At 38.4% G+C, this 137,329-nt stretch overlaps 1 protein-coding gene across 1 annotated transcript; it reads left to right on the top strand.

Annotated features, from left to right (window-relative positions):
- The first annotated feature begins 21,233 nt into the window (after positions 1 to 21,233).
- On the top strand, positions 21,234 to 135,611 carry f5 (coagulation factor V). The gene is made up of 25 exons (XM_028799742.2): positions 21,234 to 21,406; positions 40,703 to 40,785; positions 50,951 to 51,073; positions 57,315 to 57,527; positions 59,078 to 59,242; positions 62,322 to 62,543; positions 69,948 to 70,113; positions 76,914 to 77,088; positions 79,747 to 79,849; positions 83,757 to 83,962; positions 86,126 to 86,276; positions 90,486 to 90,698; positions 95,303 to 97,643; positions 98,107 to 98,275; positions 105,592 to 105,828; positions 107,715 to 107,928; positions 111,637 to 111,816; positions 120,079 to 120,195; positions 120,491 to 120,562; positions 123,967 to 124,061; positions 126,911 to 127,066; positions 127,265 to 127,409; positions 132,037 to 132,188; positions 134,692 to 134,874; positions 135,341 to 135,611. Exons 1-25 carry the CDS (start codon positions 21,273 to 21,275, stop codon positions 135,485 to 135,487), a joined length of 6,162 nt encoding a protein of 2,053 aa, XP_028655575.1. The 5' UTR covers positions 21,234 to 21,272; the 3' UTR covers positions 135,488 to 135,611.
- The last annotated feature ends 1,718 nt before the right edge of the window (positions 135,612 to 137,329 follow it).

Below are 137,329 nucleotides of genomic sequence, written 5' to 3'. Positions count from 1 at the left end.
CTAACGTTGCGGTCAGCAAGTCGGCTAACATCCGCCATGTACCGTCTTTCAGTTGCGAGAAGCAGATCATAGAATGGTTGAAACTGTTGCCCCTAACGTTGCGCCACGGCGTGTGGTTCGTTTATACCTCGTGTCTTCTCATTAAACTTTTATCTCGCGAATATGTTATTGCAATCCGCAGTGGGAGCGTTTCTATAAACTTAATTTAAACTTACGTTTTACACCGTGCTTTGTTTCCCTTATGAACATGCTTGTATGCTTCACTCGCTCCCTTCTCAATTGTTTAATGAATTTTTTGCTCTTCGCTGTTTGCGGCTCTTCCGTCATTTCCCCCTACTTCGTTCTTTTATCTCGCGAATATGTTATTGCAATCCTTAACGGGAGCGTTTCAATAAACTGATTGAAAATAGTTTTGCATTTACCTTTTTAGTAAAAGGCGAGCTTTTAAGCCTGAGAAATCACCCCGTAAATGCACATGTTTAATTGCACATGTGTTAATATGTATGGTTACACAGTATTAAAAGACAGTGAACAACGTCAGTTACCTTTGTTCCCGCGTTTGATAAAAGGCGAGCTTTTAAGCCTGAGAAATCACCCCGTAAATGCACACGTTTAATTGCACGTGTTAATATGTATGCTTACACAGTATTAAAAGACAGTCAAAAATTAACGTCATTTACCTTCGTTCCCGCGTTTGACTCGTGCTGTAAATCTCTTCCTTGTTTTTAGTTCACGTGATTACGTAGGAGGCGTGATGACGCGATACGTGACTCCGCCTCCTCCATTACAGTATATGGACAAAAAATATATTCCAGTTATGACCATTACGCGTAGAATTTCGAAATGAAACCTGCCTAACTTTTGTAAGTAAGCTGTAAGGAATGAGCCTGCCAAATTTCAGCCTTCCACCTACACGGGAAGTTCGAGAATTAGTGATGAGTGAGTGAGTCAGTCAGTCAGTCAGTCAGTCAGTGAGTCAGTGAGTCAGTGAGGGCTTTGCCTTTTATTAATATGTATAGATTATTGTATATAACTTATCCCCACCTTCCCTTCTATATCTATTACCTTAGGCAATTAGATGTAGTAAAAAGACAAGCAGAAGTTAAGTTACAGTTTAAATAATGTATTATTGATAATATTCAGAAATAATAACAAAATGCAAAGTATATTTGAATATTGGCAACCATACAACCTGATGAAATGATAATATGTAGTTCAGGTGGCACACAGACTTATAGTTACTTAAATGTCTCTAGTTAAGGCATCATTGGTGCTCAGCTTTCAGCCACATGTCTGTTCAAAATGGTTGCTGAGCTGTGCTCTTCATCACAGGATAGCAAGAGAGATGCTTCTTTCAGATGTTGGTTAGTAAGAGAGAGATTGTGAGGTTAAACACATACTGTACATTTATAGATGTTCTGTCCAATCCCTACAGCCAATAGGACATCATGGTACTTAAAGGCCTCTGAGACAAGCCAATTCCAAACAGCCATACTTTAGACTAATGGGGGAAATAGAACATCTTAACACCTGCCCCCAAACCATATGTTAAAGTGCACCTTAGCCCATTTGCGGGGGCAGAAATGACTTTAGCAAAGAAACACTTGCCAAACTGGTTTAAAACACACATCCCCCAAATCCTGTCATAAAATTCAAACAGACCCATTTCTAATTGGGGGGTAAACACTAAATTACATTCCTTTGCTTAAATTAGAAATAAAGACATGCAAAACATTTATCAAGTTATATGTAAAATCTCACATCACAACACCAATAGAACCAAAGTTATTTTTGCACCTAGTGGTTGTGGTAGAAATTAACATCCTCTATTAGGACAAGTTTGATAAAATCTCTTCGAGTCAGAAACCAGGCAGGAGAAAACTTGTCCATTGTGTTTTCAATTATCTCTCAAGCAAATGCCTGAAGAAGGAGCATTCATCACAGCAGTCTGTTACAATAATAAGGGCAGAGGTCTATTTTATAAACATCTGAATTTACATAACAGTTCTGATATTGGCACTGATTTTACTGCACTCTTGCTCTTCTCATATCTTTTGAATTCGGAACTTATTCTGTTATTAAAACTGTAAATGTGCCAACTAGCAAGTTTTACTAGGTGCATGAAAGAACATCAGCCAGTTTCTTGAACCATTCTCCAGTAACATCCATCCATCCATTTTCCAACCCGCTGAATCCGAACACAGGGTCACGGGGGTCTGCTGGAGCCAATCCCAGCCAACACAGGGCACAAGGCACAAGGCAGGGAACCAATCCTGGGCAGGGTGCCAACCCACCGCAGGACACACACAAACACACCCACACACCAAGCACACACTAGGGCCAATTTAGAATCGCCAATCCACCTAACCTGCATGTCTTTGGACTGTGGGAGGAAACCGGAGCGCCCGGAGGAAACCCACGCAGACACGGGGAGAACATGCAAACTCCACGCAGGGAGGACCTGGGAAGCGAACCCAGGTCCCCAGGTCTCCCAACTGCGAGGCAGCAGCGCTACCCACTGCGCCACCATGCCGCCCATCTCCAGTAACATTCAACTTATTTACTTGACCATTTCAGCAGTCTTTTTAAGACATTTCTAAAACAAATGCTTATATATTTCAGTGTGCACTGCAACCCAAAATATTTAATTATTGTTACCTCCAAATTATTTTCCCACAGTGTGGTACACTCTGGCCCCAAACAGATTGCCGTATTGAACACAGAAAAGTTTCTGATCCTAGCCAGTTAAGGAAAGGTATCTGTTCTGATAAGCATGTGGGATAATGTCTTGAGTGAGCGAAGTGCAGACACAAACAAAGGAGAGACTGGCTTGTATTTGAATATAACTGAGCTATACAAAGTGAAACGCCTTGAAGTTAATTTTTTTAAACGTATAATTCCTTTCGATCTTCTGTGATCATCAAATTACAAACTGATTGATGCCATAACAGGAACATCACAATCCTCTGCTGGATGAGGGTAGCTGTACAAAATTGATGTCTAGCTATACTAAATCATTTAGTGCATATTACGGAAATGATTAATAATAATGCTTACAGTAGTAGAGTGTTAATTTAGGGGTATAATAATTATCTTTACCATCCTGGTTTTCATTCATCTATATGAGACAAGAAAATGATAAAATGCTATGAAATTAGAAGCCCAAAAAAATCAGCCAAAAACCTTTTGTAGAAACTATGTGATTATTATCAATGTTACAATGATCTACAAATTAGAAAACAATAAAAGTTGCACAACTGTTAGAACAGCGAGTGGCCAGTTTGCCAGGTATAATGCTCTTTGTCCATTACTTACTGCTCAGGCAATGCCATTGGAATTTATAGCAAGGTGCCAGCAAATCCTTTGTATGAGCAATTTAAAGAATGAATGCACAAGACTAAACATTCAAATGACTTTAAACTTGGCATGCTAGTGAGAGTTTTGAGGGCCACCGATATATAAAGAAGTAGCTGCTAGCCAAAACACGGCTGGCCATTGGCACCCCCACTGGAATGTCAGTCAGTAAGAGAGGCTGCCACAGCTTTCACAGAATAACAGACAGACTACATCACTGATGCCATACGAGCTATAGAAAAGTGCAGGATTTCCATATGGCAAGTGATGACCCAACAAAATCTGCTAAGTAACAGCAACATAGAAGAAGATAAAAAATAGAAAAGATAATGGCGGTTGTGCAATGATTTCAGGTATAGTTTTGTGGTACACAATGAACTCCTTTATGTGACTGGAGTGAACTTTGAATGCAACGGAATAAATGAACATTATTACCAATCAGTGTACTCCATGCCATACTATACCATTTCCAGCTTCCGCTTCATCCTGAGTAGAGTCGCTTGAATAGGAAAAGTGCTAGATTGGTTCTGGGAGCATGATGTATTAGTGGAACAAAAGCATATTTATAGCTTGTTACTTTCACAAAATATTGCCAATTTCTTTTAGCACCTCTGACCAGCAATAAAGTTTGTGCAGTGAAGCATTGGAGCTAACCAACCGATCGAAAGCTTATTAATTACACTTTTACTCAACAAGGCCAATGGAAAAATGTGTGATCAGGTCACTTTAAAAAGGTTCAGATCTGACATTGTGGTTAGCAACACAGGAGCGCCGCAGGGGACTGTACTTTCTCCGGTCCTGTTCAGCCTATATACATCGGACTTCCAATACAACTCGGAGTCCTGCCACATTCAAAAGTTCGCTGACGACACTGCTATCGTGGGCTGCATCAGGAGTGGGCAGGAGGAGGAGTATAGGAACCTCATCAAGGACTTTGTTAAATGGTGCGACTCAAACCACCTACACCTGAACACCAGCAAAACCAAGGAGCTAGTGCTGGATTTTAGGAGGCCCAGGCCCTTCCTGGAACCCGTGATCATTAGAGATGACTGTGTGCAGAGGGTACAGACCTATAAATACCTGGGAGTGCAGCTGGATGATAAATTGGACTGGACTGCCAATACTGATTCTCTGTGCAAGAGAGGACAGAGCCGGCATTACTTCCTTAGAAGACTGGCGTCCTTCAACATCTGCTAGTGCCCTCTTCTACGCGGTGGTGTGCTGGGGAGGCAGCATTAAGAAGAAGGACACCTCACACCTGGATAAACTGGTGAGGAAGGCAGGCTCTATTGTAGGCATGGAGCTGGACAGTTTGACATCCGTGGCAGAGCGACGGCCGCTGAGAAGGCTCCTATTAATTATGGAGAATCCACTGCATCCACTAAACAGTATCATCTCCAGACAGAGGAGCAGCTTCAGCGACAGACTGCTGTCACTGTCCTGCTCCACTGAGAGACTGAGGAGATTGTTCCTCCTCCAAACTATGCGACTCTTCAATTCCACCCGGGGGGTTAAATGTTAACATTATTGTCTGTTTTTACCTACATTTTTATTACTCTTTAATTTAATATTGTTTTTTATCAGTATGCTGCTGCTGGAGTATGTGAATTTCCCCTTGGGATTAATAAAGTATCTATCTATCTATCTATCTATCTATCTATCTATCTATCTATCTATCTATCTATCTATCTATCTATCTATCTATCTATCTATCTATCTATCTATCTATCTATCTATCTATCTATCTATCTATCTATCTATCTATCTATCCAAATTTTAGGTCACTGCAAGACAAAAACCACACTTCCTCTGTTTTCTGTGTGTTCTGTATTGCTTTGGATGTCAACAGAATCACATGAGAGGGACATTGGCATGCTGCAAACAGGTATGCGATGAGTCAGTTTTGACAGACATTATGAATAAACCTCTTCACGGTGGAAACATTTCAACAGACTATCAGGATAGATGACTTTATAGTTCTGGTCTCTTCGAGTGATCACACAATTTAACTAACAAATTAGACTGGTCCATCACAGAGATTGTTTCTGATCTGCCACCAGCACTGAAGCTTCAAGCAGACACATTGCCCACATCAGTGGCAGGACATTGAAGGTTAGTCTCTATGTTATTGGTTTTAGAGCAAAGTGACCTGTCAGAGTCCATCTGCTCAAATCTTCCAGAGGACTGTCTCTACACCAGGTCAATGTCAGCCTACACGCAGCTGCTCCAGTCACAACTGTCCTAAGCAGTGCTGCTGTGCAGGTACTGCCTTATCTTGCCTTCTGACTTGACCTTAATCCTATAGAGCACTTTAGAATCACAAAACTTAACAGCATGACCCTCTGTCTGCTAATGGCTATTAACTTTGTCAAAACTTCTACAAGAATAGGATAACATCTGATAGCTTTACATTCAAAGGCTCATTGACTCTATGTGCCACAGGTGTCAAGCACTGGTGGCTGCAAGAGGTGAGAACACTAGATACCAAGGACAGCCAGGAGATTCTCATTAATGTTCACAGTGTCATCCTTATGCAGGGAAGGCTACTAAGCTTAATGGGATGACCAAGACAGGAAAAGTAAATGAGCAGAAAGTCAAAATCAAAGGTCAGTCCTAGTGCACATCAATATCCAGATCTAAACCAAAACATCATAGTTAGATCAATCAAAGCAAAACTTGGAATTGGGAAATCTTAATAGCAACCCTTATACGCACAAAAAGGTTTTCTTTGACGTCCATAAATTGGGATAGTGACATATCAGATGCACCAGTTCTTGTAGAAGCACATTAATCACATTAACTATATCATTTCTGGGTCTAGATACTATAGCAGCACAACAAGGTGGTGCCCAGGCAAAAACAGAATGGCAACAAAAACACAGGAGAACATTTTCTAATGAATAATAACAATTTCTGTAATAAAAATAAATTAAAAAATCAGATTACCTGAAAAACATCTGTACTGGAGAATAACTATTACTAGAGAAGGCTTAAACAAATATACAAAAATATGCACAGGTACAGAATCATAACACACTGCCGGTATTGTTTTCCTGTCATAGTATTGTTACATTTTCCTACCATTGTCATTTGTTTATTAGTATTTCAGCAATAAAGGTTGGAGGGTGAATTTCTAGTCCAGCAATGAAAATCCATGCATCCATCCATTTTCCAACCCGCTGAATCCGAACACAGGGGTCTGCTGGAGCCAATCCCAGCCAACACAGGGCACAAGGCAGGAACCAATCCTGGGCAGGGTGCCAACCCACCGCAGGACACACACAAACACACCCACACACCAAGGCCAATTTAGAATCGCCAATCCACCTAACCTGCATGTCTTTGGACTGTGGGAGGAAACTCACGCAGACACGAGGAGAACATGCAAACTCCACACAGGGAGGACCCGGTAAGCAAACCCAGGTCCCCAGGTCTCCCAACTGCGAAGGCAGCAGCGCTACCCACTGCGCCACCATGCCGCCGCAATGAATACTGAATTTTGAATTTTTGAATATTGAATTTTGTTTTTCCATTAGGCATATGTTTAACATTAACTCATAAATCAAGAGAGTTATGATGATTTGCACTAACACAATAAAACTAATGAGTTGTAAAACATTTTCAAATGTGAGACCATTCCTAAGGGTTAAACTTTCTTTAAATAATAGTGGCTCAATTAATAGCTCTAACTGAAACATAAGAAAACAGTCATCCAGCTATTCAAATGAAACAGAAACATAATGAATACAATATGACAAAAGTAGTAGAAGACCCAAATTTAAATTACATGGTGATTTAGTAGACTTTTCTAAAAGAGCAGTGATGCAAAATATTTAGAAATAACACTGATATGAGTATGTGTGTGTGTGTTTTAAACCTAAATTGAAATATGCATGGCTCAGCACAGCAGTAGAATTTGACGACCCTGTCTCTGGTTTTGGTGTTATTTTTTAAACATGTGCCAGACTGATTGGATATTTAATCGATATTAGTATGTGCTGCTCTCCTACCTTCGTCTTTGCCCATTTCTTGATCTGCTTACTTTATCCTACCAATATGTTCAGTTCATTCTTTCTTGTATTTTTGTATTAAACAAACAGTTCATCTTTCTTTGACACTCTGTAATCAAAATATAACAAAAGACTGATATGTTTTTTACGTCATAAAACATACTGCATGAAACTGATGTGCTGCTGTGTTGTCTTTTTTTAGTATCCATTTCTGAGTTGTAGAAATGCAATCAGATTTAAAGGGTTGATCTGGTATGCAATCAGACATAGCAAGTGTCAAAACACGGAAGCAAAAAACAGAATAAAAGTGTAAATAAGTGCAGATTTCAACATCCCTAAAATGCTTTCACAAGAAAGCCTCTGGGCTACTCCTCAGTAGAGTGGCCTTGCCATTTATTATAAGAAGACAAATAAAAAAAATAGTGTATACATTTAAACATGTCTATAGCAAAATACCTGTAAATGTCTCACAAAATAAATACCCAGTGACCCATTAACACAGGAGAAATGCAAATGTTTTCCTAAATTAAAGGGCAACTGACTAAGGAAAGCATTGCAAAGCTATAGTTTCCACATATAACAATATCAGAGGTGTTCATTACTTTATTTTATTTAAGTACATTTTTCAGCTATGTGTACACTGAAAAAAGTATAACATCCATTCAACTTAAAATAATTAAGGTAATGATTCACACTTAATATTTTCAATCTGAACCAATATAATTCTTTTTTATCTTTTTGAAACCACAATTTTTAAGTTGAGGCAAATCATTTAGAGTGATTGGGTGTAATTCATTTGTTTTACACTGAAGTAAATCTATTTTTATAATTGTTACAATTTAAAATGGTTTATTGGTCGTAATCTGTTTTTATACTATTGGAAATATTATAAAGATAACACATTCCAATTCTGTACTTTTTACATTTATTTAAAAATCTAGTGCAAATACACAAGCATTTTGCAGTGTAAATCTTAAATATACAACAAAAAATGATTAAACGTTTCTACAGCTTTCTTGAAAGTATGTTTTATTACGAGTCCTTACTTAAAATTAACAGGTGAGAAACAGGGTTGCTTACCATAAATCCTCCGTTATAAACGTCTGCTGCTGAAAATGACCAGACCTGTATAGCCACATCCACTCCACTCTGGAAAGTCTTCTTCTTTTTCTTTTTTGGCAGTTAGAAAGCCAGCAAGCTGGAAGTTTGACCGGAAGAAAATACAAACAGCCCCTCGCACACAGATATTAGGTTAACTGAAATAGGATTTTTATGTTTATTCCCTCCATCATAACATAATTTGGTACAAACATTTTTTTTTACTTTGATTGAGATCTGAAACCAAATATTTCAAGCTACAACACTAAATGAATAATCTTAAGTTGCTTGAAAGAGAAAATTTACGTTGAATGAACAACATCAATGCTATACTTTTTTCATCCATCCATCCATTTTCCAACCCGCTGAATCCGAACACAGGGTCACGGGGGTCTGCTGGAGCCAATCCCAGCCAACACAGGGTACAAGGCAGGAAACAAACCTGGGCAGGGTGCCAACCCACCGCAGGGTTTTATCCCACTTACTTTTTAATTCATTACATTTTCCAAAAATTCCTTGTTACTCGTTACACAGACCAAAGTATTATAAATTCACAAAAGAGACCTATCAGGCATGTTGTCAATTTAGGTTATAGTTCATTGTTGCTCAGACAGAGCCAACAGAATGATGAATATCTTTCAAAAATAAAAGCACAATGGTGCCTCCCACTGCTCATTTGGTAGGTTGTTCCCATGCATCCTGCTTACTATTGAGACGTGAAAACTGAATGTGCGTATTCCTCTTGGTAATATTTGAAAACAACACCTAAAGAAATCTCTGCTTTCAAGAATATAGAGAAGCATGTTGAAGTAAATGGCCATCCCCCACCACCCCCAAGGTACTTATAAGGAAGTCTCAAAAAGCAGTGTGCTTATAATCCTGTGCAAATAAAATTGTATGAGCGCAAGTAATATCTTGAGGCCACAAGTTGTATAGTGTGTAAACAATATCTGTATCTTGTATGCAAAGAATATTGCGGATTCTTACAAACCTAACTGTGGAAATGCTAGGATGAGCCCAACTGTGACAGCTAATTAAAGAGGTGTCATCTTTCATTCAAACAGAGAGCAAGTATTTTTGTTGCTACCTTATGGAATTTGAGCTCAGGGAAAGCTAATAGAATGCTGCCCTAACCACCAGCATCAACCAGAGGCTACAATGACCAAGGCAAACACTATAGACTATAGTCTATAGAAGTGCATTAAAAATATCAATAAATATTATGAGACAATCAACTGGTATGCATCTGGCTATGCTGGTGAGTTAATAAAATTCCTTGAGTTTAATTGTGGTTAATTTTATAGTTTACATGAGTGCTCCAGCAGGGTAATTTAAAGATAAAATTTGATACCAAATTGAACAACGGAAATCACAGCTTTCTTAAAAAAATTCTTAAAGACAAACAACAATTCTGCAATTTTTGTATTACTATTTGATGAAATAATCTCCCTTCTATAATCCATTTTTACTTCAGTGAAGTATAACTAGCTATAATCTATTGATTTTCACTCAGTTTTTTTATTTTGTGTATCTATTCAAGTGACAAGGTTGTGAGTTATTCACTTAATCTTAAATAAGATTTTTAGACTGGCAAGAGGCCCATTGTTTAATATTGAATTTACTAGAGAGTTGAGATACAAGGGTATTGTTGGTAACATATTTGCAAGTGACACAGCGCCTAGTGGGGAACTTTACTCTCCTTTGTGAAGTGAGCTATGCACAAGAAGTTTGCATAAGTTAGGAGGTCAACTGAAGAAGGTGAAGGGAGGGTTAGGAACAAAGGCTCCTATGGAATATCAGTGTACAAAATGGAGACATTTTGTTCAATGACCTGTGTAGTCAACAGCAGGATGCTGGTTAGATGTGGGCGTGGATTTCCACTCAGAGTAGATGTTAATAAGGTTTACTTTTGGCTTGATTGAGAGCCCAGTCAATAACATAAGAACAGTAACCAATGTCAACTCCTTCATTACAGAAGCCAACCTAATCACTGCAGAGGTGGAGGAGTCCAAGGAATTATGAAAGAGGTAGAAATTTTTAGTATGCCATGGATGAAAGAAGCTGTAGAGAAGATAACCATATAAGTCATGTGGCTTACAGAGCTGTAGACTACTCTTCATCTGACTATCCATTCTTCTGCCTTCAGTTTCAGTTCAGGGTCATATGGGCAGAATAGAGCACCAGTAATTATATTATATTATTATATTATATTATATTATATTATATTATATTATATTATATTATATTATATTATATTATATTATATTATATTATATTATATTATATTATATTATATTATATTATATTATATTATATATTCTACATGGTGTTCCACAAGGATTTATGCTGGGTCCACTGCTCTTTTCAATCTACATGCTATGCTGATGACACACAACTGTATTTATCAATAGCGCCTGATGACCCCAATTCTCTTGGTTCACTGACCCAATGTCTTACTTGTGTTTCTCAGTGGATGAGTAGTAATTTTCTCAAACTAACTAAGGAGAAAACAGAAACCTTAGTTAATGGCAAAAATTGCTATAATGAGGATATTACAAATAAACTTTATCCATTAGGCTTAAAAGTCTAGACAAAGGTAAAGAATTTAGGGATAATTATTGACTCTGACCTCAGTTTTAAATTGCATATTATTGCATATTATTCAGATTACCAGAACAGTATTTTTTCACTCAATATAGCAAAAGTTAGATCTCTTTAGTTCACCCTTTTGTTTTTAGTTGGCTAGATGACTGTAATGCACTCCTTTCAAGACTACCCAAAAAAAGACAATCAATTTCATTACATTTGTTACCTGTGCTATTTAGAATTGACTTTAAAATACTGCTTATGGTTTACAAAGCCTTAAATAATCTCGCTCCATCTTATATTTCAGAATGTCTTACACCTTACACTCCAAATTGTAACCTTAGATCTTCAAATGAGTGTCTGCTTATAATTCCAAGAGCTAAACTTAAAATAAGTGGTGAGGCAGCCTTCTGCTGTTATGCACCTAAAATCTGGAATAGCTTAGCGATAGAAATTCACCAGGCTAATACAGTGGAGAACTTTAAAAACTTCTAAAAACCTATTATTTTAATATGGCTTTCTCATAGTTATATTTTAGTTTAACTCTGATATTCTGTATATGAATGTAATTACATTTTTATCAAGGCTTCACAATCCATACTATACCCTACTTTCTCTGCTGTTCTTTTTTCCAGTTTTTCTGTGGTGGTGATCTGCCATACAGTCCCTACATTGATGGATTGAAGGCCAGAGGTCCACCTGACCATCATTGTCTAATTCTACCACGTGAAGTCTGACAACCATAAGGACTGATTTTGATCATTTATGTTAGGCAGAATGCCCAGTAGAGGTTGGGCGGTCTTTAACATGGCTTCTCAAAGCTTCATTTTAGTGTACCTCTGATATTCTGTATATGTATTGAATTATCTTTTTTTTTCATGTCTCCAAAATCCATACTAACCCCTACTGCACCACCACCACCACCACCGTGCTGTCCTTACATTGATGGATTGAAGGCCAGAGGTCCACATGACCATCATCATCAAGTTCTTCCATGTGAAGCCTGAAAACCATGAGGACTGATTAATATAATTTATGTTAGGTAGAATGCACAGTAGGGGCTGGGTGGTTTCATGGCCTTGGAACCCCTGCAGATTTTTTTTTTTTTTCTCCAGCCCTCTGGATTTTTTTTTGTTTGTTTTTTCTGTCCTCCTGGCCATCAGACCTTACTTTATTCTTTGTTATTTAGTATTGCCTAATCTTATTTTTATTTTTATATTTTTATTTTTATAAACATTTCTTTCTTCATCTTGTAAAAACTTTGAGCTACATCATTTGTATGAAAATGTGCTATATAAATAAATGTTGATGTTGTTGTTGTTATATTATATTATATTATATTATATTATATTATATTATATTATATTATATTATATTATATTATATTATGAGTGGCAGATTGGCATAGTGGTTAGTGTCATGAGTTCACATCCCTGGTCAGGTCACTACCTGGCATTCTCATTTACACATCCAGACTTATCAGTACATTGCCTGTTTAGAGTGTGTGAAAGAAACATAACTTCACACTCATGCACACATACAAATACACATGCAATACAGAGGGAACAATTCCCAATTTTAATTTTAGCAGTAGTCAGCAGGGTGTGGGGTAATCATTTACAAACAATAACCTGAATTATTATGTACTGTTCCAGCAACAGCCATAAGCAGGTCCAATCGCATCTTTCATAAACACTAAAGGAGCCAGGAAAGAACAGGAACATGACAGACTCTTCCACCCTTTTGTTCCACATGTGTGTTTAGTTCTTTACAGGCAAACTCTGTTACTAGACTGCCTCTCCTTGAAAAGGAAACAAGTTTACAATACAATTTCAAATATGCAAATTTAATCAATCTAATATACTTTATCAATAACTAAGGAACTGATTATTGACTTATTGGCTTATTGAGCTTCTATGTCTGGTCACTATTCAAGGAATGGATGTAGAAGTGGTCCACTTCTATAAGTAATTGTGGGTTCACATCAATGACAGGTTGGATTGGACTTGGAACACAGAGAAACTATAAAAGAAATGGCAGAGCAGGCTTTTCTTTCCTTAGGAGACTGAATTCCTTTAATATGGGAAATTACATCCTTCACATCTTCTATATCTCTGTTATGACCAGTGCAATTTTCTATGCTGTGGTGTGCTGGGCTGGAAACATGACTTCAAGAAAGGCTCACCGAATCAACAGGCTATTTAAAAAGACAGACACACTCTGGACACCCTGGAGGTCGTAGCAAAGGAAAGAATGAAAACAAAACTGAGTGTCTGTATGGACAATGCTGCACATCCTCTCTCTGACACACTAACACTGAGGACTTTCAAACAGTGAATTATTCATGAAATCTCTGTCAAGAAACATTACTGGGGCTCCTTTATACCAAACACAATATGCCCGCATAATGCTTTACTGTGATGGTGAGTGCCAAGTCAGAAGTTTTTCTTCCTTTTTATATTTTATTCCTTTTTAGCCATTCTAGTATGAGTTCAGACTATCTATCTATCTATCTATCTATCTATCTATCTATCTATCTATCTATCTATCTATCTATCTATCTATCTATCTATCTATCTATCTATCTATCTATCTATCTATCTATCTATCTATCTATCTATCTATCTATCTATCTTAATTTCATTCCAAACCTATACTCAGGAGAATAAAATACAATAGCATCAAATATAAATAGAAACAAAAATGACAATGTTGATAGGTACCTAGGGGGCGGAGTGGTGGCTCTGAGGCTAGGGATTTGCACTGGCAATCGGAAGGTTCGAATCCCATAAATGACAAAAGTGACTCTACTTCATTGGGCCCTTGAGTAAGACCCTTAACCTGTAATTGCTCCGTCTTGGGTATGACATTAATCTGCATCCATCCCTGCATGTAGGCCCTCCAACCTGCAGGGAAAAACCTGAGGGTTGGTGGCAGAATTGGCACTCCAACCACCATAAAAAACCTCACACGATTCCATTCCATCTGAACTAGTGTGGTGCTGAGGTGTCACCCATTCCATGGCTGCACTCGGGTCCTAATCTGGGATCTTGCGATCTGGGAGTTGGTTTGTCATGTGGTGGGTGCAGCAATGTCCTGTATCAGTACGTGCTCCTAATCTCTCTCATGTGCAATTAAAATATTTAGCAGACCATTTGCAACAGTAAAAAAAAGTACAGTTAAAATTCATTTTAAGAAGAATGAGTAGGACAAGTGAGATAAATTGCCACTAAAGGATGAATTCATATATTTTGGGTAGTGTTTTGAAGCTATAGTTAAAGTAAACTAAACGTTATAGTCTGGTTTGGTTTTATTGAGTGTGTGATATGCAGGTTTGTTCCTGTCTTGCACCCCATGCAGCCTGAATATGTGTTGGCTTCTGAAAAACTTGTAATGGAGAAAGCTGTTTCATGAAATAAATGGACAGAAAAATAAGCAGAATTTGATACTGAAGAAGACAAACAACCTAAGCTGTCTTGCAGCATGTCCTCTTTAGTACGAGTTTGCTGAGTTATAATGTAAGGGCATGTTTCATCTTGTGAACTTACTAATCGGGTAACCCTGTCTGTTTTTCTATGTATGAGCTGATGCAACAATTAAGAGTTACGCCTACTGACCTAATTTTATTATGCCCTTTATGTAAAACGTTTTCCGTTTCAAAATCATGCTCGATTTGAGTTTGCCATGCCCCCTGTCTTGCTTGTCGAAACAAGAAATGTAAAGTGAATGGACAACTGCAGTCTGCCTTGCACCAGATGTTGCTTGGAATGGATCGCATAAATAAAACAGATGGAATGATAACCTTTGCAAAAAAAATAATGTCAATGTTGGCAAACACACTTTGGTGTCACCTTCTAGTTTATTTACAATGAACTGTCAGAAGCCTGTTTACAGATAATAAATAGCCTCAATGTTTATACTTACAGTAAGAGTACAGGAGCTAAGCATCACATTAAACTGCATCAAGTTATTCTATCACAGACTCAAAAAGCTAAAAAGTTGTATTTTTCATCCCAAAGAGGTTGAGCAATACAGAGAATCAAAAGCCTCCTCAGCCTCCCTTATGAAAAGGAAATATACTGTAATATACCCAAAAATATGTGGACATATCTTTCAGTATACATTTCACCACACAACCCTGGCTTTAATGACAGTATGTCCAGTAGGTAAAAGTAGATGCTTGTCTGTCACTACTGGTTCACTGCATTTATCAGCTTATGATTCAAAATTTACTTTGTCAATTATCTGTATTTATTAAGCTCCAATAACATAATCATCTTGCTTTGATGAATGAGTATTTGTACATGTGATCTTCTAACATTCCTTTTCTTGTGCCTCTTCCTACTCACCCACATACAGAATGATATCATGTTGACCTTGGTCAATGTTCCACAGCACACAGAGAGTGACTAGTGCCAGCTCAGTGCCAAATGTGTGCTTCTGCATATCTGCGGTGTAACATCAACAAAGCAGAATGTCCTCCTAGACCACAAATACACTGCAACCAGGATTTCAGTATTGATTCAGACATTTCTGGTAAGCTGCTTTCTCTAAACTTTTTGGTACACCAGCACCATATGTTCTTCCATTTATTTAGTTTGCACACTCTTCCCAGCTTACAAGGGTTTGCCAAGTGGAAAGTGGCAGGCATATGCCCAGAGAAGGGTGCAGCAAAGGCAAAGGAGAAAGAGAAAAATACACATTTCAGATTGTAGAGGAAAGGTACTGATGGAGCATTAAATCATGAATATTTACTAAATACTCCAGAGTAATGTATCTGAGATCACTGGAGTGGAAATGAAGTCACACAGGCCTTTGGATACACACAAGAGGGCCTCCTTGCTGTTAGGGGGCAGCATATGTTTTGTAGATAATTAAACTATGTTGCCCTTTAATGGGTGAACACAGGAGGCCAACCAGTTATCTCTAGTCCCTAAGTGTTGCCCAGTTAATGTGGGCATGCGAAAAGCTGTCTAAGTGGATATTCAGACTTTAGTGGGTGCCTGTAATATTTCAGCATCCACATAATGGGAATCTACAGCTCATGGGTAAAATTAATTATATCGTATGGCTCCAGATCATTCCACGGCTGAACAGAAAAGGAAATTTAAAAAATCTTTTGACAAATACGTGCTATTTATGGTTTCTGAACTTCGCAACAAAATTAAAGATGGGTAAAAAAGCAAAAATGTACATTTCAGCACATTTTCTCATAACATAGGATGCCTGCTCCTTGCCATTCTCCAGCAACTGTGTTTTTCTGTCTCTTACAGATCAGGTGGAGCACATGCGTACTCTTCCGTTTAGGAAGATCTAGTGCTGGGTATGAATCCAAGACTTTAATATGGCAAAAAATAACTGGGAAATAATGGGAGAAAATGTAATAATAATGTAGGCAAGTGTCAGAGAAATTATTAAAGATAACAGCAAACATCAAAACCCAAAATGCAGACTAACTGATAATTAAAATATACAAAGGAAAAGTTATTAATCTTTCTTGTTTTCTTTACCCTTAACTAACTAGTGAATTTTATTTGTTTTGATAAAGAATAGGCACTGTTTGAGCAGGTGTCATTAGATTTTGTTGTAATACTGTATTCCAGATGGACCCAGAGCTTCCTTCACACGGTAGAACTTGATATTGAATCATGTCTGTTTGGATGAGTTACTGTATCTGTGACACTCTTCCTTTGTAACCCATTTACAAGAGATTTCTGTCAATACTTATGTCATGATTGGGAACATACACCTTTTACATATTTTTGATAATCACCTGATACACATCCCACAGTCTGCACACTTCATTGATTGGATTCATCATTGTCATTGTTATTATTATAATGCAGGTATTTCATGAGTGAAAATTGACACTCACTCGTAACTTGGCTGAAAATGAATGTCTACAACAACTGGTATGGGACCAGTGCCATCTCTGGACTGGTTTACTGCTATGCCGTTGCAGTATCAAGAGACTGAAAAACAACCACATGTCATCTGCAGTAACCAGCTACCAGTGAACGTGACAAGCAAATGGATTACTGTGACTTTTCTGACACTGATCATCATAGCAGTTCATTTTAACAACTATTTTCTCCACCAAACTCTCATTGACAAATCATAAATAGTCCAGATAATCATGACTAATAGACACCAAGGAGATGCAGAATTGTCTAGCAGTAGTATGAAGCTGATGCCAAACATGAACATCACTGAATCCTGTCAGGGAGGAATCTACCAAACACGTATCAGTTTCACTATTCATGTCAACACCTGATGACCGATTCACATCGCCTCCTCTATCACTCAATTCAAGCAATGGTTCAGTTTCAGTCTATTCGAAAATTGGCTTCATGTCTTTTCATTTGCCTTTGTGTGTTTGTTTGAAGGCTCCAACCCACTCATGGATATTGATGAGTTACCATAAAGTGGCACAATGCAAAACAGAGCGTAAGTGCAGCATGTAATATCTATAACATGAGTCTTGTAATATCCACAACTTCAGTAATGAAACGCCCATCCATAGAGTCTAGCTGAAGACCTCCAGAGGTCTGCTCCATTGAGGAGGTTGGTGATGTTTACCGGTATGCCAGAACATAGTATGATTAAGATTAGGGAAGTCGGAGAGATATCTGACTCAAATAACGATGGCTATCAAGTAAAGCTAATGACATAAACATGTTGTTGAGACTGATATCAGATGGTGCTTCATGACTGATGTTGTGGGAGTTCTGTGATATTCTGGTCATTATGTGACTGATATCATATGTACTGCAGGCTGCAGTTAGACCCATCTCAGAATTTAAAGAAATAGTCATGTTTTTTACAGCTTTCACTAGATTGCAGCAAAATAATGTCCCTAGAGTTACCTGGGCTTAACACTGTAAAGCATATCATTACGCATCTCTCCAAGTTTGACTAAGGCTTAACTGTATTTGCATAGAACTCTAAGCCTGAGAAGGTTTATAGATGTGGTGAGAAAGGACATGCAGGTGATGGGTGAGCAAGATGCAGAGGACAGGAAGATATGGAAAAAGATTATCCACTCTGGCAACCCCTAACAGGAGCAGTCAAAAGAAGATGACATCATGGTCAGGTTTAACACCAATGAGTTTTAAAATCATAGGCCTTGCTCAAAATACTTTAAAAATACCAAAAAATGACACAAATAGAATCCCCAAGGTTCTAAAGCATTAATTAATCATAGTACTATGTGCTATGAGCCTATGATGCTGAGACTAGGGTTCTCCCAAGTGTCCTCTCCTTGAATGAACAAGCAAGGTAGTGGACATTTAATAAACTACCAATGGAAAATGAATTTATGCATTTAGGTGTATATTCTTAATTAATGTATATACCCACACATGATCAAAATTGTATCTACCATAATTGCCATCATAAAACAAAGTACCTACACTTACACAAGGACCCCTAACACCTCAACTGAGTAAAAAGTCTGAATGTTCCACAAATAATTGGCAGATGCATGCTATATAGCATATAAAAGCACATAATCTTATGTACCTTCACACTTGTTAAAAATGTGTGTCAATGAATGAAATCATTAAATCAAACAAATCTAGCTTTGAAAGTAGCTCCTTTCAGGAATACATACTGTTTAGGGGTGCAAAAACACATGGAAGCACTAGGGGGTGCTCATACATCATGTCCACTTTACCAAAGCAGTCCTCACTCTGACCCCCAGATAGATAGATAGATAGATAGATAGATAGATAGATAGATAGATAGATAGATAGATAGATAGATAGATAGATAGATAGATAGATAGATAGATAGATAGATAGATAGAACATTTTTTGTTCTCAGGGCAAATTTGGCTTTTTACAGAAGCTCTTTAAATAAACAAATATGCACACATACTCTGTGGCCTAAGCACACGCCTGAATGACTACAAAGGGAGAAATTAGACTTGGCTGTCACATTCACAGTGAGGCATTATGCAGATGTATTGCTGTTGGTATTAAGGATCCCCAGTAGGTTTCTTGGCACACTTCTGCTTTATAATTCATTGACTGAAAGTCCTCAGTGTTAGTGTGTCAGAGAGAAGATGTGCAGCATTGTTCATAATGACACTCAGTTTTGTTTTAATTCTCTCCTTTGCTACTACATTCAGGGGGCCCAGAGTGTGTCCTATAAATGAGCTTTCCCTTTTACTTACCTTGTTGATTCAGTGGGACTCTCTTGAAGTGATATTACCAGCCCAGTACACCACAGCATAGAAAATCACACTGGCCATTGCAGAATTATAGAAGAGTTGAAGGATGTCACTCAATGAAGGAACAGAGTCTCCTAAGAAAAAAGAACCAGTCTAACCTGTCATTAATGCGGACCTCCAAGTGCTTGTTGGAGTGGACCACCTCTACATTCAATCCTTGAATAGTTACTGGACATACAGGCTCTTTGGTGTGTCTAAAGTCAATAACCAGTTCCTTGGTTTTCCTGATGTTAAGTTACAGACAGTTCTCTTTGCACCAAGAAACATTCTTTTCCACCTGACTCCTATACTCCATCTCATCTCCTTTATCAATATGCCCTTTAAGTGCAGAGTCATCTGAGAATTTCTGCAAGTGACATAGCCTGGTGTTATTATTTGTAGTTGGAGGTGTACAGAATGAAGAGAAAAGGAGACAGGGCTGTTCCTTGTGCTGCTCCAGTGTTGCTCACATCTGTATCTTAAACACAGACCTTGAATCTCACAAACTGTGGTCTGCCTGACAGATAGTCCATTATCCAGGACACCATAGGCACATCCATCTGCAAATCTCTGAACTTACCTCTTAACAACGATGGATGAATGGTATTGAAAAGACACCAGAGAAATCAGAAAACCTAAAGGAGGAGGTTGAAAAGTGAGTCAGGCTGGGATGTGATGAATGCACAGGTGGAAGAAGAGTTGTGGTGAAGAAGATGACACAGGAGAGAGCTTTGGTGCTTTACTTTTGACGAGAGTAAGAAGTCAGACATCCCAGCAGACAGTCAGTCCTCCACACTGTGAAGGCAGGTTTATAGCAGCAGCAGTGTTTTCTGTGTTCTGTTTCATTAGTACATTCTGTTCTCCTTAAATTTCTGCTTGCCTTGTATGTTGAGTCACCTTGGTGTTATCCTGAAATGTCAGGAGGGTACACTTTTACATTTACAATGATTACAGCTAAAAGCGTCAGTCCTTTTCCAGTTTATACATTCTTTTTATTTTGAATTAAATTTTGAAAAGGTTATGTATAGAGGAAAAATAACAGGAATGTGCACCTAACACTTGTAGCATCGACTTTATTGCAATAACAATGCTTTTTTATTACTAGAAAAAAATGTATACAGTATATTAATATCGTATCTGAAGTTGGTTTCAGGCTTTTTGCCTTTATTGCTTAATATCATCCAACACTATAATCCTATACAGGAAAAGAAGGAAGTGAGTGGTAAGTGGAGACTTAACATATAGTAAAAAGCTTTTAAAAATAGCACTTATTTGGTTAAACATTTGCTCCATAAACAAAAGACAAAAAGTGAACAAAGTGTTTCAATCCTGATAGTAATCCACTGTGAAGCTGGCAGTTACTTTATAAAATGATTACTTATTACTGTTGTTTTTGTATCAGTAAACTGAGTATCCTGGCTGCTAATGTGAAGGGTTTGTAATTGGATTAAGAAAGTTTAGACAGGGAATGGATGGACAGAAAACAGTCAGATGCACCTATCAAAAATGTCAAGAGTATTCAGGGTATCAGAACTGAAATCACTCCAAAGCAGTGAACTTCTACACACCAAATCTCAAAAGCTCCCGTAAACAACAGTCCTATTCCAGCATTCCTAATTCCCAGCTGCTTTATTTGCTAGCTATTCAGCAGCCAGACTGTTGGACTCTTATCAAATCACGACACCCGTGTTCTCAGTCGAGCTGCCATACCTTTCAAATCCTTACATTGAGGAGTTGACACAGTACCACAACTGTCCCAGAAAAACAGCTTTAAAGAGAGAATGATATGGTTTTATTTGACAAAAAGTTAAAAAAACAACAACAACAATAGCTTGGAGAACTCTGTTTTCTCAGGGCGAACATTTGAACTTTGCAACGATTTGCAGGCTTATGAATTTAGACAAAGCCTTAGTGGCTCCGGAAGGTCAGCTGTACCTCACTGGAGATAAAGATGAGTCAGCTCAAGCTCTACGTCTGTCTGCCTGCCAGTGCCTTCAGTGTCGAGTTGAGGGATGGCAGCTTACAAGTGCTGCTCCAGTATTCTGCTTTTTTCTTTCTTTTTCCAGAACTCCTATGCTTTGGAAAGGCATTATTATGTGGCAGCCGTTGTAGTCAACTGGGACTACGACATTCCAAGAAATCAAAGGTAATTCCGCTATTTTTTTTATTTGATTTTATTGTACTGTTCTCTGTGGGGTTTGGGTTTCATAACATGACATTTCAAAGGGTTATGTTTTCTTTGCTAATATGAGGGGCAGCATGAGGAACATGCTGTTTTAAAATTTTACAGCTGACCATTTTTATCTGTTTTTTTTAGTGATAGTAGCAATAATTTTTAATTGGAATTCTGGTCATTCCAATCTTATATCCACCTTTCACCTATCTCATGGTGGAGTTTATCTTCACGTATCTGTGTACATGATAATTGGGAAATGCATAAAAATGTAAATCAATTGTTTTCTTAAAGACAAATGCAAAATTGACTTAAAACTTGTAAATTGAAGAGGAAAGAAAAATGGCATAACATAAATGACATTTAATGTTTATGGAGAAATGTAAGAAGATATTTACTCCACATGCTCAAGTTCTAAGCAGTTTTCTATCATCATACCCTTCTGGTTTGTTAGGTCTCAATTGGATTTCTATATTTTTGTGAGGCTTAGCTTATGTTTCAATTTTTGTAAGGATATGAAAGCCTTTACACTTTATTTACACAGTCCAGTCTTGAAGATGAAGATATGCATTCTGTAACCACAATGAGCACATCATCAACAGGAGCTACTCATCAGCTAATGCCAATTTTCTGATTTACTACTACAATTTACTTTAGTTTATGTTAAGTTGCTTGGTGATCCAGTCAGTGGCTTAGGGTTCCCCAAGATGTATTGGTATCCCATCCAGGGTTTGTTTGCACCTTACTTTTGTTTCTACCATAAAACATTCCATTAAACAATGAATTAAATAATGTATCTCATTATATCTAAGACCTGTTAACAAATAGGGCCATTTAAAGTACCATTTTGCTATGGACCCTGACTTTAGATACTTAACATGAAGTTGCTATTAGCTATGTACTGAATGTTTTACCCATCAACAACAACAGCAACAACATAGATTTATTTCTTGCATGGCCCAAAATTACACAAGGAATGCCTAAATGGGCTTTAATTTGCCCATTTTTTTTGACAGCCCCCCACCCCTGACTGCCTAAGAAGACAAGAACAAAACTCTACAAATAAAACGGAAGAAATCTTGGGATATCTGCAGCAGGTTTTAAAGACAATGCATGTTAGATCTTAAATAAGAATTATCTTTAAAGACTGATAAGAATTATGTTTAATGACTCGGATAAGAAATGCATTTAATGACCCCAGGTAAGCCTATAGTCTTTACCATGACAAGATAAAGCACTGTTGCTCCACAGAGTTGAGGGTCAGAAAAAGGATGAACATGAAGTGCTACTTAATTTGCATGCAGTATTGTGATACACTGATCCAGGCCTAAACTCATTGAAAAACCTCTGTGCTAACATAATTGCTCAAGAATCTAGCTGCAACTATCCATCCATCCATTATCCAACCTGCTATATCCTAACTACAGGGTCACGGGGGTCTGCTGGAGCCAACACAGGGCACAAGGCAGGAAACAAACCCCGGGCAGGGCGCTAGCCCACTTCAGGGCACACACACACACCAAGCACAATTTAGGATCGCCAATACACCTAACCTGTATGTTTTTGGACTATGGGAGGAAACCGGAGCACCCGGAGGAAACCCATGCAGACACGAGGAGAACATGCAAACTCCACGCAGGGAGGACCCGGGTAGCAAACCTAGGTCTCCTAACTGCGAGGCAGCAGCGCTACCACTGCGCCACCCCTAGCTACAACTAGAATTATTAAAATTATTAATAAAATAATATTTTCAATCCCACTTAATTCAATCCAGGGTTGCAGGGGGTCAGACCATATCCTGGCAGCACGGGGTGGAAGGTAGAAAATGGGGAGGGTCAACTCTCACACATTCACCCACACTAGCTCAATTTCGAATTACCAATTAACCTAACTTGCATCTCTTTGGGGAAGATTTTAAATTTAAATGGCTTTTTAGTCAGGTTCCTTTCTAGATCATTTAAACTGTATGCTTTAAAAAGAGAGAAGTGGCCCCTGCTCTGATGCACTGTGTGATATCACTTTTAAATATTGTCTACAGTGCCTATAAAAAGTATTCACCCCCTTAGAAGTTTTCACATTTTATTATTATTACAAGATTGAATCACAGTGGATTTAATTGGGCTTCTGTGACAGTGATCAACAGAAAAGGGCTCTTTTAATTTCAAAATAAATACAGATCTGTGTAAAGTGGTCTAAATTATTTACAAATATAAAACATAAAAAAATTAATCACATAAGTATTCTTCCTCTTTAATGTGACAGACCTACAGTAGATCAACACTTGAACAACCAATTGGTTTTTGAAGTCACATAATTAGTTCAATGTAGATCACCTGTCTACCGCGCCAATTGATCGCTGTATAAATGTACCTTATCTGGGATGTCCTACATGTGGTGATCTAATCTACACAATGAAGACAAAAAGAACACTCCAAGCAACTCCATGAAAAGGTGATTGAAAAGTACAAGTCAGGGCATGGAGAAATTCATTGAATATCCTTTGAAGTCCAATTAAATCAAACATTACAAAATGAAAAGTGTATGGTACAGTTGTAAATTTACAATGGAATGCCCTCCATAAAAAACTAAGCAGTCATACAAGAAGAAGACTATTAAGGGAGACCACCAAGAGACCTATGAGAACTCTGCAGCTACAAGCTACAGAGGCTTAGATTGGAGAGACTGTGCAGACAAATGTTGTGCTCTACCCTTTGCTGCTTGATGGAACAGTGGCAACGAAAAGGCAACTGTAAAAAAATAAACCACATATGACATTTTGACAGGGATTTGCTAGAAGATACACAGGAGATTCATAAAGTCAGCTGGAAGAAAGTTCTATGATCTGATGAGACCAAAAGTGAGCTTTTTGGATATCAGACTGAATAGCATGTGTAGATTTGTTTGCTGGACTTGAAAAAGGTTCTCTGCTTGAAATTCTGGACTATGCAATGATCAATAGAGAAGGGCGAATTATAGTATTGATTTCTGTGCAAGCCGTGATCATGAAACATCACTGATTTCGAGGTTTGATTGACATTTTTGCCTGGGTGGGGGCAAGGGGGACTAAATTGGATGCAATACCTACTGCTTTCACTCAGCCTATCTCTTCTGCTGGTGGTCCTGGCAGTAGAGCAACAATTTTAACTGTGTAACACATCTGTTTTTGAACTGTAGTGCAAGTGTTATCAGGGGGCAGGTTTAGTCCTGAGGACAAGCATTCTTTACAACTACCACGTCTCCTGATGTGTTCCACAATTAGTTCTGCCTCTTTGTTTTCGTAGTACGGTGCAGGTTTTTCCCTATTGCTCTTGAGGGTGTACCATCATTAGCAATGGCATTTGCCCAATTTCAGCTGTCCTGCACAATATCACTAGCAAATATACATGACAGAGCCAAGTACACTGCATCAGAGACAACCCAAGCTCATCCCCATATTACCAGCATCCAGTACTTGTATAGCTTCATCTCATGCAGCTTGTTCATGTTCATGATTTATATTCTGTGTTTTTCAATAAAAACACGAGATGTGGTAAACTGATGGTGACCATAATAAGCCTTACTAATTGTTTCTATGGCAAGCAACTCCCATAAAAGGGGAGCTCCCATGGCTCATTTATGAGCATCAAGTGTAACGGCATCCCTGACCAGTTTCTATCTGTAGGAAATTATAGTATTTTGTCATTACTTTCATGTTGTTTGTTTGTACCTTTTTAGTAAATTGTCAGTGATATCATGAATTCTGTAATTTTGTCTGATGGTTGCCGTTAGGGTTAGGTTTAGGATTAGGATTAGGGGTTAGGGTTTAGATAGATAGATAGATAGATAGATAGATAGATAGATAGATAGATAGATAGATAGATAGATAGATAGATAGATAGATAGATAGATAGATAGATAGATAGATAGATAGATAGATAGATAGATAGATCTTTTTTGTCATTGTCACTTTTACAAAGGAACAACGAAATTGAAGGTGCAATCGACTCAGTGTGAGGAATAAGAGTTAAAAAGACAAAAAGAACAAAAAGACAAGAAGAGAGAAAATAATAACAAACCGAATAGTAATAAATATACAAATTGCACTTGTTGACTTAAGGTCTATATTGCACATTGGAAGAATAATATGGAGCAGTTTTATTCTGAGTTCAGGGCCATGATTGCTTTCGGATAAAAGCTATTTTTAAGGCGGTTTGTCCTAGTTTTCATAGCTCTGTATCTCTTGCCCGATGGCAAAAGCTGGAAGAGGCAATGACCGGGATGTGATGAGTCCTGTGAAATGTCTATTGCTTTTTTGCGGCTTCGGGAGGAGTGCATAAATGAACTGGCTGATATGCTACAACTGGTGGCTAATCTCTCATTTGAGGCTCTTCAAGAACTCTTGGTTGATGTTCATGCTACAAAGACTGTGATTATAGCCTTGGATATGCTCTAGGCAGTTCAGGGAGGCACCTCCAAACTGATAGGACAAAAATGCTGGGATTCTAGCACCATATAATGTTTTTGGTTGTTTCTCATTTTTGCCCTTAAAACTTTGGCAATTCATCATGTTTTGTATGTCCCAAACATATTTTAAATGATTGTGTTTTTAATGATATTGAAAATGAAATGCACTTTCCCAGTGTTGTGTTGTTTTATCATGGGCACCGCCATATTGAGACCTTTTTTGTTAACGGTTGCAATGCAAGATGAGCAGGAGTGTGCAGCACATAATGTCATTAATGCAACAGCATAGAGATCAGTTTAGTACACTTCCTGGTTGTCTGAGGTTGCAGATTCTTTTTATAAAAAACTTTAGTGTTTATTTTTCTTAGTGTATTCTGGTTTTGAAATGTCTTTCTGTTTTCTTATGTTACAATTAACATTGTCAATTTGGCTCTGGTTACATGTTTCATATTTGGATATAATTTGCCTGCACTGCTTCCCAACTACAATTCTTGGTTCACATGCTGTGCCCGATTTACTTTATTCACATCTTAAAACCCTATGCTTCTTATTTTAATTCTCTTAGCATTCTAAAATGTGGTCACCAAGTCCAGTCAGTATAGCTATGAGGTTTTACGAATCAGGTGTGGGATGAAGATTGCCTAGAACAAGGAGGGGGTCATAGTTTACCAATTCAAGCAGCAATGTGTAATAAACAACAACATGCTTATTTCAGTTCTCATGATATGGTTGAGTATTTCTCCAAAATCCAAAGTTTATAAATGCAACAGGCAGCAGGCAAAATCATTGGGATGAAATCTAAATGTTAAAGAGGTTCTAGGCCTTTACCTGAACTGGAAGGAAACTGAGTTAAGTGTTATTTCTGTCTAGAGTTCAAATTGAAGTTTACTGTCAAGCGTCCCTAGTACAATGAGATCCTATATCAGACCATGAATAGCACATTATACAATATGTAGCTGCATTTATCCATAGTTACCAAAGTTCTTCAGCTTTTAGTCTGCTTTATAGCACAATGTGACATGTGTTCAAATAACTCCACAGACCAAATATCTTCGCTGTAAACGATTTCGTTTAATTTCAAAGCAAAACAGTTCACAGAAAAATATAGAAGTAGTTGATATTAAAGAAAAGTTCTTGTTTAAGAAAAGTTTTGTTTAAAGCATATATATCTGTACGTTTGGTTATACAGTCATACTGGAGGCACGCTAGCACATAAACACGTTAAATACGGTGAGAATACTGTATGCCATCTCCTATTTACAAACATATCTAACAGTCCATGCTAGCAGTCAGACTGTTCCCTAACTGGCTTGATTAACATTCTGTTCTACAGATATAGCTAAGAAAGTTCAATCTCATGTTGACTTACAGGGGGTGAAAGGATATACCATATTCTAGGTAGCTATAAGAAACTGATATTCTATAGAAATTAAGCAAACAATTACATAAATTTAACATCAAATATTAACTTTCTATGACTGGCTCTTATACAATATATACAGTGAATTCAGAACACACTCAGATCTCTTCACTTTTTCCACATTTTCCTATGTTGCAGCCTTGTGCTAAAATAATTTAAATTCATTTTCTTACCTTGAGCAAGACTCAGTACCACAGAACGGTAAAGCTAAAACAGGATTTTAGACATTTTTACAGGTTTATTAAAAATAAAAAACAAAAACATCACATTGACACAAATATTCAGACCCTTTACAACGCCACTTATTAGGTTTCGGTGTATCTCATTCTATTGATCATCATTGAAATGTTTCTACTTCTTGTTTGTAGTTTGTCTGTGATCAATTCAATTGATTGGACATGATCAGTAAAAACATACAACAGTCTTTGAAAAGTCCCACAGATGACAATGTGTATCAGATGAAAAACCAAGCCATGTGGTCAATGGAATTGCCTGCAGAACTTGGAGACAGAATTGTGTTCAGATCTGGGGGAAGCTTGAAACAAATTCCCTCAGCATTTGAAGGTTCCCATTTACATGTCTACCTTCTTTGTAAATAATAGACGTTTTCAGCTAGCTACCCAGCCAAACTCAACAGGATAGATGAAGGGCCACATTTAAGGGATGTAACCAAGAAACTGATGGTCACTCTGGATGAACTCCAATGTGTGTAGATGGGAGAAACTTGCAGAAGGACAACCACCATTACAACACTTCTCTGATCTATGCTTTATGGCTGAGTGGTTGGACAGAAGCTTCTGATCATTAAAAGACACATGGAATCTGCAAAAAGGCCCCTAAAGTATTCAAAGACTATGAGAAACAAGATTCTCTGGTCTAATGAAACCAAGATTAGCATCATGTGCATTTACATTTATATTTTTTATTTTATTATAATTATTTGACTGACATCTTTATCCAAGGCAACTTACAAAAATTATGTTACAATTAATTACATTACTTTTGGTCTGGAGGAAATCAGGTACTGCTTATAACCCATACAATACCAGTGAACAGCAAAGCATGGTAGTGGTAACATCATGCTATGGGGCTGTTTTTCAGTGGCAAGGACTGAGAGACTAGGCAGGGTTGAATGAAAGCTGAACAGAGCAAAGTACAGTGATATCCTTAATGAAAACCTACTCCAGAATGTTCTGGACCTCAAACTGGGTCTGAGGTTCACCTTCCAACAAGACAATGACCCTAAGCACAAAGCAAATACAGAGAATCATTGATTTTCATGCTTTAAAACAACTTAATCCGAAAGCAAAGTCATGGGAACTGAAGCCCACATTGGTAGTAGGCACAAAACTGAGTAGAATCCAACCATGAACTGGATGCCAGTGAGCCGTGTTCACTGAATGGCGCATGTAGCACCAGCGACTGAAGGATTCTCTTTTTTTTTCTTTTTGTTTTGTTTTTCTTCTATTTACATGCTAGCATATGTAACATTATAAGCATGCTGTTAGCCTAGAGAGAAAGTTTAAATGTATAGTCTAGTGTATAGCAAATTAATTAAGAGGAGCAGCTCTTACCTTGGAATGTCTACACAAATGTGTCACTGGTTTCCCATTGGCAGAGAGCTGGCACCATCAAAACAAATTTGTGTGTCAGGACTGGAGAGGTATTTAAACATGGCGCTTTAGCCCGGTGCATGCGCATTCTGACGGCAGCAGCCAAAAGGTGCTGTGAGGGTGGCCACTGTGGTTTAGGTTTGTTTTCATTTTCATTTGATGTGCCTTTATGGGTAGTAGCAGAGAAAACAGGAGAGAACTGAGTAAACGGCAGCTGAAGAGTGTTTGGGTGGCTCAGAGTCCAACTGAATCATAGGAGCTTTTTAAAACTCATATCTTGTTGGTGCAAGTTCTTGATGTTTGAGTTGTCAGAGGAGCTTTGTTTGGTTGTAGCTGTCACAGAGCCACCTTTTTTGTGATTATTTTTTTTTGGCTGTTGCCTACCCTTGGACTGAGCATTTTTTAAATTTGGGTAAGAGATAATTTTATTTTTTTAAGGATTTTTTCCCCCTCTTTTTTATGTAAACAGTTTTTGTGGACTTGCTTTTTGATATTATTATTGTTTTGCAACCTTCACCACTGTACATATTAACAGTAGAACTGTTTTTTTAAGGATTGTTGTAAATAAACATCTTCCTCATTATAACAAACACCAGCATAAAGAATCTGTTTTTGGTCACCTTTGGTCCCAGTTAGTCCCGACTACTAGCAGAACACCTGTCGGTGGGTTATGACAGTCAGTTCATTCTTATTGGGCCAGCTTAGGGTCACCAATTAAACTACCATACGCATCTTTGTGATTTGAGAGGACAACCAGTGTACCCATCGAAAAATGCAGATATGTGAAGGGTGGAACATGCAAGCAGGATAGACAAACATGCTGATCATTACATTGGCATGGTGTCTCAATATACTCAGTGGTTTAATGCTGCTTTGCACTCAATGTCACATTGGTCTGCCCATGTTGTGACATCTAATCTGTTCAGACTTTCCTAGGTTATCTCTCTCTTACAGCTGCTCATGTGGTGTCATGGTTATCCAGTGTTGTTGAGTTATAAAGCAGCACTTTATCAGAATGCAATCAACACTTCCCATTTCACTGTATAGTACATGTAGACCTTACTTTTTACATCAAAAGTAAAATTAATGAGAGGGAGGTCAGTGGAATGCAAGGAGTAGAATTGACGAAGGTGGATGAGTTTAAATACTTGGGATCAACAATACAGAGTAATGGGGATTGTGGAAGAGAGGTGAAAAAGAAAGTCCAGGCAGGGTGGAATGGGTGGAGAAGAGTGTCAGGAGTAATTTGTGACAGATGGATATCAGCAAGAGTGAAAGGGAAGGTCTACAGGACGGTAGTGAGACCAGCTATGTTATATGGGTTTTAGATGGTGGCATTGACCAGAAAGCAGGAGACAGAGCTGGAGGTAGCAGAGTTAAAGATGCTAAGATTTGCACTGGGTGTGATGAGAATGGATAGGATTAGAAATTAGTACATGAGAGGGTCAGCTCACATTGGACGGTTGGGAGACAAAGTCAGAGAGGCGAGATTGCGTTGGTTTGGACATGTGCAGAGGAGAGATGCTGAGTATATTGGGAGAAGGATACTAAGGATAGAGCTGCCAGGGAACAGGAAAAGAGGAAGGCCTAAGAGGAGGTTTATGAATGTGGTGAGAGAGGACATGCAAGTGATGGGTGTAACACAACAAGATGCAAAGGACAGAAAGATATGGAAGAAGATGATCCACTGTGGCAACCCCTAATGGTAACAGCCGAAAGAAGAAGAATGAAATCCACTTGATCCAGTTCAGGGTTTTGGGGAGCCTGAAGCCATCCTAGGAGTATCAGGAGCAAGGCAGGGACCGTCCCTGGATGAAGTGCCAGTGCATCATGCACAGTCACCATTTGGAATTGTCACAAAATCCAACATGTGTCATGGGATATAAACTGGAGAATGTGGGGAATAACTCATATAGAAGATTCCACGAAGACAATAACCAGGCACAGCATTCCAATCCAGGGCGATGACAGTGTAATGCAGAAACGCTAACCACTGGACCACCCATCTTCTACTTCAGGGCTTTTGAAGTTCAGTGCTGAGGCTCCCCTGTGTCTGCAGGTTTTTGTCCCAACCAATTCTCTCTTTTGATTGGACTCCTGTACTAAGTAAGCTGATATTTGTTTTTTTAGTGTCATTTCAGAAGTTATAAAAATGGTTATGCTAAATCATTACTGGATGCAGCAGGCACTTATTTGTGGTGAATAGGGATGCTTTCATTGTTTTAATCTTGCTGTCATATTTTACTCTAAATTGAATTTTCAGGTTATTTGAAGATTTATTTAGATTATATCAGATAAATGTTATTAATCCCATGGGAAAATTCAGATGCATACAACAGCAGAAACATGAAAAACAAAGATACAGACAGATAATAGAGCCAATCAATTAATCAAACTTGATAATAAATGAATTAATTAAATTAAAAAGTAAATGTATATTGTGAAAAGGCGGCACGGTGGCGCAGTGGGTAGCGCTGCTGCCTCGCAGTTGGGAGATCTGGGGACCTGGGTTCGCTTCCCGGGTCCTCCCTGCGTGGAGTTTGCATGTTCTCCCCGTGTCTGCGTGGGTTTCCTCCGGGCGCTCCGGTTTCCTCCCTCAGTCCAAAGACATGCAGGTTAGGTGGATTGGCGATTCTAAATTGTCCCTAGTGTGTGCTTGGTGTGTGGGTGTGTTTGTGTGTGTCCTGCGGTAGGTTGGCACCCTGCCCAGGATTGTTTCCTGCCTTGTGCCCTGTGTTGGCTGGGATTGGCTCCAGCAGACCCCCGTGACCCTGTGTTCGGATTCAGCGGGTTGGAAAATGGATGGATGGATGGATATTGTGAAAATATTTCAAAATTAACTCAGGAGAAAGCATTGGATTGCCTGATAGAAGCCCCCAGAAGCACCTCTTAGCACAACCGTGGTGGAAAGAGCCTGTGGCTTAAAGTGCTCCAAGAAAGTGCCTCCTGGAGGGCATGGAGCAGATTTTTCATGATGGCATCCAATTTTGCTACCATCCTCTTTTCCACAACAGCTTCCAGTGTGTCCAGGGTTTGCCCTGTGATGGTTCAGACTTTCCTGATAGCTTTGTTCAGACATTGTGCTTCTTTTTGAGGTTGCATCCCCAGGAGACTGCAGCATAGACCACCACACTGGCTACTATGGACTGATAGAGCATAATAATAAGTAAAAGCTAATACGAAATAAACAAGTGAATAACACTGAAGTAGCTGCTTGCTGCCCTTTAGCGTTCAATGTCATTTACATCTACAGTATGTCCACTCCACTGATCATTAATTGTCAGATACAATTAAAAGGCAAACTCACCATAAAAAAAAATTGAATTAAAAAAAAATAACACAAGAGAGCTAAGTGGCGGATACCTTTCATATAACGCTGATCGTGTGTATGATGGAGGCTACTGTGCAAGGATGCTGGGTACATGAAAGAGAAAATGGCAAACAGGATGCCGCTGAGAGTCTGTGTCTCTTCATTAAAGTTGTAAAGTGCACACAGCATTGTGGAAAACACCACAGTAAGCATTTAAAGCTAAGGCAAAAAAAAAAACAAATCTTAATTTCTAATAAATGTAAATCTCCCACTACTGCACTTTTCTGAATATGATAAAAGAAAAGCAAATTAAATAATGAGATCAATTACAATTAATGATAATCGTGAAGTTGGAGAAGACCAAAACCTGCATCCAGGACTGAATTTGAAGACTCTTGTTCTACATATATTTTTGGAATAAAATATCCATCCATCCATTTTCCAACCCGCTGAATCCGAACACAGGGTCACAGGGATCTGCTGGAGCCAATCCCAGCCAACACAGGGCACAAGGCAGGAACCAATCCTGGGCAGGGTGCCAGCCCACCGCAGGGAATAAAATATTTGGTCCTGAAATACCCTCTTTGCTTGTGATCTAGCAGTAAAGAACTTAAAATCTGAAACAGGACTAAATGTCACTGCTTATACAATGCAGAGTTCTGTGCAGATCTATGAAAGGAGAGTTGTCCTGACTGATAATAGACCCCTCCTGCATCATGTCCAGCTTTGGGCCTTCATGCTAAGTTGTTACAACCACTTCAGTGGTCAATGTTACTGTAAATGTGGGGAGCTGGCAAGAGAGTAATAGTCTGTTTTTATGTAACCGGTGGCCATTAAATGAATATGCTTCAGAAAGTGAACATCAATAGTGAAACATATGTAGGCACGTAGATATTTAGCTTTATTAATCCAGTCTTTCGCGAGAAGACATGATCTGTTTTAGTTGGGGGCTGGCGACTATCTCACTGGCATTAGGTAAAAAGCAGGATCAAACTCTACACAGAATGGTAGTCCATGAAAAAACCCACTCACTTACAGTACATACAGGGACAATTTAAAGTTGCCAATTAGCCTACCTTCACATCTTCTCAAGATGCCAGGAAAGTCCATGAGGAGAATATGTAAACATGCTTACAGACATCGACCGACCTGGCTTAAATTGAAACCATCAAGCTGTGAAGTAGAAGTGCCACACACCATCACAACTTAATTAAGTAACTTAGAAAATATGTTGTGTTTAAAACAAAAAGTAGATAATTTGAACAGTTTAGTTAAGTCTCCTACAGGCCCTCCTGGTGCATTGTTTAAATATTTTTATGTTTTCCTGGAATCATTTGCAGCCATGGCATTCTGCAGACTAAGCAACTGATAAAATGTTAAGCCTGCCAATGGCCAAGCTTCAGTGGAATGCACCATTTGAAGAAATGTAATAGTGTATGGCAAGATACCAAAAAAGAAATGTTCACTTCACTGCCTTTAAAGCTGCTAACGCTCATAGAAACTTTAATTTTAAAGAATTTAAAAATGAATACAAGCATGCACCCTTCTGAATATATTAAAATAGCATATACTGTAGCCATACTAGTTATTTAAAGCCTACACTCAATTCTTCACCTGTCTTATGTATAAAATGGAGTGCAGGCCTGGTAATTCTTTGGGTCTTATGATATGTCATCTTTTAACCCATCCAACCAGCACTGTCCTATTGAGTCATTTACACATGTATCATAGGCTGCGTGGTGATGTTAATGAAGAGTTTAAAAGTGAACTTCTAAAACTGAAGTTCATATGCCAAGGTATGAACACAGGAACTTGCATTGTGACCTTAGCATTGCCCCAAGTTGTGTTCTTATTTGTCACTATCTTTTGTGCATTTCTTCCAGTGTTTTAATCAAAACATTAAAAAATCTATAGTTCAGACATTTGTTTTCTTCTCGTGTGACACATGCAGTCACTCATGCAGTGAGTGCCTAATGCACTCATGTTTGGGATGTGGAAGAAAATGAGACTACATAGACATGAAGAGCACCTGCAAAATCCACACAGACAGACACAGGCACTCAGAAGCTGATTGATCCCACCAATTTCTTTCCATAATCCAATACATGTTTGCAGAGAGCTGGGGCCTATTCACACGATCATCAAGTACAGGCAGGAATTAATGTTTCTCTGGACAAGGTGACAGTCCATTTCAGGTCACATTCACTCATAAACTGAATTTCATTAATATCGGGCCAGTTTACAAATGCCAGTTTACCTAATAAACACACCTTTAGGATGTAGAAGAAAGCTAAAGTACTTACAGCAAATCGTCCAGAGGTAGGTAAGCTCCACATAGGCAATTTCCAGGCGAGGAAATTAAGCAAATCCCTTAGGGCACCGTGCCCCCCAATTTGAAACATAGCATAGCTTATAAAATTCACAAATTTACTTAATCTTATTCGATTCATGGGAAGGCTGGAATCTATCCTAGCTGTATAGGGCACCAGTATGTTACAGGGCCCACCAGACATAGCCACACTCAGACTCACACTGGAGTCAGTTTAGAATCACCAATTCACCCAAACCAGAACAACTCTGAGGATGTCGGAGGAAATCCCAGGAGGACAGATAAAGATCTTGCAAAGCCCACAAGGACAACAAAGGAGTGCTGCCCGTGTGAAGCAGCAGTGCTACCATGCTGCCCCAATCCTAAACATTCAAATGTATTACCATATAAATAAAGCCCTTCATTTTAATTTTAAGGTGAGCACAGTCCGGATAAAACATTTGAACAATGTAACTTGTAAAGCACAAAGTTGGATTCCTGTTTATCTTCTCTGTACACTGCTTTCTGACAACAGTAGAAAAGTAAAAGAGTTAGCAAGCAAATTGTCAAGAAGATATTGTTACACTTCAGATAAAAATGAGTTCTTTTACTGTCCTTCACTCCTTCAGCATTTTCAGTAATTTCGGAATTTTTTTAGACACTTCAGATTTATGAGATGAGAATATTGTCAGAATAAAAAGCTCTGTGTCAGAGATCCTTTAATCAGTTTATACAGAAATGTGGGATTTTCAATTTACAGGATGGATTTTTGCAGCTCCTTTGAACCCACCATATTAAATTGCCACCAGAATTTTCACACTTTTCTGTATTATCAATGTAAGTGCCAATTAGCTGGCACCCTGGCCAGGATGAGTATGAGACCCTTACCCAGATGGGAATACAACATATGGGAATAGTGGGGGAAGCTCCGAAAATTGGATATTTTCATCTCCATCTGCTAGAATGCAGCATCCTAGGACCATGGTAGCTATGGGGAACCCAGTGGGGCATGATGGGAATTGTAGTGCCGAGAGTCAGCCCTGATGGGCCCCCGTGTGCTAAAAGGTGCTGCAGGGATTGTAGGTCACTACTTTTCGGAACTTCCAAGTGCTTCCTTCTCATTATGCCCTGGTAGCATAAGTACTTTTGGATCCGACATAAAAAGAAGCCTTCCAGCCTCCTCCAGTGAGTCAGAGCTCGGAGGAAGTAAGGCAACACTCGTTGGGGGGAAGTGGACGGATGGAGAGAAGATGGAAGGAGAAAGAATAAGACTATACTGTGTATTTGTGCTTGTGTGACCAAGAAGAAACTTGTTGTGAGGTAACAAACGCCTCTGTTTTTGAACCAGTGTCTGTCTGTGTGTTAGTTGTTTCCGTGATTTGGGGCCCAGTAGTGCCCCCTATATGTCACATCAGATATTCATCACTCATGTAAAAAGGAGAGGATCAGATTCCAAGAACTATTAAGATGAAACAGTAGTGCAATAGCAGAGATGGAAAATAAGAAGATGGATACCCCATAATTAGTCCAGGGACTAAGTTCTAGGTAACATCTCTTTAGCATTTGTCCCTAAGACTTTTAAAAGAATTGCGTCATAACCAATAAGATGTGTCCTGATGCTCAAAACATTATGAAAGATGGAAGAGAGCAAAGGCAAAATAAAAAGAGAAATGAGAAAATATGACACCATGAGAATTTTGTCAGTCAAATTACCCAGGGTAGTCTGTTGGACTGCAGCACAGCCGACCCTCAATTGTTTGCTGGTAAGAGGGAATGTTGTCACCCGCAGGGCAGGATAGTTGGTGGTGGGATGCACATTTAATAGAGAAACTGTAGTGATTATTGACAATGAAAATTCTTTACCCAAGCAAGTCAGTCCTATATGCAGGTCTTGGCCTAGTCAGACCTATAAATGATCAACTGGCTTTAAAAGTTAAAAAAACGCAATAAAGTCTCAAATTTCGCAAAGGAGAGAATCTATAAAAGTCTTGATTGTAATCAAAAGGGGAACATAATATTTTATAAATGAGTAGTTTATTTAACAAGAAGAGAAACCGGAAAAATGTTTAAAAGAGCAAAAAAACAATTTGCCTAAAAGATAATCCTAGCAACCAAGTTCCAATGCACAAATTCCAAAGGCAAGTCCAATAAACAGGCAATAAATTTAGAAGACAGCAATATAACAAATAGTGATACTCAAAAAAGAAAAAAGACCCCGCTACTAACTTAATGAACCACTACCGAGTCTCACTTCTGATCAAGAATATAAAGCCATAAGGAGGACCCAGCAGCCGTGACATCAGGGTGGCCCTGCCTCCTGGGGCTGCACCCACAAAGCACATACAATGGTAGCAGATTTAAAGAGCTAAAACACAAACAACAAATGATAAGTTAATGTGACAAAAATAACATGCAAAATAATAGCACAAAATTAACAAAAGCAAGAATAAAACAGCAAATAAACACAAGCCAGCTGAAGAAACCCTGACTGTAACACCACACAAAAAAAAAATGATTCCCAACCAGTAATATTTTCTGTAAAAGTATCAACGACAAGCAAAACAATATCCCAAACCAGAAATCTATTACTGAATGAAACTTCGTCTCTTTTGTTTGCTCAAGCTCTTCCACTAATTTCTTTTCTTATTCTAAACCTCTCAACACTTCTTGATGCACACTAACTTCTTTTGTGGAGACAGGAGTGGGCAGGAGGAGGAGTATAGAAACCTAATCAAGGACTTTGTTAAATGGTGCGACTCAAACCACCTACAACTGAACACCAGCAAAACCAAGTTGCTGGTGGTGGATTTTAGGAGGACCAGGCCCCTCATGGACCCCGTGATCATCAGAGGTGACTGTGTGCAGAGGGTGAAGACCTATAAATACCTGGGAGTGCAGCTGGATGATAAACTGGACTGGACTGACAATACTGATGCTCTGTGCAAGAGAGGACAGAGCTGACTATACTTCATTAGAAGGCTGGCGTCATTCAACATCTGCAATAAGATGCTGCAGATGTTCTATCAGACAGTTGTGGCGAGCGCCCTCTTCTACGCAGTGGTGTGCTGGGGAGGCAGCATAAAGAAGAGAGACGCCTCACACCTGGACAAACTGGTGAGGAAGGCAGGCTCTATTGTAGGCATGGAGCTGGACAATTTGACATCTGTGGCAGAGTGACAGGCACTGAGCAGGCTCCTGTCAATCATGGAGAATCCACTGCATCCACTAAACAGTATCATCTCAAAACAGAGGAGCAGCTTCAGCCACAGACTGCTGTCACTGTCCTGCTCCACTGACAGACTGAGGAGATCGTTCCTCCCCCACACTATGCGACTCTTCAATTCCACCCGGGGGGGTAAACATTAACATTATACAAAGATATTGTCTGTTATACCTGCATTTTTAGCACTCTTTAATTTAATATTGTTTTTTTATCAGTATGCTGATGTTGGAGTATGTGAATTTCCCTTTGGGATTAATAAAAGATCTATCTATCTATCTATCTATCTATCTATCTATCTATCTATCTATCTATCTATCTATCTATCTATCTATCTATCTATCTATCTATCTATCTATCTATCTATCTATCTATCTATCTATCTATCTATCTATCTATCTATCTATCTATCTATCTATCTATCTATCTATCTATCTATCTATCTACCATACTCACATCAAACATCTCACACTTGCCACTAAATGCAGACGCCCACAGCAATGTCATAAATATAACTCCTCACCATATTCCTGACCCAGGGCAAAATTTTAGAGACAAATGGGAAGCCAGCTCTTGATTTGGTTTGATTCTCACTTAAATTCCTCCCTACTTCTGGTAAAGAACCGATAACAACTTCTTCAGACCTACAGTGTAGTTTTGCATATTTTTTTTTCGGTGAACTTAGCATGCTTTTCCCATTTGTACTTAAAATTCCAAAAATAAACATTTTGCGGCTGTTTTTGAAATCTAATTCCTTTTCTTTTCTCTGTGAACTAAAATCCATAGGACATTCTTGTTCTTGGTTTTGCTTAATTTCATGTCGTTCAAATGTCTGCCTTTCCACTGTATTTGTGTTTTCGTGTTTTATTGTTTTGTATTGTTTGTATCTGAAGGCAAGTTGAGCTGTCCAAAAATAAGATTACTTTTATGTAGGGTGTGACAACCTGTCTAAATTATACACCTGCATATTGGGAAAGGATACACACAGGAAAAACAAGTTCTCACAGACTTACCACAATGCATTGGTGGCCCTATTTTATATAAACACTAATCATCTTAATGCGACTTTAATTGCTTATTTAGGATTACCACATTGCCCAACTTGTAGTTTTATTTATGTTCACGTGGGCTACATGTACAGTAGGTGGCCCAACAGAAATTACTGGAAAAGAGATTAGTGCCCCTTGAACCCACGGCTTATGGCAATTCATGGCTTACATTAACTGACTTCATTAACTGACTACTTTGGCTATTTGCCTGCTCTGTGTTGTTGAGAAATTAGAATGCCTTTCCTGGATGAAAGATTTCAGGAAAACCACAGCTCTTTCAAACAGCTTGAGGTTCTTAGAAAAATAGAATTATTTTGGAACTTGAATGTGTGATGCATTTATGCACTTATTAACGTTAAAAACAGAACATATTGTGGATTCAGAAAGTATTGAGGCCCCTTCACTTTCTGCACACTTTATTGTGTTGTAGATTTAATTTTAAATGGAGAAATTTGCATTTTTATACCATCAATCTTCACTCAATTACCCATAATGACAAAGAGAAAACATGTTTTCAGAAAAGTTTGCAAATTTATTAAAAATCAAGAACTGAAATCTCTCATTGTTATAAGTATTCAGACCTTTTGCTGTGGCACTCCAAATTGTGGACCGGTGTGTCCTGTTTGCTTTAATTCTCCTTGAGATGTGTCTTCAACTTCACTGCACTCCACCTATGGCAGACTGAATTGATTGGACAGCGTTTAGAAAGGCACACACCTGTATATGTGTATGTAAGGACCCACAATTCAAACTGCATGTCCTGTCCAAAGAACTCTCTGTAGACCTCTTTGATCAAATTGCAGCGAGGCAGAGGTCAGGGCAAGGATATAAAACCTTTCGATGTTCCCATGAGCACAGTGGCCTCTATAAGTCTCTTCGTAGAGTTGGCCATCTAGTCAAACTGGTGAAAAAAGGCTTTGGTCACAGAGCTGACCAAGAAACCAATGGTCACTCTGACAGACCTTTAGAAGTTCTCTGCTTATGTAGGAAATCTTGTTGGAAGGATGTCCATCTCAGTGCCCACCAGCAATCAGGTGAGTCAGATAGAATGGCTAGATGGAAGCTACTCTTGAGTAAAGTGCATATGATAGCCCACATGGAGAATGCCAAATGGTATTTGATGAACTCTGAGAGCATGAGGAAAAACATTCAAATCTTTGGGCAGAGTCCAAACAGTAATACCATCTCTACAGTGAAGTATGGTTGGTGGCAGCATCATACTATGGAGGTCCTTTTAGTGACATGGACTGGGAGACTGGTGAGGAAAAAATGAATACATCCAAATACAGAGACATCCTTGGAGAAAACCTGCTCCAGAGTGCACTAGGGTGATGGTTCACCGTTCAGTCTGACAATGACCTGAAGAATACAGCCAAAACAAAACTGGGGTAGCTTCAGTAAAAGTCCCTGATTGTCCCAGAGAGGCCTGGCCAATGCCCACACTTAAAACCCCACAGTACATCTGTGTAGAAACCTGAAGATAGCAGTTTGCAGAAGCTGACCCAGTCTAAAGCAGCTGGAGAAGATCTGCCAGGAAGGATAAGATAAACTGCCCAAATTCAGGTGTGGAAAGCTTGTAGATGACTCAATACTGTAATTGCCACCAAAGGAGCTTCTACACAGTACTGAATTAAGGTTGTGAATACTTACAAGAATGAAAGATTTCAGAGTTTGATTTATAATAAATCTGCAAAGCTTTCTGAAAAATTGTGGGTTATTGAGTGTAGATTGGTGGGCAAAAACGGCAAATTTATTCATTTAAAGTTTAACCTACAACACAATAAAGTATGCAGAGAAAGTGAAGGGGTCTGGATGCTTTCTGAATCTACAGTACCTTATGGGAATGAATTATTGTGGGAATGAAATTAATTATTGTTCATGCATTCTATTTCTTTGATATTTTTAGTACTGATTCAAGTTACAAGAAGGTGGTATTCAGAGAATACACGGCTGGATTTAAGCTACCCAAGAGCACCCCACCATGGAAAGGTAGACTTAAACAGTGTTATACTTGTAAATGAGGTTATTTTTTTGTTTAATTTTTCAATTTTGTTATATTTAGTTTTATGCATGTTTATCATTCTTTCTGTCTAGTTATAATTTTTAAACACGAGGAATCTGATTATTTCAATTTTAACTGATTAGAATTAATTTTAAAGGTCTCAAAATATTTCTTGTATTGGCATGGTGTTTTGTTTTCTTGTAGGCACTGCCATTTTTGGGAGATTTGTGTATTGGTCACTAACCCAACAGGCCCAACTAGCACAGTTTAATGGCCAAAAGTTGCAAAAGATGTCACCATAAAGGTCGGCATCATGCACTTCCTGTTTGTCTGAGATTTTGTGGTGTGAGTTTGTGATTTCATTTTGGTCTTTTGTGTGTTTTCTCACTATGAGTATTTGTTAACATCTTGGTTTTAGATGACAGATTTTTCCTTCTTTAAAAAAGGTTTAAAGGCTTTGATTTTTTCTCTGATCCATTTCCCAGTCTGCTTTCTTCAATCCCTTTGTTTCTACTTCTACCTTGATAAAAAATAGAGCTCTTTTTTGTCTTTTTACCATAAAGGCTTTAAAGACTGGTGGACCATAAAAGTGATGTTAAATTGCTGCCAATGATTTCTGAAACTCATTCAGAGTTTTAAAGTTTAGTTTCCCTAAAAAAGTGTTCTAGAAACTACATATAGGTGAACAGCCAGATGATAGATGTGTGAAGTTTTTCTCATTATTCCATTTCTGCACACTGGATAGCCTTTGAAATGGCGTATATCCTTCCTTCTTCTTCTGTACTACAAGATCTCTGTTTGTTTAGCCGACTGTTTTGTCTTCATTTGGAACATTCATTTGAAAGTCTGCCACGTCTGTTAAAACATCACAGACAGAGAGAGTGTTTATCCTTCAGCATTCATTTTAACCTAGTGACTCCCACACAGATGGAATTTATCCAAGAATTGTGGGACTTTATAACATAATATGTCATATCAACAGTAATTTAAACTTGCAGTTACAAAGTGGTTGTAGTTTCATTAATCTGATTTTTGTTTTTCGTTGTGCGTAAGTGATTTATAGCTTATGGTTGAAATTGATCTAATCTGAGATAAGATAAAAAAAAAATTATTATAACTGATATTTTTTCAAGACATTGTAAATGAATATGCCACTTACTTGCTCAAATACCCGTACTAATGCTATAAAGTGAAATTAAGAATAACCTAGATGTTCTGAATTTCAAATATATGTAAAAAATATTCCAATGCATTAGAGTAAGTTATTAAACTTTTACACCATCGCAATTACTGGAAACGTTATGTTAGGCTGGGTAGAATTAACAATAGGAATATTTAGAAATAAGCTCATTTTTTTATTTTTTATGCGCAGCAGAGGGCTGGCACGGTGGTAGCACTGCTGCCTTGCTTTAAGGAGACCCAGGTTCAAGTTCAGGGTCATCCCTGCAGGGAGTTTGCATGTTCTCTCTGAGTCTGTGTGGGTTTCCTCCCACTGTCCAAATGCATACAGGTTAGGTGAACTTGCTGTGCTAAATTGTCCCGTGTGTGTGTGTGTGTGTGTGTGTGTGTTCGCCCTGTGATGGACAGGCTTTGTTCCTGTCTTGTAACCAATGCTACCTGGGATAGGCTCCAACCCCTTCCTCTTGTGAGTCTGGTCTGGCTAGACAATGACATGACATTGCAGAAGAAGTGTAAACACTGCAGAAAGCTATGAAGGGAAAACAATTTAAGGTGAACATTAAAAATAAAAGGAAGAAAGATAAAATAAGACCATAAAGTTGCACAACAGAGAATTTAAAAGCCATTCTACTTCAAATGTGACATAAGCAAAATCTTCGTGAAGGACATTTGTACTAAAATAACCTAGACGATTCAAATTTGGAATGTGTTATTCTGATATAATCAGTGACTGATTTTTACGTGTACTAAAGTGCCAAAAAATGGGCCGCCCAATTCATTTGATATCCTGGCGTAACCTGTAAATAACTCCGAACACACTTAATATTGAAAGAGATTTACACATTTTACAAAGTGCAGATTTCAAAAAACCTCCATCTGAGTAATTAGGAAATATTGTTTAAAGAAAAACTGGAAATAAGATTGTAGATGTTGTAATAGCTGTGCAAACTCAAATGAATACTTGCTAAAGAACAAGATAATTTTATGCAAAAAATTTCAAGCAGCAGAATAACCAAAATGCTAAAACGAACACTGGCTAATCACCAATAGAGGTTTAATGATCAGAGCAAACATACAGACGTAACCTTCTGTGAAGTCCTATCCACTGTTAGGAGAGAAGTTACAAACATCAAAATGTAACTGAAGAGCAATATATCTAATGAAAGAAATCCAATGGATGTTTTCAGTGTATTGCAGTTCTTGATAGCTTCTTATCCTGTCTCAAGGAATCCTATCACAATCTTTGGCAAATTCTCATTTTGGCTGCTTCTATACATAATCTCATTCATTCAGTTACACTATATTGCTTATGACCTTTAAGTATACATGACAATATTGATTAATATGGTAACTGAAATATATATATATATATATATATATATATATATATATATATATATATATATACTATATATATAGTATATATATATATATATATATATATATATATATATTTACATTTTTTAGTATAAAAACCACATTTGCTTCTCAACCCTCTCATCAATTTATATAGGTGTGAGTGTGAGGTATCTTACACTGTGGGTGTCCCAGCGTGAAGAATCCTTTAGTAGTCATTTCTGAAAGACCTACATGCTTCCTGCAACATCCAAGTTCTTCCCGGTTATGTAAGGTCTTAGTTGAAGAATCTGTAAATAATGAACGTATGCTATGTACTGCTACTTATAGGTTAACTGCAACTGCCCTCCAGCTCCCCAAACACCCAAAACAAACAGGCATAGACACAAGGTCAACGCACAAAGAATTTTGCCATGTGGGAAACTCTTTGTATCAAGTGTTTCCCACCACCATAGACACAAGTACAGTATATACAATAAGCACAATAAAGCACACTCTTTGCCTTCTTTCCCTCTTGGCCACTGCCACCTCAGCTCCTCCTCAGAAGTGTTGTCCACCATCCTCCTGACTCTGGCTCGTCCGCCTGAGGCAAGCAGCTCCTTTAATCTTCCACCTGGCAGTACTTCTGGTCTTTCACACATGTGGTCAAAAGCACTTCTAGGTGAGACGGAAACCCAATAAAATAGGGCTCCCCAGTCCCTGCAGCACCCCCTGGTGGCACCCATGGAACCCAACAGGGCTGAATTGAAGAACTCCATGTCCCATGCTGCCCTAGGGGGCTGCAATCTAGCGCTCTGGTGGAGATAATACCCAGTACACTCTCTCTTTCTCTCCCCTGGTCCTTCCATCTAATGGGCATTCCAGCTGGGTAAGGTTGACGGCCATCCCTTTCAGTTTTTATTTTAATTTTTTTTGCGTTCACTTGTGTGTTGATACTGGCACACTGAGTAGCAGTGCTGCCTCAATGATCCAGTATTCCATTTTCAGATCCAAGGTCTGGTAGTTGTCAATGTGTGGAGTTTATTTCTCCCACAACCACAGAGATACTGTATAATGGATAGGTTAATTGGTGACCCTGTCCCAGTGTGTGTGTTTGCAGAAGTAAGTTCTGCCATGGGCTGGTGTCTTGTCAAGGGCTGTTTGTGCCCAGTGTTGCAGGAATAAACTATTACATCTAGAGTAGTGATCCTGAATTGGCATTAGCAGTTTCTTTGGTGAATTCTTGCAATGGTTTGTGACTGATTGACAAATAAGCTGTTTCTTTTTCTCTTTGTTGGTCAGTGTGTTATTGTACTTTTTAATGAGACATATTCCTCTTTCTGCTGTGTTGTTCGCTGCCCGTCATACGTGCGGACTGTTCACAAAATTTGCGGAGAATTGGATCGGCTGTCCACTGTTCTGGCAGTTTTATGAGAAATGACTGAGACCTTTCTTTGTCTTTTCCCATAAGGACATTAAAGAAGGATGTTGTTCTTCCAATTATCAGATCCTCCAATTTGAGATGTTCAAATTTCATTTATTTATGTTGGCTGACACCTTCATCCAAAGTGACTCAACAATATTTATGATAAAATTGGTTACATTTCTGGGGGACTGGGCGGTCTCATGGCCTGGAACCCCTACAGATTTTATTTTTTTTCTCCAGCCATCTGGAGTTTTTTTTTTTGTTTTTTCTGTCCACCCTGGCCATCGGACCTTACTCCTTTCTATGTTAACTAATGCTGTCTTATTTTAAATTTGTCTTTTATTTTTCTTTTCTTCATTATGTAAAGCACTTTGAGCTACGTTTTGTATGAAAATGTGCTATATAAATAAATGTTGTTGTTGTTCTTTTGGTTTTCCAACTGGGAACTTGCTCATGGTCACACAATGTCAGTAGCAAGATTCGAACCTGCAGCCTCAGAGGTCCAAAGCCTTACAACAACAACAACAACATTTATTTATATAGCACATTTTCATACAAAAAGTAGCTCAAAGTGCTTTACATAATGAAGAAAAAAAGAATAAAAGACAAAAAAGAAATTAAAATAAGACAACCTTAGTTAACATAATAAGGAGTAAGGTCCGATGGCCAGGGTGGACAGAAAAAACAAAAAAAAAACTCCAGAAAGCTGGAGAAAAAAATAAAATCTGTAGGGGTTCCAGGCCACGAGACCGCCCAGTCCCCTTTGGGCATTCTACCTAACATAAATGAAATAGTCCTCTTTGTAGTTAGGGTTCTCACGGAGTCACTTGATGCTGATGGTTATACAGACTTCTGGCTTTTAATCCATCCATCATTGTTGGAACATCATGGTGCTTTGGGTAGATGGTGGTGGCACAAGCCACCACCAATAGGACACCGGGAAAGGAAACAGAAGAGAGAGTAGGGGTTAGTACAAATTTTGAATGAATAGTTATTATAATGAATTGGATATACAGGGTGTCAGGATTAAATTACAGTGAAGTTATGAGAAGGCCATGTTAAAGTAATGTGTTTTCAGTAGTTTTTTAAAGTGCTCCACTGTATTAGCCTGGCGAATTCCTTAGCCACTCTACCACACTGCGTGTTCATGTGTCACCTTAGCAAATTATTTTGATGGACTAAATAGTCTCCTCTTGTTTGTCAAATTTTTATGTTCTTTGTTTATTTCACTATTCTTTGTTGACTAATTTTGGATTTTGTTCAGTGGTAATGTTTTAGTTGAATTCTTCTATTTGGTATTTTTCCTTCAATGCATTTTTTTTCAAATTGCAGGTTACTGTATTTCAGTTTGGTTTGTTATGTACCTTGTCTTTTATATGTTAAACCTAAGGGGAGCCTTCACCCTTCTGTTGTAGGAACTATCCTTGACCTATATAAGGGTTGAGATGCTCTTGCTTGTATCGTAGTTTAGATTTTAGGGTTTTGAAAATGTTTCTTTTGGACTCTTTACTATTGTTTAAGGTTTGTTTTTCTTTGAGTTGCCAAATTTTACTCTTTTTGTTAAAACCCTTTGTTAGTAAACTTTTCAATTATTAAGAAACTCTATTTTTGTTCTTTCTGCCAGGGGTTTCCATGGTTAAACTCTCTATTTTGTAGTAAGTAATTGGCCAGGCCTTTTTTGATTATGAAGTTATTTGGAGTTTCAGCGCCAGCTATGCGTAATGTTTTGAAGCCTTTCTGAGTTTCATGAGCCAGATACCAAAACCGTGAATATCATTTTTGCAAACAGTTTTTGAATATCTCCTATGCCACTATATGCAAGACAGAAAGCAGATTTTAACTACAGTGCACTGGGGACCAGGGAAAGCTTATAAATAAGAACATTAAAGGGTCATCTTTTTGCAGGCTATTCCTATCCATCCATCCATCCATTTTCCATCCATCCATCCATCCATTTTCTAACCCGCTGAATCCGAACACAGGGTCACGGGGGTCTGCTGGAGCCAATCCCAGCCAACACAGGGCACAAGGCAGGAACCAATCCCGGGCAGGGTGCCAACCCACTGCAGGCTATTCCTAGAGTATTATCTTAAATTAACATTGGACTTATTTCAAAATGTATATTATATAATGTATTTTAAGAAGGCAAATTAATATACATTTTCAACTTAATTCTCCACAACATTATTGCATTTTTTTACTAATATGAGAACAAATTCTCTGGTTGAGTCTTCAACCATTTTTCCACCGTGCGAATGACTCTAAGCAAACTGTTGTCTAGGAATCCACCTGTTGACGCAGTGACTGCACACAGTGAAATTCTTTTACCTATCATTAATGCCACATGGGCGAACTTCATGACCAACTTTAAAATGATAGAAAATGGTTAACTGTTTGAAAACTCATTTCTGTGTGCATAATGGAGTGTGTTTTACAGGACCACATGCTCTGGGAAAACTATTTTCTAAATCTCTAGAATACTACTACCTCATCAACAAAATGCACAGCAGACACAAAATGCTCAAAAACTATTACTTACCTTAGCTTTTATTGCTGATTTAAGCAGTTTTAGAGACTTGGAGCATATCATTATCACAACAGGTGTTTCAATAGTGACAGGAATGTGAATAAATTTCTAGTCAGCCGCAGAATTTCCACTCTGATCTCTGCCTGTGGTCAGGTGGCTTGGTTTAGGAAAGGTCCCCAGACTGGGTGGCTTGATGACTTCCAATGATGTTTCCAAAGATGTTTAAGGCACAACAGATATAATAATAATAATAATAATAATAATAATACATTTTATTTATGTAGCGCCTTTCCCATGCTCAAGGCACTTACAGAATATAATAAAGAACGGCAGAGTATACAGTATATAGCATTGTACAAACCAGATAAATAAATAAAGAAGATTGTGTGACTGGCGCTGAGCTGGATCTGCTCTTGCCAAGACTAATAAACTCTTGCCTATCAGTCAGATAGGACTTGAACCACTGGAGGGCAGTGCCAGAGATACCCAGCATGTTCTCCATTCTGGACAGTAGGATGTCATGTCTGACAGTGTCAAATGCTGCACTGAGGTCTAACAGAATTAATATGCTGGTTTGTCCAGAGTCTGCTGCCATAAGCAACAAGAATCAACAAGAATGTCTAGTATCTTCCATTTTATAACCTTTAAATTAAATAGAATTGTCAACATGTTAACAATAAATGAGGCAACTCCATATACACACCTTCTTCCCACTTTAATAAGAACTTGTGGAAATTTTTACATCTTCAGCTGTAATCTTATTTTCTTGTATCTTTATGGATGTCAATATTTCAAAGGAAGCTTGTCTTACAACTCACGTACTGTTACATATTCTTAGCTCTACCTATTTATACATTGTGGAAAATCAGCCCCAGGCACACACACATGCCTTTTATTTTCCTTTTGCACACAATACCCTCAGTTATGGCTCAGATCTTTCTTTCTTTCTTTCTTTCTTTCTTTCTTTCTTTCTTTCTTTCTTTCTTTCTTTCTTTCTTTCTTTCTTTCTTTCTTTCTTTCTTTCTTTCTTTCTTTCTTTCTTTCTTTCTTTCTTTCTTTCTTTCTTTCTTTCTTTCTTTCTTTCTTTCTTTCTTTCTTCTTCTGTTATTACTGCCTTCACTCTTCCACACAAGCTCTATCTCCTCCACCTCCCGAATCTGGCACTCAGAATGGAGTGAGGCAGCCTCTTTTATAGTGCAACCGGATGTGCTCCAGGTGCTCCCTGATGCTCTTCCTGCAGCACTTCCTGGTGTGTCAGAAGTGCTGCAGTCCAGGGCTCCAGAATCTTCTAGGTGCCCCCTGGCAGTAGCCATGGGCCCCAACAGGTTTGAGCTTCTAAGCTCCCAGCCCGTGGCCCCCATGAAAACCACCTCTTGTGCCCCAGGGCAGGTACTGTCTCTCTCCTGGTCCTTTCATCCTCCAGGCATCCCAACTGGGCAAGAGACCCAGCTGTCCACCACAACATATATAATCCAGCCAAAGTTTGGCATAAAATGTGGATGTATGCATTAATGACAGTAATGTATCAATTGCTGACTATATTTTCTGCATAATATGTGGAGCATGATGAACAGTAATTTTCAAAAAAGTGTTATCACCCTGTTGTGCAAGAAATGTTTAACATCTGTTTCCTTTTCAGTTAATTTTGTAGCTTAAATAAGAATGATAGAAATTCATTCACATGATCATCACTTCTTCTTTCTGTTTATTTCTTCAACCATTTGTTTTCTGTTGTAGTGGCACAGGGGAACAGAAATTAGTGCTTTTGCCTAATAGATTCTGCATCCTCATTTGAAACGTCATGTTTAGTCTGTGTATAGTCTTCACATTCTTCTTGTGTCTGTATAGACTTTTCTCTTTTTTTCACAGTTAGGTTAATTGATGAATCTAAATTGGAACATTGCGAGTGTGTGTATATGTCTATGAATGGGCAAAATACTGGTCTGCCTCACTGTCCAAGACTATCTCCTACTGTACGACCAGTGCTACGGGTATAGGCTGTGGCCCCTCATGACCCTATACTGGATTCATTTGGTTTGCGAATATTATGTTTGTGTTTATGTTACTGGTTTTTTCAGCCATTGTAATTACTGTTTGGAGCATTGGGCTCTTAAATAGAATTATCCTTAGTATGAGTGAAGTGAACTGGATTGAACGTAATGGACCTGAGCTATCATTCAGTGGATGAAGAGATGCCTTTACAAGAGCAAAGCTTAGAGTTTCATCAGTACCTATATTGCATTGTTAAAGACCTGACTGCATGGTGCCATAACAACAACCTCTCCCTGAATGTTAACAAAACTCAGGAGAACATTGATAACATCAGAAAGAACGAAGGCAGCCACACTCCAATCCACATCAATGGCTCCCCTATCCATACAGTTAGCAGTTTCAGGTTCCTGGGTGGTCAGATCACTGACTTCCTTTCATGGTCAGTCAACACCATACTGTAAGTATATTCAAAAAGGCTCAGCAAAGGCTGTCTTTCCTGAGCAGTCAAAAGAGCTTTGGGGTTGGAACCACTGCACTAATGAAGGTATTCTGACTAGATGTATCACCGTGCAGTTTGGTAGACTGACTTGCCAGGATTGCAAACTCCTCCTAAGGATTGTCCACGCAGCTTCTAAAATCATTGGAGCTGTCATTCCACAGCTTCCTACTATTTCCTCAACCAGATGCCTGAGGAGAGAGAGAGAGAGAGAGAGGTTAGGAACATTGCCGCATCCACCACATGGCAAACCAACTCAGGATCCAGATTAGGACCCGAGTGCAGCCATGCAACGGGTGACACCTCAGCACCACACTAGTTCAGATGGAATGGAACAGTGTGAGGTTTTTTATGGTGGCTGGAGTGCCAATTCTGCCACCAACCCCTATGTTTTTCCCTGTAGGTTGGAGGGCCTACATGCAGGGATGGATGCAGAGGAAAAGCTACAGTAAATCCATCATCTCTGATGACAGCCAGTACTGGTGCTAGGTTATTTTGTGCCCTAGGCTAAGGTTATCAGTGCGCCAACTGACTGTTCAATAGCTAACCCATGTGGATAAGTTTCCCCCCCTTATGTTCTGCGCCGAGGATGAATGCCTAATTCTCCAAATGGTGGTGCCAGTCCTGATGACAGCCATTAAGTTCATTCCTTGTTTTCACATCTGATTTCACAAAAGAACTACCAGAGCCTCATCACCCACTCCACTCACTTCAGGAACAACTTCTTCCCACAGGCAATAGGGTCACTAAATGCTCACTAATCTGATGCTACTGTGAAATGTGCAATTTACCCACCTGCTGGTGTAGGTGCAATTGTACTGCATGTTACATTTTTTAAACTCTTACTGCATTTAGTTATTCATTTGTCTTGTGCTACTGTTATTACTTACTGTATTTATTTATACATCACCACAACTGTGGCTCAAGAATTTCACTATGCAGTGTATGTGACAATAGAAAACCCTAATCTCTAATCTCTAAATAATAGCACCTTAAGCAGGTTATTTAACTCCACTTATGCATTGTTCTAATGTAAATGTTCAGAGGGGCATTCTGAAGTAAAGGTTGAGAAGTATTCTAGTTTGAAGTCATTTGTCAATACAAGAAATTGTTTTTTTTAAAGTTTATTGCATTTCTGAATTTCGTTTGTATTAATTCACCTTTTATTTAGCACTTCAATATCTGATCTTTTTTAAGGTTTGCTTGGACCAACACTGCGGGGCGAAGTTGGTGATGTCATAAAGGTGACCTTCAGAAATATGGCAGATCGCTATTACAGCTTACACTCTCATGGGATTGCTTATGGCAAACAATCTGAAGGTAAAATCATATTTACTTTGTTCCAAAAGACTTTTTAATTGACAGCAAATCTGCAAGCATTTCAACTACTGATTGTCAGGTATAGTCTCTAAGGCATCCAGAGAGGTGACAATGTTCACAGAGGCTCTGGTTTGTCCAGAGAAAAAGCCAAGTTGCAAGACAGTGTAACGTGAATCAAAGCAGTGTGATGTTTTTGTTGGTGTGAAGATTAGGATATGTCAGCTTCAAAAGACAATCATTGTTTAGTAGAAAGTTCATCATAGGGAAATAGAAAATAGATGATGAAGAGTCACTATTATTTTCACAAAAAACAAAATATCTGGTGGATCTAAAGATACTGTGTGTAGATTTTTCGCGTCACAAAATCAGGTAGTTAGTTTTTGCTTCTACTCATTCTGTGACCTTGACACTATATTCATTATTCAAAGCGTATCTCCTGTGAGAGTGATTACTATTAAAATCTCCAGCATAAATCATGAGGTGGGAAAAGGTTGGAAGATCTTCAGAGATGGGGCGGCACGATGGCGCAGTGGTGGCGCTGCTGCCTCACAGTAAGGAGACCTGGGTTCGCTTCCCGGGTCCTCCCTGTGTGGAGTTTGCATGTTCTTCCCGTGTCTGCATGGGTTTCCTCCCACAATCTAAAGACATGCAGGTTAGGTGGATTGGCGATTCTAAATTGGCCCTAGTGTGTGCTTGGTGTGTAGGTTGGTGTGTCCTGTGGTGGGTTGGCGCCCTGCCTGGGATTGTTTCCTACCTTGCGCCCTGTGTTGGCTGGGATTGGCTCTGGCAGACCCCCATGACCCTGTAATTAGGATATAGTGGGTTGGAAAATGGATGGATCTTCAGAGTTTTAGATGGTTTCTTAATATTGACCACAGTTCATCCTTTCGGGCATGACATCTTATTACTAGTACATATATGCAGCCATTTTTGTAAAGCTCAGGTATGTTTGCGGCCATTGGAACCGGTCATGCTAGTATTAGTGCAGACTAGAGAGAGGTGGCAGTTGCTTTGGGTGCCACCTGGTGGCATATATTCCACAAAACACGAAGTGAAAATGGATGCTTCTGCGCACCACATAGTAAGTAGCTCTACTTTCAATTTTATTTCCTCAAGAAGATGGCAGCTATTGCATAATAATAGTGATCATTTTTGAGCTTCCTAGACACCCCAAGGGTAGAATATCTGACAAAATAATTTTTCCCATAAAAACAGAAAATCCACGGCTGAAAGGGTTAAGTTCCAACAGTAACTACCATGCAGTGGATGTTATTATCCAAGCTGGGTGATGTTAGAGCCACGCTTTTTAATTCAGCTTTGGTTTAGGTCACATCGGAACAAGTGTTTAGATGTCATTTTAGAAAGCAGGCCTCTGTGAATCATGGGGTTACTAAGGCACATGTAAATGCATTCGGTGTGGATAATTAATTTAAGAATTGAACTTCAAATGCATGGTGACAATGTTTGACACGAGGTACAAAATTATTTACCTCAGCTAATTAGCTAATTATTTCACTTTGTTTCACTGTGTGTTTATTCGATGACAGGATTGCGTGTGTGTGCGTGTGTGTGCGTGTGTGTGTGCGTGTGTGTGTGTGTAAGGGCCTGGGGTTTTGCCCAGGGTAGGAGAAGGATCAAGATGGTTACCTTAAAATGAGTTCAAGAATAAGGGGACACAGTTGGAATCTTATTTAGGGGTAAATTTCACATAAACATTAGGAAGTTTTTCTTTACTCAGAGAACCACAGCCACTTGGAATGCATTACCAAGCAGCGTTGGAGTCAGAAGAACTTTAGAGACCTTCAAAACTGGCCTTGATGTTATTTTAAAAGAATTAAGCAGATAGAATTGGCGAGCTTTGTTAGGCTGTATGGCCTGTTCTCTTCTATATTGTTCTAAAGTTTGTGACATTAGACATACACGCACAAATCTATTCTCAGCTACAGTTTGGTCGCGGTTACCACCCAGTGATTCATAGGAGCCAGAAAGGACAATTTATTGCATAAGATTTGAGAGTCCTAGGTAATGTATGGCTGTCCTCAACTACACAATAAATAGAAAAATTATAAATGGCCTATAGGGTTCTAGGTTACATAGAGTACAGAAGTATTGTGTATTTGGAGTCCAACTCAATTATGTTAAATACTGTAGCAGCCTATGAATATTTACTATCATACAGTCACTTTTGTTGAGCAAAATCTCATTAGGTGTTTCATTTTTCCAGCTAAGTTTTGCCAAAGGCCAAAATATGCAAATGTATAATTATATAATAAATTACAAATCAGTTTGTTGATTGTGCCAAATATCGTGGAAGAAAAATTAGACTTAGGGTTCACATAGTCATGTAGGATAAAGTGTCTTGATATGCTTTCCATATTAAAATATAGCATTTAACTTAAAGAAACAGCATAATAATAATAATAATAATAATAATAATAATAATAATAATAGTAATAATAATAATAATAATGCATTTTATTTATAGGGCACTTTACATTAACAGTAAATCTCAAAGTGCAACATAAAAAGTTTAAACAAAGGGAAAGCAAGATAAAAACAGAGATAAAACAACAATAATTATAGCATTCTTGTTAATAAGCATTCCTAAATAGAAAAGTCTTTAGCTGTTTTTTAAAACAGCCCACAATCTGCTGTATTCTCAGGATCACTGGTAGGGCATTCCAGAGCTGTGGAGCAGCAGCTGCAAAGGCTCGGTCACCCATTGTATGAAGTTTGGTCACAGGGGAGCAAAGGTGGTAGGTATTTGCAAAATGGAGGTTTCTTGTAGTGGATTGTAGTATAAGGAGTTCCTTAAGATATTGTGGAGCATTTCCATAGATACACTGGTGAGTAAACAGAGTTTGTATTCAATACGGAGATGGATAGGGAGCCAATGAAGTGATCGAAGGATTTGTAAAATGTGTTCATATTTCTGCACCCTCATCAGGATTCTTGCAGCACTATTTTGAATTTGTTGTAGCTTTTGAAGGCTCTTGTTGGGTATCCCGATGAGGAGAGCATTACAATAGTCCAGTCTGGATGAGACAAAGGCATGAACCAGCTTTTCAGCATCACAGAGAGAGAGGTAGGGACGGAGTTTGGCTATGTTTCGGAGATGAAGGAATGCAATTTTACAAAGGTGATGGACACATAGTCAGCCCTATCTGTAAGTTAGGACTCGAACCACTCCAAACCAATGCCAGGAAGTCCAATTGTATAGTGAAGATGATGAAGGAGAATATTATGATCTACCATATCAAATGCAGCTGTGAGGTCCAGGAGGATAAGGAGTGATGGAGAGGCCTGGTCAGCAGCCATCAGGAGGTCATTGGTGACTCTGACCAGGGCTGTCTCTGTACTGTGAGAAGTTCGGAAACCAGATTGAAATTTTTCAAACAGATTGAATTTTTTGAGGTGATCCTGAAGCTGAACCAAAACAACCTTTTCCCAAACCTTAGACAAAAATGGAAGGTTGGAGATCGGACGATAGTTTGCTATCACTTCAGGATCCAAAGAGGATTTTTTTAAATGAGGTCTAATTTGTTCGGTTTTCAAGGCCAGTGGGACTAAGCCGCTCTGGAGAGAGTGATTAATGATATCAGTAATAAGAGGGCTTACTGTATATCTGATACATTAGCTTTTACCACAGGAGTAGGAAAAGGGTCCAATGAACACGTTGAAGGCCTCATCCTCTGTATGATGCCCTCAACTTCTTTAACTGTGGTACAGAGGAACTGGGAAAGGCAGCCCATTGGCTTTGATGTAGAAGCATCCAGCGATGGAGGGCTGGAAGCAGACAATGAGGCGCGGATGATGTCCACTTTAGCGATGAAATATTCAATAAAATAATTGCACTGCTCCTCTGTTGAATTATTACAGGTGTAGGTGTGAGGATTGAGTAAATGATTTATCAGCATAAAGGGTTAATAAATGTCAGAAACCAGTTCAGGCAGATCAGGAAATCAGATAATGTTCAAGTGAACAACAAAGACAAAGATGTAATACACAACGTTTACTGAAAGGTGACTAAGAGATGACCAAGAAATCAGCAGATGTCCTGTAAACCACCAGAATGGACAGTTGTCACATACACAGAAATTTCAAGGGTGGTGGCTCAACCCAAAGGTTATAAGAAGAACTGGAATATAATAAAAATTGACTTTTTTATATCAGTCATTTGGATTTAAACCAACAAACCAATAAGAGTAAAATGTATGAATTGATTGTCACTGTATATAAATTCAATAGTTTATAAAACAAACCTCTATTCCTCGTTTCTCTGATAATTCTGACCATTTTGCAACAGACTACTGTGGAAGATACTCCCCTAAGGCGTTTGCTGAGGAGCAATTAAATGGTGCAACGAACAGCTTTTCTTCTACCTAATGTACTGAATCAAAAAGGTTTACCAGACTTTTCCTAGTAAAATATAAGTTTCTTTCTTAATATATTTTATTTCTACCACAATACTTTTGGGATACCCTCATAACAGGAGCAGTGCTAAAATATTTTCTCTGATATGGTTTAAGTGTGGCTACACCAGACCTTTTTAATTCAATATGGTTGTGGTGGAGAGGTTTGGATTTTAACAGTACTTTATCTAGAGTATGGCTTTATTGCATACTTAAATGCAGAAATTAATATTAAAATCACATATACATTTCTTTAAAAATTAATAGGAAATATTCATCACTGAACATTTTATGTTAGAAGGATTCTACTTTTCGTATAGTGTCCATCATTTTCTAGCTTGGACTGGAGTGGACTTTTCATTTGCTTTTCATGACTTCACATTCTGATTTCTGGTAAAATTTCCATTAACGTCAAGTTTGTCATCAACAATATGGTGCTCACTCATATCAGAACTGATGTTTTCCATTTCAGCTAACACAGATGACAATTAACTCTGAGGAATATTTTCATTTTCTTCATCTTTAATTTGTTTGAATTTATGACTCAATCCATTGTAGCTGTTCTTGCATGTAGGTTTATCACTAATGTGGCTTCATGGGATACACAGACAGGAAAGTACATGATTAAAAAAAATGTAGTAAAAGATTGAAGCAATCATTATATAATCAGGGGCTATAACTAAAGAGGCTTTCAAGCTAAACTTTTTTATTTATTCACATCGTTGATTAATTTTTTTCCTCATGTAATGCTTGCTTTTGTTTCTCAAGCATTTCCATGATGTGGCTGGGGTGTGGCTATGGGTTTGTAAGCAAAACTTTACTGCTATTGATTCTCGTAACCATAAAAAGGGATTAAAATGGAAGGATCAAAAATGTAACAATGAGAGAAAAGAAATTTAATGGATCTGACTCAGTCTAAAAGTGTATGTCTAGAACAGTTTGCGTCTCTTCAATGTTTTAAAACAACTGCTGTCATACAAATCTGTGACTTTTGCACTGCAGACTCATTGCTCCACTGCCTATCTCCTGTACACAAGATAAGAACAGCAAACATGGACTCCAGTTACAATTTAACAAAAAAGGAAAATTACAAATAAATGAATAGTGTATGGTTCTGCTCACAACACAATGATTAAAATTTACTTAATGAAGCTGTGTGCAGGAAAAGTGGATTTTCAAGTAAAGATTAGTTTTCTGGTTTTTATTCTGCTATAGTCTGTATTATAATGATAAGCAATGAGTGCTTTACACTTACCAGTGTTCAACAGTTGCCACATTGTGTATATTACTCAAAGAGCCCATCAGAAGCAGTCCCTAAAGGGGGAATGACAACATAATTAATGTGATGTCACTGCACAATGTGGCAGTAACACACTTGTATGAATAAATGAAAAAATGAATGGAACCATAAAAAAATGACATTTAAAGTAAAAATTACAGCATACTGAAAAATAAAAGGGCAATTTTTGAAATGTTTCTAAATGTCTCCAGGATGTGCCTTTCTAAAAGCTTCCATCCATGCATTTTTCAAATTCACCTTCACTGTAATGCGGTCACATGGAGTCACACAGAGTAGGAGTCTATCCCACCTGACTTGTATACAAGGCAGACAACAAACCCTTTCATCGCAGGGCATTCTAGTGCACAAATCCACCTTTACTCATGCTAGTGCGTACATGTGGGATGTGGGGGATCATAGGAGTACTCGAAGGATCCATTAGCATTGCTCATTAGACTGCACACACATGTCTCTCCTACTGAAGATACATATAGATGACTTTTTCATTAAAAAATGTTTTTCTTTTTTACTATACACTTTGCTGTTTTAGGGTCCTTGTATTTTGACAACACATCATCGTTTGAGAAAAAGGATGATGCTGTCCCTCCAGGAGGAGAACATGAGTATATCTGGGAAATCACAGAAGATATTGGACCTACGAAAGAAGATCCATCATGCCTCACCTACACATACTACTCACATATGGACACAGTGAAAGACTTCAATTCTGGATTGATTGGAGCTTTATTAATTTGCAAACCAGGTAGCCCATCTATTTCTTTCCTTGTTTATGAAGTTCAGTTTTCTTTATTTTGCACACAGAGTTCTGGAAGAGAGGACTAAAATCTAAAATAGATAATGCTTTAATTAAGGAACACATTATCTTCAAAAAAGAGCACAAAATCTTGCGTCTATGCTTTAATAAATCTCTAGACGTGTAGTTAGGGCATGGGTGCCCTAAGAGCTGATAAAGAATGTCTAATCATAGATAGATAGATAGATAGATAGATAGATAGATAGATAGATAGATAGATAGATAGATAGATAGATAGATAGATAGATAGATAGATAGATAGATAGATAGATAGATAGATAGATAGATAGATAGATAGATAGATAGATAGATAATGTCTAATCATAGATAGATAAATACTGCAATGTTTCCAGAATGGAATCAATGTGGATGCAGCAATATAGAAGTAAAATTCCTAGTGCAAAACAGTAAAAAAACAAATTGCAAATTCTTACATTAAATGCAGCAACAAGAACTATACAAGACATACCATATTACATTAATTAATTAAATAAGATTTAAAGAGCTATTACTCTATTTCAGTATTCCAGTATAACTGGCTAGAATAAAAATGGTCACAGTAGAAGAAGGCATTATACAGTATGATGGCTTTGAACAAAAATGCACGCCAGTAGCGCCTCTGGGTACACCTGGTGGGATGAGCCTGTAGCTAAAGGGGCTCCTGGATAAACAAAATGCATTTGAGGACATGAACAGCATTAGCCAGCACTGGCCTCTAGTTTTGCCATCATCCTCCTTTCTTTTCCTGTTTCCAGTAAGGCCAGAGCTAGTGCTGTGATTTATTTATGTGTAGCATGTCTGCATTGTCAATCCAATAAAGTCTGCTGCCCTGTTTTGAAAGAATGGATACTTAGATTTGATAATTACAGTATGGGAACAGAGTATTTGAAACAAAAATGGATTAAAATTAGCATTTTCAAGAAGCTTAGCTATAACACTCCCTTTAAATAACCCTTCTGTAATCCCAAAATGTTCTGCAAAATGTAAAATTTTTTGATGATTTGATTGTATATATTTTATTAATCCTAGTAGATAAATAGTCTTTTCTCGTGATGTTTGGAGGTCAGAGCACAGGTTTTGTGGAATAATGTAAGAAATGTGTTTCTTGTTACCCTTATTGAGGAACAGCCAGAACGTATTCAAACTCATACAGTCAAATTAGGGGTTTATCAGTTGTAAACATCCTATTAAACATTTTTCTAGCTCTTCATGAGGTGTGTCAAAAGCATTTTTGTCTTTCACACCATTCCTATGGCAATGAAGCAAAGGTTTAATGCCATAATACTAGTAATACTTAGATTAAGATGTATGTGGACATCCAGGACTCCATTTTCCAAAGCTAATTTTTCAGTAGAGAGTTGGAAGAGGCCTGGCTGGACCTACCACAGCAGCATCAGGCCACTGCTATAAGCAAATGAAGTAGAAGCAAAAACCCTTTAAAAACCAGCTCCTTTCAGAGTCCCTGTCTCCTTATAAATACCCTTTTATTTTAATTTCAGGGACATTGGATTTCACAGGCAAGCAAAGAGAATTTGATGAAGAGTTTGTGCTTCTTTTTGGAATTTTTAATGAAAATAAAAGTTGGTTCAACACACACGAGGGTGCAGGTACTGAAGAAAAACTTTTCTACACGATCAATGGCTTTCAATATGGATCATTGCCAGGTACTTAATAAATACAAATATATGGAATACTTTTAACAATAGACTTAATGAAACACTAAAATTATTCACGTTTATTGGTCTGTTTGAGAAAGCATAATAATATGTGTTATTTTCAGCAAAGGATCTATTATTTAATTTAAAAGAATCAGAATCAGAATGACATTTATGTCAAGTGTGCATGCATACAAGGAATGGCTTTACTCATCATAAAATCAAGATTTTGACACCATAGTGAAACGGAGTGTACTGGAGTGTTATTACATCAGCAGGGCACTGCTTTGTTTCCTGGGTGGGATAGCACTTTGTGTTCCATTTATGTGATATCCCACTTTTCTATGTGCTTATCACTACACATTAAAGTTTCTTCTTGCAGTCTAAATGCATACTGATAGATAACATATCTGTGAAGAAATTGCCCTCATTTTAATCACTATATTCAAATATGTGCAGTATATACCCATGACAGCCTCACTTCTCATCTAGGACTACCTTGTCCCTGGTAAAAGATAAGACATGATCCCGTTTCACATATTCACATGAAAAGTTCTCCATGATTTGGGCCTCTGTTACAGTGGAAGGGAGAGCCGCCTTGTAATCCAAAGATTCCTTATTTCATGTCTCACTGCTGCTGCTACCACAGAGAAGACAAGTAGCTGATTGTGGGCATTCCCGTAAGTGAATTCCTGATTAAGGACAAAAGGTGCTGTGACTTGGATTTGCTCTGGATATAGGACCCGTGTAATGTGAGGGGTAAGCGTAGTGGGGCTGAAACAGAGAGAGATGGTTGCTATGTAAGAACCTGTTGGGCTGATGAATTTCCTTTTCTGCAAATGGACAGTAACCACTTAATGATTCAGAGGCCCCTCGTACTTGTGGCCAGCTTCTCCATCTGCGGGTTTGAAATGCAGGAAGGTAGAGCCCCAAGTGATTCCTTGCAGGTGACAGGTCTCCTGTACCTGTTACCTTTGACCCCCCCCCCCCCCCCCCACTCCTTTTAACCCAAATTAATGGTTTTAAATCAACATTGCCATCCAATCAAGAGCTCAGATATGTCCAATTTTTCATCTTACCTATCACTTTTATAATCCTATAATTTTGCTGTTTGTGTTTGTTTCTTCATTGCCTTAAAGTTTTAGACTTCATTGCATTTAAAAGCAGTTTTAAGAGAATTGCTGCTTTTTAGGTTGGAAAGAACTGCAAAAATGTAACTATTACTCGTTCACTCTTAAGTAACAAAACCTCAACAAAGTCTTCATAACACTAATAAAACATCAGTAGATCAGTTATTCATCTCTGTGCAGTGTGACCTATTAACATGATGGTAAAAACACTTATTAATATGAAAGATTGACAGGTCTTATACTAAATATGTAATATCAAGAGAAATGTTTCTCAGTTAAGCCACCTCAGACCACTCCAAAGTGAAGTCTTCTTAGAAGGTCACACAACAGAGATGAATAAACCATTCACTGAGGCTTTGTAAGTATTGTGAAGACACAAAGAAATGTTTGTTAAGGTCTTGTTACATAACAGTAAGTGAATAATAGATTACCTAAACTGAATTGTTACCAATAAAACAGAAATTACAAATGTAAGTGCCAGAGAGGAATGACAGGCATCCTGGCAAGGGTAAAGGAAGGGTTCATGCCCAGCCAGGAGGCAATAATGGAAAGGACAGGTGAATGGAATCACCGGGAGCAGATCATTCCCCCACATGACAGGTGGCAGTGTTCCTCCAACCTAAACCCTATCAGGGTAGCATGGGAGGTGGAGTCTGGAAATGCAGCCCTGTAGGGGTCTTTGGGGACCACCAGAAGGAGATGTTAGGGGGAGACTACCCTGGCTTCCACACAATGCTCTGGACAACCTGGACAAGAGACCAGAAGCAGATCCTGGGTCTGGTTTAAAAGGAAACTCCCGCCTCTGACTGCATTCAAGTAAGGCAGCGGGCAACGCTCAGCAGGAGGTGGAGAAGAGGAAGAATTCATTTGTTTTATAATTGTGGTTTATTTTGTAGAGGTGACTAGAGAAAAGGTGTTTGGTGTAAATAAATACCTTTTATTTTATTCATATAATGTCTGGTGTATACTGTGTCTGTGATTTAGGGATCTCTGGCACCCCCGTGTGGTCATACTAGCTACCTGAAATAGGGGTGCAATAATATCCATTTCAGCCATTTCCTTATGTTGGTAACAACAAGTGATGGAATGCCAGCCCTTCATAGGACACACTCACTCTTATGCACATTTCACCACTTCAATCACCAATCAGCCTAGAAGTACAGTATGTCTCCTGATTAAAGGAGTTGCCCGTAGAAGAAACTGAACAGAGTAGACCATTATATAAAGCTGAACTACATGTAATGAACCGACATTCCAATTGCCATAGCCACAGTAACTAAGCTCCTCTGGTTCAGTAACCTGGAAGTGCTTAAGAAATTATTATCATTTCATAGTTTTGCCATTTATAAATACATTTTTGACCTGACATAATTTGCATTTATTCATAAATCTCCTTTCCATATCCACTTACTCCAATATAGAGTTGAGGAGAACACAAGCCTATCTCAGCAATATTGGGTATAAAGGATGGATTATCCTTCATCAGGACATTAGTCCATATGTAAACATTTATTTTAGGCAGGCCATCCCAAGAGCTTTACTAGTATTAAACTATGCAGTTTTCTTCAAACATATTTTGACAATTCGTACAGTAATCAAAGAAGCGAAGTGCCCCAATTTTTCAAAATTGATAGAAATATTTTTTGACTAAAGCAAAAATTCGTCATTAAAAGCTAAGAAGTATGACTCCACTGCTGGTGAGCGTAAGCTAATCTTACAAGTCATTCAGTGATAAGGAGCCAAGCTTTAATGGGCTGAGATGGAAATCCCACAAAATGTAGAACTATTGTAGTCCTGCAGTACTCTAGAGTAAAAAAGAATTTCTAGAAACTGTTAACAATACACTCAGTCAAGCATAGTTTTTACATTTATTTTAGCCTTTATTCACATTATTTCTCTGTTTTATTTAATTGCTGCACCATATCAGCTAACATTCCTTTAAATGTATTTTTTGTCAGAATTACAAATCTGTGCCTATGGAAATGTAGCCCTGCATTTGATAGGAATGAGCTCCGAGCCTGAGATTTTCTCAATTCACTTTAATGGACAAGTGTTAAGGCAGAATGGCCGCAAGGTGTCCACAGTGAGCCTCATCACAGCAGCCAGCACCACAGCAAACATGTCCATCAATCATCCAGGCACTTGGCTGCTGTCTTCACAGCTTCCGAAACACATGGAAGGTAAAGTATTTAGACTAAAAATACTAATGCTAAATTCTACTTTTTTGTCTTTTATGTAGTTGAGTAAAAAATATGGTATATTTACACATTTAATTAGAAGCTGTGGAGCACATCTCCATTCTAATTGCTCAAAATTTAACTCATAAAATGTCAATAGGTAAAACGCCATGCACAAGTGTAGTCTGAGCACCCACGTCATGGCATGGTAGTTGGGCCACACATGCTTGTATAGTTTAAGCACTTGACCACAATTTCTAAAAATCACACAGTATATGCCTAGCATTAACCCCCTCTGTGGTTGTCACACAAAGTCTTACATATATATTAAAGTGAGGAGAAGAGTTGGGGAGGGTTCCCTTTGGGATTTTGCGCATGTTCATATAATGATATAATATTGATCAGGAGTTATATTGTATATGATAGACAAAAAGATAAGAGGCCTCATGTATAAATGGTGCATTCGCACAAAAATGTTGTGTACGCCCATTTCCACGCATACTTCAAGATGTATAAAAACTAAACTTGGCATAAAGCCACACACATTTTCACGGCAGCCTCACACCATGCGTAAGTAAGTTTCTGCTCGGTTTTTCAAACTGGTGGCACTCATCATCAAAGCAGTGTTACTATTTCTGTGTGGTGTCCCTTCCTTTTTTACATTAGGATCCATGATGCAGGATTAATCAAATACAGTGATCCCTCACTATATCGCGCTTCGCCTTTCGCGGCTTCACTCCATCGCGGATTTTATATGTAAGCATATTTAAATATATATCGCAGATTTTTTGCTGGTTCGCGGATTTCTGTGGACAATGGGTCTTTTAATTTCTGGTACATGCTTCCTCAGTTGGTTTGCCCAGTTGATTTCATACAAGGGACGCTATTGGCAGATGGCTGAGAAGCTAGATTGCTTACTTTTCTCTCTCTCTTGCGCTGACTATCTGTGATCCTGACGTATGGGGATTGAGCAGGGGGGCTGTTCGCACACCTAGATGATACCTCGTCTAAAAATGCTGAAAGATTATCTTCACGTTGCTATCTTTTGTGCAGCTGCTTCCTGAAACGACATGCTGCACAGTGCTTCGCATACTTAAAAGCTCGAAGGGCACGTATTGATTTTTGACTGAAAAACAAACTCTGTCTCTGTCTCTCTCTCTCTCTCCCTGCTCCTGACGGAGGGGGTGTGAGCTGCCGCCTTCAACAGCTTTGTGCCACGGTGCTTCGCATACTTAAAAGCCTATTGATTTGTTTGCTTTCTCTGTCTTTATGACAGTCACTGCTCCTGATGCACACTCCTTTGAAGAGGAAGATATGTTTGCATTCTTTTAATTGTGAGACAGAACTGTCATCTCTGTCTTGTCATGGAGCACAGTTTAAACTTTTGAAAAAGAGACAAAAGTTTGTTTGCAGTGTTTGAATAACGTTCCTGTCTCTCTACAACCTCCTGTGTTTCTGCGCAAATCTGTGACCCAAGCATGACAATATAAAAATAACCATATAAACATATGGTTTCTACTTCGCGGATTTTCTTATTTCGCGGGTGGCTCTGGAACGCAACCCCCGCGATGGAGGAGGGATTACTGTACACCAAACTTAACTGCATATCGTTTATAAATTTGAATCACTTTATTGTAATCATTCTGTAACAATATAACGGTACACGGAATGGCCAAACTATTCCAACTACCATAGCTGCTTTAGCATTGTTAGAAGACATCACAAATGGAAGAATTAGAAGGGAGCATGTACTTATAAATGATGATGACTAGCTTCTAAGTTGATTTTGATTTCCAAGAGCTATACTCTTGGAGCTTTGTGCTGGTGCCAGCTTTACAAAGGCAGACTTTGAGGAATTGTGCTCTACCTGCTCCTTTGCAAATTCTGTCCACCCTCGGGTTTTTAGCCACAGTAGCATTTCAGCATGAACTTGTTGACTGATCAGGGGCCTCATGCATAACGCCGTGCGTAGAACTCACACTATAACATGGCGTAAGCACAAAAGCAGGAATGTGCGTACGCACAGAAAAATCCAGATGCAGGAATCTGTACGTACGCAAACTTCCACGTTCTTCCGCTACATAAATTCCGATCAGCGTGAAAAGTAACACACGTGCACACGCCTTCTGTCCCGCCCCAACTCCTCCCAGAATTACGCCTCTTTGAATATGCAAATCAATATAAATAGCCCTTAATCTCAGCCTTCTGTGAAAAGACAATGGGAAAAGCACGGGGGAAAATATAAGAATTTCAGCGAATACCAAGTGGAGGCAAAGGAAAAACATACTATTTGTTGGTGTAAACAGTGGTATAATCAACAAAAGGAAGTTGATCGAGTGACAGAGTGTCAGAGAAACTCAAAGGCTCAAGTTCACAAAGTCGCACAGTGCCCAAAATAAAAAAGAAATCACATATCAAAGTCTCCGTGAAAAGGCAAGTCGTAGCCTACCGTCTGAGTGTCATATGAAAGCTTATTAGGGTACAGACAAAAAAATAGGCACACAGTGGGAAAAAAGCACGAAATGTCAACTTTAATCTCGAAATTTCCACTTTAATCACGTAGTTTATTTTGCCATTAAAGCAGAACATCATAAACTTCATCTTAAAATCGTTTAATTTACTAGTTTCTCAAATCCCATTGTAACTAAAGTAGCACATTAAATGCTTTGTTCTGTATTTGATCTTCTATGTGCTCTGTGTGTGAATCACTACCTGCTTCTTAAACGGGCTTTCTTTTTCTCCGACAGGACACATAATCCATTACATTCGTGATATTACAGCTCTCTGAAAAATTAAAATACTGAGATGTATACGTGATATCTTTTTCATGATTATAGGAATGAAAGCATGTTATTAAACATGGGAACACGGTGGCGCAGTGCTTGTTCATGTCTCACGCAAGAGGCTTGCTGTGCTATACGCGACCTTCGATGAAATAATTTATTACAGAAGTACTGTCTCTTTCAAATGTACTAACCTCCAATTCCTGTCCTTACTTTTCTTTCTCCAAATACCCAATCGCCACACAATCAGCTCTGTAATAGACGTGAAGCCATCTGTAAGCTTAGAACGCCGATTCTTCAAAACTTTTAAGGAACATTGAAATATCTTCGTAGTACATGTTTAATTATTCTATCCATCTATCCTTCCAGTGTCACATCAGCACGAGCAAGAATACAACGCAATGCAGGAACAATCCATGAATTAGCTAGTGCTGCGGCACCGTGTCCTCACATGTTTAATTATTAACAATACAGATTATTTAAATGAAGTTAAAGTTTTATCTGTATAATATAATCAACATATTTTGCTGCATTTCATCTTAAAAATGATATCGTCATCATATGTAAATACGCGCTTTATAAAGTGGTGCAGGTTGTGCAATATTATAACTGTAGTGCAAGTTTACAGTGAGGTGATTGTACTTATAAGTACAAACAGTTCCACAAGGAGTACTTGATGGACTGATTGAGTGCGTTTATAGTTCTTGGGATGAAACTTTTTCTAAACCGCGAAGTCCATACAGGGAAGTCTCTGAAGCGTTTTGCCGTGGCTCAGGCAGCGTCTGCTTCATGCTGTATACCGATAACTCTCTTTCCGATCAGCTGCTGATGTGATTCCCCACTCAGATACAGTGATATAAATACTCCGAGTGGTGCAGTGAGAGTAATATGGAAAAAGATGATCTGCTGTGGCAACCCTTAACGGGAGCAGCTGAAAGAAGAAGAAGATGCATTGAGAGTAACAATGCTAAAGCAGTTATGGTATTTGGAATACTATGACTATTCCCTGGACCATTATATTGCTGCAGGTTAATTACAATCAGATGCATTACACTAATAAACAATATGCAGTTAGTTTCAGTGTATTTATAAAGCCGCGTCAGGATTGTGGGTCTAAGAAAGAAAAGGTGACCACACAGGAACAGTAGCACTGCTTTGATGCTGGGTGCTGCCAGTCTGCAAAACCGAGCGGAGAAATTGCGTACGCCAGGGCATGAGGTACCGTGGAAAAGTGCGTGGCTTTACGCCAAGTTTAGGTTTTATACATCGCGATTTGAGTGTGGAAAATTTCGTACGCAACATTTCTGTGCGTATGCACCGTTTATACATGAGGCCCCAGGCTTTTCACAGTCATCACTGAGATGCATCATGCCAGCTGTATGGGATGGTATTATCCCCTTATCATCCAAATATATAAGATTTCCTTACACTGTAGTTGAACTGGCAAACATAAAAGCTTGATTAACAGCAACATCAGGTTTTCCAAATGTAATCAGAGTGGTCGACTGCATGGACATTACTATTTTAATGGGACTGGACAAGTTATATCAGAGATTAATCACCAAAAGAATGGGCTGCCATTACATCATCTACAGCGGGAGAGCCTATAAAAATTGCAACTCCGCATAGTCGCAGCTGCTTTTTCCAACTATTATGGCAAAAGGCAAGCAGTCCTTTTAAGGATATTGAGTCACCTCAAAGAGCCATGTAAAGAGCAGAGAATCAATCCATTGTGGTGCTCTGTGCCGATACTACACTATAAAGGCGCCTTCAGAGAATGAATTTGCTTATGTAAGTAGAAAGTGTAACAGATGAAGCTTGTGTCCACCTCTTGAACCCTCAGGTACCACTCTGATGACCAGGTGAATGTATAATAATTCTTCTTTTTATTATAATACTGTGCACAAAGCACCCTCCACTCCACACTCATTAACTACAATACTCTCTTCTTTAAACCAATACCTCCTCGCCCAGACACGTCGCCACCCTACCTCCCAGCTCAGCTCAGTGTCTGGGCTTACCCAGAGTCCTTTTATAGCCCCTGACCTGGAAGTGGCTCCAAGCCAAACCCACAAGTCCGTTTTCCTTCCGGGTCAGGGCAAACAGTCCTTTTCTTCATCCCGGGAGCACATCGCTTCTTCCAGTCACGTGACTGAGATGCACTCCCGGGTTATAGGGCATGCCAGAGCCCACTAGCCCCCCTACAGCGACTCCTGGCGGCCCCCAAGGTATCCAGCAGGGCTGTGTCACAACACTACAAAGTCCATGAGGCCCTGCTGGAACTCGGGGCACAAATATGCTGTCCGGAGGGCTCCTCCTAGCGGCCTGGGGGTGACGACCGGAGTCCATAGCCGGTCGTCTGTCACAAAAGCATTTCCAATCTATTAATGGACTGCTCTGTAGTTTACAGGAAGTGTGTCGCTTTGTGCTAGCATTTAGCATACTGCATAATGTGGCACACAATTGTAGCTTGTCCATACCTGAAGAGATATGGTATGATGAACCTGACCCTGACCCACCAAATGATCAGCCAAATTGGACAGCCACTTCGTTTGAATTTATTTTTAAACAATTAGTTTAATTTGTGGTCAATCTCACATAGTACAGACCTTATATTCCTTAGTTCATTGGCCACTTCTCTTACAGCATCCACTGTTGCATTTTGTGACTCCAGAACAGTGTCCATCAGCACACAGCCAGATAGTACTCTGGTGGTTTCTGAGGCAGAGGTGTATGTGCAGCCTGCTTCCCGAAGCTGTGCTGGGCACAGCAGCACCATCACTGCCTGGAGGCATGTCCTCAGCACAGGGGTCAGATTTGACTCGCCTTTTCACATCGACTCTGGAAATTTGATCACTTCTTTTTTATTTTGGGTGCTCTGTGACTTTCTGAACTTGAACTTTCAAGTGTCTCCGGCACTCTGTATCATCAATTTCCTTTTGTTGCTTATACCACTGCTTAAGCCAACAAATAATGAAATGGTAAATGAAAGGATTGTGTTAAAAAAATGCTTTAGTTGCCTCACATTTTTATGCAATCGTTTTGTTCACCCCACTGAATTAAAGCTGAAAGTCTGCACTTCAACTGCACCTGAGTTGTTTCATTTAAAATGCATTGTGGTAATGTACAGAACCAAAATTAGAAAAAAGTTGTCTCTGTCCAAATATTTATGGACCTAACTGTAGTATGGTTTTCCTTGCCACTACTTCACATTCGCTGAAATTCTTCTTTTTTCCACTAGATTTTGCCATTGCAAAACACTGAATAGAAGGGGCTATTTATATTGATTTGATATTGAACTATGCAAAAGTAAGGATGGGGCTGTAGGTGAGTGCATGTGGATTAAAATTGGGATTTATAAAGGGAAAGTGCACAGAACTTTGCTTATGCACAGTTTTATGTATATGAATTTTTTGTGTGCACACACATTTTCAGCTTTGTCTATACGCAATGTTTTATTGTGAATTCTACGCACTGTTATACATGAGGCCCAAGGTGCTTACTGCTATTGATCATGTATATAACCAAGAAAAAGTTCAAGGGCTAGGCACAATAGAGACATAAGGATACAAGGACACTACTTCTGCCTGTACTTGTCTTTCCCCCTCTTTTGGCTTGTACCGAAGCACCACCAACATTCACAGCCACAGCCTGGCACCAGCATTTGAGGTTTATAGCGTGCTTGCTAACAACTGAGTTTCAATGAATTTTCATTTTTCATTGCAATCCTAACTACAGTATATACACTATACATGATTATGTCTCTTTTTCTGGACAGAGCACTGCACTTTGCGTTCCACCCAATTAGTTAGTGCTGCCATTTGGCACATCAATCACTTCTGCTCCGTCCTTTACTGACCTAGACGTACCCTGCTTTAACTGCATTTATGGAGTACTACAAACAAACTACACTACTTCGAGTGTTGGCAGTCACATGCCGGGTCCGTTAAAGGGAATGTGCTGTGGGCCAAATGTATAAGAATTAGCCATGTGTAGCAGTGCAGATCAAAACAGCCCTTAAAGGGCCCTCCAAGAGTCAGAAAACATGTGAGACTCTATAAAATAAAATTAATAATAACAAAAGATTTATTACAATTTGCAATGTGTTTCTATCTTCTTGATGGAAGAAAAAACTGTGAACCATCTGCATTGATCGGAAACCAAAAAGATGTGCCAATTAAGTAAAGTGAGAACTCAGAAAAATGCTGCATGGCCAATTAGTACCCTGAAGACTGCAACTCTTTTTTTTTTTTTTTTTTTTTACTTATTGCTACTTTGTGGCAATTTATTATAGGCTGGAGCATCACTACAGGAAGGAAGACAGCCGAGAGACTGCTACCTTTGCAGCTCCACCACCGCTTCACTCACTGCTTCTATGCAGGCAGATATCTTTCTATGGCTGGATTTGGTCATTTCTAGAACATTACCTTATTATTTTGCTTTGGCCCTCAGTCCTAACTATGAATGGCCTCAGCTAGGTCAACCGTAAATCAGTACATGACTGTATATAGATATGTAGATATTATCTTTATGGGGTGAATCCCAGTTTTATATACATTGTAACATTTTAAGACTCAAGGTGGCTATCTTATCCTAACTTCTTATTTTTTTTTACCAAAAAAAGCGGGAATGTATGGGTATATGAATGTGCAAATCTGTGAAGGCAAAGGCCCAATGAGCAGACGACTAACTGTGAAGCAAAAGAGCTTAAGTCAAGCATGGACTTACTACATTGCAGCAGAAGAGACAGTATGGGACTATGCACCAAATATGCCTGAGTATGTTGACAGGTAAGAAACTTTATAATTATTTTGAATGCAGGATACAACTATATGATCAAAATATTTTCTTGCAATCTGTGATATTACATTGTATTGGTTGAAAGGTATGCATGAGTATGTCCTGCACACCATTCTGGGATGGCTCAAATGTTGCCAGGATAGGTTTCAATCTTCAGTAATCCTAACCTGGATGTCAGTAATGCACTATTAATTTTTTTCTAGTGTTATTCTTTGTTCATAGTACATTATTAATTTTAATTGAGGATTGATCATTATTTTGTTTGCATGGATGCTATTATTTTCTCTTTATGGATTTCATGATCACCACCATTTTGTGTGTCTGGTTGCTATAATATTGTGTGGTTGTAGGGAATACAATGCAGATGCCTAAAGATGCTGGGCAACCATAATATACACTGCTCAAAACAGGGAATACTTAAATCACACATCAGATCTCGATGAATGAAATATTTCATTGGAAACTCTTTACTGAGTAATACTGTGTAATTCATCCATCCATCCATCCATTATCCAACCCGCTGAATCCGAACACAGGGTCACGGGGGTCTGCTGGAGCCAATCCCAGCCAACGCAGGAAACAATCCTGGGCAGGGTGCCAACCAACCGCAGACTGTGTAATTCATTGAAAACAAAATGATATAACAACGGTTAATGGAAACTAAAATCACCAACCATTGAGTGCTGGATTCAACATCATATTAAAAATCAAAATGAAAAATTGAAATCACAGGCTGATCCAACTTGTGTGAATTTCATCATGGCAACTCATACTGTGACTCAGTAATGTGTATGGTCCCCACGTGCCTGTATACACTTCTGACAATTTCAGGGAATGCTCCTGACGAAACTGCAGATGGCATTCTGGGTGATCTCCTCCCAGACCTGGATCAGTAAGCTCTTGGACGGACTGTGGTGCTACTTGGTGGCATCGGATGCATCGATACATAACACCCCAGAGGTTCTCAATCGGAATCAGGTTCGGGGAATGTGCGAGACAATGCCATCAACATCTTCATCATCAAGAAACTGCCTGCACACTCTGGCCACATAAGGTTGTGCAAAAAAAAAATTGTCCTGCAAAGGAGGAACCCAGAGCACACTGCACCAGGGTAAGGTCTGGCAATAGCTCTGAGGATTTCATCATGGTACCTAACAGAAGTCAGGTACCTTTGCCTAGCACATGGAGATCTGTCCGGCCCTTCAATTATATGCCTCCCCAGATCATCACAGACCAACCATCAATCTGGTCATGCTGGATGATGTTGAAGGCTGCATAGTGTTCAACATGGCATCTCCAGATTCTTTCATGTCTATCACATGTGCTCAGTATGAACCTGCTTCCTATCTGCAAAGAGAATGGGGCACCAATGAAGGAGTTGCCAATTGTGGTGGAGTTTTGACTGACTTTGTGCCCTTTATATGAATTTTTTATTATACCATTCATCCATTTTTAATATATTTTTTCTAGTATGGTCACAGGAATTCAACGCCTATGCAATTGGCCCTGTCAAAGTGAGTGAGGGTGCCCAGCAGTGGACTGGCATATCAGACAGGTCTGGATCCTGACTTGTTCTGCATGCAGTCAAAATAACCTCCAGATTATGAGTACTCTGTAGTAGAAAACAGTGGGTTCAAAAAAGGACTGCTTAGAACAAAATTATAAGCATTATGTAATATGGAAAAGTCAAAAGCAGATGCAGTCACTTGAGAAAGGAGTAGTACCTGATGACTGGAAAGTTGTCAATAGTTGACAAAAGCGAAGCATTTACTTAGACTTTAAAAAGTCTTTGATACGGTTCCACATCAAAGATTAATTCTAAAGCTAAATGCTGTAGGCAATAGAAGTAGCCTCCAGAACTGGATCTTAAGTCAGTTATCCAGCAGGAGACAAAGAGTATGGATATACAAAGAGAATGCTCCACATGGAGCAAAGTCATCTGTGGAGTCCCTCAGGGTCTGCCCTTGGAACTGTTATTTTTCTCACTAACATTAATGACATACAGTAGATTCTGGTGTAGTTAATAAACTTCTGTATTTGCAAATGACACTAATATTGAAGGAATAGCAGACACTGAGGAGGCAGCAATAGCAATTCAGAAAGACCTGTACACGCTTCAGAACTGGGAGAACACCTGGAAAAAGCAGTTTAATGTAAAAGAGTGCAAAGTACTACACGTGGGCAAAAGTAACATCAGTTATAAATACAAGATGGGAAGCACTGTACTAAAGGAAACAACCTCTGAGAAGATTTAGGGTTTATGTTAACATTATGCTTTCATCCTATAAGCAATGTGCAGAAGAAATTCATCCATCCATTATCCAACCCTCTATATCCGAACACAGGGTCACGGGGATATGCTGGAGCCAATCCCAGCCAACACAGGGCGCAAGGCAGGAAACAAACCCCGGGCAGGGTGCCAGCCCACCACAGGTAGGGCACACACACTAGGGACAATTTAGGATCGCCAATGCACCTAACCTGCATGTCTTTGGACTGTGGGAGGAAACCCACGCAGACACGGGGAGAACATGCAAACTCCACCTGGGAAGCGAACCTGGGTCTCCTTACTGCAAGGCAGCAGCGCTACCACTGCACCAGCGCGGAAGAAATTAAGAAGGCTAATACATTGTTAGGCTATATTGTTAAAATAGTTGAATATAAATCAAGGAATGTTATACTCAGACTATATAACGTTCCAGTGAGACCACATCTGGAGTATTGTTTGCAGTTCTGGTCACCATGCAATAAGAAAGACATAGTAGCACTTAAAGATGTGCAGATTAGAGCAGCAAGGTGGATTTTAGGACTTAGAGACATGTCTTACTGTCAGAGACTCCAAGAATTAAACCTATTTAGTCCTGAGCAGAGAAGACTGCTTGGACACCCAATCCAGGTTTTAAAAATGAGATCCATCAGAATTCTTTCAGCTTAACGGTGAATCACATACTTGAGGACACCAGTAGGAATTGAGAGGAAGTGCATTTTGGATTAAAGTCTTGAAGCACTCCTTTATGTAAAGAGTTGTGGGAGTCTGGAACAAACTATCAAGACAGCTGAAGCAGACACCTTGTCGACCTTTAAGAAGAATCTGGATGAGATATTGTGACAGCATACATTAGCTAAACAAATGAGCTTGATGGACTGGATGGTCTCCTTTCATTTGTCACTTCTTAAGCAAAACTCAGAAACATTAATGTTTGTGTATTTTAATAGAGAAAAAGGCAAAGTACACTGCTACACTCATAAAAGCTCCCACTTTTCTAATTTGATATACATTGTCATTGACACAGCCTGGTCATCTCCAGGATCTTCCCTATATAATTGAAACCTGTAGATGGGACTTAGATAAATTGCTTGGAGGCTTGGAGTTAACTCTGTGCTGAATCTTAGTCATTTTAAAATTCTGTTTAGTAAAGAACTTCTTTGTTTTCTATCGATCCATATGCCTCTTTTCATTTCCACTTAATCTGACTGAGGTTCACAGGGATGCCAGAGCTTAAACTGACAGCCTTGAGCACAAGGCAAGAACCAACCCTGGAAGGCCAGACTTTCACAGGGTACACTCATGTCCACTCTCACATTCATGCATGCAGGGCCAGTTTTCACTAGGCTGTTTAAACAAGTGACTGTCGTTTTATACAATGAAAATTATTCCAGACTCAGCATTTACTTGTTAAGATCATGTTTCTTATTTTACAAAAATGTCTTTACCAGGATACGTCCATTTCTGTTGGATACAGAAGTATGTCCATGTGGGTTTGCTCAATATTAAAGGGAATTTTAAAAAATGAAAACAACTGCTTTAATTGCAGCTCAGAAGAGAAAATTCTTAAATCAGGTGCTTAGCACAGTTTTTCCTCAATAAAAACCCTCTCAGAATAAATAAAATGCCAAGTTTACATGGAAGCATTAGAAGTCAAGTGCCTATTTTATGCTAAAATCTGCAGTAGACACAACAAGAAAACTCAATAAGAGAATGATCCCTTTGTGGAAGACAGGCATCTGTAAACTGAGACTGATAATTATGGACCGTAACTCTGCTAAAAATAAGGAAATTGTGTTATACATAAAGCCAGAAATAGGAAGGAGTAACATGAAATGAATAATAAACAGAAAGCAATAAACCCTGATGCCTAAATGGGCTTACTTACACAGGTGGTCTATTGAAATTGCTGGGGCACACTGTTGTAATACAGAGTCACACACATGACAAATGGCGTGAGCTCTCCAAAGTGACTCATAAAGCAGGCCAGGACCTTCACTGTCCAGGTCAGTGGGAACTCATTCCATCTGCTAGTTGAGGCTTCAGCCTGAGCTAGGTCCAAAATGGGGAAAAATGGCTTTTAAAGCCAGTAAGTCTTAAAATGTAATTCTTCAACTTTTTAAAGGATTCATTCACCAAAAAATTGTAATTACAATTATATGGTGTTTGCAGTGATGCCAAGAAAAATTTTGAATCTCATGTTTTCATGGAGAATGACTATCACAAAGTTTATGACACAATGGACTTCATTGTTACTTCTGGAAAATTGGAGTAGTGCATGAACAGGAAACACAATCAGACAAGATCAAGCTTTTGAGATCTGCCTCTGCCTCTCATTCACTGGTCAAGAGTCCTGTCTTCAATTCATGCATTTGAGATGTAAATACAATTATTTTATATATCTCTAAATTAAAATTGGATGGCTGTACGATTCAGTCTCATGTCACCTTATTACAGACAAGCAATACATTTTGTGCTCTTTCTTTCAGAAATCCAAAAGCGCTGCAGACATAATGCATTCATAAAGTTTTTAGTGTGACTTTGTTGGATAATTGTTGTTGCCAGTGAACTTTACATATACCTCTCATCTACAAGAATAAATGCAGTAACCCAGTGCCAAGAATTTCACCTTTTATAATGAATTATGAAGATAGGGAAATGTGTAAAAGGTAGATTGTTCCCATTGTATAGCTAATTTTTGTAATTAAAGGTTAACATAAAAGTTTCAGATTCTTTTATCTGACAGCCAGCTATCAGCTTCTGTGTTGTGACTGAAAGGTCTGATCACAATTCTGCTTCAGTGCTAAGTGTTGCCCCAGGTGCCATGCTAGGGTCACTCCAATTTCATCAATGACTTTTTGGAATAAAAAAAAATTGAGGTTATCACAAAGTCTTATCTTAGTCTTAGCTCAACAAGCCACACTGATGCTCCTCCTGGGACAGGCCCTATTGTAGCTCCTTTTTAAGGTAGCATTGTCAATGATCTTTCAAACTGGGGGCTAGTAAATATGTCTACAAGCTACATAATCTTCTTGACATCCAATTATTGTACTTATGGATGATAGGGTAGCACCCTGAAGCCATCCACAAACCCAAGAACAGAAATGGATTCAAAGAGGCAAGTCAAGTAGACAGTGATGTTGAGACAATCAATGAATCCTTGATGCTTCTCTGGCGCTTCCATTATCAGTCCCATGCCAATGACTGTCTGTGGTCTGACTCATATACAAAACAAGACAAGACTCTTTCTCCCTCTGTCATAGTTCACACTTCTGTTGCATTCATGAGTGAGAAAGCAGTGGCCTTATACCTCCAGTTGGAACTGGCTATCCCTGATCTTCTTCTAGGGCTGGGAATGTACTCTGGAAGCCCTGGAGTCATCAATTCAGTGGTCGCTCTATTGATCCCAGGCACACTTGCCATCTTGAGCTCCAGCTATTGTTTAAAGAAGCAGATAATCCTCAAGTAACTCATCTTCCACTACATACAGCAGTGGCCTCTGTATAATGCAGAACGACACTTTGATATCCTCCAATGGTCTGAGGCAGTGGTTCTTAAATTTCTTTTACTCACAACCCAGTTTTGTCTATTGCATGTCTTCGAGCGACTCAACAGAGGTTGATCATCATACAGTTCCCCCTTGGAGTCTCACTGCTGAGCATCATCCTGGGGGTTTGTTTTGGCCATGCAAGTGGTGATCCATCCCAAGTATATCTATAAATCTTTTCTGACCCTTTCTCATTCACTTCAATTATAATTCACGACTCAGCATGACCCAATTATAGACATCTCAATCGCAACCCATAGTTTAAGAAACACTAGTCTAAGAAATTCTAGTAAATTACTATCTATAAATAGGAGACCTATGGTTGCTTTACTTAAACCAGTGGTATTATGTGTTTTACCTTGGATTGACATATGGCTACTCTTTTCCTTTTATTTAGACCTTGTGAGATCCTGCTACCTTCTTCTGGCAGTTTTAAAAGTTAAAAAATGTAATGTTTTAGTCTGTTTTCAATTATTAATGGTCATTGCCAGTATAGGATAAGTTGTGTCAACACAGATATATACACATGAAGTAAATCCTTTTCAAAACGTGCTTTGTGGATCTATAGATTTTCCGCTACTCATTTGCCAGAACGTTCCACATTTATTGGCCTCTTGGAGTTAAGAATTGTCTGTGGCTCTTCCTCTAGCTCTTTCTGCTACCTGCTATTTACCCTAAACTCCTCCTATCTGTGTCTGTTGCAAGGCAACATTACTTAAGTAATGAACTGTTTGTAACACATTACATTTTCTAATAAGTAAGTATATAACATGCTTAGTTATTTTTTTGTAAGTAGTGAGTAATGTAACCAAGTTATTTTTAAAATTAATGTTTCCCAACACTGTTTATTATGAATTGACCTGTTCTGATTGGTAAGGAAAAAAGTTAAGAGTATTTGATGGGAAAATGCCTCATAGCCTTTATAGCCGACCTTTATCTGAATATGTGCTCAGTCAACAATTTTGATTTTTTTATAGAGACTATAAAGCCAAATACCTGGAAAAAGGGCCAAATCGCATAGGAAAGAAATACAAAAAGGTGGTCTATGTGCAGTACACCGATGACACCTTCACAACAAAAGTAGAGGGAAGAAAATTGGAAACGGGAATCCTTGGGCCAGTAGTCCGAGCTCAGATTCGAGACATAGTAAAGGTTTGTTGATTTCAGCCTTTCACCTTTTCTTTGATTTTACTGTCCATGCATTATTTTAACCTGTCTATCTGGTTCATGGTTATGAGGAACTGGAATTTATCCTGAAAGAATCAGTGGGCACCTCAAATCATACTTTAATACTGTAAACAGGAAGGCCCTACCTTGGAATAGAAAGGCTATTTGTCCAGATGGAGAGGAGCCCGTTGAGACTGTTTTTGGCATGTAGCCAGGATGAATCCTGGGCAGGTGAACAATGCACAACACACTGGAAGAAGAAAACCCATTTGGGGGCTTATATATCTTGACTGCCTTGGGTATGTTTTGACATACCACAGGAGGAGCTGGAGGAAATTGTTAGGTATGCAGTGGCCTGACGAGACCAGCTCTGGGTGTTGCCACCATAACTTTCACCAAGAACAGCAAAATGAAAATGATGATGATGCTGACTTTTCATGGGTGCCTATAATTTTATCAAGTGAAATACTCCTTCTGGACATTTAGAATGATGAGATCGAAGAATGAGAATCCAGTGTTACACAAAGTCCTTGACAGAAAGGTAGCATAAAATGAACTTTGGTAGCAAATTAAATGAAGTCCAGTGTAAAATAATTTAACATTATACATTCCTGTGACAGGGTAAGGAAGGCATTAAGAGCTTTAAATGCCTGTAATCATGAGTGAAGGATTAAAAAAAATTATTTCATAATGCCTCATGACCTGAATGTGGACTGGGCACAACCCAACGTTCCATCTCATTTGAGGGCATTTCAACATGCACTGTACTCTGAGAAACTTTGTCATTATTATGACATATCTCAGAAAATTAGCAGTAAGTGTTGCTGGGTCATATATACCACTAGGCAAGTGAAATATGTTCCTAGAGAAGCTCCCAGCATTTCTCTTATTAGTTCCAGAAATGTCTGATACTAGTGTGCATGTTAAATTCAAATGCCAGCCATCTTGCCTGCATGTGAAGGTATATTTTTATGATGTTTTATAAAAAGGCAACTTTCCCTCAGTGCAAATCAGGTGATATCTATCTATCTATCTATCTATCTATCTATCTATCTATCTATCTATCTATCTATCTATCTATCTATCTATCTATCTATCTATCTATCTATCTATCTATCTATCTATCTATCTATCTATCTATCTATCTATCTATCTATCTATGCAAGGGAAATCATGTCTCACTGCTTTATTTTCTGTATGAGGCTTCAGCTTCTTTTCGCTCTGATCAAAAATCTAATTATTAGTTTGGGTATTGTATATAATGAGGTGGGCTTCTTGTTTGGGTGGAACGTAACAAAAAATACAGCGAATAACGTTAACCTTGTAAATTTCATCATAGGTCAAGCAAAACGAAAAACTAGACTTTTATATTATGTGCAGCTCATTTCAATATACAGTAGGTTTGCAGAGCACTCTGGCTTAAGAAGCCATCCATTTTTTATTATTCTAAAATGCTTTGCCAAAATTAAAAGCTACATTGCATTCACTGCTTAAGAAGCACCTGTTTTAATTGTTTTGTTTTTTTATTTGTTTTTTATTGCATTTTTTCTTTTTTTAGTTCACTTTAGTAGTAGCTGTCCAAGAATCTTGGAACTTGCTTTGCATTGTTGCTTTGGGATGCATAGTGATTAAACTTGATTTGCCGGCTTGACATTATATATAATCCTCTGACCTAGTTTTGATATTTGGGGTTATTTTCTAATGCTGCTATTTTATAGCAATTTAACTGTTTACCCCTGTGTTATTAGTTCAATTGGTTTTAATGAACATTCCTTAATTTTGTGGCTCACTGCGGACTTCCATGCTCACAACCTACTTTCAGGTGCAGCCGATATGGAGATAAACATTTACATATACAGGGCCTTCAGCTGTATAGCGCCCAGACTCTGGAATGACCTACCTAAATTAATCAGGTCAGCTGACTCCATGAATTCTTTTAAAAAACAACTCAAAACTCATCTGTTCAGGAAGGCTTTTAGCTCTACTTGACTTTATCACCCTTCTCTCAGTTTACTTCTCTGTCAAGATGCTCATGTAACCTGTATGTGTGTGTGCGAGACCATCAATTATGTTGTCTGTTAGGCTTTTTCTCTGAATTCACTGTTGTAATCTTCTTTATTTATCTGGTTTGTACAACGCTATATACTGTATACCCTGCCATTCTTCTTATATTCTCTAAGTGCCTTGAGCATGGGAAAGGCGCTATATAAATAAAATGTATTATTATTATTATTATTATTATTATTAAACATGACGGATTCAGCAAATTCAGAAGCTTGATAGGATAATTGTCCAGATCTCCTTCCATTGCATCGCCAATTGGATCAGCACTTAGATCCACTGTCATATTACCCTCCAGTAGGGCTAGCACCACATCATTCATTTGGAACAAGAATCGCTCTTCCTGCAAGTAGCCTAGTTTTTGTCCAGTCCTAGGTGGCTGCTGATAATTTCACCCACTAATCTACGTGAGGCTCTGCTGTCACCATCTACTGGGTTTTGCTGTTTTTGCCTTCTGACTTGATTCTTCAGATGCTGCCCGCATTTTGTAAATGCAACATTTAAGCCATATTGTTTGTTTAGTAACTATTTTTTTATCAATGTCTAGTGCTGTTTCACATTGGTTTTTATTGATAATCATAGATCGTTTTCAAGAATAAGGCAAGCAGACCATACAGCATCTACCCTCAAGGACTGTCAATCACCAAGCAATATGAAGGGGCAACATATCCGAAAGATGACAAAGGTGAATTTTTGTTGCATTTTGTTACATACAATATATTTAATTTATTAGTCAAAATATTAAAATAATGTTTCTGTATGTAGATATTATTTATTCTTTAGAAAGGTGTATGGAGGGAAATGAAAACATTGAGTGATAATGATGTACTGTACATTTGTTTTTTTTTATTTTAATTTGTAGTTTTATTTTTCTGGTTTTGAGGGTCTGTTACTATGGTATTGACCATGCAAAATTACTCTAAAAGATAAAGCAAAAAGAAAAAATAAATTGATTGATTGATTGATTGAATGAAAATAAAGATAAATTCATTCAGTTTATTATTTATATTATTTTATCAGCTATCACAGTTTGTGTTTTGAAATAAAATATTACATGTCTGAGCAAAACATTTCTTTAAAGTACTTCAAGTAAAAAGGAATTATAATAGAAATATTTTTGAGGAACTTTCATGCAAACAGACTATTCTCTGCTATAATGGAGGGACTGGAGTGCTATAACACTCAATGAGAATAAGAAGATGTTTGACAAATGAGAGGAGACCATTCAGTCCATCGGGTGAATGGTTAAGATGTCCAGATATCTAATCCAGATACTTTTGAATGATTCTTAAGGCTTCTGATTCAATTACATGTTCCAGATTTCCACAACTCATTTTGTGAGAAAGAGATTTCTGAAATTAATCTTAAATACACTTCCCCTTAAAAAAACTCTATATCAAGTGTTGTGATTGTGACAGAGAAGAATAACGTTTTGTTTTAACGTTTATGGGTGTATCAGAAGGACAGTCAGTCAGACCAAATGTTGGTAGAGTTTAGACAGACAACGTTACTCAAAGTTTACAGGGAAACACTAAACTTAAAGTCATCATTCAAAGCAAAGTCATAACCAAAAACTACTTTAAATTGAATGGATTTGCACAGCTGTCATATCCAACATGGCCACCATGATGCCAAAGGTCACGTGTCAGGTCAATCACATGCCTAGCAACCATTAAGCATCAAAGCCATCATCAGCTATGGACATGCTTGTCTGAAAGGACAGGAAATGGAATATTAAAGCATCAAAAGAGGAAACAAAGAATAGCTGAATCAGGAAGTCAAAAACGTTAACCAAAACTCCTGTAGAAGAATCAGATCAAAAGTCCAACACTCTTAGAGTCCTTTCCAAAATTAACTAGAATTATTCATCATGAATGTTTTTGAATGTCTAGAAATATGGATAATATTTTATGTAGCGTTCAAAATCATGACATCACATGTAATGGCACTGTAAAACACATGACAGGTAATGAGTGCTGCTACCAACAACAAAACTACTTTGAAAGAGAAGGGATCTAAAAATGGTGCCAAAATAATGTCACTAATGAAACAGAAAGTAATAACAACCTGAAAATTAGTTTAAAATGAACAACAAGGCATCAGAATTTTACTTAATGATATCTAACTGAAAACTACGAAAACAGCGATCAAAGACACAAAATGGCAGCAACCATGAAATCCGAAAACAAAAGTGACTGTGCCCAGTAAAAATCATTTTCAAATTAATGCTGGCAATTATGTTGCCCTCATAACAACAGAATTATAAACAAACAAAATGAAAAATGATCGATGCAGTCATGACAAAATATCCATATTACTAACCGAGAATGCTAAACCGGATGATGGACGCAGGCACATCCGGCCATGGGCCGTAGCTGCAAAAAGACGTACTGCGCAGGCGCAAAAAGAGTCCGCGAGAGTCGGCTGAGGAGCCGAGAAAGGCGGACAAAAGAGGGCGAGAGAGGCGGATGAGGGGCCGCGAGTGGCGGACAAGACCACAGAAAAAAGGAGTGAGCACATACAAAAAGGAGAAATGAGGCGCAAAGTCAAACGCAGGCAAAGCACGAAACACATTGCACACGAAACTAGACCCAAAAAAAAAAAAAAAAAAAAGAGGCTCGCGCACAACAGCAAGGCAAAAGCTCACCCAAAAACGCAAAGCTCAACTAAAGCTTCTAACTAACGATGTACCTAAAAGTAAAAACTTTATGAACTGCGTTAGATCCTACAATAGTTCATTTGGTTTTGCATCTACCGGAGTAAATATCAGGCCACCAAAAGGCAATGGCCCATACTGCTTTCCCATATGTGCACAAATACTGCATCGCATTGGAACAGTGCACCCTGAAACAAATCAACAACGCAAATATGCACAAATCTACATCCTAGATCCACATGACGCAATCTATCAATCAAAGTGCTGCATCGCAACAGGCACGGATTCAAAACGAAACACCTCCCGTCTCAGACATACGTTAACGGCAGCGAAGGCTACAACGGGCTTCTCACACAGCACAGGCAAATCGATTACAGCTCCAAAACAACACGTCCCAAATACTACACATGCAACAACGCGCCTCTCAAACGGCACAAGCAAAACATACACTGGGAAAATTCATTCGGATTAATGAATGTCATTTGCAATCATTGTCATTCAGTTCACTTCCCTGAAGAAACAACTGGCAATACAAGTTATACATTTACACGTTGTTGTCAAAAGGGTCAAATTAGACTGCCTTCTTTACATTCATATACTGAATATCTACAGAAGATTCTAACTGACGATGTACCTGAAAGTGAAATCTTTATCAACTGCATTAGATCCTACAAATCGGTATCCACTATGAACATTAACGGTGGCACTGCACGTGACATCCGTCTTCAAAAAATGTTGTTTATTGATGAATGTACAATGGCATGAAGTCACTTACTCAACACCATTCATAAACTTCTACAAACGTTTATGAATAATAATATTCGATTTGGAGGAAAGGTACTTTTATTAGGAGGAGATTTTAAACAGTGATTAGCTATTCTTCCAGATGCCATGCACTCAGCAATTGTTCAGTGCACCTTAAAATACGCAGACAATTGGCATTGCTTTCAAAAGATACAGTTAGTAAAAAAGATACGATGTCCACAACCAGATCATAACAATTGCTTATTACAACTGAGAGATGGTACAACCAGATCATAACAATTGCTTATTACAACTGAGAGATGGTACACTCACCAATACAGATGGACTTCAGCCACATATTATTACAATTCCTCAAGCCTTTATCTGCGACGACTTAGTTACAAAGAGATTTGGAACAGCAATCTCATTAGACCAAATGCCCCTTTTAACACAACGCACTATATTATGTCCAAAAAATATTAATGTGGAAAACATAAATACCCAAGTCATTCCATTACTTCCTGGAGAGACACAACTCTTTCTAAGCTCTGACAAACTTGACTCTGATCACAACAATAACCTTCTTCATTGACCTTACAAGTTCTGAGCTGGAATTACCTTTTACACTTAAACGGCGTGTACAAAGAAATTTTCAAATAAACCTTTACATTGTGCCACACACTTCATTGTTTGCTTTCTATTTGCATCATCTACACCGTCACACTATTCTATATCTCATTCATACATCACGCTCTTTGTCATTCCCAACACCAGGGGTTGGCGAGCGAAGCGAGCAGGGGGCAGAGCCCCCTAGTAGAGTCTAGATTCTAATGCCAACTCTGGAATGGTACCTTAACAGTATTATATAAGAGAATGCAGTTTCTTTTGCATTTTAAACATTAAGTTTAATGCATTTGGTTTTCTTTTAATATAATTTCATGTCTGACAGCAATTTTGAGTGACACAGAAAATCAAATTGTGTATTTCAGTATTCATAAACCAAGTAAAGTAGATAGATAGATAGATAGATAGATAGATAGATAGATAGATAGATAGATAGATAGATAGATAGATAGATAGATAGATAGATAGATAGATAGATAGATAGATAGATAGATAGATACTTTATTAATCCCAATGGGAAATTCACATCAAAGTAGCTTTAATAGTTCAGCTTTTTACCCTTTAACAGGCAATCAGCAACACGAAGTGAAGCCTGGACAGACCTTTGTGTATGAATGGAAGGTCACAGAAGAAGATGAGCCAACCGATGATGACCCGAGGTGTTTGACGAGACTGTATCACAGTGCTGTCAATAGCAAAAGAGACATTGCATCTGGGCTCATTGGTCCTTTGCTAATTTGCAAAAGCGAATCTCTGAGTACAAGAAATGTTCAGGTATGTTGGAAGGCTTTAATTTCACCTCTCCTTAAAACCATCGCTGGCTTCTATTTCATTTCTCATTTGTTTTTGTTATTTTATTTCTAAAATATTTTCCCCATTAATATGGAAAACAATAGCACATCTTTAAATGTTGGAAATTATTTTTATATTTGTTACTGGTGAAATGGTACCCCATTTTTCTTCTACATCTAAACAATATGCCTGTAAGTTTCATTGGTGTACAGTACTTTTGTTAGCCAGCGATGCACACATTGGTTTTAAAGACTGGTGTTCCTGGCAGAGTTGATTATGTTCTTTTGCTTAAAAGATGTCAAAATAGGCTCTGGCTCTCTGAGATCCAGTGTTAGATTAAACAGGTCATTAAAATTGATTTTATAGGAGTCGTGGTGGTTTGATTCCTAGCCATGTCCGTGTATGAACTCTATGTATGTGTTGTAGATGAATGCTTTTTGAGTTTCTTGTTTTCAGTTTTAGACTTGCACTTTGTAGGTGACTTAAATAGAATTTTCTGGTCATTTTTTAATGGTATTACTGGGGGTTTTGTATATCCAGTAATTCACTGCAAATATCCATCCATCCATTTTCCAACCCGCTGAATCCGAACACAGGGTCACGGGGGTCTGCTGGAGCCAATCCCAGCCAACACAGGGCACAAGGCAGGAACCAATCCCGGGCAGGGTGACTGCAAATATTATTTTGTATATTTATTATACCTGATAAAAAGTTAATTTTGTTTATTGTTTACCAAGACGCCATTTATATTTTTTAAGGGTGTCACCATTTTGTGCCCCTGTCTCCATGACACTTCTAGGAGTGTGTCTTTGGAAGTCACTCTCGTTATGTCACCAATATGAGATGGAATTACATACCAAGATTTAATGGAACTTTCAGTTTTGACTATCACGGATTATTTATTATCCATCCATCCATTATCCAACCCGCTGAATCCGAACATAGGGTCACGGGGGTCTGCTGGAGCCAATCCCAGCCAACACAGGGCACAAGGCAGGAACCAATACCAGGCAGGGTGCCAACCCACCACAGGACACACACAAACACACCAAGCACACACTAGGGCCAATTTAGAATTGCCAATCCACCTAACCTGCATGTCTTTGGACTGTGGGAGGAAACCGGAGCCCCCGGAGGAAACCCACGCAGACACGGAGAGAACATGCAAACTCCACCGCAGGGAGGACCCGGGAAGCAAACCCAGGTCCCCAGGTCTCCTAACTGTGAGGCAGCAGCGCTACCCACTGCGCCACCGTGCCGCCCCGGATTATTTATTATGATTCTTGTATTGCCCATCTTCTGATTCTTAAGCACCTCTTCCTATCAGTTCTAGTCCAACATACTTCCTCTTGTTCTTAACTTTTTAACACTTATATTATTGCACCATTATTTTGTAGACACCATTGTTGGTGGTTTGCCATTTTTTTGCAACTATTTCTGCATGGTCACAGCAATTTTGTTTGCTTATAACCCATTATGTTAGTCACATGACATAGTGAGTCATCACTCCTCACCTATAAAAAGTGGAGCCATTTTTCCTCTGACATTCATGTATCAGATACTCCTTTAAACAAAGGAAACATTTTTAGTATGTTAATTCGAGGTAATTAAGGCAAAATAATGAAAAGTATGCCTTGTTTCTTGTCTTTGATTTTTGATTAGCATTTTTTTTTCGTCTTCCTGATCTTTATTACTTCTGATCTAGTTGTCTCAGATATGGCTGCTGCTCAGCATTTTCCTTTTCTATAGAATACAGGAAGCTAAAATCTTCAGAAGAATCAAAAATCTCTGTATTGAGTTTAAGGTCTTTGTCTCTATTTGTTGCTTTCCAGCCTGGTGCCTTACCTTCTGATCATACCACATCTCATGTGATTTCCATAATCATAACAGAATGAAGTTTATACATTTGGCCTGTGTGTTTGCATTGCTTTTCTCTGTTCACCAGGGTTTCTTCTTCCTGCAGACCAAAAACATACATGTTACTCTGAATGAATTAGCGTAGAGATGATTTTCAGAATAGCATGATGTTCTCAAACCTGTTTATTTCAATTCATGGTTGATGTGATTGACCCTATGAGAGAATTATTTTTAAATATTCAGTCGTATTTATGTTATGAATGATTAACTAATATCTGCTTTTCACAGATAAAAGCGGACAAGGAACAACAGGCTGTTCTAGCAGTGTTTGATGAGAATATAAGTTGGTACATTGATGATAACATTAAATCTTATTGTACTGAGCCATCTAAAGTTAACAAAGAAGACCCTCAGTTTTATTCTTCCAATGTAATGCATAGTGAGTAAAGTGCCTTAATTATTTATTTATCTTTTATGTATTATTGGATGAAAAAAATCTGTGTTGTTTCATTCTCTTCTAAGAACTATGTTATGTTTTTAGTGCCAGCTGAAGCCAAACTAGAAGACAAAATGACCAAAGCTTAACTTTACTTACCCGGGCAATGCCTTGAGCTGCTTCTAATATAAAAAGGAATATTGTCTGCTTTTGCAGGGGGTGTTGAATATGAAAGTGCACACAAAGGAGAATCAAAGGGTTGTTGTTTAACTCCTGCTTTGATGACTTTCTTCATAACTGAGGCCCTACAAACTGTGAATCTTGAACTAAGAGGACAAGTCAGACCTGATAGCATTCATGGTTATTATCCAGCAGTTGCCATTATTCTGAAATCCAATTGGCCCAAAGAAAAAATTCTCATTTGTACGTAACAGTACATAAAGATGAGCTGTCGCACACGCAATTTATTTCCTGCCTGTGAGCTGTGACATGTAATATCAATGACTAATCATAGACAACTATACATCATTGGAATGCTGTGAGTCTAAGATATCCAAAGTTAATGAGTCCTTCATCCATATGTGGCTTGACATAGGTGGGATCTATACTAATAAAAGGCAAAGCCCTCACTCACTCACTCACTCACTCACTCACTCACTCATTCTCCAACTTCCCGTGTAGGTGGAAGGCTGAAATTTGGCAGGCTCATTCCTTACAGCTTACTTACAAAAGTTAGGCAGGTTTCATTTCAAAATTGTACACCTAATGGTCATAACTGGAACCTCTTTTTTGTGCATATACTGTAATGGAGGAGGCGGAGTCGCGTATCGCGTCATCACGCCTCCTACGTAATCACGTGAACTGAAAACAAGGAAGAGCCCCAAAGAGCGATGAAGAAAACATTCATTACACAATTGAGAAGGCACAAGAGAGCGGCTCACGTGAACTGACTGAATGCAGCACGAGTGATCACTTCGATACTGCGGAAATAAAGCACGGTGTAAAACGTAAGTTTAAATTAAGTATATAGAAACGCTCCCGCTGCCGTTTGCAATACCATATTCGCGAGATACAAGTTTAATGAGAAACGCTCCCGCTGCCGTTTGCAATACCATATTCGCGAGATACAAGTTTAATGAGAAGACACGAGGTATAAACGAGACTTTCGATGACTTTGTAACGGATTAAAAATTGCTGTAGCGAGAAACTTTTAAGTGCCGGGTCTTAGCTAACAGCACGTAGAATGCAGCACGTCAGAAACAAAGCACCGTGTAAACCTAAAGTTTAAATTAAGTTCATAGACCTACAAAAGGTTGCCCTTGATTTGAGGCAAGATTGCTTTTCTCCTGTACAACTATACGTTGCATTCTTAACAGTAAGCTTGCACAGCTTGGTCATATTACAACCGGAGAGCTGAACTGACAACGTGGTATACAAACAGAACTATAACAATCGTAAAAAAAGAAAAAAAAAAAAGCGAAGAACCCGTGGATTAAATAAAAAGGCTCCTTCCTTGGCGAAGCAAGGAAAAAGGAAGACCTTATATGGCGTTCGTTTATAAAACAGCGGAGAGGGTGTGTGAAGGCAGCTTCACAAAAAAAACAGATCCTTAACAAATTGTTATTGGTATATTTTCCCTCAATTTGAAAAGGTTTTCTTTTCTTCTTAATAAAAATTTAAAAGCAGTACTTCACGGGGATTTAGATATAGATATATATATAGATGTAGATAGATATAGATATAGATATATATAGATATAGATATAGATATATGTGCGAAGCACGGGTATTTTGCTAGTCTTTGATAAAAGCAAGTTCACTCAGCTGTGATGCACTGCTTGCCTTGGCATGTTTGTGTGCAGATTACATATTTTGCTAATGAAAAAGAGCAAACAATATGGACACTTGATTTATTTGAAAGAAAACACCCCATGATATGTCAAAACATCATTATTGCTTTTGATTGACTTGTAGATTTATTGCAACATGCACAAATAACTGTGAAATATGGCCAGTGGGACAACACATGCATAAGTGGGTACATATATATGCAAATTTTCATCACTTCAGAATTGTTTTGCCTAACACAACACATTTATCTATTCAGAGTAGTGTAAACAGCAAAAGATGCTTTACAATCCTTCTGAATGTGTTAGATAGCTAATTGTCAATCCAATTAACAATCCATACTCCAGACTTTTCATTTTTAATTATTTTTCATTATCACAATTAAAATTTTAACCCTTGGAAATCAGGATAATTGAAATCATGAAAATATTTATATTGGGGGTTAAAAACATTTCAAAACACGCACTCTGCATGACTTATAGTTAGAGATCATGTCATACTTAAAAGCTGTGGTTGTTGAATCTTGTTATAGTCTAGTAGAATTAGCTAAGCTGATACAAAGTGACTAGCAAATAGGCTTGGGAAGACTTGTGATAAATTAAATTTAGAGTATGTAAATGTGCTGTATTATGTGAAGGAAGTAGAAATGTAACATTTGAATACACAATAAGAGGTCTGAAACTTGAAAGCACCCTTTTTGAGAAGCATCTGGCCATGTATTGTGGTGGAAAGTAGGAGCATAGAGTCCTTCAAAACGCTACTTAATGTTACTTTGAAGAATCAAGGTAAATATAATGAACAAGCTCATTGGGCTGAATGGCCTGTTTGCGTAACAAATGTTATGTTCCACATGACTGGCAGTCACAGACATGTGCCATGACTGTCCATAACTCGATAGAACTATATAAGACTGAAAAGTCTTGTCAGGTGACATCAGCTTTAGACTTTGTTTCATATAAATTGAAGAAGAATTTATTTTAACAATAGAAGGATTCCATTTGTGATCTGAAAATCTCAGTGAAAAGTTCTCAGTGCTATTTCTAATGGTATACTCTTTTGCTATAGCTTACAGATACACTGATATAGCTTCTAGAATATATAGTATCTTTGGCTGATGTTGATGGAAATTTGGAAAGTTGTCCAGAATTTCAGACCAAGCAGGAATACACCATTGCCAAATTCAGTATTGATCCTTGAATGGTGTATGAATTAGGCAAACCTTGTCAAGGATAGTTATGATACCTAATACATGCATGGACATTGGTCCTAAGGGTGCAAGAACAGAATGGTCAGGTTGTCATGTAATCCACTTGGAGATGTTATTCTACACATTCACTACAGTGTGCATTCCAGACTTTTTCTATTGCATGCTAACATTTGCTTAAGAAATCAATTATGATTAGATTTAGTATTTAGAATATGGACAAATATTTTGTTATTAAATCTAGTAAAATGGCAGGTCTAATATAATATAATATAATATGCTTATCATAATGGGTCCATGCATAACTTGATGCATGTACTACATTGCAGGATTCTAAGGAAAATTAAAATATGAAATAGATTGTGAAGGATATCTTAGATGGTCTTGCACCCTAGCTTGGCAGGTTGATTATACCTTCCAACATGGGACACCAATACAATGGATTGGCAGTGGAGAACTGCTTGCTGTGGTAATAAAGGTGGCCACACAGCTCTGGCACTGCCCCAATTTGGATTTCCCAAGGGCTGATTGTCATTTGTAACTGTAGGGAATAGAATTGCGTGGGACTTCTGACATTGCTGGAGGAAACTCTTGGGAAGCAGCTTCCGTACCCCCATCCATTTGACCCAGAAATGCCTCTGATGTACCGGAAGTATTCCCAGGTCCAGCTTTAAAAGATGTCTCTCCTCTTAGGTTGGATGAGCTTGGAATTGGGAGAGCAGAAAAGAGAAAGGCTCAAGTAGGCTAGAGGAGGAGAACAAAAAGGTCTCAGTAATGCCTGAATCTGTAGCATGGCAAAATTCAAAGAATTTAAAAAATACCTCTTTTGAGGTTTGTTCTCATAATCACTTCAGTTATCCCAGACTCCTTTCTTTGTCAAGGTTAAAAGATTTATTTTCAAATGAAAAACTTTCAGAACGGGTGTTCAAATGTTTATTGATTAGGTGTCTGCAAGGTTTGGCCATGCAGTGGTCACAGATAAGGAAAATTGTCATTATGTACAGTTGCAACATTGCCTGCTAAAAAGAAAAACTGGCTATGAAAAAAATGCATCTTTTCAAGAGCTTCATCAGTCCTATAATTTTGGTCACCTGTCTTTACACTTATGATGTTATTGTTAGTTGTAATCCTCATTTTTTTCTCAATGTCTAACTTTTTCAGCCATTAATGGTTACGTTTATGATAGTGGAACCACTTTGGGTTTTTGCCATAATGAGATAGTTACATGGCATGTTTCAAGTGTCGGTGTGCAAGATGACATCCAGACTGCTCACTTTTTTGGCCATACCTTTGAGCATAATAAGGGTTATGAGGATGTCCTTGCCCTTTATCCTATGACTGGAGAAACTATTACAATGGAAATGGATAATGTTGGTAAGTGATCATTTGCATGCATTTCTACTTAAGACATATTGTTCAGTATCTCTGTACTAGTCCACGTACTGTATATGGTAAATACAGTATGGTTTTTGGCTGTGTAGTAGTTGCTTTAAGAAAACATTTGAGTGTCTTGCAGTGGAAGTCATTTGACCTTGAAATTGTTCTGACCTGGACTGCACTCTGTGCGGATTTTACATCCTTTCTTCATATTCCTCAAACAATTCAAAAAAACATGTTACTAGGTTGATAGGTGACTCTAAATTGTCAGTGTGAGTCTGGCCGGGTTTGTGAATGATCATCTCCTTGCTTCGCATGACCCTATTATTGGAAGAAGTGGATTTAGGAAACAAACGAACAAAAGATTTAATGAATGAATGAATATTGTTATTTTAATTCAAGTGAGCAGAGCAATACATTGAATAAGGATTTTCTTTTGGACTCTGCTGGGCAATAAACTAACTCCATGCCTAACCTGGCCATTAAGGATTCATACAGGACTTGGTGTCACCTTATTATTTATTTATATTTCAGTACCCTTCCTTTTAACTATTAGCTTTGTTTTTTGTTTTTTTTTTTTTGAGTAGCATATCTTAATATTCCAATTTTTACTTGCTAATTTTATTTGTTAAGCAGAATAAGTGTTTTTTATTTTCAAATTGTGCCCCTTCTTCACATTTTGTTTTTTTTGCATCTGTTCCTTCAGTTTGAGTTTAGACTGTCAAAACATTTCTCTCTATTCATTTTCCCTGCATGTTTTTTAAAGCAAATCAAATTACTTACACGGGACTATGACTGAAACAGAAAGTGTCCATAAATTTCATACATGTCTGGAGGGATATTAATTGGGCTTTCGTTCTGCTTTTTTCTAAATGACCCACATTTAGACTATATTTACATCTTCGGAATAAATTAATCTGAATCTCAAAGTTTTTTGCATGCTGTTATGATGTGGGATAGCATGCTTAATATGGAAAAGGATGAGTGGTCTGTTTTTTCTATAAATTATTTAATGTTATGCATTATGTGCATCCGGCGCCGCCGTGAGTGGCAGCCTTTTCAGCAGCTCCGTGTATGACTGTATATGTATGTGTACTTTTCTACTTTTATTTTTCTATTTTTATTTATTGATCACTCCTACCACTTTATTTTATGTGGATTCCTTCCCTGGACACACTTACTTTTACAACGTGGGCATGGATTTTAACACGCCGAGACTCGCCTATTCAAGTACTCAACTTCGGGCGCCGAGAACAAATGCCAGTGCCGGTGTGGTTCCATATTTACCCGACGAGGTAAGAAGGCAATATCGTGGCAGCAGAGCCGGCACTAAGCTAAAAATGAAGCGGCTTGCGAGAAAGTGGCGTTTCAAGCCTTCGGTGCCTTCTGTGATTCTGGGGAATGTAAACTCAATCTCAAATAAGATCGACGAACTGGCTGCGCTGGTGAAAAATGTAAGGACCTACAGAGAATGCAGTTTGTTGTGTTTTTGCGAAACCTGGCTAAATAACACCATCCCAGATGCCAACGTGGAGCTACCCGGGTTTAGCACAGTTAGAGCGGACAGAGATGCAAGTACCTGTGGTAAGCACAAAGGAGGAGGACTCGCTCTCTATGTTAATACACGGTGGTGTCACTCTGGACATGTTAACGTCAAAATCTCCACTTGCTGCAGGGATATCGAACTGTTGGCCGTAAGTTTACGTCCCTACTATTTGCCCAGAGAGTTTGGACACGTCATTGCTGTTATTGTATACATTCCTCCTCGGGCAGACGTGGAGTCAGCGAGTGACATCATCCATTCCGCTGTTGCTAAGTTACAAACGCAGCAACCTGAGGCGCTTGTGCTAATCGCTGGAGACTTTAACCATGTGACGCTGGACAAAACATTACCTGCATTCTCCCAGTATGTGCACTGTAACACCCGGGGAAATAAGACTATTGATTTACTTTATGCAAACGTTAAAGATGCATACAGCGCCACCCCCGCTGCCTGCGCTTGGGAAAGCAGATCATAACCTGGTTCTGCTTCAGCCTCACTATAAACCAAAAGTTAGAGTCCTACCTGTAACCACACGATCATTCAGGAAGTGGACTCCGGAGGCTGAGAATACTCTGAGACAATGTTTTGGAACTACAGACTGGGATATCCTGCAGGGATCTCATAGTGAGAACATTGAGGAAGTTGTTGACTGCACTACTGACTACATCAACTTCTGTATGGACATTGTAGTTCCAGTAAGAACAGTACGCTGCTATGCTAACAACAAGCCATGGATTACAAGTGACATCAAGGGCCTTTTGAATCAGAAGAAAAGGGCTTTTAAAGACGGTGATCAGCATGAGCTCAAGCACGTGCAGAAGGAACTCCGAGTCCAACTCAGGGCGGCGAAGGAGCAGTACAGGAGAAAGCTGGAGCAGAAGTTGCAGAATAACAGCATGAAGGAAGTGTGGGATGGGATGAAGATCATCACTGGCTGCAGCTCGAAGCGGGGTACCACCATTGAGAGAGACGTGAAGAGAGCAAACCAAATGAACAACTTTTTTAACAGGTTTGACCACCCTAACCCACTCTCACTCTCACCTCGGAGTACTGCACCCTCCACACATCCTTCTGCTGATACCAGCATAGGAAAGACATCCCCACCCATAATTACAAAAGCGCAAGTGAGCAGAGAGCTGAGGAGACTTCGTGCCAGCAAAGCAGCGGGTCCAGATGGAGTATCGCCACGACTGCTGAAGGTCTGTGCATCGGAGCTGTGGGGGTCCTCTACAGCGCATCTTCAACCTGAGCCTGGAACAGGGGAGAGTCCCGAGGCTTTGGAAAACATCTTGTATCACCCCAGTCCCAAAGGTATCACATCCTAGTGAGCTGAATGACTTTCGGCCTGTTGCTCTGACATCACATGTGATGAAGACCATGGAGAGGCTGCTGCTTCACCACCTTAGGCCACAGGTTCAACACGCCCTTGACCCTCTGCAGTTTGCATATCAGGAGAAGGTGGGAGCGGAAGATGCCATCATCTATATGCTACACCGATCCCTCTCTCACTTGGACAGAGGCAGTGGTGCTGTAAGAATTATGTTTCTAGACTTCTCTAGCGCCTTCAACACAATCCAACCTCTGCTCCTTAGGGACAAGCTGACAGAGATGGGATTAGATTCATACCTAGTGGCATGGATCGTGGACTATCTTAAAGACAGACCTCAGTATGTGTGTCTTGGGAACTGCACGTCTGACATTGTGGTCAGCAACACAGGAGCGCCACAAGGGACTGTACTTTCTCCGGTCCTGTTCAGCCTATATACATCGGACTTCCAATACAACTCGGAGTCCTGCCATGTGCAAAAGTTCGCTGATGACACTGCTATCGTGGGCTGTATCAGGAATGGGCTTGAGGAGGAGTATAGGGACCTAATCAATGACTTTGTTAAATGGTCCGACTCAAACCACCTACACCTGAACACCAGCAAAACCAAGGAGCTGGTGGTGGATTTTAGGAGGCCCAGACCCCTCATAGACCCAGTGATCATCAAAGGTGACTGTGTGCAGATGGTGCAGACCTATAAATATCTGGGAGTGCAGCTGGATGATAAATTAGACTGGACTGCCAATACTGATGCGCTGTGCAAGAAAGGACAAAGCCGGTTATACTTCCTTAGAAGGCTGGCTTCCTTCAACATCTGCAATAAGATGCTGCAGATGTTCTATCAAACAGTTGTGGCGAGCGCCCTCTTCTACGCAGTGGTGTGCTGGGGAGGCAGCATTAAGAGGAAAGACGCCTCACGCCTGGACAAACTGGTGAGGAAGGCAGGCTCTATTGTTGGCATGGAGCTGGACAGTTTAACATCTGTGGCAGAGCAAAGGGCGCTCAGCAGGCTCCTATCAATTATGGAGAATCCACTGCATCCACTAAATAATGTCATCTCCAGACAGAAGAGCAGCTTCAGTGACAGACTGCTGTCACTGTCCTGCTCCACAGACAGATTGAGGAGATCGTTCCTCCCCCAAACTATGCGACTCTTTAATTCCACCAGGGGGGGTAAACGTTAATATTTAACATTATACATAGTTATTGTCTGTTTTTTTCACCTGTATTATTATCATTCTTTAATTTAATATTATTTATTGTATCAGTATGCTGCTGCTGAAGAATGTGAATTTCCCATTGGGATTAATAAAGTATCTATCTATCTATCTATCTATCTATCTATCTATCTATCTATCTATCTATCTATCTATCTATCTATCTATCTATCTATCTATCTATCTATCTATCTATCTATCTATCTATCTATCAATAGATGGTATTTCTGTAAAATGTTTTAGATGATTTTTATTGACCTGGTGTTTAGACAGAATACTACAGTTCATAGCTGGTTAAATTTGGGCAGTTTGGCTCTGAATTGTTCAGACCTCACATTTACCATTTGTTTGCCCATCAGCTCTCACTAGTGGTCTAGCATCTGTATTAAACCTGAAGGCAGTGCTCTGCTAGTGGGTCTAAACTATTGCTATAGACAGTATGATAAAGTTCTATCCAATTTGTTTACCCATCTTGTGTTCATGATGGTAAGCTAATTGTACTTTTTTTCTGCAGGTCACTGGCTTCTTTCCTCCTTAATGTCACAAAAAAACGATAAGGGAAAACGATTAAAATTTAAAGACCTGGAGTGTTATTCTGAAGACTATAATTTTTATGATTTTGAGCCGGACTCTGTGATACCAAGTCCCAAAATAGAGGAAGATAATATTATTGATGAAGGTGAAGATGAAGATGATAATAAAAATGATGAAAAAGATACAGGAATGGTCAATGAGCTTGATGAAGAAACCGAGCAATGGGCCTCTTTGTTTGGTGCAAGATCATTTAAAAATAAAACCAAAAGCAGTGAACTCGAAAACGAGTTAGTAGATTTGTCAGCTTTTCTTGATGATCATGATGGTGACTCACTAAACAGCAGTGAAACTGTTTTATCTGGTATACAGTATAACAACACTGATCATCAAAAATATATGTTTAAGGTAACTAGTGTACAAAATCAGACAGCTGAACCACCAGCTCAAGATTTAATGGCTACAGAAGTCCTTGATCTAAATCGACAACAAACTGTGTTTGCTACGAGCAATGAGAAAGACAACTCAGGGGATGATTTCATACAGATTGATGAATATAAAGAGCCTTTATTCACTAGCAGCTTTGAACACATCCAGACTCCGGATATTATTTCCGATTGCTACATTTCTCAGTCCTGTGACAACAGCACAAGCAAAATTGCCCAACTTAGTGAAAGTTTAGGTTCACACCTTGACAATATTTCATTAGGTTTAAATAGTAGCACACATGAATTTAAAGAACAGGAAGAAAACCAGTATGATGTGCATCATGGTACAAATAATACAAGTCCCTCTGTAGAAATCATAGGGTATTCAATGGAAAACAAAGAAGGCTATAATGGATCGGAAGAGAGATACACATTTCCACATGACAAAGGCGTACACAAAGTGGAAAAAGACATTGAAACATTATTCAATAACACGGGTAATGATATGGTTTTTGAAACTTGGGGGATGAACAACAGCTTTGTGTTTCTTGAAAACAGCACAGTTGAAAAGAAAGACCTGGATGGCAAACCTCTAAGGTCTAAAAGGTCAATTAACCTGGAAATTCATTTAGCACAAACAGATGATCATGTGGAAAGAGAAGATGAGTTTTTAAATAATGGAACAGAAAATGTGTTTAATATAAGCTCTACAGATAAGGCGCAGTCTAACTCTTCGATGGACACTCAAGAGTCTGACATGGATGTATCCCTTGGTGCAAAGAACGAAGAATTGGAAAACTATAATGTGTTGGCTGAGAGTACGAGAGATCTTTTAAATGGAAGTGAATCTGACCATTCTGACAGCTGGATAGTTGGAAATCAAACACAAAACCTTCAGACTGAAACAAGAGGAACAGAATTTAATACTACTGTAGGAGTTCACATCAACGAAACTGAGACAACGTCTTCAGATTCCGAAAACTATGGAAATAATCTGTCAGAAAGATCAAATTCCACAACTTTGTTTATACCTGAGGAGTTTAAATTAGTAAATAGAACTTTACCAGAAACACATTCAGAAAATTTGATAACAGAAAGCCTATCTGTTGCTATCAATAATAGCCTTTCTAGGCCATCCGAAAATATAACTCAGAATTCACTTGCAGTCAATCTGGACTATGACTTAGATTCACAAGAGGAAAATCCTGAAAAAAATAAAATAGCAGAGGAGGTGGTTATTTATTTAAAAAATAAAACAAATAATGGTAGCAGATATGGGACAATCACCCCTTTGGTTGATCATTCCAAGGACTATTGGGAATATGAGGGTAAAAGTAAACCTGCTCAAATTGAAGTCCCCAATGAGCTGGTCAAGTACACAGAAGAGAAACCACAGGAAATGGATTTAAATGCAGTCATTCCTCCTTCAAAAGCAAAACCCCAAAGGAAACCTAAATCCAATTTGAGAATTGAAAGAAAGAGGAAATCACAAAATGGAACTTTAACTTCAACAAGTATCACAAATCTAGGCTCAGCAATTGCACCTAGAGGGCATAAACCCAAAGGTTTCGGGCCTAGAGGGCTGAGTCCTGTTGCCAAGGAAGACCAATCTTGGAGAAGTATTGTCATTGGTGTTCCAAGAGGTGACTTTAATGACTATGATCTGTTTGCACCAGAGGACAGTAACAACAAGGATATGAGGAGTTTAGACCCAGAGGTACCAGACAGTTATGAATGGGTAGAATATAAAGATCCCTACACTACTAGTGGCAAAAGCTTTAGTAGTCTAGATGATGTGACACAATATTACTCAAACAAGGACAAAGGCAACACCCGAATGTACTTCATCGCAGCAGAGGAAGTGCCATGGGATTACGCTGGATACAAAGGAGCAAGGTAGATATATATGTTCTTGTACAATGCATCAATTTTCATTTGTAACTAAATTAAATTGAATTAAAGTTTTTTAAAATAAATACCTTGATATGTTTATAAAATTGTAAATGACTTTCTATTAAATGATGGCAGAAATAAAGTTCCCAAGTAAATGACATTCAGTTATTGTTGATTAAGACTGCGCTAAACGGTTGTACTAATCAGGGACCACTTAAGAATGTTTCTACTAATTTTACAGGCTGTGCTTTATTACCTAATTTAAACTTATTTCACTTTATTGCTGATTAAAAGAGAGAAACCAGCTAATGACAAATTCAGAGCTGTCATTTTCTGCTTTCCAGAGTGCAGATTGGATCATTTAAATGTTTTTCTTCTGATAATATCTAGCTTGTTTTAGAACCTCTCCTTTTTGGAAATCTTTTAATTCTGCTTTTTATTAGACTTCAATGTGTTCCTTCAACAGGAGGGTTGAAGAAAGCAATACAGACAAAAGGGACATGCAGTTCAAAAAAGTGGTCTTTCGACGTTACCTAGATGGAACATTTACAAAGCCAGACATTAGAGGAGAAATAAACGAGCACCTTGGATTGCTCGGTCCTGTCATCAAAGCAGAGATTCATGACACCATTGCGGTAAGCTAATAATAAATGGGGTTAAATTACCTTTAAATGAAAATCAAAAAGTGAAAACATTGGCCAAAGGGGTGACAGCCATGTCTTATTAGGTAGCCTGGTGACAGCAGGTTCATAAGTTTGTAGAAAGGTTTTGTGTCTTTAAGAACTTTGGAGTTTATCTGCAAACAACTAAGGAAAGCCCTTTTTCTACTATATTTATAGGAAAAGAATATGTGTTGAACAAGAAAAGTCATAAAACGTCACTGAAAGTAGGTCAGAGACCTGAACCTGCTACAGAGTACCAGCTTACTGTGTCAGAAGTCAGTTATGCCATTTACTACAGAAAGCCCTCTTCTGCACTATGGTTTCTTCTTTCAGTAAGAATAATTTATAACAACTGATTGCAATTCAAGTTACAGTTAAGAGATGGCCACTTAGGAACTACAAACAGACTTGCTCAAATAATGTTCCTTTTTGGCTTTATTATTGACTAGCTCACTCGGTTTATAGTATATCGTAGACTATTAGTCTAATGTTTAGATCTAAGTGTAGAAGCGTTATCTAATTAAAAACAATTCAACAGAATGTAACTGCAGTTTACAACACCTTTGAGGTCACTCGCAATATGCTCACTCAAGGACATCATTTTCAACATGAAAACACACCTGTCAGGTAAAAAGTAAAATGCATTGAATTCCAACAGATGGCGTACACAACTGAAACTATACTCTAATAATGGAAATTTTAAATAAGAAAATAAAAAAGGCTGATAGAGGAAGTTGTATTTCCATTAGAGCCTATTGAATGAAGTAGCTGATGGTAAGACTGTGTGGAGCCTCAAACTGAAAACAGACAAAGTGTTGTTACAAGATTTGGGATGCCTTAGGCTATCCTTTTAAATGATAGTGTTGCAAGTAAAAAACACAAGCTGGGTCAATGATGAATTTTCTTGCTCTTGTGTTGGCCAACAAATGATGAGGACTTCCTGTTTTGGAGGATTATTTACGGTGACAGACTGGAAGTTGAGGACAGGGAGGATTGGGCTTGTAGTAATGTCACAAGTCATCTAGCTGGTCAGTTTCTTATTAGCTGAGGATGAAAGAAGAAAACATGTGAGCTACCTGCAACTACTTCACCTATGTGCCCTTCACCTAAGACACATAAACTCCTTCACATGTGATAATGGAAATCTCCTGACATTTACAGAAACTACTGTAAATCAAAATAAGTCAGCTTGAAAAATGCAGTATGTTCTCTTTTAGTGTGCTTCTAATTATTGTCCATTTTAACTGAATGCAAGTAACTGTGTAAAGAAAATCGAACACCAAGGTAGAAGAGAACAATGATAGACATTGATATAAGACATACTTTTAAACTGACATGGAGTTTTCTTCTCCTGTTTAATGCATTAAGTCACAGTCAGATCTTATGGAGTAAAGGAATGGTTTACATTTGAACAATATGATATGATCCATCACATGCATAAGATAATAATTTTCATCTGTTTTTACAGATAACATATTCTAGTACTGAAGCATTGAACTATGTGTAGTATTTTTATTTACAGTCATATGAAAAAGTTTAGGAACCTCTCTAAGCCTGCATAATAATCTACTCTACTTTCAACAAAAATTATAATAGTGGTATGTCTTTCATTTCCTAGGAACATCTGAGTACTGGGGTGTTTTCTGAACAAAGATTTTTAGTGAAGCAGTATTTAGTTGTATGAAATTAAATCAAAGGTGAAAAACTGGCTGTGCAAAAATTTGGGTCCCCTTGTAATTTTGCTGATTTGAATGCATGTAACTGCTCAATACTGACTACGTGCAACACCAAATTGGTTGGATTAGCTCATTAAGCCTTGAACTTCATAGACAGGTGTGTCCAATCATGAGAAAAGGTATTTAAGGTGGTCAATTGCAAGTTGTGCTTCCCTTTGACTCTCCTCTGAAGAGTGACAGCATGGGATCCTCAAAGCAACTCTCAAAAGATCTGATAACAAAGATTGTTCAGTATCATGGTTTAGGGGAAGGCTACAAAAAGCTATCTCAGAGGTTTAAACTGTCAGTTTCAACTGTAAGGAATGTAATCAGGAAATGGACGGCCACAGGAACAGTTGCTGTTAAATCCAGGTCTGGCAGGCCAAGAAAAATACAGGAGCAGCATATGCACAGGATTGTGAGAATGGTTACAGACAACCCACAGATCACCTCCAAAGACCTGCAAGAACATCTTGCTGCAGATGGTGTATCTGTACAAAATTCAGCACAATTTGCACAAAGAACATCTGTATGGCAGGGTGATGAGAAAGAAGCCCTTTCTGCATTCACACCACAAACAGAGTCGTTTGTTGTATGCAAATGCTCATTTAGACAAGCCAGATTCATTTTGGAACAAAGTGCTTTGGACTGATGAGACAAAAATTGAGTTATTTGGTCATAACAAAAAGCACTTTGCATGGCGGAAGAAGAACACCGCATTCCAAGAAAAACACCTGCTACCTACTGTCAAATTTGGTGGAGGTTCCAGCATGCTGTGGGGCTGTGTGGCTAGTTCAGTGACCGCGACCCTTGTTAAAGTCGAAGATCGGATGAATTCAACCCAATATCAACAAATTCTTCAGGATAATGTTCAAGCATCAGTTACAAAGATGAAGTTAAGCAGGACTTGGATATTCCAACAAGACAATAACCCAAAACACAGTTCAAAATCTACAAAGGCATTCATGCAGAAGGAGAAGTACAATGTTCTGGAATGGCCGTCACAGTCCCCTGACTTGAATATCATCGAAAATCTATGGGATGATTTGAAGCAGGCTGTCCATGTTCAACAGCCATCAAATGTAACTGAACTGGAGAGATTTTGTATGGAGAATGGTCAAAAATACCTCCATCCAGAATCCAGACACTTATCAAAGACTATAGGAGGCGTCTAGAGGCTGTTATATTTGCAAAAAGAGGCTCAACTAAGTATTAAAGTAATATCTCTGTTTGGGTGCCCAGATTTATGCACCTGTCTAATTTTGTTATGATGCATATTGCATATTTTCTGTTAATCCAAAAAATTTAATGTCACTGCTGAAATACTACTGTTTCCATAAGGCATGTCATATATTAAAAGGAAGTTGCTACTTTGAAAGCTCAGCCAATGATAAACAAAAATTCAAAGAATTAAGAGGGGTTCCCAAACTTTTTCATATGAGTGTACTTATTTGACTGACACCTTTATCCAAGGCAACTTGCAACATTTATGATACAATTGGTTACATTTCTTTTTGGTTTTCCAGGTGAAGTGACTTGCTCATGGTCACACTGTGTCAGTAGCGGGATATAAACCACTAACCACAGGGTTTGAAGTCCACAGCCTTAACCATTACGCCACACTGCCTCATGTTTCACTTCATAGAAAACATAACTAACCGGTAAACAAGCATTGAAAAAGCCCAACCTTCTACCTTTCTGACAAATAGACTCATTATACCAAAGCTTACGTCTATACCTCAAGTGACTATTTATTTATTGCTAGGAGTTATAATCATTTATGTTTTTGTAAAAAAGGTTTTTCTATGTTGGCATAAAGAATATAAAAAAAAAACCCTTGAAAGCTTACTTCTTCCCAATGATACTCTATTACTTTTTGAACTGTTGGAAAGTTAGTGATTTTAATTTATCCACCCACAGGCCTGGCAAAATAATGTAGGAAAGAGGAAGACAATTTTAACTTGGTTAATTAATTATCAGTTTTGCCTTTGGTAATGCCAGTAATTATTAAATTATTTGGTACAGCTCCTACATTATTTGCCATGCCTTTCTCTATAGGAAGTGGGTCACCTGCTGTTAGACTTACAGCAAGGTAACTGAAGTACTCTTGTTTAAAGAAGCAGAATTATATAATTTATTGATAAACACAAGGATTATAGAAATATGATAACTGCATACTGTTTATATATTAATAATGCAAGACAGACAAACATGTAAAACAGAAGAGGTTTCCTTGCTGTTTAAAGTTCTAATTTACCTTGCCACAGATGACTGGTTTATGATACCAAGTCTTTAAAAATGATGTCTGATGTTGTGTGGAGTTGTTGCTGTTATTGGTCCGGGTTCAAGTAGAGTATTTATCTTGCATTGCTTTTCTCAGTTAGACTCTTTGCCGAGTCCTCTGCAGCTTCTTAGGGAAATGCATTACACGTTCTGGCACAAGAGTTTAGATGCTGAAACTCCCTTGTGGAACTAATTCATGTTCTCAGACAGGGCTCAGTCACTGGCATAGAGCTTGGCTTGGCATTTGGCTTCCCAAAGAGTGAGCAGCTCTTAACCTTCCTGGTTTCATAGAACATGCAGGTTTCAGAAGGTGCACAACATTTCAGAGAGATGAATGCAGCTAGTTTGTAGAGGCAGTTTGACCTCTGGTGATTGGATAAAAGTCACTTCCAGTTACAGAGTCAGTGCCTCCTCATAGGTCTGTTATTTTGTCCACAAAAGTTACCAATCATTGAATTGTAGCTCTTTGTTTTGTCCATTTGGCACCTCTGTGTCTCCAGGACTCTGCAGAGATGTCAGTTCAACCCTGATTTTAAGCTTTATTATCAGATGAAGTATAAGGCTGACCAGGAATGTTATGAGCTGTAGTTAAGCCATTTTCTCAGCAATGCAGGTTGGGGGGTTGAAGCTGGATTTCTGCATCCCTATTAAACCTGCTGTTTTAATAGGCCTTGTGTGCCTCTAAAAGCCTAGCAGAACTACAACAACATTAATCTCTATAACACGTTTTCATGCAAATGATGTAGCTCAAAGTGCTTTATAAGATGAAGAAAGTATACAAATTTATACAAATGCTAATTAACAAAGAATAAAGTAAGGTCCAATGACCAGGGAAGATAGAAAGAAGAAAAAATAAATTAAATCTGCAGGGGTTCCAGGCCACGAAGACCATCCAGCCCCCTCTAGGCATTCTACCTAACATCAATGATCTCAATCAGTCCTCATGGTTTTCAGGCTTCACATGGAAGGACTTGATGATGACGGTCATGTGGACTTCTTGCCTTCAATCCATCAATGTAGGGACAGCATGGTACCTTGATCAGATGGTGATGGTGCAGATCGGCACCACAGAAAACCAGAAAAAGAACAGCAGAGAAAGTAGGGGTTAGTATCGATTTTGGAGACATGAAGAAAAGATAATTAAATACATATACAGAATATCAGATGTATACTAAAATGAAGCTATGAGAAAGCCATGTTAAAGTAATGGGTATTAGCCTGGCGAATTTCTGCCGGTAAACTATTCCAGATTTTAACGAACAGGCAATTCTCACTTTGTCATACAGAACTGTAAAAGTGTAATGTTGGAAAAAGTAAACAAAATGACTTTTCATTACATGATGTCGTACAGCAGAGACAAGTGGAAAAGCACCCCTTGGTGTAATGAAAACAGCATGCTTCTCCCTATTACTTTCCTCACTCACAAACAGCAATGTGTTGCCAACCAAACATTAGATACAAACAGCAAGAGTTCTAGCTTTGTATCTTATTATAAGCACAGGCAAATAGCTTCTTGTAAGGTAAACATGAGAACTGGAAGGAAAGGCAGACAAATTCAAGAAGGCAGACACCAGTGCATAGTAATAAAACTGATGAAAGACCAACTTTACCTGTCCACAATACACCAGAAGTGTGCTACAAGCAAAGGCAATGCTGACTCTATACAGTTTGTTTGTCCATCCTTGCATTTTCTGAGCCCATTTTTACCATAGTAAAACTCCAGAAATCTGAAATGTAACCCAGCAGCTTCAGGATCGAGGCAGGGACAAACCTTCTATTAGACACTCTTACTGTACTAAGAAATTAAGTAATTTTATACCTAAAGATGTGCATACAGTAAGTGCATTATGGATGGTTAAGATATGGTGGTTAGTGTTACCAACAGCCTGTACTATACAGCCATACCACAAAACAGATAGCAAAACGAAACAAAATCTTTCCATGTTGAATATACTGTGTATTCAGAGAGTATGCAGACCTCTTCACTTTTTGCACATTTTGTCATGTTGTAGATTTAATTTAAGTAGGTAAATTTGCCATTTTTTCCCCATAAATCTACACTCAATAATCCAAAATGACAAAGTGAAAACATGTTTTCCAGAAGGTTTACAAGTTTATTAAAGATCAAAAACTGAAATCTCTCATTCACATAAGTATTCAGACCCTTCATTCAGTACTTTTTAGAAGTCCATTTGCCAGCAATTGCAGCTTCAAGTCTTCTTTGGTAAGTCTTTTCAAGCATTGCACACCTTGATTTGAGCAGTTTAGCCCAGTCTTCCTCTCAAGTTCTGTTAGATTGAATGGGAAGTGTCTATAAACTAACATCTTGAGGTCTCCCCACAGATGTTCTATGGGGTTTAAGTCTGGGCTTTAGCTGTGCCACTCAAAGACAGTCAGAGACTTGTTCTGAAGCAACTCCAACATTATCTTGGCTGAATGCTTCTGGGCATTTTTGTGTCAAAAGCTGAACCTTCACTCCAATCTGAGGTTACATGCACTCTGGAGCAGGTTTTTTTCCAAGGACTTTGGATGCATTTACCTTTCCCTCAGTTGTGACCCAGGCCTTTGTTGCCCCATTACTTAGTATGGCCAGGCAGCTAACTCTACAAAGTGTCCTGGTGGTTCCAAACTTCTTCCAGTTTACAAGTATAGAAGCTGTGATGCTTATGGGAACACTCAAGGTTTTAGAAATGGTTTTATATCCTTGCCCTGATCTATGCCTCACCATAATTTGATTGTAAAGGTCTACAGAGAATTCCCTGGACTTCATGTTTTGGTGTTATCCCTGACATGCAGTGTGAACTGTGGGAACGTATATAGATAGGTGTGTATACCTTTCTAAATGATTTCCAGCCAATTCATTTTGCCACAGTTGGACCCCAATGAAGTTCTAGACACGTTTAATGGAGAATTAAAGCAAACAGGCTACACATGACCACAAGTTTGGAGTGCCATAGCAAAGGGTCTGAATACTTATAGAAATGAGAGATTTCAGTTTTTGATTTTGAATAAATTTGCAAACCTTTCTAAAAACAAGTTTTCACTTTGTCGTTATGGGTTACTGAGTGTGGATTCATTGGCAAATTTATCCATAATACACAATAAAGTGTGCAGAAAGTGAGGCGGTCGGTGTCCTTTCTGAATCCATTGTTGATGTATCCTGCTTATTTTTTAGAGGTGTGGTCCAAATTATACTCTGTAAGTTGAGAAGGTTGCCATATTGTAGCATTGCAGATACTGTTAGTTTATATTGCAATAATGCATTCTAAATACACTGCTGTATCTCTCCAGATTGTTTTCAAAAACCTTGCCACAAAGCCCTACTCTTTACATGCACATGGAGTTTCTTATATGAAGTCAATGGAAGGAGTAGGCTATGAGGATGACTCTCCACCAAACTATAAAAATGATGACGCTGTTCTTCCAGGACATAATTATACCTACATTTGGAACGTGAATTCCAAAGTGGGGCCTAAGTCAAAGGATACACCCTGTCGGGCCTGGGTCTACTATTCAGGTGTCAACCCAGTAAGTATCTCTGTCCTCTCTATCTCCCTGTCTATCTTGCTTAATGAAAGATTTCAGAATTTAGTAGCTTTTATCTATTATTATCTTAGATTAGACTAGTTGTAGTTTTATTTAATGTGTAGTTCACAGCAGAATATTTTAAGCATGTGTCCATTGAGGTGCACTAAACACAGAAGGCATAAGAGACTGTGTCCTTCATAACAGTCACTGAGATCATTGAAACTTATTGAAAGTATGCCCTGCCTTACACTAATATGTAGTTCAGAAGTGTACCCATAATACTTTAACAACTTTAAGTCCCTTGCTCATCTTTTCACTTTCAGTATTTGCTGCCAGATGTCATCCACTGAGCCATGCTCATCCCCCCTTTATAATTTTAAACATTTATATATATAATTTATATATATATATATATATATATATATATATATATATATATATATCCATCCATCCATTTTCCAACCCACTGAATCCGAACACAGGGTCACGGGGGTCTGCTGGAGCCAATCCCAGCCAACACAGGGCACAAGGCAGGGACCAATCCCGGGCAGGGTGCCAACCCACCGCAGGACACACACAAACACACCCACACACCAAGCACACACTAGGGCCAATTTAGAATCGCCAATCCACCTAACCTGCATGTCTTTGGAATGTGGGAGGAAACCGGAGCGCCCGGAGGAAACCCACGCAGACACGGGGAGAACATGCAAACTCCACGCAGGGAGGACCCGGGAATCGAACCCAGGTCCCAGGATCTCCCAACTGCGAGGCAGCAGCGCTACCCACTGCGCCACCATGCCGCCCTATATATATATATATATATATATATATATATATATATATATTTATTTATTTATTTGCAGTTGGAGATCCACAAAGGGAGAAAAAACTAATCACGTATCATAAAATAGTTTTATTCCTGAGCTTTCAGGAATATATATATTGTCAGAAAAACGAGACATACTCAGATAAAGGTTTGGGGCAGCCACCCGTATAATATGGTATCCTGGCTGCAAAGTCGTTTTTTCATCAAATAAACAGCACTGATGTGCATACAACTGAGTCCAAAACAAGACTGAGGAATTAGGAAAAAGGGGCAGGCTTTTAAAGGGGAAGACAGGAAGTGAGGTCATAAGGATCAGGCCCATGTTCTTTAGCCATTGGTTCGAGCCTGGACGTGACATCAGAGGGGCCGGAGCCGGTAAGGTCTCCTTCCATTGGCTCGGTCCCGGAAGTGACATCAAGAGAGCCAGATGGAATCTCCCGGGAATGGTCTATAGGAAAGAGAGAAAAAGAGTCAGTGCACTCTGCCAGCTCCCGGCATGCCTCAGAACTGCCGTCACTCAAGCCCTTTAGCTGCCTCCCATGCGCATGTGTGTGACAATATATATATATACATATATATATAAATATATATATATATATATATATATATATATATATATATATATATATATATTTTTTTTTTTTTTACTCATCTTTGGAATTTCTGAATTCACTTTCATGTTTACAGAGATGTGGCGAATTGTAGCGTACCTTAGCTTCATGAGGCTGAAACAAGAACCAACCTAGTAAACTGCCAGGCACGCACATGCATACGTCTACAGTCTTCCAACAAATTGAAACAGAATGTCCTTGGGATTTAGGGGGAAACTGGAAAACAGGGAGAACATTGTAAACTCCACATAGACAGTAACTGAGCTGCACTAACAGAAAGATGCTATAAAAATAATACCTTTTTCTACTTTTTCTTATATTCTTATCAAGATATTTTCTTGTTCACTGTAATATATAAGCATGCTTTATGTAAATGCATATAAAGCTAGTACACAGAAGTGAAATGTGCTTAACTCAACATTCGTTTTCTTTTTTTTAATTTTTAGAAAAAGGATATTAATTCAGGGTTGATTGGACCATTGCTGATTTGTCATGAAGGATTCCTGAAAGAAAATATAAAAGATGCAAGGGAGTTTTTTCTGCTTTTCATGACATTTGATGAAAACGAAAGTTGGTACTTTGAGGAAAATATGAAAAGCATATATAAAACTAATATTATCAAGAATGACCCAGAAACGAGAAGCAAGAACATATTTCATGGTACTGTATTTTGTTGCATTCATTATTTGATATTAATTTTAACCTAATGCTGCAAGGAAATGATCATATCTTGATTTAGAAATTATTTTCTGTGATCTTGTACTGGGATATGTGGGTTCAGAAAATGAATAGAGGTGTGGATAGATAGTTTAAATAGAATTGGGATGAATAATTTAGGAATAATTGTGTATAATATACACAAGATATATTATAGATCATTTCCAACCACGTAACATAGAATATTGTTTTAGTTTAATAACCTGAGAGTTCATTGACTACCAATGGAAGTCTTTTTCATGAATTCTAGTATTCTCACCACATCAGCGCACTAGTCTATTTGCAAGCTTTTGGCTTGGAAAGAAATTGTTGGTTTCTTTTGTGGAACAGATTTCCTGGCCACTTTGAATAATTCATAAGATTTTAACCATAAACACATACCGTATAAACTGTGGATTGTTTATTATTATTAATTATTTTCGTTCAAATTATTAATTTCACTTAAATAATATTATTTGCCACAATGTCTTTACTTCAACATAAGATGACATTTCAGCTAGGTTTTATTGGTTTTTAATACACACTACACTTATTTATGTATATGCATATGCCTATACAATGGAAGTTTTCATTTCTTATTGTTATACAACATTGAATCACAATGGAGTTAATGTGTCTTTTTTGACACTGATCAATAGAAGAAGACTCTTTAATTTCAAAGTGAAAGTAGATCTTTGTGATTTGGTCTAAATTAATTACAAATATAACGCCAAAAATAATTGATCAGCATTCACCACCAATAAGAATTATACACCTAAATCATCACTGGTGCATCCAATTGCTTTTAAAAGTCACCTAATAAGTTCAATGGATATCACATGTCTGTAGTCAAGGAATTTCATTTGATTGTATTAAAACTTTCCCTTGTCTGAGAGGTCCATCTTGTGGCGAGTCAGTATGGTGGCCTAACTTAGACAATAAAAACAAAAGTTAGAGGATGGAAACAGGAAAATGCCCAAGTCACTCAATATGCCTTGGGATCCAGTTAAATCATTCATTAAGAAATGGAAAGATTATGAAACAGCTGTAAAACTGCCTAGAGCAGTGTCCACAAAAACTGAGTGATCATGCAAGGGGAAGACTAGTGAGGGAAGTCACAACAGACCTGTGATAACATCTGAAGGACTTACAAGCTACAGCGGATCAGACTAGAGAAACTGTCAATACAACAACTGTTGCCTGGGTGCTTCACCATTCACAACTTTATGGGAGAGTGGGAGAGAGAAAAAAAAGCATAAGGCACATGGAAGACTCTGAAGTCATCTATAAGAAGGTTCTATGGCTTAGTCTTAGCCAAACATTTAACATTATCAAAATCACACCATTGTAAAACATGGTGGTGGAAACATCATGTTGTGGGGATGCTTCTCGGCAGCAGGCCCTGGAAGGCTTGTTCTGTATCAATATTGCTTAACTCAGTGTTTCATAGACTGCCATCAGTGGGCTATTCTTTATAATGTTAGTGGGCTGCAAAGTGGTGTTCATTGAATCACATACAGGTTGTCTGATCGTTGCTGCAAGGTATATTTTTGACCCAACAGCTTTGATGATTTGTCTGCGATTCACGAAGGGAGACCCATCCTCACTCTAATGATTGTCTTTGATTATTCCAGTTGGTCGGGAAGACACTTACATGTGAAAAAGTGGGTCACAATATCAAGAAAGTTTGAGAAACATTGGTTTATCTTATACTTTCCTGGTAAACATTCAAAGTTATTGTACATAATTTAAGTTGCTTTAAAAATATCTATTAAATTAAACCTATGGTGAGGACTAAACATGTACAAATTATTACAATGCAACATTTAGTATATTCATTTACTTCATTTGTGAGACATGAACACATGCATCATGTTACTCCATTGAGTTACAGTGCTTTAAGTTTTCTGGTCTCAAGGAGCAAAAAGCCACTTAACTGGAGAAAAATAATATATGAGTGCAGTTAGCCTGCCTAATTAACTAATTTCAGGTCATTTAATCTGCATTTCACATATGTATATCACTTAGTACACACGGAGAACGATGTTTTTAAGCACCCCTTTCATTTGAAGGCTGCAGTATACATGCAACAGTCTCATAAGTGCTTCATGTTTTGCAGATACATCATGAGTAAAAAAAAAGTCATAATATTAATTTTAATGTAGCGAAGCGTTGTGCCAGCGCATGTGGCTCATAAGGATTTAAGCTACATTTCCTGGCTGATTTCATGGCTCACTATCTGAACATGTTCTTGCTCTCCCAGGCATCAGTTCTACACTGAAGACAAAATGGTTGTACAGATGCCTCCCTTTTACAAAGTGCATCTGCATTAGAATTTGATGGTTCTTATATTTAAATAACAGTTGCCTGGGTATCACTATTTTTTTCTTGCTGGCTTAAGTTCTTCATGTTACCGTAATAATACCATAATAACATATAAAAAAGTGTTTACAAACAAGTAACACCTATAATCATTAACCTAATTCGTGTGTTGACTAGGGGTTCCAAAGCACTAAGTCCCAAAAACGGTTCCAAAAATGCCCACTGGGCTATTTACTGTCAAACCTCAGCTAGTAAAGAGGGCAAACACAGGATAAAAAGTTTATTTTTACAAAAAATGATCTGTCACACTATGAAGCTCTGAAGACCACAAAGGCATAAAAGAGCTGCCAGAAAAGGAATTCAAGGCAAATAGAAGTCCTAATTCAAGTATACAAGAATATTCAAATACAAGCCCAAGTCCAAGAATAGTTGAAATAGAAAGCGAGGTCAAAAATCCAGTAAATCACTAAGAACACAAAAATCACAAAAGGCACAAGAACTCATCACTCCTCAGATCAATTGAAATGAATCACCAGGAACTGTGGAAGACCCTCTGAATTTATAGGGTGGAGGGCAGATTCTGGTGGTGATTGGCAGGTGACCCCGTCTTTTGGAAGACCATCATAAAACATATGGAACCTAAAAAAGGCAGCTTACATACATAAAGAAAATAAAGAATAATACACATAATCAACATAAATAAGAGAATCAAGAATTAACAAATGAGGTCATATTTGAACCCCAGCCAGGAGAAGAGTACTGGCTGAGATATAACATTTGCATGTTTACTTATTTTTTATTTGAATAGTCAAACCCTATTTTTTGGATAATTTGAAAACCCTAGTAAGTATCCGTCTCAACTAGAGCTGTAACAGATAAAATTAATAAAACTTTTGAAATGGGGTTTATAAGGTTGGTCTGGGTGGGTGACCAATAAGATATGCTTTTATGGGGGTTCAAAATCTCTAGTGGCACTCCTCATGCTAAGTACAATAAGACTGAGGTAAGTTTTGGTTCAAGTAGCAAGTCTCACCCATCTTCTTTTAATTATCTTAATCTTCATAATCCAGGATGTCCAGTGCAAGGCATAATCACACAACCAATTAATTCTGGGAGTCACCAGTTATCCACATCTTTGAGATATGGGTAGATACAAAACACAACACTATGTAGCCATGGTGAAGGTCTGTAATCTACACAAAGGCAGAGGCTAGGCCAGGACAGAACCAAGGTCTCCGGAAGCTATGCTTTCAACTTTACCATATGCTACACATGAAGGTAGTCATTTAGAGAAACATACTTCTCACTTAACTTCAGTCAAAAATAATTTGAATTTTCCTGTTGTTTCAGCTATTAATGGCATCGTTTACAGTTTGAAGGGTCTAAGGATGTACGCCAATGAGCTTGTAAGATGGTACTTGATCAATATGGGCAGCCAAAAGGACCTTCACTCTATTCATTTTCATGGGCAAACTTTCCTTGACAAGCAAGGTAAAGACTATCGACTTGGTGTCTACCCACTTCTACCTGGTGAGTAAATATTGTTGTGTTACATAAAAAAGATAAATGAGGATGTGTTGCTTTCATTTATTTAAATTTAAGTGTCTATAGCCTCATTGCATTCTCTCATAGCTATCAAACATATGCCTGTTCCAGTGGCGGCTGGTGAAAAAAATTTGGGTGGGATCACAGTTTTTTGGGAGACAAAGTGAAGCAGCATTTATCTATTATATAGTGCCTTTCACATCTGTCTGGTCATTCCACATGCTCTCGTGGTCCTCATTATAGTGTCAATACACATCTTTGTCTGTCCAGTACCAGACCCATAGGTCAAATCCAGGCTAAAATGTATTATATTCTTTCCACTATGCTGCCCAATTTAATGCCAGCTTTCCCATTTCTACTGAACTCCAGAACTTCAGTTTATGACATCCATGGTTATTTTTTCCCATAACTTGCCTTATAAATGTGGAAAGGAACAGGTGCAACTGCCACTCAAATTTTATACTACACCTGTCTCTAATTGCTCAGTCCTCTGCCAGCTTGCCCAGTTCCCCATTCTGCTAAAACCCACACTATAATGTGCACATCCCCACCTCTGTAATCTTCCAATAACGTGTACTTCCATCCATCCTATAACACATCCATAGCATAAATCCAAACCAAATCTGCCTCTTATAATAGAATGCCCAGTCCTTGGTCATTTCCACCGTATTCCATCAGATCAAATTACATCTTGCCTGAAGAAGGGGCCTGAGTTGCCTCAAAAGCTTGCATATTGCAATCTTTTTAGTTAGCCAATAAAAGGTGTCATTTTGCTTGACTTATCACTACACTGTATTCCATAAATCCACATCATACAATCACTAGTGCTGTGACTTTTCTCAAGTCTTGCATCCTGTCGCCCTGATGTCACATGTGATGAAGACCATGGAGTGGCTGCTGCTTCACCACCTGAGGCTACAGGTCCACCATGCCCTCGACCCTCTGCAGTTCGCATACCAGGAGAAGGTGGGAGCGGAGGATGCCATCATCTATATGCTACACCGATCCCTCTCCCACTTGGACAGAGGCAGTGGTGCAGTAAGAATTATGTTTCTGGGCTTCTCTAGCGCCTTCAACACCATCCAACCTCTGCTCCTCAGGGACAAGCTGACAGAGATGGGAGTAGATTCATACCTGGTGTAATGAATCGTGGACTATCTTACAGACAGACCTTGGTATGTGCATCTCGGGAACTGCAGGACTGACATTGTGGTCAGCAGCACAGGAGCGCTGCAGGGGACTGTACTTTCTCCGGTCCTGTTCAGCCTATATACATTGGACTTCCAATACAACTCGGAGTCAGCCACTTGCAAAAGTTCGCTGACGACACTGCTATCGTGGGCTGCATCAGGAGTGGGCAGGAGGAGTATAGGAACCTAATCAAGGACTTTATTAAATGGTGCGACTCAAACCACCTAAAACTGAACACCAGAAAAACCAAGGAGTTGGTGGTGGTGGATTTTAGGAGGACTAGGCCCCTTATGGACCCCATGATCATCAGATGTGACTGTGTGCAGATGGTGCAGACATATAAATACCTGGGAGTGCAGCTGGATGATAAATTGGACTGGACTGCCAATACTGATGTTCTGTGCAAGAGAGGACAGAGCTGACTATACTTCCTTAGAAGGCTGACGTCCTTCAACATCTGCAATAAGATGCTGCAGATGTCCTATCAGACGGTTGTGGCGAGCGCCCTCTTCTACGCGGTGGTGTGCTGGGGAGGCAGCATTAAGAAGAAAGACGCCTCACGCCTGGACAAACTGGTGAGGAAGGCAGGCTCTATTGTTGGCATGGAGCTGGACAGTTTGACATCTGTGGCAGAGCGACGAGCGCTCAGCAGGCTCCTATCAATTATGGAAAATCCACTGCATCCACTAAACAGTGTCATCTCTAGACAGAAGAGCAGCTTCAGCGACAGACTGCTGTCACTGTCCTGCTCCACTGACATGAGGAGATCGTTCCTCCCCCACACTATGCGAATCTTCAATTCCACCTGGGGGGTAAACATTAACATTATACAAAGTTACTGTCTGTTATACCTGCATTTTTATCACTCTTTAATTTAATATTGTTTTTATCAATATGCTGCAGCTGGAGTATGTGAATTTCCCCTTGGGATTAATAAAGTATCTATCTATCTATCTATCTATCTATCTATCTATCTATCTATCTATCTATCTATCTATCTATCTATCTATCTATCTATCTATCTATCTATCTATCTATCTATCTATCTATCTATCTATCTATCTATCTATCTATCTATCCCAGTTTGTCATTTATCACACACCCAGAGTCATTCCCACCCTAATTTTATTCTACACCTAACCTTGTACAAGTTTGCCAGACTTACCTCACTTGGTCACAAATACACATTGTGAGATTCACAGACCCCCCCAGCATCTTAAAACATAGTTTTGGCCCCCAACTTGTCTTTTGCTACGCCCACAGGACAAGTCCTACCTACATTTTCTTCCATTATGATCAGGATATATGTATTTCTTTGAACACAAATATTGTCTCCTTCCTTACTGAAAATTTCTCAGTAACTTTCTGATTAAATTGATTCTTTTCACTAAGCCTACCAAAACAATTTAGCCTCATGCTATTGTCTAGAATCAGTTCATTTGTCAATTGTCAATCAATTGTCAGTGTTTCCCAACCTTTTTTCTTTGGTGGCACACTTTTTGAAACCAAAAACATCCAATGGCCCACCACTATTCTAATAACTACAAACATATTATATCTGATACATGTGCTCAGCTACCTGAAGGGGTGGTCCTACTGGAGAAGTCAGTAAAAAAGCAGCTCAGAGATCAGCGTTTGCAGATACAGCACTTAGTGACCACTTTGCTAGCATCTCCCAGCTGCTTCATTCCTTTGCCCTCCTGTCTTGAGAGACTCACTGGCAACTACACAACCAGACAGATGGACTCTAGCACCTTGGAGACACATCTGTAACAGAGCTATTGTGGAGCTGCTTATATCCCAGCTTCTCCAGAGCTGCGTCCCCGGAAAAATCTGAAAGCAACCAATTAAAAGGCAGCCTCAGGTCACCTGCTTGCCAAAAGTTGAAGGACTTACATAGACTATCATTGGGCTGACATCCTTCACTCAGAAAATATTCACACAGAAATAAAACAAATACAAGTCGGAACCAGTTTTTCATGGATGTTGACATGTGCTGACCCAAGGCACGTTGTACAAATAAACAAATTTGTTTCATGATTGTTTCGCATTACTTAATTAATTTAAGTGCTGTTTATAAAAACAAAAATTATTACTAATAACTTAACCATTTTATTAGATTGTTAAACCTGCAGCAACAGTCATATCCCAATACACACCAAATTCCATTCTCAAGAAAAAAAAACATCAGTTTATTAATTCACTTCTGAAAGGTCAGGAAATGGGACAGGGCAGAGTTTTGCAGCATTTTGTGACATTTTCATTCTCATAGTTAAACTATGAACAATTGAGAAAGGCCATTGTAGAGCAAATAAAACCAGTAGGAGTCAATCCAGATTAAGAAAAGGAGTGTTAGATTCTATACATTTTATTTTCTTGTATGATTGGCAAGCAAAGAGCAATATTTCATGTTTATCTACAATTAAAGGGAAATATTATAAACATTGAGAGACAGCAGAATATATAATATATAGTATATACATTGTATATACATTATGTACAAACATGTACTAACATTAAATATACATATATATATACATATATATATATATATATATATATATATATATATATATATATATATTATTTCTTTATTTCTTTATTTATTTATTTATAAAGCACTTTAAAAACAACCTCAAGGCTGACCAAAGTGCTGTACAAAGAAAAACAACACATAAAACACATAAGAGCTGAAGATATATATATTGTGATGGACGGCTGGTGTTTCAGTCTGGCTGGGATGTCTCTCAACTAAAAGAGAGAGCCTTTTTAGGACACTAAATCCCCCGGAACGTTAGATGGCAGCTCCCCTGGACGGAAATGGTTCCCCGGATTCCCGCAGGGCAGCATGGGAAATGGAGTCCGGTTCTTCAGCCCTGTTGGGTGCTGTGGGTGCCGCCAGGGGGAGTTCACCAAGATCCCGGGGACTATTTCGGTTACATCAACCCAGAAGTACTTCAGGGTCACATGGACGAAAGCCCATAGTACTTCCAGGATACTTGAAGAAGGCATTTGGCCCAGAGAAGGAATACTTCCGGGCCATGGACTTTAAAAGGACTCTGGGAAACCCAAGCAGATGGAGCCGGAGTTGGGTGGGAGTGTGACGGAGCTGCTGGGAGTTGGAGGATTGTATGATTTATTATTATTGATTATTGTATTGATTTATGATTGGAAGAATTGTGGAGTGTGCGGTGCTTTGTGCACTTTATAGAAGAATATTAAAGAAAGCATTCTTGGTGCTTTCAAAAGTGTGTCCTGGACATCTGTCTGGTGAGTTCAAGGGGCGCTATAGAGCGCTATATTCCACTATATATATATATATATATAGTGATAGGCACCCAGGCATCAGCCTGCCCAAACCCCGACACGATCACAAAAACACAGTCTTTTATCAGAATAAACTAAGGTTTTATACCTCCAAAAAAGTGTTACATATGCACAAAACGCTGGTTTCTCCCTTTCTACAATAAATCTCTCACCACTGCACTGCCCTCCGGCAGTCAAGTGTTGCCTCTCCACCACCCAGCTCCGACTCTCCTGAATAAGGGAGTGCGATCCCTTTTATTGCAGACCCGGAAGTACTTCCAGTGCCAGGGTGATTGCCCGATGGAAGTACTTCCAGGTCACACGGAAGTCCATTATTAGAGTAGAGAGCTTGTTTCCCTGGAACGACCTCTTGCAGCATCCTGTGACCCCAGCAGGGCTGCCCTCCCAGACTACATTTTCTGGCATGCCCTGCTGGCTTCCCACTGGGTGGGGATATCCGGGACTGCTGCCATCTAGCGTGCTGGGGCAATAACAGTTCCCTAGTGATCTCTCTACTAATATAGGGGCTGTCCGTCCATATATATATATATATACTAGGGGACTTTGCCCCCTGCTCGCTTCGCTCGCCCAAACCCCCGGGGCACGCTACCCGCCAGCCATTTCGGGTCTCTGCCACTCGTGATGTGAAGGGGGGACTGAATGCACGGTAAGGAGATGCGGATGCATCAGCTGCTGGCTTGCTGCTGCTGAGCTGCATGTTCTGCTTGTAGTGCTGCACGCCAGTCATTTAAACTTCTGTACAGCAGCTGTCGTTTTGTCTCACTGCCATGTCTTGCGGAACATTAAAACCAATCAGGTAAAAAAAATGTCAAAGGACTCTCATACTCTTTTTCTGACTTCTGATTGCAATTAAATTTATCTGGTGGATGAAAATTGTTTTGTTACCTTAAAGAAATACCCCACCCAAAATAATATTTTTATATGTTACTTATGCCATGTGGTTTGTAGTGCTCACCAAGAAAACATTTAATTGAATGTTTTTGTGGAGAACTGAGATAACAACATTTGTCATAGAACTGGCATCCATCGAGACCAACCCTGGGTTACAGCAAACAAAATATAAATGTCCGAGTTACTGACGTTGCATAATCCACATGTTAAGTAATCCAGGCATATGCTCAAAACATACAAAATGCATGCATTGTTTGCTAAAATATTGTTAAATAAATACTTCTAGAAAATCGGAGTAGTACATGCACAAGAGATATGTTTTACATGTAGCTGAGCGTTTGAATTAAAGACCTGCCCCTCTCCCTCATTCATTGGTTCTGTCTTCAATTAAAAAACTTGTTCCTGTGTAAATAAGATGAAAAATGATTGTCAGCCATCATGATAAATCATAAGTAAAAGACAAAAAGAAAAAACATTTTTGAGTGGAGTATTCATTTAAGGCATTTAGCTGCATGAGAAAAATCATACTATTGAAGCACAAATATTTTGACTTTGAATAGTTCTTTCTGACGTAAATGGGTATTACTGACTATGGGTTACTCACCAGGGGCCTCATGTATAACGCCTTGCGTAGAACTTACACTATAACATGGCGTAAGCACAAAAGCGAGAATGTGCGTACGCACAGAAAAATCCAGATGCAGGAATCTGTGCGCACGCAAACTTTCACGTTCTTCCACTACATAAATCCCGATCAGCGTGAAAAGTAACGCACGTGCACGCGCCTTCTGTCCCACCCCAACTCCTCCCAGAATTATGCCTCTTTGAATATGCAAATTGATATATATAGCCTTCTGTGAAAAGACAATGGGAAAAGCATGGGGGAAAATATAAGAATTTCATTGAATACCAAGTGGAGGCAAAGGAAAAATGTACTATTTGTTGGTTTAAACAGTGGTATAATCAACAAAAGAAAGTTGATCGAGTGACACAGCGTCGGAGAAACTCGAAAGCTCAAGTTCACAAAGTCGCACAGTGCCTGAAATAAAAAAGAAGTTGTCACATATCAAAGTCGGCGTGAAAAGGCGACTCGTAGCGGACCGTCTGAGTGTCATATGAAAGCTTATTAGGGTACAGAGAAAAAAAATAGGCACACAGTGGGAAAAAAGCACGAAATGTCAACTTTAATCTCAAAATTTACACTTTAATCACATAGTTTATTTTGTCATTAAAGTAGAACATCATAAACTTAATCTTAAAATCGTTTATTTTACTAGTTTCTCAAATCCCATCGTAACTAAAGTAGGACGTTAAATGCTTTGTTCTGTGTTTGATTTTCTATGTGCTCTATGTGTGTGAATCACTATGTGCTTCCGTTCTTTCTCTTTCTCCGACAGGACACAGAATCCATTACATTCGTGATATTACAGCTCTCTGAATAATCAAAATACTGAGATGTATACGTGATATCTTTTTCATGATGATAGGAATGAAAGCATGTTATTAAACATGGGAACACAGTGGTGCAGTGATTGTTCATATCTCACGCAAGAGGCTTGCTGCGCCATGTGCGACCTTCGATGAAATAATTTATTACAGAAGTACTGTCTCTTTCAAACGTACTAACCTCCAATTCCTGTCCTTTCTTTTCTTTCTCTAAATACCCAATCGCCACACAATCAGCTCTGTAATAGACGTTAAGCCATCTGTAAGCTTAGAACACCGATTCTTCAAAACTTTTAAGGAACATTGAAATATCTTCATAGTACATGTTTAATTATTCTATCCGTCTATCCTTCCAGTGTCGCATCAGCACCAGCAATAATACAACGCAAGGCAGGAGCTATCCGTGAACTAGCTAGCTCTGCGGCACCGTGTCCTCACATGTTTAATTATTAACAATACTGATTATTTAAATGAAGTTAAAGTTTTATCTGTATACTATAAGCAACATATTTTGCTGCATTTCATCTTAAAAATGATATCGTCATCATACACGCTTTATAAAGTGGTGCAGGTTGTGCAATATTATAACTGTAGTGCAAGTTTACAGTGGGGTAATTATACTTATAAGTACAAACACTTCTGCAAGGAGCACCTGATGGACTGATTGAGTGCGTTTATAGTTCTTGGGATGAAACTGTTTCTGAAACGCGAGGTCCGTACAGGAAAGACTTTGACGCGTTTTGCCGTGGCTGAGGTAGTGTGTGCTTGAAACTGTATACCGATAATTCTCTTTCCGATCAGCTGCTGCTGTGATTCCCCACTCAGATACAGTGATATAAATACTCCGAGTGGTGCAGTGAGAGTAATATGGAAAAAGATGATCCACTGTGGCAACCCTTAACGGGAGCAGCTCAAAGAAGAACAAGATGCAGTGAGAGTAACAACGCTAAAGCAGTTATGCTATTTGGAATACTATGGCTATTCCCTGGACCATTATATTGCTACAGGTTAATTACAATCAGATGCATTACACTAATAAACAATATGCAGTTAATTTCAGTGTATTTATAAAGCCGCATCAGGAATGTGAGTCTAAGAAAGAAAGGGTAACCACACAGGAACAGTAGCACTGCTTTGACGCTGGGTGCCACCAGTCTGCAAAACAGAGCGGAGAAATTGCGTACGCCAGGGTATGAGGTACTGTGGAAATGTGCGTGGCTTTACGCCAAGTTTAGGTTTTATGCATCGCGATTTGAGCGTGGAAACGTTCATATGCAACATTTCTGTGCGTACGCACCGTTTATACATGAGGCTCCTGGACAATTAGTCACTGTTTGTGTTTGGTTTGGTTCAGCAATTTGGCACTGACCTATGATTTGGATTTATCTCTAGGCACCTTTAGTACAATTGAAATGAAACCATCCAGACCAGGACTGTGGCTTCTAGAATCTGAAGTTGGTGAATACCAGAAAGCAGGAATGCAAACGCTGTTCTTAATTTTGGATTCAGGTAAGGAAGCAAAGTCTTAAAACAAGAGAATGTTACTCATGATTCTGAAAAAAATGAGACTTTTTAATTGAGAAATCCAATATGAAGCAGCAACTACATTTAGCTAAATGCTTTTTTATGAGTTTACATGGTGCCAGAATTGATTAATACATACTGAAGTTGTAATATGGAAACCATACTACAATGCAGAGACAGTGAAAATGTAGGAATCTATTAAGTTGATAAGTGTTTTTAATAACAATATTTTGAATTGAACTGAATCAACTCCACTGCCTCTTATCATTCTTTTTTCCAGATTGTTCAAACCCATTAGGTCTTATTTCAGGCAGTATAGCCAATGAACAAATCACAGCTTCCAGCCACAATGGTAAGTATATTTTTAAATACATTAAGTATTGCAATTTCAGTTTACAACGCCAGAAATAAAGTTACCTATTACATTTCATTTTTAATTAATCCTACTGCTGGAAGAGTCTAGGAAGACAATGTATTGAAAAATATAGAAATACTGTATGCTGATGATTTCTCCGACACAGAAGTCTTATGTGTCCTTAATAATGGACTATCTGTCAGTGACACTGCAATTGTGTGACACAAGGACTGTGTCTCTGATGTAGAGGTGAGCAACACTGGAGCACCATAAAGAACAGTCCTGTCTCCTTGTCTCACCACTCTGTACACTTCTGACTATATATATAACACCAGGCCATGTCACTTAGAGAAATTCTCAGATGATGGGGTGTATTAATAAGTCAGGTGGAGAACTTTGTCTGCATATTAACATGGTCAAATACAAGGAACTGTTTATTGATTTTCACCCCAATATGCCAAGTCACTATTCAAGGGGTGGATGTGGTTTCTTGAGGGTCCACATCAATGATAGACTGGGCTGGTCTTGTATGACAGATGAACTATATACAGTAAGAAAGGGCAGAGTGGACTCTTATCTTAGAAAAGTATGTTCCTTAAATGTGGATAGAGACATCCTTCACATAGCTCTGTGATGGCTAGTGTGATTTTCTACTTTGTGGCCAGTAACATAATTTCAAGAGAGGCCCACTGAATCAACAATCTAATTATAAAGGCAGGTTCAGTTATGGGACACACTTTGGACCCCGTGGAGGTAGTAGTGAAGGAGAGAACTAAAACAAAACTGAGTGCCATTGTGAACACACTAACACTGAGGACTTTCAGCCAACAAATTATTCAGCATGTCAAGAAACGCCACTGGGGCTCCTTTATATCTACAGCAATACACCTCAGTCTGACCATGAGGGTTCTTTTTATCTTTAGCCAAGTCAGAAGTGTTTTTCTTTGTTTCAGTAATTCATGTGTGTTTGAGAGGAGCTGTTGCTGTGGATTGTTATAATTTTTCTATATTCTCATTTTTTCTATATGTTTTAATGTTTCTATATTTCTTAAGCTTCTAAAAAAAGTGACAAATAAAGTTAAATTAAGTATCTGTTGTAAGAGAATGACATGATAAATGAAAAAGATTGGGGGTCCAACCCAGTACCCTGTATATTAAGTTTGCAAGAAAAAGAATAAACGAATGAGAAAAGGTCTTTTCAGACTTGAGTTCAATATGGAATTACTGAAAATGGTAGAGCTTCCGGTTTTCAACCCTCCGGACAGGAAACAGCGGCTCCTTGTGGATGGACACCGGAAGTGACATCAGTGAGGTCATAGGTGTCAATCATCCAGTCTGCAGAGGGGGTAAGAGAGAAGGGCATTAAAACACAGCACCAACCCCTGGTGAGGTGGTCACTAGAGCTCTTCAGCTGCTTGACACTGTTTAGAAAAAATGAGTTCATGGGAGTAATAGAAATGGAACTCTTGGTGTCTCTTTTTTTGGCACAGTCAGAAGGAATACATTAGAATCATGTCAGCCTGTTGAATGCGTCTGATGGTTGGCAGTGTAGGAGCATTAGTGGCTTATCTCGACCACTGATACAAGTTATACATGTACCCTGTGACGAATCACATTATTACAGCAGTGGAAATAAAAAGCCAACAGTCATGGAAAATCAGAAGATAACTGAGACAGATTTTCACTGATGGTGAGTGTAGCCAGAAAACAAAAAAAAAATCTTGAGTTAGAGAAGGAGGGCAAAATAAATAACAGTAATTTAATGTTAAAGCACTATGTTCAGCTGACCTCACATCAATCCATAAGTACAGCTCAGGAGCATCGCTTTTTGCCATACTCAGATAATGTTTTTTAAAACCATTGTGTAAATTGCATATATTATGAGTGAACAATGGCTATTTAGTTATCCAACCCTCCATTTTATGCATCTGCTTATGGAGATAGGAGTCGCTGAGAAAGGCTGTTTATATTCATTCCTTTTCAGCATGCCTTGTTTTGTTCTTTTGAAGGAGCTACATGTGATCATGTAAAGCCTGTCTTACTTTTTCAGATGAGGTCATTAAGGATCAGAATTACTAAATGGATAATATTGAGATAAAACAATTACAGCATTGATTTTTTTTTTTTCTAAATGTATTATTATTTTTCTTCTTCTATATTTAGTTCAGATATATTGTATACTGTGGTGGGCTAGCGCCCTGCCCGGGGTTTGTTTCCGGCCTTCAAAACTGTGCTGGCTGGGATTGGCTCCAGCAGACCCCCGTGACCCTGTAGTTAGGATATAGCGGGTTGGATAATGGATGGATGTATTGTATATGAGACCCTCTGTTGCGTAGTTTTTGTTATAGAGGAAATTTCTGACTGACTAATAAGTTTATTGAAAAAGTCTTTGCAATTTGGGGTAGAGACACTATGGCATGTTTTGATTGCTAATGTCTCCCAAGGCCCACTTTGTTTCTGGTTTTGATAAACAAGTTAACAAACTTCTTGAAGTGCTAAGCTTCATCTACATTTCACATTTTAAGAGTGTCAGAACCTGCCAGAGTTGGGGAAGACAGAAGCCAACCCGGTAAAAAGTACCAGCCCATTGTAAGCAAATCTGACAGTTACATTCACTCACACAAGGCAATGCATGGTCATCATTCAATTCAGCACCTACTTCTTCCATGAAAGCATTTAAGAAATAATGTAGTCATTTGCATTATTTTTATTTTTGTGTTTACCATTTTTATCATATACATAACGAGCATTACTATTTTGTGTGCAGGTTCCTTTGACATTAAATCCTGTTAGGAATGTAAATTGAACCCTTCATGGCATATAATGTAATTGCAACCAGCTATTTAAGATCAATCCATGTGTTAAAGAGCATCTATACGTTGTTTAAAATAAAAGAAAGACTGCAGAGGTCAGTGCTGAAAGCACAAAATATCTTTGGGAAAATTATTCCAGTTTTTGACCAAACATTTGAATGTCAAACTCAGGACAAAGCACAAGTAAACTGAGATTTGAAGACTCTGAGCCACTATGCACCTCCAATCTATCTACTATATAATAAAATGCTAAGCTCTGTATGTGTGTGTCCAATCCTTTGGAGCAATCTGATTTGTCAGTTTGGCTTTGGTGTGATTGGTCAGTTTTTACAAGGAAGAATAAACGCTTTGCAGATGGGAAATGGACAGATTCAGACACGTTCATGCAGAAGAAAGATGCTACACGCAGGGCAAGAGATAAAAAATGTTTTAAAATTTATTCTATTATCTATATTTAGCCAATAAAAGGTGTAATTTTGCTTGGCTTTTCTCTACATTCATACTGGGTAACACGGTACAACACCCTAGTTCTATTATCTATATAACTGTAATATTGACTCTATGTTTTATTTTGCATTTTTCAAACAGGAAACTGGGAACCTAAATTAGCAAGACTGAACAATAAAGGGAAATATAATGCTTGGAGTGCAACTGGAGATACTGCTAATTCCACTTGGATTCAGGTAAACAAGCATTAAATTGTGTGACCTGTAGGAGGAACACCTGTGCAATAAGCTTGAATTCAGTGTTTTAAAGAAAAGACAAAATTCCTGGAATATTCTGCTACAGGCTATTGTTGATGGCTATCTACAGGACATAAATATTTACCTGTCTTGCAAAAGAGTCACCTGCCTTGAATAGTCAGACTGCTTTGATTTAGTATCTCATCTACACACAATGTGGGGATACAGAACTGTCTGGTGCCTTTGAAAATTAACGACTTCTGGGGACATTGGTTTCTAATCAAGTACTTTTTGATAGCTGGCCACAATACTATTGTTGAACCAAAGTAAATGTGTTTACACTATTTGTTATGCAGAAGAAATTGGCTCGCACCATTGTTTCACTGATTGTCATGTTGATCTATACAGAGATTGAAGCGTTTATATATTTCTGGGTAATGGAGAATAAAGAAGAACAGAGAAGTATGGTCTGAGGCTCAGGACTGCTGCCTGTTTCTTTTATGCTTTTCACCATATCACTGTGGCGACACCCTGTAGCAACAATGGCTTGTACATGGCCCAGGTTTCCCTAGGCCTGAGGCCGGTAACACCTGCACCCCAAACACCCAGACACAACCAAACGACACAGTCATGGGTTCAAGGAAAGATATATTTCTTAAATAAAAAATATGTTTTTTTTAATCACCTGGTAGATCAGTCAAAATGACTTTTCTTTCCATTTCCACCTCCACTCTCCTTCAACAAGCCTTGTTCACCTCCTCTCGACTCTGACCGCCTGGATGAGACAGAGTGGCTGCTTTTTAAACCCAAACCCCTTCTGGAAGCACTTCTTTGTCTGGTGGAACTTCCCTGTAACAGGGAGTCTACTCGGTTTCCACACAGAAACCCCAACAGTGCTGCCCAGCAAAACTACAACTCCCATGCAGCGCAGTGGGTGTCCAAACAGGAGCCATACAAGAGGGATACTGCCACTCAGATTACTGGGTGAACACAGCATCGGGAAGCATTCTCCTTCTGCCCTTCCCTCATAATGGCCTCCCAAACAGGAGCTACCACTAAGCAGCACGGTTGGGATGTCCATCCATCCATATCCTAGTTTGGTAAGGAACCATCCACCCCAGCCTGGGTGCCAGCCAACCCATGTCTTCTATGGCAGATGCAACAAAGTAAATTGAATATAATGTCAGGGCTGACCATTTAGATATTTTAGAATATAGTAACCTTAATGAACTTGATTGCTGGACTATACTGACTAATCAACTAGTTATCATTTCATGAACAGGTGAATTTTTGCATTTCCTTATGATTTGAGACCTTTTTTGAAATGATTAAATAAACCCTCTCTCACTCTTTTGCTGTTACCTATTAATAGTTATCTACCACCACTATTTCCTAATGGTTATTACAATAGGTGATTTCTAGCTAGTACTACATATGTCTGACAGATACACAGTAACTTCTGTATGAGCTCCAACCTTCCAAAAATAATTTTTTGATAACTTTAATCAACAATCACAGAAACAGAGGAGAGTAATGGAAGCAAAGTAAAGAAGTTTTTAGTCACTACATGTAATACAATACTGGCATTATTTTGAGAACCTCCACTCCTCAATGTGTTAGGTTTATAGGTTACCTGGGCTATTAATTTGTGGTTGTGTGACTTTAATAAAGACAGCAGGATTTTAATAAGTTAAGAACACAGGTCATTAAGTTCGGGATCATCATTCTCAAACTGCAAATAACCTAAAAGAGAATAAAAGACAAAAAACAAAATGAGACTAGATTGAGATGAATCAAAGAGGGCCATGCATTTACATTTCAGGAGATGCACATGCTTTAAAAGATGTGCTAGACAGCAAGGAGTCCATATATCTACTGCAGGCAATTTTGTTTCATGTTTGTTTTTTATTTATATTATTTTCAGGCACACACCCATGTACCTAACTCATAACACGCACAACAGACTCTTAATACAAACTTCACCTCATGAAAAACCAAGTTAGTGTACTGCAGCAGAGCACCACCCAGTAATGTGTGGCAGGCAGTGTAGGTGTGCACATCTATACAAAAACAGACAAAAAAGGAAAGAAATTGTAAAAATGAAGTTATTTTAATAAATAAGCCCATAATCCATAGGTAGAATTTTATATACAAGCAGCCAGAGGGATTTCACAACAAACTCAAAACAGCAAAATACATGAGAGTAGCCCCAAAATAGTACAGCTGTACACAAATAATACACAAAAATCACTAAACAAAATTCATGAATCAAAAATTCAAGCAAAGATCAAAGAGCATTCAATAACCCAGAAAACTCAAAAACTCTAAAGGCATAATAAGATGGTCGTGACAAAGTTACAAGTTCACTACAGTGCAGTAACATCAGTAACTACAGTAACATCTCCAACTTCAGATCTCCCTTTTTTGTCTCTCTATCGTGTGACTGCCCCATAATAAACAGTTTAAATAAAGGTAATAGTAATTACTAAAATTCATTTATATTACAAATTTTAAAAAAGTTAAATATTTATGTAATATTCTGGAAAGAGCCTCAGAGCAGTAACACTTAAATGTAAAAACAAAGCACTTTTTTACTATATACTGGCTACAAAATTTACTGTTGAAGCTGTATGCTAAGGTTAAGGTTAAGTGCATATAGCATGTATAATTTCTGTTAGTAGTAATATTGTCACATGAGCACAGTCCAGTTAAACCATTCTCGCATGTCCAACCAGTGTCAACATTGTCCAGTGCCATGGTAAACAAGAATGTTTTAAAATACACAAGTTTATTTTACAGTTAATCCCTTCTGTGATTTCTGTAATATATTCCCTAACCTTTACCTTAAGGTGGATTTGCAAAGGCCAGTTGTAATCAGTAAAGTAGCCACTCAGGGTGCAAAGCAGATGTTCACATCGCTGTATGTTAAAGAATACTGGATATCCTACAGCACAGACAAGAAAAGATGGATCTATTACAGAGGGAACAGCACAACCTTCCGCAAGGTGAGTATGCGCCGCCATCTGATTTATGACACTTCTACTTATAACAAGTACCAAAACAATGTGTTCATAATCAAGTAGTATAATATAATGTTTTAGATATTTCATTATAAATAAACATTAGGGGGGAGGTGGGACGCTCAGTTTAACTAGACCACGAAATACTCACATGGCTATGCATGTTTTTTTTTTTTTATCAAGAATTTTGAGGCTAATAAAGATGCATATGGCACAGTGGAAAACATTTTTGACCCACCTATAATTGGCAGATACATCCGCCTTCACCCCACTGATTACTATATACGACCAACAGTCAGGATGGAGCTTTATGGCTGTGAACTGGATGGTAAGTAAAACAACAGTGGAAGTCTCTTGAAAAGATCAATCTGAACCTCACAGTTTGTGATTTAACCAGCTTATTATTTTTTCCTTTATTTAGCTATGCCTCCATTATATTGTCAGATGTGTCTTTAATTAAACTGGCATTGGGAGGCAGAAAGGTGTTATTTCATGCTCTTTCCAACTTATTAATTCATTTGATTCTCTTTGTTCACATCTTTCTGAGTTCCTATTGCTTTTTATTCTTTAAAATACAAAGGCTTCAGGGATTGGTTGGGTCTTTACGTGATATCCTATACTCATTTTAATGCTTATCGTTTTTAAAAATAAATGCATCAGAGTTAAAAAGGCAAATGTCACAGCTATACAAAAGAAAAATTTTAGGATTTGAGGTAAAGAATAACACATTACTGTCTAGAGGTAAATATGAATAAAATGGATAATAAAAGCAACATGTTCATGTTTTTGTGAGTCAGGTAGTTCCATTAGAGTGTTTAACCCAGCACCATCGAGTGCAATGCAGAAATTAATTCTGGATTGGACGCCAGCCTATCAGAGGGTCCACTTCTGTATTCTCCCACACTCACGTATATCAGGTCAATGAAGCGTCACCATGTCTTTGGGATTTAAACGGAGAATTGTTACGAAAGTCTAGAATTAAACCTAATTTTGATTAATTTAATGTATTTTTCATATCATTGGTATAATTTGTTCCACATTCTTGGAGTGTTATGTTCTTTTTTCACTTCTGATTTACCATAATTTCATACAGAAATTAAGTTATATTTGATTAATATTATTTAACATTTTTTCTCACTATGCCATTGTGTTCATTTAAATTCGGGGGCAGTTATAGGAAGTTGCACAAACTGACATCAGAGGTGCAAAGGTATATAAACTGGTAATCAGTTAACCTTTGTGGGTTAAAAAAACTAAGACTTTTGCGGAGAGTAAGAATGATTTAAGAACTTTTCAGGGTAAAGACTTTTGCTTGTTTTCAGACTTTGATTTTTGGCTTCATTTTCACTTAGTAATTTTCAAATTTTCTGTCTCCTGGTTTTGAATTTAGCACTCCTTTCCGGTTTTGATTTCATCGCTCCCATCTCCTGATCCATTTCCCTTACTTATCTGCGTAGTTCCTTACTGGAAGGAGAGAAAGCCTTGAAAAAAACATAACATGGACACCAACAAACAGTTCATACTGCAAATAGAGTGGGGTCTGAACTAAGAATAGCTCTGCTATCCTAATTCTGGAAACAGTAATAAGAAGTGTAATTTAGTGTTTATTGAATGAAGATGATTTCAGTTGAAAGAGATCAATGTTTTTTTTTATTTTCTCAACACATAGGATCCATTGAGAATTTTAAGTTGAAAATGGGCATATCTTTTTACTCAGTGAACAGTACATCACTCAGATAAGGGGGAATAAATTAATTACTCATCATTACATCATATGTAGAAGGTGCCAGCTTCATGCCAGTGTGGTATTACTGTTCACCATCAGGCTAAGGCTAATAATATGAAAAGAAATAAGGAAATGGAAGGTCACATACAGACACATATGAAGCTAGACTACATGCTGTTTGCTCTGTGCTAACCTCATCCCACTCTTCAGTCCATCAGCGAAGGGATGTAATGTCCTCAGCAGTTCCATTCCCATAGGGGGCTTAGTTCACTTTTCAGGGTAGACAACCTCTACTTTACAACATCTTTTTGAGCAGATTTTTCATTTTTCACATGGACAGAAATGCTGAGCTAGTCTTGTCATTTTTAAGTATCATGAAGGTTAGGAAACTCTTTTATAATTTTATGAATCCTTGGAACATTGTTTTCTAGATGTTTGTCAGTTCTTACAGTGTTTTGCATGGCACAGAGACAAAAGCACAATGACAAAAGGGCAGACTGACAAATGTATACAGGAAAATATGCGCAGACACAAGTACACACAGCTAATGGAATAGAATTTAGTGGATGCTTACAAAAATGATAAAAGGTTTCTATTGCATGTGTTAAAAGTTAAAGTGTTATTAGCTTCAAATGTTTGCTTTGTGAATTCATGCCTGCTGCTTTTTAAGAGTTTGTGCATACGTTCCCTCCTGAAATAGAGGCAATCAAATTAATACCGACATTTGGACGGGTGCCACATTTTGACTTTTTCCAAGACTTTGTGCATAATATGGAGCTGTAAATTATGCAGTGCAGTTACCTTTTTTTGTTCTTCTATGCTTCCTTTCCATTTGGGCATACTGTTTCTCTTCACATTATATGTATTTTTTTGCTACTTTAATTTATGATTAGAAATCCTTCCAGTAAATAAAGTATTTTTTTCACTGGTTAAATCACTGTACACAAGGGGTCTGTCTATTATAACTGAAATTACATTTAGATGAAAGGTTATAGAGTTGTAAAAAAAACTTCCAACATTCGGACTCCGTAAAGCTTAAAAATAACCAACTGAGTGAGATTCCAGTTTTAGTATGCGCCATCTTTCAAACAATAGCTTTCATAGGAAGCATTATTATTCTGGCTGTTTCATAAATATTAATTTATAGTAAAGTAAATCACTTTGTGCACCCTTACGGCATGTAGTATATGCTGAATGAGAGTGGAAACGAATGAAGATGTCTGGTAGAGGTGAGCATAGGATCCTTTAGGACGTAAAAGTTGTGGATACAGCACCTTTTCCTACTCATACAGGTAAGAAATGACAGTAAGCACTGAGAATACAAACAAAGACAATTACATTATTAAATGTCTTCTTTACATATCTTCTTATATAATACACTACCGTGGCTGTCTGTTTGTCTGTCCAGGATTTTAATCACCTGTAGCTGCAAACTGACCTATTGACCTGAAATTTGGTACACATATACTATGTGACGTCTACTATCCGCTTCGGGGTGATGATTGACCTCCAAGGTTATTCCTCTTTTTATTTTTATTTTATTGTAGAATCAACTCTTAGCAGTGGCCAGCAGGGCGGCCATGCGGCGCATGTGTATGAGTGCCGTTATCATTTCCTACCACTTAGCCATCTCTTCCCCTACCTCTTCATGTCTTAAATCATTCTTGAGGCAGATTGAAGACTTAAGTGCAGGCTTAAGTGAAAAATTAAGGAAAATGTACTAAGTAATTGCAACACAAACACTGACTTAATCAGTTTTAACGCAAAAAGATGCTGATGAAAAAAGAGAAGAAGGTTAGGGTGGAGAAAAGAAGAGCTGCTCAGGAAGCAGCAAGCACATCAACCTCTGAGCAAACGAATGCTAAACGTACAGAGAAACTGTATGAAAACTATGAATGTTCAAGTCAAGTGTATTCACTGCACGTTATCATGCAGTGTGCCGTTACTGGTTCTAATTATACCATTAATATATATTGCTGTTTCTGAGCATCAATTATTCGAAGTATGAAATGGATTGTGAAACAGTGTGAAAATGGATTATGCAGATGTACAAAAAGCAATCAGTACTGAGCAGAACCTTCAAGTAAAAAGTGAAGGAAATCATTTAGGATTTACTGGTTTGAGGTTCAGAAGAAAAGGAGCTGTGTTTAATGCTTCCTGGCCAAACCAAATTATGCTTTAGGAAGAATCAAGATATGCTCCCTGCTAGGATTAAGCAATGAAAATTCTCTTGAACTTGTATATAAAGATATTCATCCCCATGATTTTTGTAGCTACTTGAGCAGCTTGCTCAAAACTTTGTTGACATGGTTATGAAATAATGCTACTAAATGAAATGCACTCCTAGGTATAACCAGGCTTGTTTTGTTTTTCTCATTTAATTCTTAGCAGCTCCGAAATGTAAATGCTACCATAAAAGAGTCACAGTGATATATATCTTTGATGCATTAGGAAAATGGAAAAACTGCATGCAATGCAGAGTTCGTATCCAACCTAATTAAACAAAAGTGGAACTTGGCCTCTGCAGCCAAACAAGCATTTTCAATAAATGAACACTGAAAATGAAGTCAAAAGTTTCTACATTAAGAATCTTAATTTTGCAATGGTTTACGTTCTAGTAACAGATTGTAAACTAAGATTATCAGTCAATCATCTTAACAATTAATCTGATGCACAGCTCTATTGTGCATATAGCACGTGAACATCCTGAAGCTGCACTGGTACTCTGTCGCTCCATAAATTTATTTTCATGTCTAGCTTTTACTGCATAGCTTAAACCATGACATCCCCAATAAGGTTTGAACCAATCACATTGGCATTTGGCATATCTGCATTTTTATGAATGTGTTACCTACTACAAAACTGACTTGCATTATTATAGCAAGGCGGAGTTCTGGTCCTGATTATTAAAGAGCCTGAGAACCTCCTGCAGTCAGAGTAGTCAACTCCTCAGTTCATGGTTATTTTGCTGCTCTTTATTCAGTTGACTAACACTGAATATACAAAAATTAGTTTGCTCACTAAAAGGAAGAATCCACTTCCTTTATTTTGTTTTCCAAGAGGTGCAACAGAGAGGACCACAGCTTGGAAAAGGGCCAGCAATAAACTACAGCAACTTACAAAAGGATTTAGAGCAGTCATTGAGTTACAAAGTGCAATTACTATTTATGTTACCTTGTGAGAACTGGTAAGTGAAAATGACAACGTGTGGAATGTTCTTATTTTGCAGGGTGTTCTCTACCTTTAGGCATGGAAAATGAAGACATTGACAACAGGAAGATAACTGCTTCTTCTTATGCCTCTCATTGGATGTTAGGGAAGTGGGTCCCCTCTTTAGCTCGGCTTAATAAAGAAGGAAGCATCAATGCCTGGCAAGCAAAGGTAAGGAGAAGAGAAACAGAGAGAGACAATCTTTAGTGAGAGATGGGAGAGGAGGTCATTCTCAATAGAAACGTTAAAAAAAATAAATGTTTGCAATTTGTTATATAGTGTACAGTGACAAAGGAAGCATTTTAGTAAGCAGTAAACGTGGCATGATTATTGCTGGTTCAAATCCTGTTACTTCAGAAGGTATCCTACTCCATTGGGACCTTGAGCAAGGTTGTTAAACTAAAAATGCCTCCTATAAAAGCTAGTGATCCTGCACTCTGATCACTAAAGGTCATGCAAAAAGACAGTTTCCCCTAGGGGTTTAACAAAGTATATCAAATCAAATCCAAAATTATAACAGATGGTAATGGGTAGTGGGGGTTGCATCAAGGAAAGACCAGAAGCAGCAGGTCAGTTGTTTTTTCTAACTTTCTTTGAGAAAATAAACACTTTTTTCAATCTGATTTGTATTTAACCTTCCTTGTTAGAAAAGGATGAATGATGATCAATAGCCTGTTACCAGTAGCAGGCCATTGACACACTCTGCTGTATGAGTCTGTTGGTGTAGGGGGTTATCAGGAGTAGGAATTGGATTGGATGTCCAAAGTTAGACATACGTTCATATTTTATAATCATGTGTTGTCAATTAACACTTTCATTTTCAAATGAAAATTGACAGGAAGGAATCACCCGGCATCTCCACATCTCCACTGTGCATGCTATGGTGTAATTAACTATATTTGTGCTTAAAAATCTTTAAAAAAATATATTTACATACAGTTTGTACGGTCTGGAACGGATTAATTGTATTTACATACAATCCTATGGGGGAAATTGCTTCGGTTCACGACCAAATCGGTTTACGACCAGAGGTTTGGAACGAATTATGGTCGTGAACCGAGGTTCCATTGTATATTTATGATCTTATTTTTTTATTGTTCCTGACTTTATTTTTCTTAATTTCAAGTTTTTGATATACAGAATTTATTTATGTAATTCATTTTTGTAAGATCTTTGAAATATTTTCACATCTTATTCCAATGCCATACATTTTTTGCTTAAATTGGCACTTTAATTTTGTGTCTTTTGCTATGACGTTGTTATGACTTTGCTATTCATGGCTGTCCAGAAGTGTAAGGCGCTTGACATTATTAATGTGACAGAATAAAGGTCAGAGTTGTGCACTTCAATGTTATCTGAAATTGATCAGGAACTGAGACACTTATGAAGTACTAATGACATGTACTTATGCACTGCAGTGAGAATTTTACATTCCCAAAATAACTGCAGGAGTGCATCAGTAATGTGAACTAATAAAGAACAATGCAGGACAGAAGACAAAAAGAATACAGGTGGGATTTAAACCACAGTGCCACATGCCACCATCTATGCTACTCTGAAACTGTCATAGACTGGTACTAAGAATATTGACTATTTTTATTGGGTTTTTTTTCTCCAACTTTTTTTCAAAATACTCGCTCGCTTTGCTCGCAAAACCCATGGATTGCGCTATGCGGCAGTCACTTTGCGTCTTCACTTTGTGAAGAGGGCAGCTGAACGCACCCCAAGGAGACGCGGTCACTCCTCCGAAACCCCCTCTTAAAAGGTGATAGAATGGGAAACAAATATATATATATTTTTTTTACCTCCTCTTTGCTCGATCAGCTGCTGATTTCTGGTGCTGCCATGCCACATGATCTGCATTTTGTGCAGCGCACTTCTGTCATATCACCTATGTCCATATATTTGATCTCTTTTCACTTTTACCTTTTCATCAATATCGCATTGAATTTTGATTCCATGTTTGGAATTATATCTTGACATCGCAACGTATAACTGCCTGTGAGTAATTATCATTTCTTTCTCTCTACAAGAAATGTGCCTGACAACAGTATTCATACAAATGAGAAATGATTTCTCTCGCAGGATTTCACTTTCACCAAACAACAAATCTTTTAATTCTCGCAGATACGCCTCTTCTTTGGGAAGAAACAACTACTTTTTTTTCCCTGATGGCAACACGAATTAGACGATCTACAAGTCTCCGAGTAATAATTTCCGTTTGTTTGCTCTAATGCGATCTTTACTATCCTTTTTTTGAGACTTTTGAATTTTCGTACTTATATTATCTCTAACCTGCTCTGCATGTGTACTGCGCCAACGTTTTTGAATTATTTACGACGTTCTACTTTATCATCTACTCTTTGTCTTTTATTTCTGGCTCCGGGCATGGTTAAATCTCTTGGCACAAAGACTCATCTCATGGGATGTGAAAGTGTCTCTATGAGAAAATCACGTCTTGTCTCCTTCCAATGTTCCAAGATTTTTTTTTATAATAGAGATATAAGTTGGATTTTTCTGGGTCTCAGGGCCATGAGGCTGAGTGATTGTATTTCCTTATTTTGCCTGCAAATAGCCAATAATGTAATCTCACTCAGTTAGTGAGGCAATCAGGGACATGCAGATTTAATAAAACAGAAAACAATGTTATGTTATTCTGAATCCTCTTTGACAGGACAGTGACAGCTTCCAGTGGCTACAGATTGAACTAAACGAAAAGAAAAAGATTACCGGCATAATTATCCAGGGTGCTAAGTCAATGGGAAAAGAGATGTATGTACAGTCCTATGCAGTGATGTACAGTGACAACAGCAACACGTGGACTGTTTACAAAGAAGATCCCAGCTCCTCAGAGAGGGTACGTCGAAAAAATATAATCTTTGTTCAAACATTACAATACTACTATTACTACTACAGCTATAAATAATATTATTGCATGTCTGATATCTTACCAAAATTTAATTTCTTATCAGAGCATTTGCTGTGCATGCGAAGCACAAGTGGCCACTTCTGTGTCTTACTCAAAGCTATTCAGAAAGCAAAAGCAGAACTTGATTTGTAGCCTTCTAGTATCAAACCCAACTTTTTCATCCCAAAAGTGGAATCAACATTTTTTCAAGCATTTGAAAATCTAAACAGACTTTTGGAAAAAGTGTATATAATAAATGTATATAATCAGAGATGAGATGGACTGGGTCCCTCCTTGTGCTTGTTGCTTCTAGGTGGCCACCTGTGAACCTGAATTGGATTAAGTGGGTTTGAAAATTTCATGAAGTGACTTTAAGGCTGACATTTACATTTCTCTTTTCTTTGTTCTTTTTCAGATATTCACTGGAAACACAAATGCATCTGCTCATTCAAAAAACTATATTTATCCTCCAGTATTTGCAAGATTCATTCGAATCATCCCAAAAACTTGGCACAAGTCCATCGCTATGAGGGTGGAGCTGCTAGGGTGTGATTTTGAATGAGCAATCAACCATCATATCAGTCACAGAAGGGGTCAGTGAAGGCAAAAAAAAAAAACTCCACTCGGAGTTACTCATCAGCTTTTTATAAATTATTTGGAAAACCCCCGAGTCCTTCCTGTAAAAAGATGGTGTGTCATCTCTGTAAATTTACCACCACATTGTATCATTCACTTAGGACTCTGAAAAACAGCAATAAAATGAATGGCTTTTGCCAGACCTTACAGCAGGTACACCAAGACTTTGGACATCCACACAAAATCTGCCTTTAAAAACTTTTAATATTCAGGGCACAAACAAATAATTAAAGCATCTTATGATTATAATACATAATTTATTTAGCTGTTTTTAGTGAGTCAATGGACATGCAAAAACTCTCAAGATGGTTTTTATTCTCACTGCTGGTAATTGCAGCTGTTGGGTCTTATGCTTGGCCAACAGTTGCATCTTCTGCAACAGTTAACCTTGGGAGTTGCCATGAGCGCCTTTGACACTGCTTAATTGTAGCTTTGTGTTTTATGGCTCAAAACTGCATTTTGTTATTAACCCTTTGTTTTGGGTATACTGCGGAGGTCAGTCATGTGGGGCTAGTCAGCTTCCAACTAGCATTATTGTAAAAATAAATACAATGTAAAAAGTGTGTCATGTACTATAAAAAATAAAGAATTTTATTTTAATTAATGTATGTGACATGGATAATAGCTTAGAATGATATACTAATAAAGATTGGTATGTTGGCAACCAAGCACCTTAAAGATGAGTTTGTTTCTAGTTATTCACATAATAAAAAAAATAAAAAGAAGGTACTGTATCAATTAAGTGAAACCACAATAACATTAGGTGCTGAAAGACTTTGATCAAAGTGCTGCTCAGAGGTATACTGACTGCTTATTATTTTTTATCCGTCCATTTTCTGAACCCACTAGCAAACTTCTGACTTGGCAGTCACAACCACATTATGCAGGAGTATTGCTGTTGGCAAAAAGGTTCCTCAGTAATGTTTCTTGACACACTTCTGCACACTTCTGAAAAAACATAATCCTCACAGTGCTGCCAGCTTTGTTCGGTGAGAATGAGTCTAGTGGAGCAGACAGATAACTGCATCCTCCACTCCAATCTTTCTCCAATCCAAACAAAGTTGGTCAGCACTGGCCTTAAGAACTCAAGGAATGACTCCATCTGGTCCCGCAGCTTTTCCTGTGTGTAGCTTCTTCAGTTGTCTCCTTACTTGGTCCTCAGTTATGGACAGCCCATACTAATGTTCAGAGATGGAGTTGTCACTGGCCATTCCAGTTGATGTGGTAGGATTTGTTAATGTAGTTGCAATGGTGTGGGGAGACTGGCCATTGGGAGAAGGTGGCAGTGGGAGGAAAATCTATTAAAAAATGAGTTCACAGTGTTAGCTTTGTCTACATCCCCTTCTGGCACCTGAGTCCTGGGTTGCTTGAGTCCAGTAATTATGCCTAGACTATTCTGAACATTCTTCATGTTATTCTAAACTAGTTGTCCCCAGTGACTCAGCCCGCTTAGAAGTGAAACAGAACAGCGAGGAGGGCCCTGCCTGGCTCCATACTCCTGACATCACGTTTCCCCTTCCTCTCGGCCTGCAGCCTCTGTTTTGGATTAGTGCGAATATATCGCTCCTGCAAGCGAATTATGATTCTTAGCATGATGAGAGAAGTCGCAAAATCAACCGGAATGTTCAGGCAAATTCTAGAAAACAGCCCAATCTAAACCCGTTAAGTAGCTCTCTCATTCACTAGCTAAGTGGATGTAAATTACGCCCCGAGGCTGGCGTGTGAGTTAGGAGGGCCCGCCCCCCCTCCCCTCGGCCCGCAGCGTCTT

The sequence above is a fragment of the Erpetoichthys calabaricus genome, chromosome 4, assembly GCF_900747795.2.
Source record: "Erpetoichthys calabaricus chromosome 4, fErpCal1.3, whole genome shotgun sequence".
NCBI classification, from domain to species: domain Eukaryota; kingdom Metazoa; phylum Chordata; class Cladistia; order Polypteriformes; family Polypteridae; genus Erpetoichthys; species Erpetoichthys calabaricus.
This window is presented reverse-complemented; position numbering and strand designations above follow the sequence as displayed.

Bases quoted from the DNA above. Each gene is read 5' to 3' on its own strand.
- f5 (XM_028799742.2), top strand. From the start codon at position 21,273: ATGGCAGCTTACAAGTGCTGCTCCAGTATTCTGCTTTTTTCTTTCTTT. The intron at 127,067-127,264 runs GTGAGTATGCGC...TTTTTTATCAAG, and splicing joins ACAGCACAACCTTCCGCAAG to AATTTTGAGGCTAATAAAGA. The intron at 134,875-135,340 runs GTACGTCGAAAA...GTTCTTTTTCAG, and splicing joins ATCCCAGCTCCTCAGAGAGG to ATATTCACTGGAAACACAAA.